Source organism: Phasianus colchicus, chromosome 6 (assembly GCF_987193195.1).
Source record: "Phasianus colchicus chromosome 6, bPhaCol1.hap1.1, whole genome shotgun sequence".
Lineage (NCBI taxonomy): Eukaryota > Metazoa > Chordata > Aves > Galliformes > Phasianidae > Phasianus > Phasianus colchicus.
The window spans coordinates 18,579,282-18,723,460 of record NC_143441.1 but is presented as its reverse complement, the minus strand read 5'-3'; the positions used below and the strand labels follow the sequence as shown (position 1 = coordinate 18,723,460).

At 39.1% G+C, this 144,179-nt stretch overlaps 1 protein-coding gene across 8 annotated transcripts; it reads right to left on the bottom strand.

The window, feature by feature from the left end:
- Positions 1-45,174: 45,174 nt before the first annotated feature.
- On the bottom strand, positions 45,175-136,926 carry SATB1 (SATB homeobox 1). Of its 8 annotated transcripts, XM_031590205.2 has the most exons (13): positions 118,002-119,395; positions 117,840-117,909; positions 114,948-115,183; positions 110,973-111,149; positions 110,005-110,131; positions 109,157-109,280; positions 90,833-90,944; positions 87,932-88,386; positions 79,367-79,579; positions 70,752-70,907; positions 50,287-50,490; positions 49,712-49,807; positions 45,177-46,988 (listed from the first exon to the last, which is right to left on the bottom strand). In XM_031590205.2, the coding sequence occupies exons 3-13, from the start codon at positions 115,156-115,158 to the stop codon at positions 46,503-46,505; spliced, it is 2,361 nt and encodes a 786-aa protein (XP_031446065.1). In that variant the 5' UTR covers positions 115,159-115,183; positions 117,840-117,909; positions 118,002-119,395; the 3' UTR covers positions 45,177-46,502. The 8 variants fall into 8 exon arrangements, with proteins under 8 accessions (XP_089998716.1, XP_031446065.1, XP_089998712.1 ...); XM_090142586.1 differs by lacking the exons at positions 117,840-117,909; positions 118,002-119,395 and adding an exon at positions 134,007-134,209; XM_031590204.2 differs by lacking the exon at positions 117,840-117,909.
- Between the last annotated feature and the right edge of the window lie 7,253 nt (positions 136,927-144,179).

The window sequence follows — 144,179 nt, the reverse complement described above, 5'->3', positions numbered from 1 at the left end:
AAGCTAAAATGGACTCAGAGATATGAACTGTGCATCCATGACAGATGGAGCCAGACTCTGGCTATAGACTGAAAGGAATATATTGACTCACAATCTCATCTTCTTTTCATAGTGGGAAGTACTCCATTGATGACATTTCATGATGTTTAAATGTGGGTAGCATTGCCTGGAAAGACTGAGCTGGAGGGAGGGGAGAGAAAAAGATAATATTAGAGATTCAACATGTCAATGTACAACAAAGGCCATTCTCAATCCTGAGCTGACACCGTAGGTGGATTTTTACAGCACTTGTGACTGTTACTAATTGGGATCGAATCATAACTCTCTGCAAGATAGCTCAAAAATAGCTTAGACCAGACACGAAGAGTTATTTTCCTATACTTCTTGGGCATTGGTTTCTAGACTGAACATGATAGGTGTGGAAAGTGAAAGAGAAAACTGTGCCCATGAAGGGTAAGAAGGGTCCAAAACATTATTTAGTGTGAATTTACTTAAAGTCAATAGGTTTGTATCAGTTGACAACTGAAGAGGATCAGACCCAGAGTAGACTCATAAGAGTATGAGGATACAGGCTAGGATACAACATATTTCTGTAAGAAGACATTCAGCATAAATTCAGGTGAGAAACACCTTTAATATATGAGAGACATGAACTCAATATTTAGAAGAGGTATATTTTTGATCATTCAATCTGTTTTTCATGTCATACATTAATATCTCCTAAATCCGCTTGTCTTTCCTGTATGCACTGATCACTGAATAAAAAAATGGAAGATTATACAGCAGAATATCATCTAATAATCTAAGCCCCATTTTTTAAAGGAAATTGTCAGATATCCTATTTACTACTTGGCTATTTATGTTAATATGTTACCTGGAATTTAAGTAGATTTGGGTGTCTATTGCACTGAAGACATGACAAAGATTTATAAAGCTTCATCACAATGAGTAGAACTCTCTGAGATTATTGACAGTGACTAATGCTGCCTACGTCTCAATGGCAGCACTCTATACCTTACCCATTTTCTACAGAGAACAATCATATTACTACCGATTAGTTCTTTCTATCCATAAATGAAATCCTCTCTTTCTTATTGATTCATTTCATTCAGTCATTTATGATACACTTGAGTAGTTATATTCCAGTTAAAAAAGGTTGGGGTATTCTCTTCTGGTTTGTGAGGGGGTTGGAGAATTGAGTTTGAAGTCCTGAGACATTTTACATCTCTAATAAAACCTGCATACGTTTTTGTGGTAGACAGAAACTATTTGTGGCTTTTGATCTCCATGTCACTCAGAATGCACAGCTTCAGTCAGAAGAAAACCAAATGAACACATCTTCTTTTAGCTAACTTCATGTTTCCTGCCAAAAAATGTGAAAATCATTGTGAAAGATCCTTGGCTGCGGATGAACAGATAAGTAGAAGTATATGAGAACATGAAGACAATGGAAGAAAGAGTGGTAGGAAAGCAAATGCATACAAAGGGGTAAAGGAATGCTATGTATAATGAAAAGGAAAGAGTAAAACTTTTAGCAGATAGTGGTATATGACATCTTTAAAGTATGTGTAATGCCATCTAAAAATACTGAACATAGTACGGTCTCCACAAGTCGTATGATTTGTTGTCTGTTTTTGTTTGGGTTTTTTTTGTTCCACATCTACCTACCCTCATGAGAGATCTGCAACTCTTCTAACCTCTTATAAAACTCTAGTGGACTGGATCTATTTTCTAAAGAAGATCTGGGAACTTCCATAACTGTAGTGGGACAGCAGAACAATTTAAGAGATGAACGTACTTTAAATTTACTGAAAGCAAAAAGTACTTTGTAGGATATAGTTGACAGGCAACAGTCAAAAGGTATCTTCTTTTTCATTCTGGCTTAGTGTAGAATTCCCCAGTCTTTGAATGCTCTGGAACCAAGGTGAGAACATGATAAGAGGTCAAAACAACAAATGTTACTTTTCAGTCAGTCAGAGGACTCCATAAACTTGAAGTTCCACAGCTAAAAGATAGTCTGATACTATGTTGTGACCTTTCAAATTATTTCCCTTGAGATGTCTGTTGGGCCTATCACAGATTCCAGGGGAATAAACCTCCCCAACAGCCTTTGTCTGGTTCCACTTAAGAGAGAAAGCTGGACTTGAAACAGTGTCAGAAGTAAAGGTCAGTGCTTTATTTATGTGAGCTTTATATGCTAGACTTTTTGCTCTGCTTTCTCTTTCATTCCCCAGAGATCTATACTTAAATCATTCTATCCGTTGAACTATATCTTATTGACAATTATTCTTCATCCACAAGCTGGAATTAAAGAAAATCTTGTATTTTAAGGCACATTTACTGGTAGTAATGTGCTAAATAATGGCAGGTTTTGTCCTATAGTTTGTGTACTTTTCCTCTACTATCTGAGACTTTCCTAGGTTTCAAAATATAGCTACAAAACAAAATATATATTTGCTGCTAGAAACCAGAACAAAGTCAGCATTTGGTAAAAAGTACAATTCAGTTCTATGTTTTACAGAGAGGAAATTGCTGTGTCTTTTCATGTATTATGAAATCCTCAGAAGAAAAGGTCGTTATTACAGGAGCACTTTTTAGACTTGAAAATCTCACTGTTCCTTCATTTAGCAGAATATCTTCTGCTCTTCTGCTTTCTACCATATATGCTCTTTTTTTTTTTTTTTTTTTTTTTTTTTCTTTATTTGATAGACATGGAAACTTAGTTAACAAAGTTGGGGTTTCATCCAGTGACTTTATATCATGAAGATCTTTCTACCAATTTCAATGAAAGCTATGTGCAGCTCTTGAATTGCCATCATTTTCCAACTAGTGAAGACACTTGAGCAGCTGGTGCTGTTCTAGCAAGCTTCTTACATAGCCTTGGTGAGAATTTTGTGGCTGACACAGAAAGAATTTTCCAGGGCTCACAAGCTCTTTGTATCTTCTTTTCTTTTTAGAAACGCTCCTGACACACTTGTGATACTGTTTGAATATGAAAAAAATTGAAGAGAAAGCTAAACTGAGCATTGTAAAACATTCTGGGCAAGTGTATGCTTAAGTTTAAAAATGGACTTGCTTCTCTGTGCTTGTACAATTTTTTAGCACTTTGGAATATCTGAGATGCGTGATTACTCTTAGAATGTGGATTTCAACTCTCTCCACCAGACTTGACAGGTGATGAGGTTCAGGGTTTTGAAGAAATATCCATACTGAAGGCAATACTGGGAGAGGCTTCGTGGTGCTTTTTCATGAACTTAGGAGGATAGTTTCTCCATCTCCCACTATAAGGGCTGATTTTCTTCACGAGGGTTGAGGGACATCAACGATGGTCTTACCATGTAGCCAAATGATGTGTTGTGTGACTATTATGCAGCAAAAACCTACTCAAATGCAATGAAATGAGAATCATTTTTACAAGAACGCAGTCTGCTCATGTATGTATCAGTAGTAGAAAGACTGACAAATATACTGTCTACCTAGAATTACGCATTAATACAAATGCCGTGATATGTGTATGTGTGAGGACTCATTTACACATCAAGTTATAAGTAGTCCTGTGAGCATAAGTGAATCTAACTCCCCCTTTCCTTCAAACACCAGTAAAGTGATTGTAAAAATAGCCATGTTATTTACCAGATTCAAAGAGTCCCATCTTCTGTACAGGCCTGGGTATCTTTGCTTTATTCCTCCTTTTAATCATTTCAGCATAGTCTCTCTCTCCTTGATCCCCCCTCTGAGCCTCCCACTCACTTCAGAACAAATCCAGCCTTGCTTCTACATGAGCGCATGTTGAACATGCCTTCATAAAATGCCTATCACATCATTATTTTGTTTAAACATTTTTATTTCTCTAGAGAATTTAAAATATACAAACATGTGATTCCATGAGGAAATGATCCAAAAGAGATTATAAATACAGCTATAAATGTCAAAGTTCTCAAAACATTCCACTGGCTCTATCTTCAGAAGAGACTGTTTACACAGAAAACCCACGTCAGTGTGTTTTATTATTGTTATTGTGTGTTAAATGTTACAAATGCAATCTGTTTGCCTTACACATAAGCATTAGCCTCCAAATATCTTTAAGAATCACTTCTAATAGTTGTACTCAGCGATAGAAGCGTAATTTAGGGGGATATTAAGTGATCTCTCAACAGCAGGACAGATTTTTGGGTTTCATACCACTCTCATCAGAGGCACCTATCCTTAATTTCCCCAGAAGTAGTATTTTACAGTTGATCATCATCCTGGGCTCCATGTTTTTGAGAGAGATTGGAACACAGAAAGCTCAAAGCTCAAAATGAAGGCCTTTCAAAACAGACTTCTTGCAGACTTGGGAAAGGCCATTTTTATTTATTAAAAAAAAATAGTCAAAGGTGTTTTTTTCCTATGCGATTTTAAAATTGAGTCAATCATCAAAGGGAGCCTGAGATACCCCTGCTCCAAAAAGCTCACGTCTCCTTCCTTCTCTGTGGGAAGAAGCTAAGTCCAGAAATGAATGAATCTGAATGAAGCAAACAAATACTAAATCTCTTGCAAAATACAATGTGGCTAAACTGATGGAGTAAGTTAAAAATGTGCAGCATGGAATGAATTCTAGTATTCAGGACAAGAGTAGAACATATCTGAAATTTGTCACGGCTATTTAACTTGTTAGGAAAAATGTTACAACTGGAAGATCTTTTTCTTTGATCTACTTGAATGTTGATCACAGCTGTTTGCTGCAATTATGGAAAGTAAAGTAATATTTAAATTTCAAAATTTCTTTTTAAAGGCTGCATAAGAACATTGGACGTAATTTCCCTGTAGTCACAGGAACTTATGGGAGACATTTTGTCTGGAGGATGGTCACAAAACATCCATTATATGTATCACAAGCTGCAAAGTCTTTGCCTATATCCTCTACACTTATTTAAAAGCAGCATAAACAAAATTGGGATGTGCCACAAGGGGAGAGCAGAAGAGGACAGGGACATCACTAGTGCACTAGGCAGTTCCAAGTGCATTTGTAAAAAGAAAATACCTCTGGAAGAAGCTATATCATACTGTCAGAGAAAGCAAAATTCCTCCCAAGTCTCTACCAAGCTCAAACAGAGAAAAAAATTCCTTCCTGACCGCAAATAGATCAAATTCAAATTCCAAATTATGTAAATAGTAAATTATGTAAATACAGGCCTGTATGTCCTTTGTCTTCTCAATGCTACCATCCTTCACCTTTCTCTGCAACAAGAAGCAGAAAGAGTTTGAAGAATACAGCAATTCAGGATGCTTCATTTCAGTACTGTCTGGAATGAGAGTTTTGCTCTGAGCCCTGTGAATTTCATCAGTAGCTACCGGTTAAGACCTGGCTCTTAAGCTTTCATCCTGACCATGTTGTGAATGGTCAGGAGCTAGGAAAAGAATAAATAGAATAACAGAACAATTCAACTGCAGCCCTGTCTGGATTTGAGGGCCTATGGGAACAGTGCACAAAAGGCGTCCGAAAATCTGGCGGCTCAGTAGGGCCAGAAAATTTTCACTTGATTTTTAGTGGTGAATTTTATTTATTGGCCATGGCTTACTGGCCCAATAGTCCCAGATTAGAGATTTATCTCCTGAAAGTGGAATGTTTAATTCTAGTTTTGATTTTACCCCAAAACAAAGTCTCTGTAATTCTGGTTTTATGATTTATTGGCTGCAGTTTTCCCAAGATGAAAGTAGGAGTTCAGCAATCTGTTCTTGGAAATCCAGCATTTTGCAAGGATTCTCTGTCAGCAAACATGTGATAAGCAAAGACATTTTTCTTGATTTTCAGGCCAGTGCCTTATTCACAAGATATTTTCCTCTTTGAAAACAGGGCTTCGCTCTCACTGTGTTGCTCTATTGATCAATCTGTTTTAAGAGAGTGTGAGCTCAGAAAAAGGAAGTTTCTTTTTTAACACATTAAATCCATTGCATTTGCCTGAGCCAGGCATGATTATGCTCCAAATGGGAAAGGTCTTACCCTAAGCATCTTGTAAGCTATTCTGGATGCTCCTGCAATACAGAGGGACAAGAATCAGCTAAGCTATCAGAGACTTTGCTGAACAGCTCCCCATGGCAGAGGGAATGAACACATTGCCTCCTGACATGAGTCTTCACTCACATCAATGAATATTTTGTGACTGTACTTGGGGGGGAGGGGGGAAGTAAGGAAACTGACTGGTGTTTGCTGTCAAGCCTGAAGCAAGGAAAGGGTGTGGAATAAGCAGCCTTTAGAGCAATCCCACTACTGTTGTAGCCTATGTTGTCTGCATACAGAAGCACAAATTCCCACAGAATTCAGATGAAGTGCTTACTCTTAACTGGAGCAGGAGAAAGCCTTGAGAGATTTTCTTCAATGTTTTTCCCAAGGAAATGACTTTGCAAATAATGTTCAACTCTTGATGGCTCTCCATTGAAGACTGATCCATGTACAGAAATTTCTGATGTGAGGGTATACATGGAATGGTGAAAGAACTTTGGAGTTCTTGTCTGTCCTTAGATTCTTCTGGACCTATGTAACAATTCATCTTTTGAAATTAAAGACATATTCATTTTTCATCCTTCTTGCACCCATTGGCCTCTCTGAGGAACTAAGAACTTTGAGTAAATGCTATCTTTGTTTGTTTGCTTTGGTTTAAAGAATTACTAAATAACTTGACTGTGACTGAAAATACAAAACCTTCAGTCTAACAGAGGTGCATAACATTGAAATTTTGGGGCAAAAAAGAAAAAACAACCAAACAAACAAACAAAAAAACCCACACAAAAGCCCCCAGATCCCACAGACCAACATTCACAGAGATATTGCTACCTAATAATTTAGTTTCTCACCTTACTCTTCCGTGAATTGGAATCATGGGCAAAAATCTTTTTAGTAACAGAGAAAAATCAAAAGATTTTTATGCTTATGAAAGCCAGAGGCACATTACTAAAACCTATTTGGTCTTCCAAATAGTGATAGAAATTTATCAAGAGCAGGATGCTTTTATGAGACTGCCAGGAGTTCTCTTTGCCCTCTGGGATAGAAACACTAAACCAGTCATGCCACCTTTCATACTGGCCAGAAACAGAAAGTCTAGAGACTCTGGGATAAAGAATGCAAGGAGATAAAATGTGCTTGTAATCTTTCCTCTCCTCTTCCATTCACAACCCATGGAAAAAATAAAACTAAATATTCTACATTTAACATTTTGTGTCCCATTTTCCCATATGACATTTTATCAACTGAAGCTTTTCAGAATTTTTATATTCTTTTTCAAATTCCCAAGACGGAAGAAGTAGGAGAGAATTAAATGCACCTGAGTATGTTTTTTTGCTTCAGCTTGCAATCCTGAGCAGATTATTCCATTTGCTGTTCTTCAACTTTCACTCTTGTGAAAATCGGAAAGAAGAGCTATTTACTGCAATTATTTCCCTACCCGCCATTCATGTCTAAAACAGTGACAAAAACATAATGGATCACTTTGTTCATTGAATAAACAACCCACAAATGCAACTTTATAAGGTACATTCCCAGGAAACAGATCTATAAACCTGGTAAATGCACCAAGACCCCATCAGGGATGTTTGAACTAAATCTTAATTTGTCATTCATGAACACTTCACATGCCCCTCTAAATGAGTTATGTACTGCATCATCAACAGGAAATATAAAAGACTGCACGTTGGAGACACCAAACAGGGCTTGTGGGAGTGTTTTATTGAGTATTGCACAGGTGTTAACAATAGAGTGGGTAACACAGATCAAAGGATTGTGCAGAAGCCACTTGATAAGTTATAAAGTGTTCTTCATCTACTTTGTCTGATAATAAACTGCACGTCCAGTCCTGGCTCCTCCATTCACCTTGTGAGTGCTACCTCAGCAGAACAGATGTGAACAGAAATGATACCACTGCTAACTTAATTCCACAGCTTCAATCTCTGATGGCTTTTACGACAACTTAGAACAAGTGTGAGGCTGCCCTAACTTGTGATGATGTATGGCAAAAAATACAACCTGGCTCTAAGCCAAACTTTATTTCCCACTCTGACCAGGCCTTCTGTGTGGTGGAGGTGGCACAGTGCAGGCTAGCAGATAGCCCAAATACGAAACATCTCAGCATCATGGTGAGAATATGCCCTCAGTTATCTGCAGGACCAATACAAATCAGCTCAGAAAGAGGAGAAAGGAAAGAGTCACCCATTTAAAGAACACTGTTTGAGGTTGAAGAACATCCCATAAGAAAAACAGGCAGTAGTAAGTTCATTTTCAAACATGGACTTTTCTTCATAACAGGCACTGATTTACAGAAAGCAGAAAACTTGAGGTTACCTGTTCATGTGATTGACATAACAATGCTATCCCAAATAGCTGTACAAACACTTTCTCTACCCTCCCTCCTTCCTTTCCCATGCAGACTAGAGCTATATTACTTGTCTAGGCTATCAAAAGAGGCCATGAAAGACCAAATGATCGGGGCTGTACTGTATAGCTCGGCAGGTTTTGTTCAAACTCTGATTTAATCTGCTCAGTGTTTGTTTCAGTTTGCAAGCTCTCTCTCCAGATTTCTGTATGCTTGAGAGCTTTGCTTCAGATCAGTAGTCATGGTGGCAAGTGCTGGGCAGTGGGCTGAAACAATTTTATCTTTATGTGATAAAATAAAAGTACATTACAAATGGCAGTTACAAGGTTTCAATGCTGGCAGTCTGGTTGAAGAAAGGATGTGAAAAATGTCTGCCCACTGGTCCCAGAAGTTGTTACTGTACTGACTGTGCTATAGAGGCACTTGTGGGTTTTTTTTGAGACCAAAGAAACAGATGGAGACAAAAACACTGATTTCCATGCATACATTCTGTTAACATCTTCTCAGCTTAAAGTTCGCTTCACGTCCTTGAGCCTTCCAAATAACATAGTAATGAATATGGAAGAAAAGTGCATGTTTTTGACTCAGCATCAACAGAGTACCACTCAATACACTATGAAATGAAAAATACAGTGAAAGAGCCCTCCTCCTGAAATTTATGATTTTTGTCTGCAGAATGAAGTCACATAGCAGTCAGCACACACTGTCTAGTGTGGGAGGCAATGTGCTGACATCCATTAGGGGCAATTTGTCCTCTGCAGACCCTACAGACATCTTGAGATTGTTTCATTTATTTTATTGATCAGTATCAGAGGCAAAGAATGATGGAGGGACTGCATCCCATGACAGTGTCTGAACCACAGAAGTCATCATCCTTTCATGGATACCCATGTATAACATATCAGCTGATTGCTATATCTGATCTCGGAAAAAGAGATGCTTCATTGGAAATGCCCAACCAACAAGCAGACAAGTAAAGAATACGGAAATATTGCATCTACGCTCTTGCATTTTGAAGTTTTGAAAATAGATTTTATGTCATTTTATTTTTAGTCCATTAATTTGTTCTTCCAATCTGTCAGTCCCACAAAGACACAGCTCTCCAGGCAAACACCCAGCTAGAAAACCTGCATCTGCAGAAGGTCCCTCCATACGCTGTATGCAAATCCTTCTGGAAGCTGGGAATCATTTGAGTTATGAGGTTCCTGTCTTCTATACCCAAGTCATTCATCTAATTTATATGCCTTCAGCTTCTTGTTTGTTGGCTTAGCATGCTAAGTAACATTATTTTAGAGAGAGTCACCATGTATATATACTCTTTACAGGATGTGTTCATGTGTTACACAGAGGCTGCTTCTCTGTTTACCTATTGCTAACTCCCAGGAGAACACTGTGGCAAAGTCTTATTTCCATGCAGCAAGACTTATTTCCACACAGTAGAATGTACAATACAGTTTGCTTTTCCTTCCACCCTGCATATTGGTCTGGCCCCTTTTCTCTATGGTCTTCTCTCCTTTTCTTGGCAAATGAAATACTGATGTTATTTTGCATATTTTAAATTCACAAAAATAAACAAATTCTGAGCAGAACACACCAAAGCAAGGTGAGCAGGCCAGAGAAGTGTCTTGCACAATGTTTGGAATCACTGAAAGAATGGCTTCATGGATCCTTCCAGGGAAAACTCATCTCCAGCCAAAGCCGATGTGTAACCTTTGTTGATTTATAATTTTAATATTCAAGTTCAGTCAAAAAAAAAGAAACAAATTCACCATCTAGAGAAAAATGAATGAAGGAACAGAGATCTTCATTTTTTTTTTTCTCATAAAGAATATTTTTTAAATGTTCATGCTTGCTCTTTGATGAATATCTGTACTTTGGCACCTTGAAAAATGCAGCTAGGTTTTTCCGAGATGCTGACTCAACTTTGCAATGAAGATAATAGGGTTTGGATTGGGCCCTCTGTTTGTACATGCCTTGTAGGTAAACAGAAACTTTAACATCTCTTGCTTGTAATCCTCTCATACATGCAGAGAACAAAATTCACCATGTGAAGTAAGGAAGGAATAAAATAAACATATAGGTCATGCTTGCCAACAAAAGCAAACAGCAGGCCCTCCAAAGCAGCCTAAAATGCCTGTGAACATTTCTGGAGTCTCTATGCCATTTTATCATAACAAACCCCTTCTGGGACTAGCATGGTAATTGCTGCAAGAAAAATTATTTTCATCCAGTAGCTAACTATGCTGTATTTCAAGCCACTGCCTAGATTATCCTTAAATACCTTTGACCCCCAGGGAAATTTAAATTTAACCTTTTGTAACATTGCACTTGCCAGTTTCAAATTACTATTACCATTATTTTAAGTTACATGTTCCATAGACTATGTGACCAACTACAGATAAGATATAATTCAGACTGGTCAAAAGTAAACAATTGTTTCACAAACTGTTCTGGGAACTGATCAATGTGTAAATGTCATATCTTGCAGAGCTGATTGACCAAGTGACAAAGAGAAGAACAAGGAAGGCTTTCATTTCTCTGCTTTCACAGGTCACTATTCCAGCCTGTATCCCCAGTTCTCCCTGTTTATACCTGCAGATAACTCCTGGCTGACAAGAGAGGGGCAAAAGGCTTTTCCTGAGGAAAACTGACTCCATACATCTTACTGTAGCACACTGAGAAGGAAAAAGACATTATTCACTCACATCCCCTTGAGATCCAGAATGCAGAAATGGGTGGTTCATACTGTTCTCTCTGACTACTGAGTAGTATCTCCATCAGAATGTAGTCCACAGGGTAAATGTTATTTTTCACAATGTATTTTCAAAAGCGATTTGTAAACACTACAGTGAGTTCAATAACACTCATATTGAGGACAGTGAGAGAAAGAGATCTACAACTTGCAAAAGCCTAGAGGAAAAGCTAAGAGTTGTGTAAAAGAAAAAAGCAAGAATGAGTAAGGATCTCTATTTGACCTTCAGCTATCTTCTCTCTCTTTTTTTTCTTTTTTTTCTTTTTTTTAGTTTTTGTTTTCTAATAAAGCTTTGAGAAAAAGAATGACAACAGCTCATCTATTTTATTAACATCTTTTCTTCCCTGGAGAATTAGATGGGTGCAGACAGCAAGGAAGGAGAGAAATATTTTAGGCTAATACCTTGGGTATTAATTATACACCTAGGGTATAATTAGTGTATAGCTAAGAATCCTGGGATAATTATAGGAAATGGAAAACTGAGGCTGAATATTGAAAAAAAACCACAACTTTCTCTCCGTACTGAGCTGTAGAATAGTTGCCCAAGATAAATGTTTGTTGTTTGGCATATGTAAAAAGTGATGGGCTACAAATTAGAAATATATCTTATAAATGACCTTGCTTTCAAGTCACGCTTCTCATGTTAAGTTCTAGATGATCCATATCTGTTCGTGTCCTCTGGTTTTCACTTGTGACTAGTTTATATCAGAAATAAGAGATAATGTAACTGATGTTAAAGAGCTGTTCATGGGCTTGAAATACTGCATCATTTGCTTTTCCATGCATCCCTTCTGCTCTCATTACCATCTCAATGATAATTGCTCAACTCTTTCCCACAAGTAGTATCCAGCATTTTGCTTAGGGAAAATACAAGCTCCACTGTGAACTCCATCACAAGCAGCAACTTTCCATAGAAGGAAAATGGACAAGATGCAGAAACAAGTCTCTTCTAGCTCTACCTTGGGAATTATCTGAAAATTATAAATTTAAGGAGGAACAGGAGGAAAAAAGGTATGAGTCCCCTTACTGCTAGCATAACAAGGCCAGGCAGAATGAAGTTGCCACTCATTTGGCTGTGAAAGCTGTGTTACTGCATGTCATCTATTGTCTTTCTCACCAAGCAGCATGGACATAAGCACATACTCTACCAGCTACACAAGCTACAGAATGGACTTTAAGATGCACTACTCTGGCAGCTTGTGTAAGTGCTTTGATACCTCTTTTTCTGAATAAGTGGAAAGATCAATCTACCAGTAAACTTTGCAATCCACTGATCTGTCTGAGCATCTCTGAGGGCCCCACAATAGCATTTACACGCATCTTTTAAAGGCTTTAAGGAGCTTGCAGGCCCAGAGTGAGAACACAGGTATCCAGGTGAAGCACAGGTAAAAGCATTACGGGAAATGGCCTTATTCAAAGAACCATGGGGCTTTGGACTGATCCACCAGTGTTGCTCAAGACTGGATTATTCATGAACCTTCTCTTCTTGTTGTAACTGCTAGCACATGCTGGTAGCTTAATCATAGCTTCTTGAGGGCAGAGAAAAGGGAAGACGGGAAAATTAGTACTAGTATTTTGAACTGCAGGAGAATATCCTTGCTTTTCCCTTGTTCTTTGCTGGAAGCTAATTGCTGTCATCTTTCTGGGAGAGATTGCCCTTACAATTGAATGTCAGGAGTTTTATAGCATGCCTTAAAAACACTCTGTTTATTATTTTGGTTTGCTTTTTTTTGCTGCTCCTTCTCTCTGCTGATTTGCTTCAGAGAAGCTAAGTACATAAATAGTTACAGCAAAAACTACTTCCTGTTTTTTACATATGTTTTTAATGACATTCAATCTGAGACAATCTGTAGTTGTAATAAAGCAATAGATGTTTATTATTATTGCTATTAAATTATTATTATTGTACTGTACACTATTATTATTAAATTGTAAACTTGAACCCTGGTGCATTTTAACAATTTTTTGCAATTTGCAAATAGTTTGGGGGGGCATTTCTATAAAATACAGAACTGATGGAGTTTTTGTGCATCCGACAGTGAATTTCCCTTTGTAGATTTGTTTTAAAAGAGTAATGTCACTCATTTTTTATTACCTTAGTAATTTTCTCTGCCTCTAGTTGGTCACAATTTTAATTTAAGGAAAGGATTTGATGTCTCAGAGACACTGGCAGATCCTGCCAGTGAATCCCACTGCCTGTGGGAAGTGCTGATTGATATTCAGAGCTTTAACACTTCCCATTTTGCTGAAGGAGGAGCTTCATCACAGACATTCTAGCTCTTCAGGCCCTATTTTTCACTTTTTTACATCCCAACCATGTGTCTCGTGCCTTGCCATAGCTACAGTACTGAATTCCTCATCAGAGAGCTCTCTGAAAGCAAGACAATACTCCCATAGTCTCAGCAGTTACAAAGTCCTCTGGGAGGTAAAATACCAATTGTGGGGATTGATGGGACCTGCTTTCTCCTTGTTTTGCTGTTTTCCTTGATGCAAGAAAAACACTTATCTTGAAGAGAGGGCATTCATGTAAGGTTGTACATCTTACCACACTGAACACTAGTCAGCGAACAGACAGATTTCAAAGCCATCTGGACATTTGTGGAGAACTGCATAAAGGGCAGCAATCATCTTTGCTGCCATCCCGGATCAATAGCATTTGCTAGGGGTTTCAGGCACACTCACACACCTGTAGGTTACATCAAATCTCAAAGCAGGTAGATATGGTCTAGGACTGAGTAAAGGCAAAGGTTATGGCTCTCGTTGTGAAGCTGGTGGTCCTGCTCTGTCAGTTCTGTGTGATGGCTAATCCATTTTATAGGTGTTTGCTCAACTGGATCAATTAAGGGGATGTTTGAATGCCTGAGATGGTTTGAGCTGTGTCTGTGTCACTTCTGTGAGTAAGGTTGTCATTCTCAACTGTTCTTTTGCTTCTTTATCCAACAGCTCTTTCTCTTTGTTTGTTTGTTTGTTTGTTTTTTAGCTAGGTGAATTTTTGTTTTAACCATATGGTAACCAGCCTTTACTTAATTGAATATCTTGCTGCTGAGCAGGAAGCTAGTTTTAAGCCCAGAAAGCAATGCATGGACTATTCTTTTCCACCAGAAGTGCACAGTGACACTAGAAACATCTGCTTCGTGCTCACATTTTCAGCTGTTTCCCCCAGCCATCTTAAGACCTAACGTTATGCTTCCTTCTGAATATGGCTGACAGATCAGTGATACACAGTATGGCCCTGGAGTGGCAGCAGTTTCTGACAATCATAATTTTTGATTGTTTTTTTTTTTTCCTCCAGAAAGAAACATATTTGTATTTTATCTGTTTCTGGCAAAAGAAAGCAAATGCACAGAAAAAACAGTGACTACGGAAAGGTGGGGCCTGAGGCAGGAAGGCAGCAGCTCCCGGCACAAATCTTCAGAGAAAGCCCTGAGGCTCTGGGGATGGGAGCACTCTTTCAGCATTTCTTGGAGACTTGAAAAGGAAGGACAATGGATTTAGTCTCCAGGCACATTAATTCTATGAAAGCTCACATGATAGAAAAGGTAGTTGTTGCTCTGTGAAAAGCTTGGGCAACTTCACTTCGCTAAGCATCCCCTAGAGGAGCTGCTACCACAGCCTGATGCCCCACGTGTGCAGCATTGAGGTGTCAGGTGGTAAGGGGAGTCCTGAAACTGAGCTCCTGTTAGTTAAAGCAGTGGGTAGATAATCACATTTTACAGAATGAATGTCTGGTTGGGGATGCGCTAGCAGCTCTGGGTCCTACGGATATCAGCTGGTAGGACTTTATAGTGAGAACGAATTTAGTAAACAAGGTGAGCAGCCATAGTAGGGGAAGCAATGGGTTCAAGACCAGTAGTTTCTTAGTTGAGGCAATGAAGCCTGACACCCAAAGCCGTGACAGCTGTGGAAATGTTGCACCTCCACGAGGCCAGAGGAGGGGAGCAGTGACTTGTCACCCATGCTGTCACTTGTTCTGGCTGAGGAAGTGTTGGACAACTGCCAGCGTGCTCTGGAGGCTGGTAGTTAGCTATAGGGGATTATTAATATCCAGTTCCTTTCTTTCTATTTTTAGTTCTCCTCTCCCATTTGCAATACATGTTCAGCTGCATAAGTCCCTGTGCTTATCACTTTGTGTGAGAGGGGGAAAAAGAATTCTCCTGGTGCACCCAAGCCATGGGTTTCCCTAGATTTCTGAGGCTGGAGTTTGTGCCAGTGTTTAAATGCTTCAGGAAGAATTCCCCAAAGGCCCCTTATGGCTGCCAAAAAGCATTCTAGCAGATGGGTTGCAGCTCCATGACTTGATGCAAGCAAGTGGGAGGACATGCTTGCTCAGCATGTCACAGCCCTGAAGTTTCCCAGCACTAACACCGTCCTTCAGCAGTGACTACTACTTAGTCTATTCTGTCCAGCAAGGAGAACAATTCCAGGGAAACTTTGCTTGTGTGCAGCTATTGATCTCACCAAGTGTTGCTGTAAGTGATCACTTGCAGTGTGGTCTATTATCAGGATGAACCTGAGATTTATTGAAGTTCACCTCCTCAGAGGCAAGGGGTATTTATCTGAATTCAGAGGGTCCTCATTTGTCTGGCAACAGGCCTATGCAGATCCTCAATCATGGCCTTTTTATTTTAGCAGCAGCAGACATTTTTTTATCTTGAAGTCTGGGAAGGCAAAGCCCTCTTAAAAAGAGAAAGAAACACCCTCATCAGAAGTTAAGGAAGCCCCAAACATTAATTAAAATAAATAACTAAGGACATGGTGGGAATGTTTGCCCACAAGGCAGGTTCTTGCAGGATATATTTTTCAACGTTCCAGAAAATAACCACTAAAAATTTCAATTTTTCTTTTTTTTCTTTTTGCAAGCATCTACTTGCAAAATCCTTTCAGTAATGTAGTAGTTTCTTTTAAACATTTAGCATGTCGTTGTTTGCAAAAAGGCAATGAATATTTTCTCAGTACGTTCTAAATTATTTGAAGCTTTTACTAAAATAACAAATTAGTACTCACCTTAGCCAAACCCACAAATATTTGTACAATTAAACAACAAGCTTTGTAGTCAGAATAGGAAAAGCATTCTCTTGTATTTTGTGGCGCCAAGCAGATTTTTTTGTCCCACTAGATTAAGTTAGATTAGCCAATCAGATAAAAAGAGCAACACTGAATGTATTAAACAATAAATTGAAGCCTTTTTTAGGAATGTTTAATTCATTAGCTTTGATATTTGGAAAGACTGAAATGCTGTGGAGGTGGGATAGAGATAAGGTCTTATCTGGCAATTAGACCTAGGGGTTTTAGAGGATTAGAGAGGCTAACTGCAGCATGCAGGTGGGTCAAAACCAAGTGAATAGGAAGAAAGCAAGGAGACATTCTACCTTCAGCTGTGCCTCCTAGAAATTTCTCTTTTTTTATGCCTTATGTAAGTTATTGTTACGTAAGGGACCTGCACTCAGTCTTCCCTGCTTGCAACTCCTGCCTGTTGTAGGCAGCTGGCAATAAGACAGAAGTGAGAATAAAACAGGTTTAAAAGGAAGAGAGATGAACTATTTCCTCGACCTAGTGCACACCCAAGAAAAGCTATGAAAGTGAGGGCACCATGCCAGCAGAGAGATTTTGAGAGAGGACTGACATGCCGAGAACTGCCTGACAGGCAGAGGGTTTCCTCAATGGAAAGCATGGAAGAAGGGATCTTTCTCTGTAGGCACAGGCTGATGGGCATATGGCTCCCATCCCCTTGTCCTGTGGGACATGTCTTTGGCAAAGACATTTCTTACTATAGCAAGACAGTGGTGGGATTTATGTCATGTGCCTGTGTCCATTTAATCTTCTGATTTTTGTGATCACTGAGGGGCTGGAAAGAGGGTCACTGTCCATCAGAATTGAATGTGCTGTTTTACGTAAGATACATCACTCTTTTATGGATAGACACAGCTCTTTCACTCTCTTTTTAATTCACTAAGGACGAATGGAGGCCAAACATTTCAAAAGTAATTTTAAAGTCATACACATAGCTTGTAAAAAGTGTGCAACCCTTCATCTCAAAAAAAAAAAAAAAAAAAAAAAAAAAGGAAGAAACTGCTATTTTGTGGAAAGCGTTGACACACTAGAAAATATTCCATTGCTTCAATATATAATTCCAGCCTTTCTGTTTCCAGGGATATTTTCATAAAGACATGGTCTTTATTGCTTGAGAGATCATCTGCTCCTGCTGCTTATTCATCACTTGCAGCCATATAACACACAGTCCTCTGTGACATCATAATCATCTCCAGAGCAACTAATTATGATGCCACAATCACAGGAGTGACTTCAAGTGAGGAATAAGCAGCAGGAGCAAATGAACTTGCTAAGTAACAAATAGTCTATTTTCAGGCAAATGTCCCTAGTAATAAAATAGGAGGAAGGGGGAAACCTACAGAAAATATGACACATGGCCAGAAATGTTCGTAAATAGAACATTTAACAAAGTTTTTCACAAACGCCTCTTTGATGTCACATGCTGTAGCTAGCTTCTCTGGGCCAAATTCTGAAAAACTGGAATAACTCCAAGGATTTGAGTCACTTCTATTGGCAAGGAAACAAAATGCACCAGATTATTCCAGATTTGCCCCAGCATAACAGGACCTACTATGGAAATATAATTAAAGCGACATCACATGGGGCTTTTGCATTCAGATTAAGCAAAATACAAGAAAATTGATTGTAAGTGATAATCATGAAACAACAATGGCTTTAAGCTGCTTTAGAATTTGGCTTTGTAGAGTCAAATTTAGATTTACATAAGCATGAAAGAGAAACCATACATTCATCTGTGTTATAAGACTACCATAATCTTGAAAGGATGGCCCTGAACAAGAAAACTAAACTGCTAATGATGAGTTTGGCAATAAATACCATGGGAAACCTCTGATTTCTTGTGGATCAGCTTGTTTTTAAATAAAGGGCAAAAAAAGGAAGAAAAAAAAAGATTTTTTTTGAAAACTGAAGACTTGGTGAAGAAATGGGACTCCTGTTTTTTTTGTTGTTGCTTTTTGTGGGTTTTGTTTGTTTGTTTGTTTTTTAATTTACAGAAAGTATACTCCGTATTGAACAACAACAGATGTCCTAGGAGTGAATACAGGGCCATAATTCACTCTCAAGGCTCTGCTGCTGTTCATAAACTGCTCAGGCACTGTCTGACATCGGTAGAGTCCCGCAAGTGAATTACGGTCTTCCTATCCACACTGGGGCCATACGTTATTGGATGCAATGGGCAGCCAAAGCACAGTTGGCTTATGTCACCAACGGGTTTACAGGCAGGCTGGTAGAGAAGGAAAAAATTTTATTTATCAGAGTTATTTTTTTTCTAAACACCTTTGTTACTTATGGGATATGTTCCTAAGAGGGTGTTAGCATTGCAGAGTTGGTTGTATTAACTATGGGATTTGTTGCTGGAGTACAAGCGAGGAGGTTTGAGGAGCATGTTGAGATTTCAGGAGAACACAATGCCTGCATTTCATTCACTTCTGCCTGTGTGACACTGTGAGAGTAGGAAAGGACATTAGTGGCTACAAAATGGTCTGGGGAACAGGTGTTATATCTGATGGCAGGTTAAAATAGACCAGGAGGCTCCAAGAAATAGCCATTTCCCAACTACTAGAGAATAGCCCAGATGGTAGATATTCTGATATCAGTGAATCTTTAATACTATCTCATAAAGATTTAAAATGCAGTTCAATTTCATCACAGTTATAAAGTCCCATCTTCCAGTCATACCAAAAGCTCTCATAATACAATATGGCTGCTTGCACTAAAAGCAACTTAAGCTAAGGATCGCTAGTAAATCATTTGTTTTATGTTCAATTCCTCTGAAAAATGTTTCCCATATGCAGTAACTTTGTTCTTGGCATTTCTCTCCTGGGATTTAAGTAACCTACAATTCCTTCTCATCTTGCTAGATGTCTGAAATACTACACATTGGAATAAAATTTGGCCAGAATATTTCACTTGAAAGGAATATTCAATTTATTTTAGAATCTTTAATAGAAAATGCCTCCCCTCTCCCCTCAAAAAACCTTTTCTACTACTCCTATCCCCAAGTCCTTTTACCACATCTCCCATAATTACCAGCCCCCAGATGCTGATTTTGAAGCCATCTTTCTGGAACAGGCACAGCTGAAAGGAGTAGGAGGAGAGAAGTGACTCAGCACTACAGACTGCAGTGCAATTGGCTTTGTTCTTATTTCTACTCCACTATAAAAATTTAGCCATAAAGGTTGAAATGAGGAATATAGCAAGAGTCTGACCGAAGGTTAGGAAGGGAAAAAAAAAAAAAAAAAAAGAAAAAGAAAAAAGAAAAAAATCATTATTTTCTTTCACTTCTTTCACTTAATTACTTTGTTAGGACTTTTTTTTTTTTTTTTTTTTTTTTTTTTTTTTTTTTTTTTTCCAGCAAAGCATTGTGGATGGATTAAACCTATGTTTGAGGTGAACCTTTTAATATCAGCTAGGTAGCTGCTAGTTGTGAATTAGGGAAATCCTGATGGCTTTTATCAATGTGTTGAAGAGTTACATTTTAACTACTTCTTTGTTATCTACACAAAGGAGCTGGTGTTAGGAATGAAATTTGGGAGAGGAAAAAATAGTATGCTAATGTAATTCATGGTCAGATGATACAAAGTCAAAAGAAGTTGCAAATCTGACAGAAGATACAAAAATTACAATAGGCTATAGAGAGGCTGGAATCATAGGCAAAAAAAGCATAAAGGATTCAGTGTGGGGAAAAACAGTAGCTCAGTTAGAACAATAAAGGCAAGTGATCCAGAACATTGAAATTCAATGGAAAGCAAAAATATGGAAAGCAATTGCACTGTTAAAAAGGAAATATTGTTACAGGGCAGTAATTAGATATGGGTTTGAATTGCAAATAAACTAACCTTGACCCCCCATCCCCAAGTCCCTTCCCCCCCAAGAAAAAAAAAAAAAAAAAAAAAAAGTGCAATATAAGGCTGTGTATGTAAAAGTGTCAAAGTGCAACATGAACAGAGATGTTCTAAAGAAACTGTTTGGATTGTCTTTTCCATTCTGAACTGCACAGTAGCAAAGGAACAAATAAAAATCCTAGCAAGTCATTAGCTTCTTTGACTCTTTTGTGAGGAGATTCAGATTTATTTTATTCTATATTTTTATCCTATAATGCCTTACAATCAACAAGAGAGTTTTCCACTCTGGTCTGAAAAGTGCTCTTGCCAAAGCAGAGTGATAGAGGAAAATTTGCTAGACTGCCCCAAGGCTCAGCTCTCCCTACTCATGTGCAAGCACTGAGTTCTCTTTCAGATACCTCTATTAGGAAGTAGCCTCTCTGCTGACATCCCTATACAAATCATTGCTACTGTGTTCTTTTTGTTTTGTTTGTTGTTGTTGTTGTTGTTGTTGTTGTTTTGTTGTTTTTGTTTTTTTTTTGTTTTTTGTCTTGAAGAAATGTTCTAGTTTCAAACCAGTCATCTGCATGTTAAGCTGTATTTAGAACAAATCATTTTAAAGCAAAACAACAACAAAAATAACAAAAGAGCTATGCTGATTTTTTTCTCAATTTTTAACAAAATGTTTGATGTAGAGATTTCCAAACAATTAATGTGAAATTGGGGATTGTTGTTCCCGTGATTTACCATCTATAAAGAACTCAGCTGTGATGGTGCTGCTATTGCTACTTTCCTTTCTTCATTTAGAGTTGGTAATCTCTTTGTTGGGGCACATTTCCATTAAACCAAAGTGTGCTGGAACTAAAAGGTCCAAGCTGTACCATGTGAGACACAGTTGCACAGAATTGTGCAAAAGAGCCAAGTTGAAGGCTGTTCTGCTCTTTCTCTCTCTGATATTCTGTGTAACAGTGGGATGGACCCATGAGTTATTTTTTAAAATGAATGGAGAGCTCACAGGTGTGCAGAGGGTGTTGTCTAGAACCTGCCGAGTGCTTACCGCTTGCAGTTGAGCAACTCATGCTCAAAGGCCATCCTCTGGCAGGCTTCATGCTCTCCCTCTGAAAATTGCAGTAGTGAACTTCTAACATGCTCAATTTGTGTCCAAAAAGAGCAAAACAAGACAAGTTGAGGCAAACACCTAATTTTCTTTGGAACACTGTGGACTTGCTTTTCAGAAAGCTGTTTTTCGTCAGAAGAAAATCTGGTTGCAGGGCCATTGCACCAGGCTGACACTCCACCTTCGTCTCTGGCAGGATTCCTCGGTCCACTTCAGGCAGGAGATCTTTACCCAGGCTTAAGAGACATTTTTGACTCCTTGCTTCCTAGCACTATGATTCATTTGGAGCTGCAAATGTTGAGCTGGTTTCACTGAGCTTTCCTCCTGAAAAGGCAAATCTCAGAGGCCTGGGGTAGCCACTGGGCAATAGCTGCTTTCTGCTTGCTCCATCCAGAGTCGGGTCTTCCTTGTCCATGTGCTTGATAAACATCTAAATTACCAGATTTGGTTCTTCTTATGCTTTGCTTGTCCCTCAAGGGCAATCAGTTGACTGACTATACTGACTGTATATAGAATGGAGAGAAGCAAGGCAGGGATTTGTGGCAGAACTCAAGGGGAAGAAGGATATTTTGTTTGTCTGTGATTTCCCTAGCTAGAAGAATATTTTATTTTATTTTTTAACCACTTCTCTAAAAATCCTATTTCCCCTGTCTCTTGTTTTAATGTTGTATGGCTTCTTTCAATGGTGGTACTGTAGCCAGAATTAGATGTAATAACAGCCATCGTATAGAGAACACTAGATGCAGCACCACATAAATAAACCAGGCTGGGTATTCTACAAAATTGTAAAAATGAAATAAGGAAGGTGTGAAGTTAGGGGGTTGATTTATGTGTGGAAAACTAGTGCCAAGAATATCGTTATGGGCCTGGCTCCTTGAGGCAAGATTTGTTAGCAGAAACTGTCTCTAAATATTTATGCTCAGCTAAATAATTGCTAAATAATTCCAGATCTCAGCTGGAAATTCAGGATCAGGCCTAGCCCAAATGGGTGGCTGAGTAGGATAGTATATTGGTATTTTATTCAGCAGTCCTCTTACTCAATGACACTTGTAACTTTCAGGATATAATTAATCTCCTTTTATAAAGTGCTCTTCCTGGTCTGTCATTGGAACACTTCTTTTAGAAGTGTTTCTTTAAAATAAATGGAGTACTTAAAAGCAATATATTTGGTGTTATTTATTTGGGAATTAGTGAAGAAAGTTGTGCTTTTCTGCTCTGATTGTGTACTCTGTTTTGCATGAACTCTATTTTTGTCAGTTAACAACTTTGTGTGTGAGAGTGAGATTATGCTATTACTGTCATTATTTAGGCTTCTGCAGCTTAGGGACAAGATTTTTTTTAATGTTCTTTTTACCATGTTGGCTAATACTTACTGTGCTCAAGATTAATGGTGGGCTCCCTGTAAGGAGTTTTTTATGGAGAGACTCTAGAAGAAATTACCTCTTATGAACATACAGGGAAGAGAGAGCCTCATCACTCAATGCAGCTGGGAGACAGACATCTACAGTACAATATTCTTGTATTTTCCTCATCTCAGAGCAGTGTTACAGTGATGTGGCAAAGGGGACTATTTTGAGTTTATGATCACGAAACAAAGAAACATTTTAAAGGGACCTTGTAAAAATTGGGAATTCTGATACTAGTATGGGCCTTCAAATGGTCTGGCTTTTGGTTACCTCTGTCCTCTCTCCCAAGCCAGCTCCTTATCCCCACAAGACCTCTTCTGTAAATCTGTTGAAATAATTCACTGTCAGGATTTATAAAAAGTCTGATGGCAGCAAAGTAGCGAGTGTCAAGATGAGAGCAAAAAAAAGAGAAGATCTGCTTCTGAGCAGCTAGTGCAGGACCAATGGCAGCTGCAAATGAGCACTGGGCATAGTGCACTATTCTACACGGGTATTTGGGGACCTAAGGGCCAGGAATACCAAATGGTGTGCTCTTGACATTTCTGACTCAAGTCACATTTTCAAACACTGGGCCCTTATCCTGAGAGCTGAAAAGATGTTGACCTCTTGTGAAAATCATACTTTGGAAAGATGAATTTATCGCAAACAGAGGTTGAAGATTTGACCAGTCTTTCATGTGTCTTTATCTATAACTCACTGTCACCACAATATTGTACAACTATAACATGGGTTAACTCAGTAGACATGGAATTTTTCATCCTTTAATTAAGATCCATTTTCTGAAGTGGACTGTCTGAAGCACAAACGAGTTCTGTAGCATTCACAAATGGCTTGTTGAAAAAGGCACCCTACAACCTTAAGACCATTCATCTGCATTTCAAGACTTTATTGGATTTACAGAAGATAAGGCATCTTGTATCACTTACATGTACAAAGCAGCACCTATCTTCTGAGCTGGATATATTTTGAATATTTATGCAGAAACAGCTCCTTTATGCATTTTCAAATGTTCCTGATCTAGTTTAATCAATTAAAACAACATTAAATGCATTTGAATATCTTAGCTCTTTCTCTTATCAATATAATTCTCAAATGTTTTCTTTTCAGAGCCCAAGGTGATGAAAAATAGATTCATTTACTCTATTACTTCTTCTAATTGTGGCTCCAAGAATTTTTTTCCCTAATTTTGAAGCCACAAGAAGACTTTATGTGGCTCTAAAACTGCTGTTGGTTTTCATACCACAATACTCAAGGGCATATCTCTCCTTCAGGCTGCTATTGTTTGCAATCTGGAGATAAAGACACACTTGATAAAACTCTTTTAATGATGTTAATATTAATACTTTGGAGGAATACTTTATCCTCCAGTAATAGCTTTAAAGAGTTTGTTGAGATTTTGTCACCTCATACATTTTAATAGAAAATTAGTTTTGTGATTAACAAGAAAAATATATCTACCTGTTACTTTATTTTACTTACAGTGTCGTGTAATGGCTGCCAGTGGAATAATGTATACCTTGCACCATATGTAGCTCAGCACTCATGGTGAATACTTGATGCTTCAGACAGAGTGAAAGTGCAGTGAAACTATTCAGGAGCAGTAGCACAGGCCACATTGTTTAGTGTCAGTCCCGTGGGAAGATCTGTATGGAGGTAACCTGCTTGGAGGGGAGGAGGTAAAGCGCTTTTGTCTGAAGCTGGAAATGCTCCCAATCTTACAGGTAGCCCTGCTGCTCTGACACTCCCTTTGCAGAGAGATGTTTATTTTCTTATCTGAAACCCAGCAACTATATGTAGTCTTTAGAGCTAAGCCAGGAACTCATAGTTTGTCCCACTCTTCTCCTTTGTAAGGTTTTTGCTCTCAAGCAGTTTTATAGCACTTAATGGCAGGGAAATGGTGAGGAGAGCAGAGAAGTCCTCTGAAAACTTTGTCACATGGAAAGGATCCCAGTAAGAGTGTGTGATCACATGCAGAAGGACACTTGAACTAGTCCTGGGGCAGGGAGCAGTGCAGTGGTGGTTGCTCTCAAAAAAATCCAGGGGAATGGCAAGTGTTTAGGGACATATTTTTACTGCTACCTGTCTGACAGCCATGCTGCACACTCTACTGACCCTTCTGGCTCCCATTTGTAACTCATTTTTACCGTATTTGCAATAGATCTCCTGAATATCAGCCAAACTCGCCATTCCCTAGGTTTTCAGTTCAGGTAGTCACATATCTCTACACTGTCTGCTTTAGAAATGGGAATACCGATGACATGAATCAGAAGTTGTTGTGTTTTTATCCTTTTCTACAGGACATATACAAGAAGACCAAAGCTAATGCTTCACTAGAAGAAGTGGAGCCCCTACATGAGAAGTCCTTCTATGTGCTATAGTACTGCTCACTAACAGGATTTCATAAGAAATGTGGAAGCAGACTTGTTTAAAGGAAATCATATCTGCATATAGTGAGTGGCATCCACTGCTACAGATACCTAGCAGATTTACTTGCACGTGAGAGAGCAGGGAACCAACCTCCAGTCCCCTTGTTGGAGGACAGCACTGCTCTGTCCAATGGGGGCATTGCAGCAATGTAAGTAATACAACTATCCTTGCATGGGTCAATTACTTCAGATGCTTTTGCATTCCCAGCTGTGTAATTTACTATGGCCTCCACGTGAGAGCTAGTGAAGACAGCCAGAATGAAGTGCTGTGCCAGTAACAGCCTTGGTAAATTAAGTATTGATGGGTTTGAGCAGGAAGATTTTGATGTGGATCTGAATTTTGAACAGCTCAAGTTCAAGGGAGCTGGGATCCTGTTTTTGGGCTCTGTCCCATTTAGAATTACAGCAAATGAACCCATCACCATTTTGAACCCAACGTTTCACGCTGTGATAGTGGCTGTGGGAACACTTGATCAGCTGCTGTCAGTCAGAGCAATAAATTGGCCAGCTTTGTGTCAGCTGATGAAAATGCTGAGGGGAAAAGTGCAGGCTTTAAATGCCCTTTGGTCTTTTTACTCTCAGGCCAAAAACAAAAAGAACTTCATAACAGTATAAATAAGAATGAATTCCCTAGATTCTCCTCTCTTTCAAGCTGATAGAAAAATCATCTTATTTTCTTGCAATGCTCATCAGAGCTCAATTCCTTGTGTCACAGCCAATTATAGGAAAGCCACTGCAAATTAGGGAAAATAAGTGTTCTTTTCTTCCTTGTCATTTGAAGTTATCTTAACCAGATTCTAGCTGAATGCTACTTTGCAGGGACTCTTACACAATCCAACTTTATCTTTACCTGAAGAAGCTTGCTTTCTTTTGAAAAACTTCTCAGAAAGTGGAAGAAGATTTTATCCTTTACATATGGAGAGGATTGTAATCTTCTTGAGATTATACCAAGTGCACAACAAAATGTGCTTCCATAATGAATCAGGGCTGGACTTTAAACCTGTTAGGACTGTTGTAATGTGTCAATGAAAGATAATCCTGTTTGAAGTACTCTAAAAATGCCTACCAACTGTTAGGCAAATCAGTTGGACTGAGTAAGTGGCAGGCTTAACCTGAGAATAATGCTTATTCTAAAATTCAATGTATGGTTATGTTTCAGAGAAACTGTGCTGGGGAATGTAGTGTGGCAGGAAATCTTCAAGTTACCTTAAGAAAGTAAAATATAGACTATGGTTCCCTTCTCTAACTTAGTGAGGAGGTGGACTATTATTTTAACTAACGTTGACAATCACAAGTATTAACAGTCTCCTTAGCCATTGTTAGGTGTCCTCTATTTATGTGCATGAGTGATAGAAGTATAGACATAGCAAAAATGAATGATTTCTTGTTGAATGCCAGTATTCACAACAATAATTTTTTCTTGTCTTTTCTTGCTGCCCTGGGATTAATTAATACTATTTTCTAGACCTCTATGGCCAGGGAAATTATTTCTCAGTTTTTTTATTTTTTTGATTTTGTGGTTCTAGATGTAGCTGTTACATCTGGGCTCTCTTCTTTCTTTCCAATTTTTCTTCCAGCATCATTCTTCTTCCAGAGAGTTCACATAGCCCAGTGTAACCTTGCTATCAAAGATAATGGACTTTCTGAAAGACTCTTTAAGTCCCTTCTTCAATGAATAATCCTAATTGTCTAAACAGCACATATGGCTTCCGTGAGATTACTTGTATAACTAATGGTTTTTCTCTCTTGTCTTGCTGTCTCTTTCAATCCATCTGGTAATCCAAGGTTATAATTGGTCACAAATATTTTGTTAATTAGTTTTTGCAATTCAAAAGGAAAAAAAATCACTGAATAAATGGTTATTCTTCCATGATGTTTTAAGACTTTCACTCTTTGTCAGTTCAAAAATGGAATGAAGATTTCTAGCAAAATGTTGACATTGCTTCATTCTCCTGACTCTTCTGTTTGTATTTTTAAATTCAATTTTCCCTATTATAAGTCCACTGGACTTATGTTTATGCATGACAGTAAGTGTGATTGTATCAAGCTACACATATGATTTAGGAAAAATTGCCTTTCTGAGGAGGTTGTTTCTGTCTCGACAGTACCACCATGTACTGTGGTTCTTCACAGTCCTACAGTGTCTTTTAAGTAGTCTGCTTTTTCCAATCTCAGGAGAACTTTTCAAGTGTGACGAGGTGATAATCTATAATGGGATTTCTTTCTACAGTATGCTCAGGGGGTTTTGAAGCTAATAACTTAAGCTAAAGATATTCGACATTCTTGAAGGAAGCATGCCCGGAGAAGGAGTAATCTCAATTCCAATGCAGAACAATAGATCACCAACCTAAAGGCTAACTGATGAGTGCAGATGTTCAGAGATCATGGCTAATTACATCAAAAGCTGGCAACCACTGGAATCTAAGTACCATATGTTGCTTCTCAAAAATAAGTGATGCTGCTCCCATCCAAGAGGCTGCCACCACTGTCAAGAAGCTAATAAAAGAGTTTGGGTCTCAGTGGATCCGTGTTGGAGCCAAGGATGTAACTTTGAAGCTGCCACTTCACAGATATAGCCTAATGTTTGTGTGCACAAGACCTAGACAGTAGTGCTCCAGCTGCAGGCATGAGTTCCTCCTGAGAACACTCTTACTGGTTAGTATTTGATGGGAAATTTGGTATAAAATAGGGTGCCTAAGGTGGCAGTAAATTGTTACAATGCTATTATAAGTATTCTGAAAATACTTTAACGCATGGGTGTCTAACCTTTTGGCTTGCCTTGGTCGCATTGAGTGAAGAGGAATTTTTTTGAGATGCATATAAAACATATAATATGTGAATGTACATAACTGACAAAGCTTATCTTTTTACTATGTATATATTTTTTAATACATGATTTCAGGTCAGTTTCCTGCCCTCTTGAAGGGTCGCTGGGATGGAGGTGGCTTGTCTTAGCCACACCACTCAGCAGGCAAGGCAGCTGGAAGCATGCTCCCACCTTTACTTTCAGTGAGTCTGAAAAGGGGTCCCTGGGATACTGAGCAAACAGAGGCCCCTGGTTGTTACTTGTGAGGGAAAGAAAATATCATGTAGTAGTTTTTCATTCAATTCTTCAAGTAGCTCAATCACAAGTGTCTCTATTGAGACAACACCTGTGTAACAGAAGTTGCATATTTGATATATGAATCATCCCGAAGGTGACCGTAAGGTCATCCTGAAAGTAATATCACCTATTTATTTAAATGGAAAACTACAGAAGATACAGCAGTTAACACTCACAGAGAAAATTATCAGCTACAAACAATTGTTCAACACAGTCTCCACTATTTGCTATGCATTTTCACCAGCAATGAACAAGAGCTTTTGTGCTTTGCCCATAAAAATCTGAACAAACAAAGGTGACTCACTGTTGCCACTGCTGAAACTCACCACCCACCACTTCACTGTGCTCACATCCACTGTTTGGTCTCCATAAATGTTCAGTAAGCATCAGTAATGTCAATGAGTGACATTTTTTTTCTGCAGAAAGGCATTCAATGCCACACCTTTGATTCATCTGCAGTTCCATGTCAGACTGCCCCTCTTCTGCCATCTGTCTCATGGAAACAAAATATAATGGAAAATTGATGGGAAGGTTCAACATCTACAGCCATACCACCACCACCATCCACCTCTGATATTGTGGGCCAACATAATAAAATAGGAGGCATTACTCTCAGAGTAGACCTTGTAAAATAGTGGCCTTTTTATTTTTGTTTAGAGGGTTTGTTTATCCATAGACATAGTTTTTTTTCCTCTTATATTATAAGAGGAACACCTAGCGATTGTGGTGAAACACCTAGTGATTGTGGTGAAAAAATACCAGGGAAAAAAAAAAAAAAGATGGATAAATGAGACCTCCAAAATTTCAATTCCTAAACACAAATCTCATCTTCTATTTCATAACAGTAAATGGCAACTTGACCTGCAGTTTGGGAAACATAGTCATTAAGAATTATGTCAAACTTCAATTTTTGCAATGTCCATTCTGTGTAGTTTTTATGATTTACTATTTTCTTTGAATTTCAGATGTGTTGGCTGTCTTAAGAAAGTAGTGTTTTCTTAGAAAAAATCTAAATAGCGAATAAAAAAGCGATTTTAGAGATTTTGTAAAAGTAATTACTCCAGATAGGAGGAGCTCTAAAAGGGCAACATATGAAGTTTCTATCATAAGTTCAGTCACAAATTTTCAGCCCAACAAGATGGAATTTACTGCATAAAAAGTCAAAATCTTTAGCTGTCATTAATTATGGCGGAAATTTCTAGCTCAAAAAACCTCACGTAACAACTGCTGTCAAGAAAATCTTCATTTGGAGTGAGAGGTGCCTCATCTGCTGAGCTGCAGCACTTGCTACACTTGCACCTTCCTGAAATTGCTTATAACCATGACGCTTACTATCCTGCTGTTTATTCACATTTAAGATTAAGAAATTATTCATTGTTTAATACAGCATGTAATGCCTCTCCTCGAAAACACCTCCTTTGTGCAAACATACCATGTATTTATTATGAATGAAACTCATTAATAAGTAGTGCAATCAATATTTGAGCTCTCACAAATATCAAAGTCGCTGTTTGGCTGCTATTCGTCTTAATGTCAGGATTTGGAGAACAGGTTGTACTTCAACGAAGGTATCAATTTCCATAAGTCAGAATCAGAAGTCGTGTCACCTGTTTTGCCATCTATCTACTAAATCTTTCATCTGTCTCTTACACACATACGTACACATTGCAGGCACTAGTTAGGGCTGTGATACTGGTTTTTGTTTTACAGCGGCTCTTCCTTCTGTATTTGTGCCTCAATCAGGAGGATATTTTCTCAAATGACTTGTTGTTTAATTACTTTCTAATCCATTAGTTTAGTCCACCTCCTCAATACTTAGAAAATATTAAAAATGTAAGCAAAATGGATCAAATTTTTCAGTGTAAACCTCTGTAAACTTCTATGCATTCTTCTCTTATTACATTGTTTTACTCTAAACTGCATATGTAGATACCCTGTTGCATGTCCAAATTCAGAGCTGTTAAACAAGCAGGGATGTAATGTGAGAGGTGAGTGAAATGAGTCTGAATAAATGACTAAATCTGTAGGAATGGAGAAGGCTGAGCTATCTGGGAGGTGAGGGATTTAGCATAATTCCAGAATGACTGCCTTTAACCAGCTCAAGTCCTCTCTGAAGGTGGCTGGAGGGCCCAGAGAGAAGCAACCCTGAGACCATACTTGGTCTTTGCTGGCTGATGCCCGGGTTTTGGTCCTGGACACATGCCCCCTATTGTATGACAAACAGCCTCAGCAGAGAGTAGATCCCCACCTTTCCTGTCCTCTGTCCCTGCTCATCCCAGCAGGGTGCTGGCTGCTTTGCTCTGCCACTGACATCTGCAAGAGGGAGGATGGCCTCTCCATGAGGACTGAGAACTTCCAGAGGATTCTTTCACCCTGCTTTATCTGGTGTAACCTTTCAGATACAAGTCTGAACAAATAAGCTGTATACTTTTCAGTGTGTTTTCCAAATACATCTCTCTCTCTCTCCTGTGGGCAGGATGAGAAATACTAAATTCAATGTAAAATTAATTTGTGTGATTTTGTTTTATATTATTATTATTATTGTTGTTGTTGTTGTTTGTTTTGTTTTTATTTACCTTTCTCCTGACAGGCCTTTGGATTTTCAGTAAGTGCCTTTCAGGGAACCTATACTATTCCTTTCTGAAATTTCTTTTTAACACTTATAATCTCAGTTTTCCATTTTTAAGCAAGAAATCACACATACTCTGTTTCATTTTTTCTCCTGTATTCCTACAGTTTTTTAAAATGTCTGCTTTACATCTCTTTTCTTTGTCTTCTTTCCTGAAAGAAGAAAATCCATAGCATCAAACCCTACTCTACATAATACTGGGCTGAAGTCACCTGACTATTTGTTAGGGCTGGTTTATATGGATAATTTATTTTACTCATTTTATGAATAACGTAATACCTGACCCAACCACAGACAGACATCCAGGCATCAGGCTTCATAGCACCACTGCAAGTAGGTATATAATAGAGTAAAAAAACTAAGAATGTAGCAAGGTCAAGAGTATAAACAGATTTTGAGGTATCCAAGTGAAGTTGTGTGATGCACAGGAATATATGTGCTTGCAATTTAATTTCTTTACACAAATATTTTAAAATGTCATCATGGCACTTTCTAAATTTGAGCTTCTGCCTTTTACTTCGGAGCTGCTAAGCAGTAAAATAACTTTTTGTTCCTGAAGGAAATATAGGTGCAGATTTCACTGTCTTATTTTCTACAGTAGATCTAGAAACCTTCCTCCTTCACCTTATATTTTCATATTATTTTTCTTTAGATATGTAAGAAGCATATTTATACAGCAGTCCAATGCAGACTGTGTAAATCAAAGTCCATTCAAATCAGCAGAGCTATACTGTGCTGATTTAAACCAGCTGAGACACCAGCTGAAGACAGTGACAAATTCTGTGGTGGTTTTTGACTTCAGAGTTCCTCTGTTTTCAAGGATATGTGTGATGACATCTCTCATGTAGCCCACAGATTAGTGCACTGTGTCTTTCATTTTGAAAAGCTATGTGGGTTTCTGCTGCATATAAGTCCTAAAGGTGTTTTTAACTGTCCTTGATTATTCTTCCACTAAGTCTGCAGCTAAGCATAGCTCTGAAGAAATACAACTTTAGTACTCTGACTCCAGGATTTTGTGCTGTTTTTTTTTTTTAAGTACTGACATCCTTTTGCGAGATGTAATAATCAAATAAATACAACTTTAAGAAGCACGTAACTGAACTTAATATTTAAGAAGGAATATCCTCCTCTCTAAAGCATCACTGAAAGCTTATACACAGAAGAAAAAAAAAGAACAGTTATCTCCTGAACTGTATCAGCATCCTCTGATATAGCCATCTTTAAAGCGCTCCTTTGGGTAATAGTACTAATTAAATCCTGCAATGCTTATTCAGTCTTCTGTCCATAAAAACTCCCACTGATGGGATCTGAGAGTCCTCTGAAAAGCAGGACTAACTTTATTTACATGTATAGATATGGATTCAGATGCTTAACACTACACAATCTGTTGGAAAATGTTTGCCTCCATGCTCAAGCTCTGCAGAACAGGAGGTTTCAGGGTGGGCGGACAATCAAACAGGGTCTCTCTTAGCTTCATAGCAGTATAAAGATGCAAAGGAATCTACAGTGTATACTGCTGGATAGAATTTCTTTCTTTCAATGGAAAAAATAAGCATTGAAATGATAGAAAAGGAAATCAATAGTGACTGATTCTATGATATAGAAATAACTTAAGGGACATGAATTCAAAGCAGTGTACAATAAATAACTCTTCATATCTAATGCTCTGTTCCTAAACAGATAAAAGCTCTGCATAAAATCCCCGATATGAAAACAAAACAAAACAAAACAAAACAAACAAACAAACAAAAAAAAACACAGAAAATTAACTAAACTGCAAAATGAGTTAATCTTATTGTCATAGCTGGGTGATTGCTACATGGCACAGTGTTGGTTCTGCTCGTAGTTGTGGTTTGGTGTCTACAGTTTTATGCTGTACCGACTGTTTGAGCAAAACTTTTTTTCCTTACTGAAATAGATCTTGTTAAGAAAATTTTTGTGATATTCTTCCTGAATCTTACCAGGTTTTGGGAGTGAGTTCTATATTCCCTATGGGTGTTTATGTGCCAGATCATTGTGACTGCGATCTTCAAAACATTCTGGCTATTCTGGTTTACCTTATCAGGTCCTGGCAACTCTATTTTCAGAAGTCTGATGGAAAATCAGCTGGACTGTGACTCGTAAAACACAAATTTTCAAAGCTGCCTGTTTACATTTTGATGGTTTGAACTCCAATGTCCTGAATGTTAAGCATCTAAATGCCTTTGGCCTTGCAACGCTAAGAGGACTGAAGAGAAATGGGGATGGTTTCTGTATAGCACTTGGAAGAATATCAGGTAGTTTATTTTTGCCTGTTCATCCAGCTGCTCAGCCATTTACCATCCTAATAAGTCTAAGTAGGCAACCTTCTGTTTCCCTAAGGAGTCTAGATTGCCTGCGGCTACGTGGATTGGTCTCTAATAGGCAAAATACCCTATACACAAAGGATGTCATGCTGGTACATTGACATTTGCTTGTGGAGGGGGTTTTACCCTCAGTGTCCATCTCCTCAGCTGTTTTGCAAACGATTCCTGTCCCTTTCGTAAAGGCCATAGATTCCACACACTGGTCCTCAGTCTCTCACAGAGAAGTAACCCCTCTGTGAGGATATACGGACTCCATACCCTGCTGTGGGACCAGGATGGAAGCAGCTCAGGCATTGCCCTGAAAAGCTGCTTGGCATGCAGCATGCCTGCTGCGTTTGGCAGCCTGGTGTTCCATGGCTAATCAGCATGTGCTGGAGCACAGACTGCACAGTTTAGGGTGGAACTGACCCCCAAATGTCCCTTTTCAGGAAAAAAAGAAAGGGTCTGATTAAGAGGGTCTCAAGCTGAAGTGGCTAGGCTGGAAGGTTTCTTTGCTCCTATTTCCAAGAGGCCCCTGTCTTGGCAGCGATCATCCAGATGGCTGTGCAAAAAGATGAGAAAGGTTGGCTTTGGACTCCAGACCCTTGCAGCCAAGCCATCCCCTCTGGGCTGCCCAGTGAGGTGCTCACACTCATCTCTCATCCCAGCCACAGCTCTGACTCTGGGGACAGAAGATGCCATCTAGCTAGATGTCTGCTGCTGTCAGTTTGACATTAATATCTCTAGAAATCAGTGCCTTTACAAGTCAGTCAGGTACTGCAGTTTTAAGGTGATTTTAACAACTGGATAACACCACTGATGGTAAATGAAAACAAATTTTTTAATTCAATATTTTTAAAGAATAGAGAAAAAGAGCTTATATCTGATGCAGAGTACTTTGTGCTGTGTTTTAAAGGAAAAAAGAATTTTGTTGCATTTTTCCTTTTTCCTTTTATTTGTCTTAGTAGTAGAAGATCAGTTTTTCTGACTGGACACAATGCAGCAGAGAAACTCTGAGGCTTGTAATACCATTGAACAGGCAGGGAGCTTGCAAAGTAATTAAGGGCTTCTGTAGATTAGGATAAATAGCCCCTCTGAACTACAGTGCAGCTCCATACAAAACCAAAGTATGTCTTACAGCAATTTCTGCTGTGCTTTGATCCAGCTTGAACCTGCCAAAGACTAACTTGATATATGGCTTTTTATTAGCAATAATTAGTAATATGTGTGAAGTTCCCAAACAACTAAACCATCTCCTGCTCTCCCTCAACCTTAAAGACCTCAGTGATACTGTCTCTTACCACAGGGATCTTCAAGGAGACTCAATGTTTACAGTGCAATATTATGTTCTCACGAGCCCTCAGAATGAGTCAGGATATGGCAGGAGACTGGACAGAACAAATCAGGAAGATGTGAAGAATATCTTTTCCCACTGAAATTTTGAAAGAAATTTTAGAAAACAAAAACACATTCTCAATACTTGCAGGAAGATGTTCAGGTACTTAACTGATCAAAGGTGCACTTAGATCTTAGTGATCATTGGTTTTCTAGATGTCATATGCTTCATTTTTCTTTACATGTGTGTATGACATTGCTGGCACAGAAAAAGGTACACCAGTATATTCCTTATGACCTTTAGGGGATCAAATCTTTATGGGTGGGAAGAAGGAACATGTCCACAGTTTCAGCAGTTTTGAGGGGCTCTTGGCCTCCAGACAGTGAGGTAAGGAGGCAGAAGAGAGAAAGGCAGTGGACAGGGAGCAGCAGAACTCTATAATGCACAGCTTTTCTCCCTGGATTGGGTTCCAAGCTGAGCTATGGCTGCTGGGGTTGTGTTGGAATCCCACTGCTGGACAAGGTGGTTCAGTTGAGCCCTCATCCATTTACCATCATTAAAGGAGCCACAATCTTATAAATGAGACATGACTTAGCCATTACTTTCTGGTTATGTTCCAAATGAGTAATCGTATTTTACACAGGTTGCGCGCTCTTGAGGGAGAGTTTTGATCTATACTTAGGCTACTCACTATTAATAACGAAGACCTTTACAGAGGTAGGTGATAGCTCATTAACATTCTTCCCAGGACCTTCTATGTTTAGATGCTGTGTAGATAATACTGTCTTCTGGTACAAGTGCTCAGAAAAAAAAACCCTAATATAATCGGCAAATTAGCTGCAGAATAATAAGCTTCATTACAGCTAGCCAGCTACTCCAGCCTTCTGCTTTTATCAATGAATTAAAAGCTCTTCATCTGCAGTTATTACTGTAACGTGACACGGCAGCAACACTGAACAGTTGAGAAGGCGATTTTGCTGCGATAAACATGGTCCCCCACAGACTCTGAGGTTCTGTAGCACGCATCCCTAGCTGTGGGATTGTTCTCCATAGTCAAAGATTTCATTTAAAAATAAAACTGCATTGCATCCAATGTGCCTGTAAAGGTAGCTTCTAAAATAGTCCTTCAGTGTAGGACAGCGTCAGGATGTCAGTCTGAGACTGCAGGCAGACAGGAAATTATTAAGCCTAATTCAGCCACTGCATTCAGCCCTGCATTTTATTCGGAGGACATAGGGAAAATATTCAGGTCCCTGCTCAAAGAGTAGCAGCTGAAAACGTGAAGAAACCCTACCTTCCCTGGGGATTTCTGGGTTTCCCAATGTTTTTTTGTTAAGCACAAGGTCTCCACTGCTGTCAGTGTTGTTTTCTCAGGTATTTATTTTTGTCCAAGGTAGAAATTACAATTTTAATACTTCTCCTGCTCCTTCCTACCGAAGGAAAAGGTGAATTGAGTCAGTCTGTAGAAGAGAAGAACATTCCGCTGGTTTTAGATATTGCTGAATGAGAGAAGTGGCCAGTGCACTACCTCTACACTAACTCCTGGATGGTGACAGTTACAGCAGTGGAAGCAGAACAATTAGCAGCACAGAGACAAACCCATCTGGGCTGCTGCATTACAGAAAGATATTGCTGTCTGAGTAGAGAACATGGTTGTCAAGGTCTGTCATGAAGATGCCCACATACCCAAGGGTTGTGCCATTGAAGAGTATCAAAACAACCAGCAGTTGGATGGGGCGGCTAGGATTGAAGTGGGCCAGGTAGATCTGAACTGGCAAAATAATTATATCTAGCTGAATTATTTCTAGCTCAGTGGGCTCATGAGGATTTAGGGCCTTTTATGTTGACATGTTCTTTCGATGATGGGTTTCCAATGATGTTCCATGACAGATACCAGACATTGTCTAAAGGTATGGAGATAAATGTATGACAAAAAACAGCTTGGAAAATATTTTGAAAAGTCTTTTTGAAGCAGATGTCATCTACATATTCGATTGGAAATCCCTATTGACTTCAGCATAGGGTACCCAAGGGGTATGTCTCCCAGGTTCGGAAGTAAAAATCTTTTATTTGAAAGGGATCTTGTCAGTCATTCCCTGGCTTTTTCAATAGCCGAAAGCTGTCTTTTCCAGGTGGAAAGTCGTTTGAGACCGGTCACAGACACAAGGACTCAAGGGCTTTGTGGAGGTTGTGGCAGGAGCATTTTTGGTGCTTGGGTAGACAGGCTTGAGAAACTAATTGGAGTAAGAGAAATGTTACATTTCTCTTGTAGGAAGCCTTCTGTGCTCCTCCTTTCAGTGTACCTGATAGCTTGGTGGCTTTGAATTCTTTAGACATGACTATGCAGTTCAGTATGTGGAAAAGAATAGCTTTTTTTCTCACTGAAAATCATACCTCTGAAATAAATGCTTTTACTGAATTTTATTTTTTGCCTGTGAAAAAAGCATCATTTTCCAAGGAAAAACTTCATCTTTGGTTTAAGAAGGCTCAAAGAGAAAGATGGTGTTTTTTTTCTGAGTTTGAATTACTTTTTTTGTGCATGTATTTCAAAATGCCTGTTTAAAAAGGAAACAAAATTTTGAATCTCTCCCAGACTTGTTGTGAGAAAATGGCATTTTTCTAAGAAAATAATTTTTCCACTGCTTTTCCTTCTTTTTCTCTTTCTCTCTCTTTTTTTTTTTTTTTTTCTGATTAGCGTTAATAATGATTAATACCAGACATAACATTTCTGCACCAAGACTTCTTTGGCATATGCCTCAGATGGGATGTATATTATACATTGGCTCCAGGAATAACTACTTCAATCCAGATAACATTAGCCATTGCAGGTGCTCATAGAGGCAGGAAGGGGAATGCTCTCCCCCACAGTCAACTAGATTGCATCCTGCCAAGGAGCTGATGCAGCAGAGACCTGGTGTCTCCAATTAGCCAAACTTCTCCTCAGCTGAATCAAGAATACTGTTGATGTGCCAAGCGTCTATGGGCTTGCAGTGTTTTGGTGGACTTCTTGATCACAGATCTCCTGTGCTGAATGGAGGTCAGCTATTTTGGTCATGGCTATGGCAATAGCTTTTCAGGGGATGGTCCATCCAAGAGCCATTTAGCATCTATCGTATTAACTCCTTCAAGAGATTTTTATCCAGCTTTATTTGGGCTAAATGCTGGTTTGATTTCTGCTGCACATTCGTCTCTGTGTAAAGCTGAGGCAGGACTGTTTCTGCGCCAAGGAGAGGCCCATCATTGCAGGAGAAAAGAGAACAAACATTCTCACAGTATAATCAATCTTATAGAGCAGATGGATACAGTAATTAGAGCAAAAACAATTTTGCCAAGAATATTAACATTTCAACAGTTTATCAGAATGGGGGTGTTGACACCGGTCAATAATTTTCTGATTATTGCAAAAACATCTTAAGTTGTTGACTGTTTTGCGTGAAATAGGACAGACTAATTTTGGCCTCCTGACCTTGTTTACAGCAACGGGAGGTAGAATTCCCACCAAAATATTTTTTTAAAAGACAAAACAAACAAACATGTGTTTTTCTATGATTTGAAGGTATCGTAGGCCATAAAGATGTACAGGGTTTCCAAAGAGCATATTTATTTATATTTTACTCAGTGTCTTGTTACTTGGGTGCATGTTGAAAAAATTAAACAACTGTTGCCAACAGTTAGCACAAGTCAAGCCTACCCATTCCTCCCCCTCTTCCCATGCGTGGATGAGATAAACATCATGACTATGAGCCCAAAAGAAAAAAAAATAATGAAAAAGAACTTAGAATAATCCAAGACCATCAAAGTTTGGAACCTCTGTTCACTGGGTAGAAAACACTTTCTGCTTGGTTTCTACCAGCTCAGTAAAAGTCTGGTAACTCTTTATGAGACACGGGATGAAATACTGAAGCTATATATATGTACATGTTAAGTGAGGGATAAAACATTTTACCAGTGTTAGTATGCATTTCAGTCATTTGTTTTTTGTTTCCTGTTTGCCCTTCTCACTTGGTTCTTTCTTCCATTTTTTGAGTACCGAGGCAGCCCTTTCTGTTCACATTTTCTCTCCTCACTGCCCCTCATGTGTCTCTGTGCAAGATTCTCCTTGTGCTTATTCAGTGCTAGGCCCACTGGTGCTGCTACACAGACCCCGTGCACCAGAGCTTTACCCCATGCTTGAAAAGCACTCCCAGCTACTGCTGAAAGGGACAGCAAGGTACCCTGAGATAACTGCAGGTTATGCAGCCGGATGTGAACTCAAAGAAGTCAGGACATATCCTCTGAAAGCATTTCTTGCCACTGTAGCTGACGATTGCTCATATTCAGGTATTGTGAAAGGGTGGATGTTAAGATGTAAATTCACTTTGTTTCATGCTTCACACAAATGAATCATGCAAGTCATGCTCTGGCTGAGACCAGAAAGGAGAAATCAGCAAAAAAGGAACTCTGTTAGTGTTGGGAATTTCCTCAGATGTTCATAGCCTCAAAATATGGCAGTACAGATGATTTGATATTGAGGAGCATTGTTTGCAACAAAAGTCAGAAAGCTGAGGGGTAGTATGGCCTTAATTCAAATTTGTTAATCTCCAGTCTCAGTGCCAGGTGACAATGAGGCCAGTTCCTACCGTAAGTCACGGTAACACAGGTACTACCTGAAGTTATACTTGGTGGTCCAGAACATCTGTGGGGCCACAGCAGAACTGAGGGCTCAGGAAACAGAGCTAATGTGTTGGCCACCAACTTTTTTGTGCTCTACCTCAATCTTATCCTTAGGAAGTGTTGAAGAAGTGCAGTCCAAAGGACATTAATATGTCTCAGAAATGATGATATCAAATTGCTTGATCCTCCTAGAATAACTACAGGGAGATGGCTATGAGGTCTCATATTCTTTCTTGAGGCAGAAGTCAGTTAAGCCTTTTATACTACAACATCTTGAAAAAAACACATTTTTTCATCTTGCCATAGCAAGTAGCCAGAGACCAAAAGGAGAGCAAGGAAGCAGTTGCAGTAGAAAAGGGGCATCTGCTGCTCAGAGCTCTTGCAGCTGCTCTTGCTGGATGTGATAGGTTAAAGGCTGGACATAAAAGTCCTTGTGAGAATAATTGTCCCATCTACTAACTGTCTGGCAGTGGTTGTTATCAACAGCTGATGTATTGATTAACCAGGGGAGGGAGTGGGTAAGTGGGAAGAATCATATCTGCACAAAAAAGAGCACACAAAATTAAGGCTAAATCACTGTAAATCTGCCCCTGTGAATGCTTGAAGGTCAAGGAGGTGAATCAGAGATCAAGTAGCACTGGCCAGAGTGAGAGTTAGTGCATTAAAGGGCCTGAATCAGCCCAGTTTTCAACCATCAAAGTTTGAGCAAATCACCTTCCAGAGGGAGGAGGGAGGAGCAGGGCAGCTGGATGCCAAGCCCTAGGGCAAGCAGCGGCAGATGCTGCATGCTGGAGCAATGCTCCATGGGACATGATGCCAGCCTGAGGGTCTGCCTGCACAGGAATGATACATTGGATTAGGCTCTTCACCTTGGCTTCAGGAATGAGCTGCATCAGATGTGAAATGCAATCACATTGCTTTGATCTGCTTGCCCATGTTGCACTTTTTTTTGTGAAAAAGGATGTTTACAAATGGTGCTGAGCTCTTATGTCACACAGTGACCCAGGGAAGTACCTGGGGCTGCAGTTTCCATTCATCATCTGTTCCCTGTTCTTGGGTGTGCATTGCAGAAGGCATTGCCACAGCTAGAGGAGACCTGGGATCAAACCAGCACATTCCCATGATTATTCTCCTGGTCTTCCTGTAATGCACCTTAAATAGCTTTGGATTGATTTCACATGAGGGAATGATGCAAATATCTATCTATTCTTTCCAATTGTCCTGGAAGCCCTCACTTATCCACATTTACCAGCATGAACCTTTTCATTTTTCCAGTGGGCTTTTGAAGAGGAAAGAATAGATCAGCTAAACATGAATGAAAGTGGGATGGCTACAAGGGAGACTGAAAGAAAGGTGGCACCCCCCAAAAATGCCCTGGTTTCATAGTACCATCTGGGTCAAAGGTGCCTCAGTTAACTTTCACTGCAGTTAGAGCACAGTTATGAATAGTGACTGCACACACACCATGGTGATTACTAAAGTGCTTTGGGTAAAAAATTTTTGTGCTGGGAGGTGTGGGAGGGAACGCTTTGTAAATAATGAGGTGACCTACTCCTCAATGAAATTATTCAGTCCAGTGGTTTTAAAATCTGAACATTTAAATTATGAACAAGAATAGGTAGTAAAATGTGCAAAATGCACTGAGCACACCTGAACAAAAGCACAGTGCTGGTTTCAGACCTCTTGAATTCATCTCACTCATGACTAGGCGTACTCAGAAGAGCCATTTCCCTTGGTATATTTCAAACATCAGCACTGTTTGTGTTACAAGAAATACTGAGTTTTCTTTCTGTGCTCACTACTCATGATGTTGCAGGTATTTATTAAAGAAGCAACCTGCCACTACCTTTTTGCAAGCTTTCTATATTTAACCTTTCCTCTGAAACTACTTCGTAGCTCTGATCCTTATTTCTGCCTTTTTGTAGGTTATTTCTGTATCTACATCCTGATCCGTGAGTGCTCCTCATTTCATTTTTCCTAATGTCTAACTCAGATCTCCTTCAGGTTAAAGAAGTGCAATTCTCCAGTCATCACTAGGCATGACTGGCCCCACTGGGTTTGCAGTCAGATATTTCTTCTCCTCTCTCCTCCTTTTCCATCTCCTTCAGTCTCTCATCTGATATTGAATCCGTATTAGGCAGGGGATAAAGCATTTTGCCCACTAAGGCAAGCCAACAGTAACACCTGTACTTATTTCCCAATCTAAGCTGTCATGACGATAATGATAAAGAATTACTTTTCCTGCACTTTTGAAAGGACATCCTTGCCTACTTTTCCCTGCTGGGGTTTGCTCTATGGTAAGGGGTTTTTTAAACTGCTTTCCCCATGTAAAAATGTTGCCTGGAGATGTGGCAGAGGAAAGGAGAGAGAAGAAATTTTGGGGTAAGATGGGGTAGGAAGGGATGTACAAGAAGGGCAGCGTCACCCATAAGGCTGGCCTTGTGAATGCTGTTTATTTTGTAACACAAGTAAAAAACAGAGTGCTCTTTGCCTTAAACTCTATTATAGGAGAAAGTTTGCTGCAAAATCGAGAGCATTCTGTGTGAATTTTTCTGGTCCCATCACGTTCAAGTCATTGCAAATGATCCCTTAAGATGCCTGTAGCATTTGAAGCCTCTTGAGGGAATAACCTATTCCCTCAAAAAAAACTAAAAAATTTACCTAAAAACTGTGCATGCATATATAGCTCTGCGTGCTAACAGAATTAACATTTTTCTTTTTTTTTCTGTTTTCTTTCTCTGTGATAAAAAACCAGGCCCTACAGCATGTCTGATTTTTTCAACTCTTATAGTATGCCTACTTCAAGGAGGAGTTGAAGCTGCTTGTGGTTGCATGGTGTCCTGCAGGAAAATGAGAATGTTTTACAGCCTGGGTATTGCTGTAGCATATTATGGGAGTAAGCAACTGAACAGTAGACAAGAGTCCTAACTACATCTCTAATGGCTGCTGTCAGCCTGCAGCTGAAGATAGAAACCTTCATGTCCTGCACAGAGGGATGGCACCAGAGCACATACTTTTAGGGGACCTCTTTTACAATGGACAAGTGAGGAGATTTTTGTGATATCCCAGCTCTCTGGTTAGAGACCATGATACATTTCTGGTCAAGAACTTTTTCTACTGAGTCTTGGTAATGCAATATAGCATTCCTGGGTGAACCTCTGTTATGGACTGTAACAAATCCCGTTGTTTCATGCAATGGGAAGCTATTATTACTTTGCCGATACTTCCATTCTCCTCTGTCACCTTCCTCTCCCTTTCCCTGCTTCTGTCTTGGACATCTATCCTTTTTACCCCCTTTACTTCAGTACCCTAGAAACTACTGGTCTGGCTTTGCTCAAGACAGAACCAGCTTTCTGAGAACAGTGGACTGTTCCAGCAAAGTCGTGTGGCTCATAGCATGGATGGTGGTCATGGAATCACAGAATCATAGAATGGCTTTTGTTGGAAAGCACATTAAAAATTGTCCCAATTCCTCTGTCTTGTGCAGAGTTGCCACCCACTGGATCAGGACACGCATGGCTATCCGAGGAGTGGGTGACATCAGACACATGCAGTCCTTCCTACTTGATGGTAAGCTGTGACACAAAGACTGAGTGCTTGTGTGTAAACACGAGAGGTGACACCTGGACGGGATGACCCAGGGCATGAAAAGTGCTGGGGCCAGGCTGGTGCAGAACAATGTGTGTGGGATGTAGGAGGGCTGCCAGCAGGGTAGGGTGGGAAGGCTCCCGTATGAACCTAGAGCAAACGAACTCGCTGCCAAGTAGCACTGCTCCTGCTCCAAGGAGGATCGCTTATTGCAGTTTGAATTATTAGCTCATTTGTTGCAGTAAAAGACTGCGTGGACGCAAGGCACTGTGTGGAGACCAAACTAAAATTACATCTGTGCACAAAAAGGGCCTGGGAGCGTATTTATATCCCTGCTTTGCCATGGGACTGTTATTCAAAGCACAATATAAATCATTATGTAAAAATCAAAAAACCTTTGGTCTCTGCAATGTATCTGACATAAAAACACACAGTTGACACTAAGCAGAATTGCTAATACTTGATGCTAAAGTAGACTGATGCAGTATGTAATTTACACCGCTGTCAACATATGGGGCATCTGCATTGCCAAATGTACTGAGCAGTAAGGTTTGGTGTTTTCCCAGCACCCAAGTCCTCAATCAGAAACGAACCATCCTCCTCCACTTGCTGAAACTTTTTATCCTTTTAAATAATTTTTAATCTTTTAAATAATTTGTTTTAAAACCTGGACATTACTTTCCACATCATCTGACCAGTTTAAAGTAGTGATGCAAAACTGAGCTCAAGAAATCCTGTACTGTAGGGCAGGGAGACTTCACAATGACAAAAAAATGTTGTGCCCATGGCTGGGGCATCTGAGCACCCTCAAGCCATGGCCCTCTTGGAATCTGGACCCTCTCTGTTTTATTTCTGGCTTGAAAAACACTCACTGGAGGCTCCAGCATATCTGCATGAATCTTGTCACTTAAATACGGATTAATAAGAATCAATGGGAAGGAAAAATACTCCACTTTTTGTGGAAAAACCATGAAACACTGTCAATACTTAACTTCAGTTTTACAGTAATGGCTAAGCCCTGTCAGCCCTGCTCAGTGCTCAGGTCCCTCTTTTTTAGGCATTTGGCTTTATTCACAGCTTAAATTTTATCCCTAGTAAGCACTGTTATTTCCTCATACTTCCCTGTGTCCATACAAAACACTCTTTTCATATACTCCTGGTGAAGTCCTACTCAGCAGTGAGTTTTGCTCACAACTTCCCTACAAATTGTCTTTTCATCTCTCAATTCATACCGCATTCATAAAGAAACTTCTTTGTTTCAGAAATCAAGGATGATTTCTTAATCTCTGCAGAAATTGAAAGTTTGTTGATAGGATTATGCCAGATGGTGAGAAAAAGGACATAAGGTATTTTCGAGGTAGTCTATCCAGTCCATGAGTCAGGGTGACATATGCTTGTAGTAGCTTAACTCCTAACAGCATAAACCTCCTGCATCCACCTAACGGCATCCTTAATATCTGCATCACCTTTGAAGATGCTGCTAAGGATTTAACAAAGATGCTTTTGGTCACTCAGGCCAAGATAAAAGCATGCTTTCCGCCCACCCACCAGGATCCAAACCCCTATGGAGGTAATATATGACTTCACAGGTCAGTTGACTTGGAAGGTAACCTCAGCTAGGCTAGGACAAGGAAAAGCAAAGATAATGGAAAAGAAACTGCTATAATAATCATGGCCTCTACTTCAGCACCCATAAAACTTAAAAAGGATAAAAAGAAATTGCTTTCAAAATAGGAAAGAAAATTTTGTAAATATTTCTTCTTACACTTTTATAGAATATTGGATTTGTTGCCTCATTTCTGCTAATAGGAATGCTGTGTGTATTAGCTTTTAGTGTGAAGAGGAGCATACTCCAGGAAAGTGTTTTCTTTCTCTTCTACCCTGGATATGCACATGCATCAGTTTAAAAGTGATTTCACTTTTATTTTCCCATGTCAAGCAGCCCTTTGGAGAGTGGTGCTTGGCTCTTCAGACACCCTTAGGATGCCGATGGCACTGTCCCACAGGTCAGCTCTGCTTGCACGGCCTGGGCCACAGCACACCTGGATCAAGTGACCGTGTCACCGAACATGGCGTTCCTCCCCTAGGAATGGAGAACAACAGCATGTGCATCACTCCAACTTTCAGCTGCAGACTTCTCTGACTTTGCATACATTCATAGCTCACCAGTTGCAATGGCTTCACCAAGAACATTATTAGCGATTGTTTAAAATAATCTTGCTTAGAAGGGCACTGCAATGTGCAAAGCCCATCTTTCCTACGTACTTTGTGACTATTAATGATTTTTTTTTTAAATGTTTATACATTAGTGCAAGGAATAGTGTTAGCATAATTCTAGTGTAAAAGAAAACCAGCTGTATCCATTATAAGTGCATTACTGCCAGGAACTGTAAATATGTTTATGCCTGATAGCCTTTTGACTCAATAATATCCTGCTATCTCTGTTGGGCAGGCAAGTTTTTAAACCTACAGAAGACAGGTTATGATTTTCATAACCAAACTGTATTTCTTTTTGAAGTATGTTATCTATATTCAAATATTAAGAAGGTTATTAAAAAAAATCTGCTCATGATTTTAAAGGAGAACAATTGAAATGTCATCTTCAAAGTGGTGACAAGAAGGTACAGTGTGTACTAAGAACAAGTTATATTCCTCACAGTCATACACATACGCAGACAAACCCTGCCGTATCATACCATACAAACAATTTTAATTGTGTAGTTACAGTCAATAACCACTCCTAGTCAGAACATTTCTGCATAAAGAAAATTGTGATACACTTATAAAAACAGCCAGCTGTAACAAAATAACTGGTGTTTTCATAGCAATAAACTCATAAAAAAGAAATACACCTTTATACAGAAAATTTATACAGCTGTAGCTTTAAAATTGATTGTAAACCAAAGGAAGACACATTGCAAACATCAATTATTTTCACATTAATTGCATAAGTTTCTAAGGTGATCTATTAGTTTTATTTACCTAAGCTTATTTGCATGATAGTAAAAATTGCATACAACAATAAGAGTGAAGCTTATAGTATGAATTGCTTGGATAACATAGAGCACTTTTTATAGGCAACTGTGTAAAGCACATTTTCTCTATTTAAAACTTTTAAGACACTTTGTTTTACTGCCCATCAAAATACATTTATAAATAGAAAAAAAAATCAGTATGATAACAAGAGAAGCAATATTACATTTAACGGAAACTTCCAAAAAAATTAATTACAACATGATGCTGCAGGATCTACAAATAAATAATGAGGACTAAATTGTGTTTCACATTTTCTTTTTCATTTTCTTTAAAACCATGTAACAATGAGAATGGAAAAAAAAAAAAATACAGTGACCTTTATTTCCAAAAGAAAACAAATCTGAATTACGGCAGTGCCATATAATACAAGGCATTTGTTGGCATATGTTATCTTTAAACTGCATTCCACAGTCTATAGTTCTTTTGTAACATACAATAGAACAAGAGTAGCAAACTCTTTTTATTTTATTTTTTCTTTTTAAATAAATGTGAGTTTCCAAAGATCAAGTGTGGAGTGCTACAGTAATAATTAAAAACAAGAACATAATGAAAACAAAAAACAGTAAATCACAAAAGTTGTAATGCTTGTCTGAAGGCTCCAGAATCAAAATCACTGGTATCATGCTTATTGGGTACACTCACAGTGTATCCAGTGAACACAAATTAATATCAAACAATCCTCAACGCTTCATCTGTTGCTGCGAAGCAGTTTGTAAAACAGAGTAAAACATCTAGTGCAGTCTGCATTATCCTTTTTTCAACTTTTGTGCAAGTTTTGGAAGATTCATTGGCCAAACAATGAATAATAAAGGTTTTTGACAGAACGCAAGATGGAATTTTCATTTCATTAGTAAATACCAGTGGCACTGTTGAAAGAAAATAATACTTTTAGATCAGTCTTTCAATTCAGCATTAATCTCTGTGTTCCCTTCTACTGATAACTCTTCTTCTAGTTTAACTGAAAAAAGCGTGTTTGCATTTTTGTCTTGGATGCTGTCTTCTAGATCCTTGAGCAACTCTTCCTCTTTGTATTCTGCAACATCTACCTCCAACCCAGAATTGTCCTTCAGCTTTCCATGGTGTTTGAGATAATACCGCTGGTTCTGAAAGAACTTGATGATGGTGTACTTGGGCAGGTCAAGCTGAGCGGAGAGAGTCTGGATTGCTTCTTCATCAGGATACAGGCCCACATCTTGTATGAAACTCTGTAGGATCCCTAGGGCTTCAACAGAAATCTTTGTTCGTGGCCGGGGTTTCTGACGATTTTCATCCTCAGATTCAGCTGGTGATGCTACTGTCGGTTGCCTTGGGGGAAGTCTGGGACCCGGTTGCTGTTGCTGCTGCTGCTGTTGTTGCTGTTGCTGCTGCTGCTGTTGCTGCTGCAAGACAAAGCACAAATTTTTTTTTTTTGTACACATATTCTTGATAGCATTTTGTGTTACCATGAAAATCCAGGGGAACAATTGCAAAACTATAGGCAACTGCTTGGTAAGTTGAAGGAAAACAAAACAAAGGGCTCGTTATTGATGATAGTACGGTGAACCCGAAATAAAGGAGAATTAGTAACCCTCTGCATATCTCGCATGTATCTGCATGTGTGTAAGCAGAGACTGGGATAAAGGACTGTCAGGATGCGGGCAGAGCTGTGGCACCCTAGCTTTGTCTGGCTGGAAATGCCGATGACGTGTCATCGGTATAGTTAAGCTGACACAGTTTAATGAACGTGCTTCACGAGTCAAGTGCAGACAAGACAAAATGCTAAGTAGGTGACATAGCGTAGGATTAACTTGACCAGCTTAGCCAGAACTGTAGCAAGGGCAAAGTGAGAAAAGTGCCAGATGAGGGCAAACACACAGGAGCTCTGCCAGCAGCAGCAGCTGCTGCCCAAAAGCAAGGGCTGCAAATCTCTAGCAATGGCTAGGGTGAGGGACAGGGGAGATCAAGGGAGGACCTTTATAGCTAAGTGTGGAAATATCCCACCACCAAACTGAGCTGAGCAGCTGCTGAAGCCTCCCCAAACTTGCAAGCACTACTACAGACTGTGAGAGCTGGAAGTGCTTAACACCACTCTGCCAAACCCAGTCTTCACAAGGACAAAGAGATCAGGAGACAGCAACTCGTTATTTCCCAGGCTGGCACTGGCCCATCTTGCCTGTGGCCACGGAGAGGGTCTGTCTTGCCTGCATTCAAGGATCCCGACATATAAACAGGGAACAAATATGTTTACCTACTGCGGTGTTTGTGCTGGGGATTATTCAGTTAATATTTATAAAGCACTAAGATGCAAAGCTTTAAATAAGTTGCACTATTATTATTAGAAGGGAACATGCTGCATTCCAAAAACTGAAGCAATAAAAATGAGCCAGTATGCACATCAGAAGAATAAGATAAAGCAAATCATGATGTAAATAATTAACAAGAGCTTAAAATGAAGTTTTGCAAGCATGGATTCAGAAACATTCTTAAAAGGTGAGGCACTGAGCCCTAGAGACAGAAATGTTTTTCTCATCCACTGCTGGAGTACAGTACATTATAAGATCATGTTTAAAATCAAAAGTAAATTTATCAGCTACTGTTTTTGTTGACGATTCTTTTGCTCTGCAGCACAGGAAGCACTGGTTAGTAGATATTTTGGGTCAGCAAATTTCTTGTCATATGGTACAAACCACCGGTTATTATTAATAAACAACAGCAGCAAAACAAGCAGTTGCTATCACCACTTTTCATTTCCCTTTGCGAGTCTTCCCTCAACAATTTTTTGTGTCTCAGAAGTGGTTCCAGAGCTTTTGGTAGCAGCTCACTTGCAGACCTCAAGTAGCACAAGATATTGTAGGGGTAGTATAAATATTGGATTGGAAATTTCATTTTACAGCGCTGCTTGTTCTTGTGGAGACTTCGTGTAGATCTCAACACCCGTATCAGCAGTCTCTGCTTGAAAAGATCCTGTTATTGTGTAACACAAACGCTGATGGAATCTGGGCTCTTGTCTCATCCTTATTCACATTCTTTCATGTTTTATGGTCTGCGAGCAGTCCCATTCAAAGCTTCAAACCCAGAGAGATTCAAGACTACTCCCAGCACATTAAATTCTTACAAGACTGGAGGCTTTGTATACACAGTTTGAAAACTTGTGTCTTAGCTACATATTTATGCATCTTCAACAATTAGAGTGCAGTAGAAAACAGACAAGACTCAGGCCCAGGCCCCCAACCCTTTCACTTACAAGTCACATTAAGAGATTACAGTGCAACTGCTTATGTGAATAATATTTGTGAGATCAAACACAAAACTTTTATCAATAAGGCAGGAAAATCTAAGTAAGTAGCATAGTGATACAGTGTTTATACTGTGCATAAGCTTCTCCTTTTATCCCTTTAATAAGCCATTTTATTAAAAACAATGTACATTTCCAAACAAGTGCTGTTTTATTACTTAATATAGATCTTTCTCTCTTTTTGCTAAATCAAACAGCAAGTTTCCAGGCTTTCACGATTATTTTAGTACTTGATATCCTAAGGGATTGTCTTATTCAGTTTGCTTTATCTTTAATATACACTCACATTGTTTCTGCCTGTGAGATAACTTTATCCTCCCTAGTTCTGTAAATATATTTCTGCACAGGTGATACAAATGGTACATCAAGGTCTCAGCTGAGGTTGAGAACTCTGAAAAACAGGGGCAATATCTGCCCTGTAACAGGGAGCAGCTAAAAAGCTGATCTCGGGTCTTCATGAGAAGGGATTAAAAAGCCTTCAGCTCAGAGAGCTGCAGATCGTAGAATTACAGCATAGCTTGGGTTTGGAAAGGACCTTAAAGGCCATCCAGTTCCAAGACCTCTGTTGTATACAGGGCTGCCACATACTAGATCAGGCTGCCCATGGCCCTATCTAACCTGGCCTTGAATACCTTCAGGGACGGGGCATCCCCAGTTTCTCTGGGCAACCTGTTCCAGCTTTGACCTACAATATTTAGCAGATGGCCATCTGTGCTCCCCGTCCCGCGGTGCCTGGGTGAGCCAAGGGCCTAGCTTCTCCAAGCCAAGTGTATGGGTCCTGCAAGCCCTCAGTTCTCTCCCTGGCACATTGCCCTCGTGCCAGCTCACCTGCGGAGCAGCACCCAGCCAAGGTCCAGTGGTCAGCAGGCCTGGTAAGAAAGCGCCTCTATGCTCTCCTTTCCCAAAGGTGGTGGGAGAGGGGCTCTGAAGGAAAAACAAACAAACATTGACTCATCCCAGGCTCAGCTGGGGTTAAAACGGGCTGGGGAACCAAGTCTCCTTCCCTCACTCCAACCTGGGGTGATCAGCTGCTGAATGCTGAGCTAAGCTTTCATCAGCAGCTCAATAACCTCCTCCCTCTGAGCTGAGCTCCAAGCATCCCTCTCTTGTGCTCATGAGGTCCATCTAACAGAGGCAGCTAACACAGGAGGCTTGCTCTGCCCACACATGGCTATGCCCAAGCTGCTTTGTCACACATGCTTGGAAAAACCCAAACTGAAAGAAAAAGTCTGTGTGGTCACTAACTCATCTTTTAATTCAAGTGGCAGACGGCAGTATGCTGTTATCACTTACCAGGAGACCTGTAGTTGGCCTGGCCAGGAGGAAAGAAACACTAATTTCCTTTGCTATGTTTAAAGCATTATTTACTTAGTGCTCTGCTGGATTGGCCAAGGTAAACTAACCTGAATCTGTTCTGCTGGCACATGGATAATGTGGGAAGGCCTGTCACCATGGTGATGAACTGCATTGCTTTCTTGTTCATAAATGGCATCGCGTTCAGGCTGAGGAAGACTGAGGAACCTTCGGATCATGGAGAGATTCTCCCAGAGGGTCCTGTTCTCTGGTGAGGGATCTTCTTTCCAACGCAACAGCTCACAGAGCCATCCCTTGAAGATAACACCAGCAAAACATTAGTTTTTCCTTGCCTTGCAAGGGGCAAGTGAAGGTGAAATGCAGACTTGAGCAGCATTGCATTCTCTCACCTTCTCCTCCAGGAAGTCACAGCTTTCCCTGTAAATCCTGGATGTGAAATAAACATCAATGCACTGAGACTGCCACCCTACTGCACAGACCCCTGCAAGTCGCGAGCATTTTGGAAAGCACATTTTACTTGGTCCCACACCACGGTGCTGTTGTTTGTTCAACAAACCCATCGATCAAGGCAGAATCCCCCATCCCCTCCTCCCCTACACATTGATGCCATATACTCTGTCTACTGCCAGTTTTCTTCTGTTTATCCATTGGAGAGCACCAACACTGTTTCAGTAGCTGGTTAATCAGCTGCTGAGCAGTTTTTAAATATTGGTGCTACTTCTCTAGACAAGAAAGTACTCTTGGTACCTGCTTTGACCACAGAGCTGTCTGATGTAAATCATAACAATAGTGGAATTCCCTAAAGTCCTTTTAAAAGAGAAAAATTATTTGATGAGATGCAGGAAAGTAATATTGTGTTCCTATCTACCTTGAGTAGAAATGCCTCTGCAGGTGAATTTATTTGAAAATGATTATCTGTTTCAGTATTTTTCTCATAGACCCAGAAAAAAACAGTCTCACATTTTTCCATAGAGCTTGAGGGGGACATGAGGGAACCCTTACCCTTCATACCTTTTCCAGGTCACCAAACAGCAAGATGCCTAAAAGCACACCAATCCTAAACCAGCAATTTTTTGGGGAAACAAGCTATGAAGCACAGTGTGCATCATCAGCATATTTTTGTATATTAAAATTTAGAAACAAACTATTACATGCATGCAACCTGCATATTTCTTCCTTTTAGCTTCCAGGATCTGTTTTCAAAACTAGGTCTGTGCAATTTTACTTCTTAATGCCGTGGGAAAGATAATGTGACATTTTATTGAATCAACAAATAATATAAATGTACAGAAGCTTTTAGATCCTTCTTACATGTACTGGTAGTTGAAAAATGGTTTATCCAGACTAGTTTACTACTAGATACAATAGATACATAGATACAATATAGATACGTCATTTTCCTGAAGACATTCATATCTTTAGCTAGCAGTTAATAAATGCAGTGTAAAAATATTGCTGTGACAGGAAGAGATGAAAGTAAACAAATAATCTTAATGCGTTCATACTGTATGAGAACATATTTAGTGAGGTGTGTATAAAGATTTCAAGTATAAAATGGAAAAGTGAACAAATGACACAGGAGAATATGCCCCCAAGAAACAGAGATAGCATAAAGGACAAATATTGGCAATATCAGAAGGCAAAAATCTGAGTAGGGCCCAAACCGGGGATGGGGCAGACTCCAGTTTTTGGTCATGCATATACTGGTATTAACCCCAGGTTTAAAAAGTTGATTGAGAAACGTGGCCAAATGCTATCCTATAAAAATATAACATATAAGCTGTCCCAAATGGAACCATATGGTATGTTTCCAGAACAGGAGCTAGTGTCCATGAATTCTCCCTCCACATCATCAGCATCCATGGGATGTGTTAGTAAGTTAACTCACAAACCCTCCATGCCCTTAACAAAATCCACACATTGCACGTAGTTCTCTGCCTGCCATGCTTCCAAGGGAATAAACATACAACTACTAGCTTTCTGCAGCAAGTTAAAAGGTGCAATCAGGGAGCGTAGGTACTTTACTGGGGAAGGAGGAGAGAAGATGAAGATAACAAAATTGAAATCTTTTAATTGAAATGTGGTTATAAAAATTTTAATTAAAAAGGAGAAGGTCTGCCTTGAAGCAGAAAAAAATAGTTGTTTGGTTGCCTGGAGTCTGCACTGCTTCACATTAAATCTGTTTGTCCTTTTTCCAATTGTGGTGAAAAAAAAAGCAGAGCAGCCACAGCAATTAGGTGAAAAACTTGTCCCCTTCAATGACACCTCTTTAAGGTATCACAGACCTAAGAAGAAACTGCACCACACATTTAGAAACGGCATTTCTTTTGTCTGGTGACCACGGGAATCCCAGATGCTCTTTTTGAAAAGGACAATGGAAACTCTTTTTAAGTGATCAATAATAAAATAAATCTAAGCAATCACGGTTTATGCTGATTAAATATATTTCGCAACATTTTCATTAAGTAAGAAATTCCTTCTCCTCATATTGTCTTTTCTATGTTTCCATGCTCACTAGATCAGTCCTTAATTTTACTAGTTGCTGATGACTGACATTACATTTAGAATACTTTTCTATTAGCCTTTGCACTAAAAAAAATGCATCTAATTCTTTATCTAAGAAAGATTTGATGAACTGTAAGATAAAAGTATATCTCTGCCAACCTTCAACCTTTCACAAAAACACTGATTTTCAGATTCTAAAGACAGTTGCTTCTGATGGTGTGTAGAACAGACTCCTACTCTAATAAAATGCCTCTTTTCCACTCTGTTCTTCTATTCCTGAAGAAGTAAACAAATATTCTGATGAAATATGTGATGGGCAACAGGGAAATGATGGAGTGAATTCTTTTAAGAACAAGGAAGTAAGTAATTTTTTGGACTTCATTTATTTCTGATACTTTCTGTTAAAGTTGATCTCACAAATAATCTCAGAAGAGATAGTGAACGTGCAGTAACAGAAACTCTGGGGATTTATTTAGTTAAAAGGGTGAAAACTTTACTCCAGAATATTTTCTTGTGTTTCATTTAATTTGTGTTCAGACTTATCTATTCGACATAAAGCTTATTCATAAAAGTCAGCTAAATGAAAATGTATGAAATGTTTTTGTAACTTTGAGGAAAACTAATGATACAGACTCTTCTAATGGTGAATTTTAAGTTCTGCAAAATTTGTATGTTTTGCCTCTATTTGATCTAAAGAAGAATGAAGTGCTGTAGCTAATGTAGTTTAATTCACAAATGGACCTAACAAGGCTGATTTTTCTCCTCTTCCACACCCGTAAGTTTAGAGCAATTTCTGTCTAGTTAAGAAAATTTATTCTGAAGGAGAGCTTGGACAACTGTTTTTTTCATGTTTTTATAATCTTAAAGAAGTAGAAAGGACACTAAAATAATAACAAAATATTTATAACTCAAATAAGATGACAACCAGCTTCCATAGCACGTGCAGCACATCATTAAAAATGCTTTAAAATAATTAGGCAGATACATCTATGCAGCAAGGCAAACCCCAAAACTCTGCGACGACATTGGGAAAAACCTTGATTTTAAAACACAGTAAATTTGCCAGGCAACATTACACTGAATATAAAGAGAGTACAAAGCAAAATATAAACATTAGCCACATGTAAATATGTTTGCAGAACTTTCAGGATGTTACTACTTTTCAAACTGACAAAGTTTAATTTGACACCTTCTGTTCTAAAACCTTTGTTTCTATTCAAAATCACGCCTTTAGCTGCTATCAATCACTATGCTCTCTCTATTACTTAAAATACTGGCATGGGCCCTGGATAAACTGAAAATGCCATGCAGATGAATTCTGAGATAATATGTTCAAACCTGTTATATACAACACAAATCCTGTAAAGTTATGTATTGTAAACCTACATTTATTGGGAACTAAAAGTCTTAAATCCATCTGCTACAAAGAAAATACTGTTATGCACTTTCAAGTAACCAAGTACCATCTGCAAAGGTCTTGCTACAGTAAGCAAGAAAATGGTGAAAAAAAAAAAGATGCTAAACCTAAGATATTTAAAATAAATAAGAGTCTTCTGTCTGGTTTTCTGATAGGGATTTAGCAAAGAAACAGAAGACATTAAAGGAAAAAAAATGTGTGAAAGCTGAACTGCCAAACTAATGCAGGAAAAGCGCAAAGAGGATAACTGCCAAGCATTAGAGTCTGCACGACCCATGAGCACCCTTATTTTAAAGCATACATGCATTTTATCTATGTATCCAAATGTTATTTTATTCAGTCTGAGCTGAGTTTTGTTTAAATAAATTGTTCTGCTCTGTCACGTAGTGTCTAAAAAACTATTCTTGCATTCCAGTATCTTTCTTACTAAACAAGAAAAAAAAAAAAAAAAGATAATTGAAATCTGCACTTAAGGTGTAGATACCAATTCTAACTAGATCAAAGAGGGCAGCATTACCAGCATGAAAAATGCTTTCTGGGCAAAGCTTTCCAAGACAGCAATAAACAAGTCCGGAAAGAAAGGACTCCATGGTGGAGCAACTGAACTCTGTTGTTTGGTGACTTTGCTATAGCGATGATCATTTGCCAAATGTTTAATATTTCTTACAGAAAAACTAACAAAGAATCAAATGTTTTAAAAAAAGAGCTGTAGTTTGAATTCAAGAAGGCAAAACATTTTTCACTATCAATACTAAAATGTGAACAGCTTTTCTTTGGTATAGCATATCTGACATTATTTTGTATCAGTCTCTGGGGCACATAGTATAATAAAAATATATGGCGTTCGAAGAAATCAGTCTAAATAGGGAGGTGTTTGATACAAACATTTTAGCAGAAAGTTGAATTGCATTTCAGCATCTACTGTGAACAAAGACTAAGTACATAATCCATTAAACAGTACTTCGAACTCAAAAAATTGAGTATTGTAGACTAAACTAAAGTAGGCATTTTGAATGAGCACATTTTCAGCAACTAACTATAAAGCTAGCAATTTATCATTCAGCAAATAATTTTCTACTTTTAAAAGAATCTGTAAGTGTTACTTATGCTAATGAAGACTGTTTTTAATCTGCCCACAAACATGCTAAATAGAGGGCAATTTTTTTATTTACAATGCTGAAGGCACTCCAGTTTATAGAACACAGATATGAAATTACACTTGGTAAAATGGGCTCTTAATTGTCTGAGCAACCCAAATCCTTCACCTTTAACACAAAAGCTTGTAGACAAAACAAAGGAAAAGAACTCATGAACTAAACTTTAAATATTGACTTTTTCCCTTCAAAAGCCGTCCAACTTGCTTTACAAATCTCAGTTTTGTACCAAATAGCTGTGTTCATCATAGATATTTCCATTTCTTTTCAGAACAGAATCCACGCATAAAAGAGAAGAAAAAAAGGCTAACATCACCACTACAATGTATGCATATAGTCTTAGGCTTCAGTATTAACTCGTAAGCTGTTCATTGTAGAGAAAGGTTGCTTTTGGAAAAGTCATAATACTTCGAATGAGATACATAATGGTAGCATAGAAGTACTGAAAGCATTTTAAATTATTTACTAGGTTAAAAGGGTGAAATGGTACTTTAAATACATCAAATTTCATCATCTGGGCCATTTTTTGGTGGCAAAGTGGTATTGATCTTTCCAAATGCTTAAAATTAACTATTTCCAGAAGGTCATTATTTGATTAAAGGCATTAAAGTTGAGGGCAAGAAATGATGCACTTTGTCTTCCTTCCCATTCAAATAATCATGTAATTTAATCAGAACTATCCCTTCATGTCCTGTAATAAAAATGTTTGTCTTAAGATATTGTTCTTTACCTAACATATTAACCTTTAAATGTTATGAAGTTCTTAAGAATAATCTCTGCTTAGCAAAGATTCTTCCATAATGCAATGAAGGATCTCCAGCATTTAAATTGATAAGGCCAAATTTCCCCTACGCATTGATTGGAAAACGCATTAAACCCTTCAACCGAGATTTCTCACAGTGTTCAACAAGATCAAAAATTCAGAGTTCGGAATACAGAAGCTCCTGCCTATGGCACTGTGAAGCAAAACATGCACACATCGTTTCAGTACAAAGAAAAAAAAGAAATAAGTAGCAATGGACTCTATTTTAGTTTATAATGAAAACGTGGTTTGCTCTACATTAGCTTATCTAGAAAAATACAGCAGACAAACCATAATGTAGTCTATGAGTGGAGCATTTCATTTCAGGCTGATATTACTGAAATCTGACTTCTTTCTGGGTGAAATGCCTGTGGGTTCGGACATGGGCACAAGTCCAGATGATCAGAGTGGTCCTTTTTAACCTGAAAAATTCTTCTGGAATTTCCTGACTGTGGGAGAATTTATTCTGACGACAGATTTCTTTTTTGACTAAACTACTGAAGTTGCTCTGGTTATCCCCTATGCAAAGCTGAGTAGACATGTATGTCTCCCAGATGAGATGAAGTCTGTTAGAAGAAAGACCACTAGATAAGTTCATAAAATTTTAAGGAAAAATAATAATCTATCGGGCTTAGTAGGTTTTGATAGTGAACAACATAGCCATTATTGAAAAGCTTTTCATTTTAGCTTATCTTTTCAAGTACTTTTAAGAACTGATTTCAGTGAGGCACACGCTTTCAAGACATTTTGAAAGCTGCCATGAGCATTAAATAGTTTGGGATTTCTCTGTTTTACTCACAAAACTGTGTTTGTAATTCAAAAAGCAAAAGCTGCTGTTCAGCCTGATCCAGATGAGCAGAGCTGGTAGAATAAGAATGCCTCTTCTTGAAATGTGGCCTAAAGTGAAAATAAATGTCCCCAGAAATACGTTTGCTTTATTATTTTGTTCACACTAATCACTTCTGAGTTTCAAGCTTTGCCTTTGAGCATTCAGCTAAATCAGAGAAAGTTTGAAACCTGAAGCTGTCCTTTATCTCCAGCTATTTCTGGTTTATCTCTTCTACTGGCTTTCATTACTAGAACATTGAAAGGGGAAGCCAGATGTGAATTTTAAGTAAATCTGTATCTGCCATCGTAATAGGTGAGATTTAGTAAAACAAACAAACTGAAAACCCCACAACCGCATAGGGCTTTTCAGAAGAAAGGTAAACTTCACTAGCAGGAATAACTTCCTTTGAAGAAACAGATTATGCCGTTTCCTTAAATTTCTTATCCAACCTATTATTCAGCTGCACCATCTGTCTACATGTTACCTCCACCTCTTCCCTGGGTTGGGAAGAAAAAAACTGACCGAGCTGCCAGCAGTGATGCTGACAGCATTTCACTGCAATTTTTTTTTGGTGATATTTTAAGGGAAAAGCATTCCTAATGTCTCTTCTTCCCTCTGCCTTTTCTCCTCTCTAGCTGCAGCACTTACAAATTAAAGATGTCCTTCTATTGTAAACAACCAAACAAAATTAAAAAAATAAAAATAAAAAAATATTTTAAAAAGGCAACGTGCTAAAGCAACCTGTAAAATTCAGTGACAGGCAGCAAACAAGTACAGAAACAAAATGACCTAGAGAGCTGGTTGCCCTGCTCCTGCAGTCTTGTCTGTCGGATCAGACCTCTCCCTGTGTGGAGCCCTGGTGCGTGGCTGAGAGCCAGCACTATGGAAAAACTTGTCGGCTTAAGGGCTGAGGCTGTATCAAAGCTGGTATGTGTGGTCCCCGGGTACGAACACTTGAGATGTACCAGCAGCTCATGGGAAGAAAAAACAGAACACTCCTAACCCGCTAACTCTAAAACTGGTTGAAAACATAAATATCATTACTTTTTAGTTGTGTTCAGAAGGAATTAATAAACTAAATTAAGGGCTTCTCCCAAGTTCGGTTTCTCTGCTTTCAGCCTCCTCCACCTCTCTTTTCCCTTGTTCAAATGTATCTTTTCTACAGTATTGCCTTCAATTGCCTAGCAATGATAGGCACAAGCTCTAATCAAAAACATAATATGCATTCCTTTGAAAATCTTACATAAAATGCAACTACATTCATATGTAAAGAGAAGGGAAAAAGTAATAGATGCAAAAACAGTGGGTGAAGCTTTATTCTGCCTTTCTCTACTCCATATCCATCCTTTTGCACACACACAATCCAATTGGCATCGTAACCACGAAATATGCAGGACGAAAATGAACTTCACAATAATAAAAAAAAGAAATATATATTAAAAAAACCCACACACAAGAAAAAACTGCTAATTATTAAATAAGTCAGTCTTAGTCTGGTACATTACTTTTTATGGTATAGGCACATAAAATGGGTCAGTAGGTTTCACAGAGGGTGACTGGTAATATATGGCCCTTTATCTTTCATTTAAGTAGGAAGAAGTACTGATTTCACTGCAATACCAATGCTTCCCTTGAAAGTAAATACAACCCTAAATCCAACCATGACCCTTAATAGCCCATATTTATTTATTCTTAAACGTGCAATCAATTTTTGTATGGAAGTTTTATCTACAGTTTAGCTAGAGAAGAGTCTTTAACAGAAAGAGCCTGGCAGTTTTAAAAATCTTTTTTAGTACTATCAATTTACAACTGAACTGCAAATGTTTATTATTATGTTGCTTATGGAGATTTAACATTTGCTTTGGGGGAAAGACCTCTGGTTAAAAGGCTGTAGGGCCAAAGTGTCACTTCCGCAATTACTTCAAATGTGCACATCACGTTGTTAGATTTTTATTTTTTTTAAGCTTATAATTTCCCAGAGGGAGTAATTTAAATCTGTGGCTCCTCGTCATATGCCTTTTTCTTTCCAGAATTCATTTTGGATCATAGGAAGATCCGCAATGCACTGAGGAATCACACAGTTGATGAGATGTGTCAGTCCAAAAAACATGTCTCAAAAGTGCTCCTCACACATCTCTGCACACATTTAGGTCCTAAATCTTTTCCTCTATATTGTTAATTCAGCATTTAAATACATTGAGAAGATTTCTTCTAACATTTTTCGTGCAGCTCAACTGGATCCTGCGGGTCCAGACCTGTTGTGAACAACATGCAATGCTCTGATCGTGTCAAAAGTGAGGGAGTCCTAAAAAAACTGAAACCAGACCCGCCCCTAACTTTCCACATTTTGTTAACCACAAAAATGGTCAGAAAATGAAGGGTGCCCACTACCTCAATGCATTTTAAAAAATGTTTAAAATTTACGCCCGTGAAAGACAGAAACTTAGGCGAATGAGAAAGAAGCCAGCAGAAACAAATATGTCACACATGGAAAAATAAAGGCAGCAAAGCCCTTGGAAAGCTAAAATCCCCCAGATTGTAGAGTGGCTGCTTGGGGCATCAACTTAAAAGTACAGGAAAGCTGGAGCAAAGGGAAGCTGGAGTGAAGGGTTTGACCCTCCTGGCTGTGGCTGGGAGCTAACAGCAGGGTGCTATCAGGTGGCTTGTCCCCATGCTGGGGACAAGAGCAGCCACAAAGAATAAGCTCTCTGGGAAGTGCAGTGCTGTGAGTCAGGCTTTTTTTTCACTGGGCAAGAAGAGACAGTGGGGTTTGTCCCTCCCACCTGCCCTGAAGAAGTTTGAGCCTTTGGTTTCTCTCTCTGTAGTAAGTAACAAGAATAAATGGATGCTAAGAGATGAAGTGAGTCAGCTGCCTTAAATGAAAAATAAAAAGAAGCTAATTTAAGCCCTTTTAAAATAACTTTTTATTTAAATAGCACTATGTACCATTACGCGTATTACACTAGAGATGCTAAGTACCCTCATATATAACTAACACCAGTCACCTAAGTAAATCCACAGATACAAGTGATGCTTGTGCAAATCTTGCTCAGCTGAGGTCCAAAACATCAGGGAATTCTGCTTGGGCCTTTCAGACCAAGCACCCTTACTTCACACATATCCTGAAAACTATTTTCATTATCTTCTCAAATGCCATCCTGCAGTAAGGGAACTTGATGCTGTACAAGAATAAAAGTAAGAAAACCATGGAATAACCATGTGAATTCCAAATAAAATTTGGAAGATGTAAAATTATATAAATATTTGGAAATTTGATTTTTTTCCCCCAATTTCCTAGTCTATTCATACTACTGATACTCGTATATCAGTAGTTGGAGTAATTCATAACCAAAAACTATGAAGTTTGTCTTAGAGGTAAAATTTGAGGAAATTGAAAATGGACACAGTAAGAAATTGTCAGAAGTAGTTAAATTAGAAATTTTCTACATTAAATTGTTGTCTCCTTCCTCACCATTCACCTCACAATCTTGTCACATTCTTTGGGGTGTTGAATATTTTGAATTATGTGGTGTAATGATAAGGGAGAAAACACACTTATACTCTTCCTTTCTTCTCCCTTAGCCCAGCAGCTCTTCTTCTGAATTTTAACTGGTCACTTGTTTAGCAAATTGCTTCTCAGAGTGCTGCTGTTTGCAGAAGATGCCTTTATCTCTGCAGTGGCATGTTTTGTAGTGCTCTGTTTCTCAGGACGAAATTTCCCCCGCCATTTCCTGTTTAGCTTGTTTTTAAATGCTTTAGTTTCCTCATGTTAAAAACCCAGTATACTGAACCCTCAGAAGCCCACAGCTCAATGATCTGCCTACTGCACAGGCAGTCTGAGGAATGAAGAAGGAGTGGGGATACATGCGGGATGCCCTATATGCAGCTATATAACAGGCGACAGTAGTGAAACAGGGATGAAGGATGGGTAAAAAACCAAGAAAACGTTGAGAGCGTAGATGGGAGATGAATGGGATAGGAAGAAGTCAAAGAAAGGCTAAGAGGAGAGCTAGCAGGAGGAGTGAAGGTGGAGAGGAAAACAAAACAGAAGGTGAGGATATTAAAAGCAGGAAGAGAGATTAAGGAAATCCATCCTGCCAGAAACAGCGCCTCTTGTCAGGCAGACAGCAGGTGCTGCCTGAGGAGGAGCTGATTCATGCATCTGGAGAGCAGGAACCAAAACACCTCTACCTAGGAAAGGGAAATTAGAAATAAAAGATTTAAAGAAATGAAAGCTGGATTTCTGGATCCTTAAGAGAAACCTGACAGTTCACGTTCTGCATGATCTCATCTCCTGTAAGTCCTTTCTTCCCTCCTGACTTATTTTGCAAACATCTGCAGTCAGGACACCTCTGGGGCTCCTACTTTCTTTACAGAGGTTGCCTGCTCTGTGAGCAGGCTGTGGGGTGTCTGGGTAGCCAAACTGACTTCTGCAATTTGTGCCATCAAAGTACACTACCCCAGCATACCTTTTTTCAACCAACTTTGAGCACATCTCATGCAGTTTCAATACTGCCACCACATCACAAGTAACTGGCAACGGATAAAATGATCTCTGACTGTAGCCACTTATTTCAAACCTCCTCTGGAAGTCATATTACAAATTATGTTTGATGAATTTCTGTCAGCTGTGCTGCACCACTCATCCTGTCTGACAATACCTGCAGAATCTTTTGGGGAATCCATTCAGTTGCACTCCACACTTACATTTTTTCCCTCTGTAAGGATTTGTAGAACTTTCTATCAAAACTGTCTAATTGTTTTCTTTGTGTAGAAAAACTAGCCAATGGTGATCTACTAAAGGGGAAATGGTTTTAAAAATCCGTACTAAGTATTGAAGGCTGTTTAAGGTGGGGGAGTTGAAAAGCTGAACCAAAAAAAAAAAAAAAAAAAAAAGAATTTCTAACAAAAAGTTATCAATTCAAAGGCAACATCTTGATTCATAAAAACTAATCATAATCTGTTTCCACCAGAAATACCAGAATGTTTTCAATAAAACAAATCAATTTTCTCTTTGCCAAAATTCTCGCTACTTTGACAATTCTTTAAAAAGCAGCATCTTTTCCCCAGAGGAGGAGGTAAACAGAAGAGTTAGTGCAGAGTCAAAATTCATGGAAAAAAACTTGGGCAGAGGATTTTATTTTCACTAAATTCAGGTGGCAGCTAAGGCTCCATTTCTGGTTAGCGAGGTGTTTGCTGGCATGTTATTTTGAAAAATAGCACAGTAGGATGACTTCTTTAATAAGTGGGCATAAAAAACAGAGATTAGAAAGTCTCAGAGTGAGAGGCAAACCCCCTGTGTGATATCCGATGTCTTTGCCAAAGCAAGGAAGGTTTTTAATAAAGGTCGTGGAGAAATAATCTCCAAAGAAAGCAGCGTTTCTTCACCCCTATATGTTTACCCTTTTATTTCACTGCTTTGCAGCGCAAGGCAGACCTCAACACACACACAAAAGGAAACAACAACCAAAGGGGAAAAAAAAAAAAAAAGAAAAAAAAAAGAGCCTGAAATTTTAGTTACACCACATGTGGTTTTCATTTGTGAAAAATGAACAAGCTGTTTGTGGTTAAACTGTCTAATCTGCTGTTATCAATCTAGCGCTGCATTCAAGATTTACAGGATACATCAGCTTCTGTGCCACATTAGCTGTAAAAGGGAGAGGGGGTGGGAGGAAAAAGGAGGAGGAGAGAGTTTATCCTGAGGAATAATATTTCCAATGCAGCCACACTCACACTACATCTGGTTGTGCTGGTAGCGGCAGTTAAATTGAAATATTTCACAGCGTGTGTCAGAAACATGCAGAATGGTAATTATGACAGATCTGATTAAGCCTGAGTGCCACTCGCTCCCCGGCCAGCTCCGGTTGTGCAGGTGTGACCTTGTGCGTGCCTGCGTGTGTAAATAAAATTAATTACAAGCGAGAGGGCGAAGGCTCCGGTGACATCACAAAGCGGAGAAACTCCCAAGGGGGAGACCTAATGGAATATTTTCCCTCAGTCTAATAATACAGTTCATATTGACTTGAGGTAATTAGTGGGATCATTAAAGCAGTTTTCCCGGCGTATTTGGCTGCCTGATCAGATTAGTGAAAATGTTCTTCAGAACAAGCCCTGTGTGGTCTGCCAGGGAAGGAGGAAATAAAAAGCAACAAAGCATATTTTGGAATGATAAGCAGCGCTGGACTCCTCGCAGGGCACTTTGCAGGGCTGCTCATGGGAGCCTGGCTGCCCCGCTCTCTCAACCATCTCCATGCTTTCGTCCCACCCGCATGTGGCCCCGCTTCATGGGATCCGAGACTTTTTTTAAATTTGTGTTTCTCTATCCTTCTAAATTATCATTCTGCATCCCTCATTACTTAAAATCAGGTAAAAGCCTGGAAGAAGCACTAGCCTTGGACCAACTGCCTTAGGACAACCGGGGGAAGAAGGAGAATAAATACAAGATCGGCTCCCCCCAGCTCTCCTCAAAAAGCTGATAGGCCACGGTTAAAAGGATTGCAGGCGCCGGATTGAGAATTAGTAACATTTTCATTTCCTAATGAGCTTACCCCAGCAAAAAAAAAAAAAAAAGGGGGGGGGTGAGAAAAAAAAGAAAAAGTTTCACTCTAATATAAAGTCTTCCACGGTAGCAGAACACAGAGCTCTAATCAAGAAATGGACCATTTGTTTAAAAACAGTCTATTGAGCATGCTCTACCTTGCAAATGGAATATGCCAAGCTCTGTCACAGATGGCAAGCTTTGACAGTTCCCATCCGTAGCGTCGATACTCGACAGTTCAGCACAAGATCAGTGACATTCTGTCTCATTAGAGCCACGCTAATTATCACAGCTAGTTTCAGGGGAAACCATGTGTTGCAATGGTCAATTTGAAGGAGTCTGTGCATCAACAAACTGGTAATAAGGATCAGACACCTTATTATATGACAGCATGCTGCCTATGATCTGATTTACTGAATCAGAGGTACTGAGGCAACACTGAAGCCTGATGGGTTATGGAATCATGTGTACACAATGCATATCTGAAATGTGCTTTAAAAAGAAAAAGGAATTATATAGAAACAGCACAAATAAAATTTTTTTAAATTGGAAAGCTATAATAATGACATCTTTCATTTGTCATTAAGACATGAAGAGCTATTCAATATATCGTCTACCCGCCTTATCTTTAATCAAATCAAATAAGATAAATAATTCAAAATGAAAACTGTAAAATTATGGATTATGCTAAATTATAATTCATTCCATACTCTGACTTTTCAGTTGCAATAACATGTACCAAACATTCCTTATGTTGTGCCTTCTTGCTTCCTTAACAGAATTCTGTATTTTGTGAAGAGTTTTCTCTACTTGGCTCTCTTTTGTCATTTGTACATTTGATGACTTAAACTTGCAGCTCTCCTCGCTTCTTCCCCATACCCTGATCCTTCCATAGGGTCAAGCCACCAAACCCAGAATCTGGTTACCTGTGAACTGGGACCGCAACTTGTTGGTGCCCAGCAGCCCCAGCCCCATGCCTGGCAGAGACACACTGTAAAAAGGAGCTATGACAGTTAAGCATTAACTCCTAAACAGCACAGGGCAGGTATGTACTGCATTCATCTGGGAAATCCCTCCTTAGGGCTCAAATACTTCCTGAAATTGCCATCAGCTCCTCAACCTGCCCCAGGAGACTCTTGACAGAGCTGTCTGACCCCACATGTAGGGCATGTTCAGGAAGCCGCTTTTTCATACATGTGTCAACATACCCAATATTTACCCTATTTGCAAAGGGCTGGCAGCCCCTGAGGAATGGTTTGAAGCGGTCAGTGTCGTCCTTTCTTATGAGTGAAGTATTTTCCATGCCGAACCTTTTCTTCATTGGCTTCAACTCTATCAGATTTGTTTTTTTTTTTCCCCTGCATGCAGATCTGTGTGGGCACACTGATGTGAACTACCTCAGAGGTTTTAAGGCAGTTTCTCTTGGGTGCACCACTCCTGACTCAAGAAGCCACTGTCTACTTTTTATGAGTGGGAACCTCGCTGAAAACAACCTGCTTAACCAAGGTCATCTCCATAAAATGGAGGCGACCAGGACTGACGCTGGTCCTACTCCACTTCTACCTGGATTGAGCAATAAGCCCGCTAACTGAATTTCATTTTTCTATCATCTGAGAAAGAATTTTTTAAAAACATTCCTAAAAGAATTTCCTAAGGTTTTAGCTTTTATTTCTGAGAAGACATTATGTAAACAAAATTGAGACAAGGGCAGAGGAAGAGCCTAGAGTGCTTTTCTTTTGTTGCTTCAATAGAAATCCAAAAACCTCCTTCCTCCTGACCTGGGTGAGGTAGAACACGCTGACTCTGCCATATGATATTTTGTGAAAGAAGCAAATCAGCTTTATCTGCCAAGTTTCACAGTTTCACTGAATGACACGCCGCTTTAATGGGGCCATTCTTGATCAAGCACGGGAGCCCATCTTGCCTTCTCGGTTCACACTCTTTCTCTCCTGTCCCTGCTGACACCTGATCCCATCCCAGCTCCTGCTGCTCATGGCACGTCTTCAACTGCCAGAGCAATCACCAGGGGGTGAGTGAGAAACGTTAAAGAAAATGAAAGGACTCAACTATACGGGGGAGACAACGCAGAAGTGGGGGGAAGGACTGAACCCCAGGCCAGGCCACTCCAGGACTGCATGAGGTGCAGCCTCCTGAGGAAGTAGCTTTGAGAATAAATGGAGACCCCCTTCTAAAGCCACGCTGTCACCAGAGATTTACTCCTGGTGATAAAAAGGTTTCTTTTCCCCCCTCTGAAAAACGGTTGAATAGATCGTTACATATCTGTGGTAATGGCATGTTACATCTTTGTGCCAGATCCACAGTGCCGTATTTGTTCAATGTGGGAAGCTGTTTAAAAATGACTTTCCTATTAGAGTATATAGCTTAGTCTCTAGATGGAAAAAGCCAGATCAAAGATATAGCATTTATAAAACTGCTGGTTAAAAGATAAAAGTGAGATAACAGACATCAATTTTTCACTATAAATCTCTGGGTTTACTACAACATTAAAATTTCCAGCAAAAGCAGAGTTTTATATACCTGAACTCTAATGGCCTATTCTGAAAATATTTATGTCAGGAAAAGCACAGTATTTGCACACCAAAAGCAATTTTAGTGCCAATGTTTAGCATTCCCTTCCCATTTAACTCCTTCCAATCTACTCACAAGTGGGAGATGTTCTTCTCAGTCCCTACTCTGTGCTCCCTCCTAGGCACAGCTTCAGAGGAGGGAATTCCAGGTGAATACTAAGGCCAGAACGAAACACTACTCATAGAATTTCACCGCACAAAATAATTGTGTGATGGCTTAGGGTGGAATCTATAGCATGTTCTAAAACAATGTACTTCCATGCTTTGCATGCAGAACTGCTCATTGCAAAGGGTATAACTGCCTAACAGAACTGAAAGCCAGGGACAGAGGGACAGGAAATTAGGCAACATTGTGCAACAGCTTAAAAGTAACGGGTCAAAACTCTCTTTAATTATATAAGGATTCTGAAATTATGGCTAATAATCTATTGGTTTTATTTTGACATTAAAATCAGAACATGTTCGGAGGAGACCCAAGCGTCCCAGCTGCCAAAGGCTTCAACACACAGGCATTTTTATTCAGGGAGGACAGAGGGTGCGTGACACCCACTTGCACATGCACAGTAATCTTCAGCACTGCAGATGCAGAAGAGTACTCATTTTACCTATTTATTCTGCAGTAAACCTATTTAGGAATAATAATACAAACTAACAGCTATATACTACAGCCCACAGGACTCTCAGAGATGTGGAAGTTGTGGTATCACCTCAGTTTTTGCAAATTGCAATTTCCTAACTTTAAGAAAGATTTAGCAACATAAGCTGATTTTCAGAAAAGTTTTGCTTTTTTTCCCTACTTCACACTATCTTTTCAGGGTAAGGCATAGAAGTTACTTCTCAAAACATAGCAAACATACAGGAGCTCTACAAGTCTCTACTTCCCTTATCTCTCGAGGCTCCTAGGTTTGTGGGTTTTTGGTTTTTTTTGTTTGTTTGTTTGTTTGTTTTTATGGAATAGAATTAGATTTCAGCATCTGTCACCATCAAAAAACCCCCTCATCGCCGGCTCCCACATGAAAACATTGTAACCAATGCACAGCTACTGAACCATGATGCCTTAATGATCATTACACAAATCAACTTTTTTTATTTGAAGTAACGAAATTAAGAATGTGCTCTCAGAATTATTTGAATCAGACTGTTGGGTAATAAATTTAATAAAATGCCAATGTGATTAAATTCTAAAAGTAATGCATACTACACAAAATTCTGTGTGGATTCTTTTCGTTTTGACTTATTCAGGTGTGCTGATTAAATTTTAGCAAACAATATTGTTAGCATTTACCCTTCTTCCACTAAAAAAACCCTGTGAGTAGAAACAAAATGTGATAAACATTTCAGTCTTTCATTTCTAAAGCTCTCTTTTCAACATAACCTAACAAAAAATTTGTAGGCCTACTAGGCAGACCAAATGCAATAAAAACATAAGACTTCAAATACTGACAGTAGATGTTTTGCAGATCACAATTCTAAAACCCCCCAAAAGATAGTATGTATTTAAGTAATTTGAAATATTATCTTGCTCAGCTTCTTAGTATGGACATTGTAACTTTTAAGGGATGTATTTTGATTTTAACAGAATCTGAATAAGATAAGATATTGATCCTGAAATATATAGAAATTTTTGAAATACAGATTGTGTGCATTGCTATATCGGAGAAGAATCCAACCAGGAGGAACCTACTGGCTAAGTACCCAAACTGATTCAAATCTATTTTTTCAGGAGAGCCAAGTGCAGTTTTTGACTGAGTCGGCAGCAAAGTACACTGTGAAACTGCAAGTATGCAAATCCTCACTCTTCTAGGGCAGAGCATGATCTCACTGATAACACTGCAATCTCTTCCTGCTTCCGTCATCCCATCCTTGTGCTATGACCTCTGCTGCATCCAGGTCAAATATGAGGACCACGCGTGGCCCCCAGTGCACCAGGCAACTGTTGTCAAAGGCACTTACACAGCACAAGGGAGGATGCTTGATTTTTACCTCGGCACTACCTAAATAGAAACTTCTGTAGCACATCATTTAATAGCCCTTCTGTTCAAAGTGCTCTACTCAGCAGAACATTATCTGCAGTCTCCCGGCTCAGGCAAGCCCAGCCACCTTGCAGATGCTAGCTGCTTAGTTAGACACCCAATCTAATACTGACAAAAAACAGTTTCTGGAAAAATAAAAATAAAAATAAAGCCCTCCAGCAAACTTTTATCTTTGTCCACCTGGACACTGTTTTCAGTCACATACTCTTTTGTGCCATAACCCAGGACTTTAATCAAGTTAATCAAGTTTCTATATCCAAAGCAAGAGAAGAATAATATTCATTCTTCATTGGTGAGGTTAAAAATGAAAATTTTTAACCAACACATAATTTTCTACTATGTGTTTCTCCAGACTTTGTATTATAACTGGAAGTGATTATCCCAGGTTCTCCACTCTGGAGTGAGAAACCAGTATCCTCAAATTAAAGAGAACAATGAACCATAAGATCCTGTTAAAGAATATGTTTGAACAAGCCTCTAGTTCATGCAAGAGAGACTTCTTTGCCCCTAGAAATATTTTTCTTTACTATTGACAAGCTTCAATGCAGATTTTTTCGCATGACAGATTTCCTTTACTATACGTGGCTTTCCTACATTTTTTGTTTTTATTTATTTATTTATTATTTTTTATAAATATTGATTATCTGACTAGTACTCAACTGTTAAGAGAAGATCAAACACATTCAGTTTACCTACAAGGTTACTTCTGTGAAGCAAGCTTTTCATAAAATTGCACTTCGGCTAAATACAGTGTTGAGATCTTGCTAAATAAATAAATTAACATTATTTTGCTTAAATACAGGAGAAAAAACAATCTCTGAAAATAAAGACAATCCCCACAATGAATTGGAAGAGGACTGTTTTCTCTTGTTTGTTCAGTATATCCAGTAGCACAATCTGCACAGGATTCTAAGTTTTTGTACTAATGCTCTAAAAAAAAAAAAAACCTACTTCATCCTTTGGAAGCTTTTGTTCTTCCAATGCTGATTTTAAAAGGGATTAACTGTTTCTTTTCAAATCAGAATTGGAAGAGCTCTTCCAGCTAGAAATTTTAAGATTACACCCTAAAATAAATACAGTAAGACACAAACTCAGATCAAAAGAACATGGACCAACAGCTGAGATTCATACCTTAGTTTTGTGGAGAACAGCAAAGGGAAGGGAAAGGTGTAGAGAACGGACAGTTCTCCAGCCCCTGGTCTTGACATGTAAATAAAGACATCTGAGGAGCACACAGGTTGGGAGCTGCTGTAACATTCTATCATAATTAGAAACATTTCGAGAGCCCTGTAATTTCCAATCAAAATTACAGTAATTTCTGATATACAAGCCATGATTCATGACAGAAATTTTACATTCCATGGGAGATTATAGTGGCCTGATGTATGACACACTGAGTACAGCACTAACATAAACAATTCAGTTTAATGTTTAAACAGCACTTGGTGTTTAGAATCCCACAATAAAAGAAACATATTATTGTAGAAATTATCACTTTGACAGTGATTGAAGGGTAGGCAGGCATGTGGCCCATAAAGCTGTAATTTTTACAGTCCACAGCTTGAGTTTAATCATTTTGATATAACATTTCCAAACTATCCCTTTAAATGCTCCTTACAACATATAACTTAAGAGACAACAACCTTTTTGTACAGTGAAATGGAATAAATTCCAAAATGTGAACATCATAGAAGTCAAAGGTCAAATAAAATTAAAAAGAAAGCCAACATTGAAATGCTGAAAGCACAAGAATGAAGGCACAATTAACTGATACTGACAGTTTACCCTGGAAGATGCTGTGTTTTCTAGGAAGAAACTTTAGAAAAGTACAGGATAAGTGACTGCCTGGACTTAATAACTAATCTGACATGAAAATTTAAGATTGCAAGCACTGGTGTCTTAACCGTTTCTATCAAGTGTTGACATAGCAGTGGCTTTAGTTGCACCCATTTTTCTATACGTTTTCTTAACTTGCATCTTGAGTACATTCTCAGTTACATCGATCCTTCTGCATACTCCAGTGATGTTTCTCAGAGGACATGTCACTTATGATAATCACATCAACAAGTGCTCACTGATTTCCCTCTCCTGCCACTCAACTTGACAGAAATACTTCAGTTAAAGAAAGCAGGATAGAAAACCACACAACAAAGGCTTAAAACAGAATGTACAATAAGTGTGTATGCACACACAGGTATCCATACAGCCATCCTATTCCACAGAGACTATACAAGCTTTCTTAGATGTAACTGGTCTGACTGTAAGGTGTTTCTTTTCTATACACAGACAGTTCTGCCCCACCTCTGGTGCACATCCTCAGAACTGGGTCTGCTTCACTGATCCCCATTTCTGACTCATTTGAGCAAAAATCAGAACGTAGGCATTCCTCATTACAGCACAGAGAACTGCAAAATACCAAAGCTCTGTGTCTGCTTTAGCACCACTGTAGATGGACTGAACACAGCTTTTGTCTTGTCCATATCAACTACGGGTTTATGAAACAAACTCTTTCAGAATTGCCTAACTACAGAATAAAAGGTATCCAGTCCCTACCTGGGACTTACAGAAGCTCCAAACTGTGGCACTGTGCCATCAGCCTAACCCACAGCCAGTCACTAAAAATTACACAGAAACAGCTCAAAAATAAATGCGGAGAAAAGTAAGGCTGCTGCGCCCGATGAATTTTACCTGGCTTTTGGTTGCTGCCACCTTTGCAAACAGTGCTTGAGACACCTTAGCTCTCTTCATTTCCTGCTGAATCTCATCATAAATGGAAGCATTAATGTTCATGGAATTATTTTCTGTTTTTCCATTCCTCTCCGTAGCAATAGTAGCAGTTTTGACCTGTAAAATATATGTTATGAGACAATTTTCATTATGGAATAGTCATTTTCCTCTCATTCCCTCCCTAAACAGTTCCCCTCACCATTTTTTTCCTTTTATTCAATACTGATCATACATTCTTTCAGTTTGTTGAAGACTTAGCACTGTAAATTCTGACAACTGGGAAACGAGAAAATTCAGCATATTTTAACAGGTGAATGCATCTGAAATACTTACCATTAGTTGACCACTGTGAATTTCCATGTCATAAAACAAATTATGTGCAAACCTGTCAAACAGTCTTGTAGAGACTTGTGAATCTTTATGAGATTTCTTTGCCCCACACAAATTAAGCAGAAATTATAACTGTGGCACAAAATAATCTCTACTGAAATAACTAAAAGAACAAAAACCAAACAAACAAAAAAACACCTAAACAAATAAATAAATATTCACTGTTCACATCCAGTACACTCAATAGCATGGTAACATAGAAAATCTGTTGCTTCAGATTTAACTTTTTAAAATATTGTCTGATTGGTTTAATTCCTAAGCAGTTCCTTGGAAGAAAAAAAAAAAAAAAAAAAAAGGCAATAATTCAATAATTTAAGATTAATGCATATTTCAATCATACATGAAATCAAAATAAGGCTTTCTTAAAACTCTTAATTCTTGATGAATTTCCCTTACATACTTCAGATACATATTTTTTCAATTATTTATTCTTCTTGAAGCCTGGCTTAAAGAAAAACACACGCAAATAAGACAGAATAACCACATTACCACCACTTCCCTGTTTGTTGCATCTGTAGTTTATGTGCTACCAGTTGAGAGGTACAAAAATCAGCAGGTTCTCTAAGAACGTCCTCAGAATATCTCTACAATATTCTAAACAGCTAAGGAAAGCACCTTTCTTTAGTAGCTCCTCTTGCAGCACTTGCCTGAGATTAGTGGACCTTCAGAGGAGACGAAAGACTGGATTTCTGCCAAGAACCCTCAAGGTGATGATGCAAAATCAAACCTGCAGATTTCAGTTCAAACCTGCTGGTTCATACTGAAATTGTTGGGAGCTGAATTAATTTAGCCATCCGGAAGTTAGCTGTCTAGTCCAAGTTAGTCATCCAAGCTACCTCTAAGTTTAATGAACAGAGCCAGGCAATTCCAGAGGGTGATTCAGCCTGCTCTCAAGGATGCATCTAAAACCAGTTTCACTATCAGTTAAATCCGGTGTAAGTCAGCATCTTTCTGTGCTCTTAAGTCCCTTTGGGTTCAAAGGGAAATCATGACAACACAATAATTCATCTTCTAATCTCACTCTACATGAGCTTTCATGTCACAGGTCTCACAACAAGAGAGGCAAAGAGTTTTGGATGAGGGACATATTTAGGAAAATCAACACTCCTAGAAAAGTCACGCTCAATTTAGCTTAACTATCCTCCATGGTACTTTTAAGATAAAATAATCTAGCCTAGAAACTGGGAGTGCATGCCACTTTTGCTGAGCCTGATTTGTCTAGCAGGCATTTACAGAGCTCTGCTAATGCATGATCATTACCAGCAAATGTGAAACCTCAGCAAGGACAAGGTGCACGCATCCACCTGCCTCCTACTGGCAGGCACTGGCCTTTCTGGTGCCTGAAATCAGGAGTCCTTAATCAGAAGGAAAATGGAGAAAAAAATCCCTGATTTCAGCAGAGTTTATCAAATGTCATGCTTCCGTCTGCAAAAAACTGGCATCTTGCAGGAGCAACCTGGAGAGTTGCTTTTTCTGCATTGTGGCATTTTATGTGTGATGCTGCAGCAGAGGATGGCCAAGCTTGGGTCGGTGGCTGCTCAAAAATGTCTGAGGAACTAGGCAACAAGCAGCATGAGAAGCAGTGCCATGAATCTCCTCTTCTTCACACTTCAGGGTGGGGAAACACATGCTTCATGCTGAGCAAATTAGCATAGGATTGTAAGAGTAGGTTCATCTCCTGAAAACCACACAGTGATACAATTTGAAAATTACAAAATCAGTGGCAGTTTTATAATCTTTAAATGAAATGTACTCACTAAAAGATAACTGATGACCAATAGGAACATGAAGTTTACTACTGGAGACAGCAGTCACTGCAAACATGTAAAAATCATGCTAAATTAATTAGAAAATGAAAAGTGATGGCTTTGTTAACTCATCTTCTTGGACCAACGATTTAAATTTTGGTGAAGTTATCCTTCCAAAAGAAATACTTGTAACTAATCTTGTAAGGTCCACAGGGAAAGATAAAAGGATGAAAAGTACTGTCCTAGGATGTATAATGCCATGGCATATTTTGGGAAGAAAGCTATTTGCTCTTGTGATCCTAATCAAAATGTCTTTTCTGTAAGCATGTCGGCTTTTTGATTACCACTCAGCTTCAAAAGACAGCTTCATGTTGTAGTAGTACTTCATACAACGCTGAAATGAGCTGTAGAGTGAACAGCCAGATCATTAAAAACCAGAACTCATACACCTCATTGGAGACAATTTATATCGTGACTGTTGGTCTACACTTTTCCACGTGCAATTTAGTATGGATATGCTTTTAACCTAAGAGAACTATTGAAAATCCTCATTCTGGTTGACAAATCACATCTATTTTTACACAAGACAATAAACTCAATGGCATCTAATGTGTCACTGAAGTTAAAAAAAAAAAAAAAGGCTCATATTGCCCTATTGCCTTTTGCTGATATTGAATTGGAAAATGAACAACGGAAAACACTAATATCTGCATCAAAATGCCATATTAGCCCACATATCTTCAGGAGAATGAAAGTCTTAAATTTATAAAATGGTAGGCCTGGGGATTATCGAGAGTTGTAGTTGTAGTTCACAGCCATATTCCTTCCCTCTCCACTTTACATCACTGGCCAAGTATAAAAATTCTTCCCCTGCTTCTTAACAGTTTCTCTTTAAAGATCAGGTATAGACTGCGACTGGACTAGATGGACCATTGGTCTGCTCTGGTCTGATGAATTCCATGCAATAATGCTAATTAACCTCTTGGAGAATATCCATACATAAAACTGTTTCATAATTTATACATAGCAAGCATCTAGCCTGCTGTGTTGAATTTAGAATTGAGTTCAAGCTAGAGGCTGCTTGAAGCTGACTTGAAAAAACATCCTCCTCCTCCTCCTCAAAAAGAAAAAGAAAAAGAAAAAAAGAGGGGAAGGGAAGGGAAGGGAAGGGAAGGGAAGGGAAGGGAAGGGAAGGGAAGGGAAGGGAAGGGAAGGGAAGGGAAGGGAAGGGAAGGGAAGGGAAGGGAAGGGAAGGGAAGGGAAGGGAAGGGAAGGGAAGGGAAGGGAAGGGAAGGGAAGGGAAGGGAAGGGAAGGGAAGGGAAGGGAAGGGAAGGGAAGGGAAGGGAAGGGAAGGGAAGGGAAGGGAAGGGAAGGGAAGGGAAGGGAAGGGAAGGGAAGGGAAGGGAAGGGAAGGGAAGGGAAGGGAAGGGAAAGAAACACGGAGAAACAAAAAGCCCTCAATATGCAAACCTTAGGACTTGTGAGGGAAGGTAGAAAAAGTATTCATTTTGGATAGAAAAACAAAACAAAGCATAATCTCCCATCTTATCTATGCTTAAACACAACCTCTCACTCCACCCACACATATAGCCACATTTTCTGTTTAGGAAACAAATCGTAGATTAGCTATTTTTTTTTTTTTTAATAGTAATCAAATTTTGCAAATACTAACTGAACAAGGGAGCATTATTTTATAAGCGTAACATTCTGAGAATCAGAAACTCAGTTGGCCATCTCCCTATCACCAATCAATTTAATCATTTAAAAATAGCTGGAAAAAAAATAACACATCCGTCCCCTCCTGGTCTGCCTAGATAGATATCTTCTCATCAAATAAAGCCAAGTACAGTGGCAAAAAAATTCAGTATTCATTTCATTTTCCTTAACAAAGTAGAGGCTATTGGAGAAGGAATAACCAATCTGAAGTGGTTTTCACAAACATGGAAGTTCATTTCTTCCTCATCAAAACTAAAACAAAAAAAAAATCTTTTACAACACATTCTCATAAGTACTGTTTTAGCTTGGGAACAAAAATCTTCTTTAATCCTGGTTTAGCTTTTAATATTACATCGTACATTAAAATTCATAAAGTAGTTCATTCCAGGCAAAACAAACTACTTTTCAGTTCTACTCTGCAAATAGCACAGGAGGTACAATAAATGCTGTTGCTTTCAGAACAGCTTTTATCAGGACAAGGTTTACTACTCCATTATTACTGCGGCGCCTGGAAGTGCAGTTATAGTTAAGTGTCAGTGTTTCCATTAACTCTCCTCCATGGTGGTTTTCACGGGGGAAGGAGAGGGTTGCATTTATTATTTTGTTCATTTTGAGTTTCATTAAAGTGCAACTTGGCACAAGGACTACCAAACTAAGTCTCAAATTTAAAAATTAAAATTTTGCTGGTGGTGATGGATGATGTGTGAAGTCCAGGGCTCTAACGTGAAATTGTGTGACGCAGGCATTATCTGCAGTTCCTGGAAATACAAGTGTGCAAGTTCACTGGTCTTCAAGCCCCAAAAAAGCAGTGTCCTCCTCAGTACCAGTCTTTAAGAATGACATCCTTTCTCTGGGATGCAATCTGAAACTGCTTTATCATGAAAAAACTCTAATATGTATTTGTGGTCAGAAGCCAGGAGAATATGAAAATCAAAATTTTTATAAACTGAGCAGCCAAAACTGTAACTCATGCAAGATTTGTGGATGTTTCTTAAGAAGTTGGCTTGCTAAAATTGTATTCTGCTCTTGACTTTATACATATTCTGTTTTTACAGAGGGTCATGATGGACCTCAAAAGTCAGCACAGTTTTTCTTTGGGCAATATGGGTGGGGAAAAATAGTTTCTTCCTCAGCACTTCTGAAACTGAGGTCACTTGTTCTGAGAAAGAAGTGTGCATAACTGTAGGACAGCTATCAGCATATAAAAGAAAACAAATCTGTCACTTGGTCACCTGTCTCCATCCTTTCTCCAAGTTGAGGAGAAGGAAGAATCTGCTGGTATGCTAGGAGCCATCCCAAGCATCAACCCCGGGAAACTCTATTCACCCTCAAGGCAGGTGTTGAAGAGGGGAAAAAGTGTATGAATAAAGAAATTTAAAAAAAAGAAAGGATTTTTTTTTTTTTTTTTGGTGTGTGGCGGGGAAGGGGGTGTGGGGGGTTGGAGAGGTTGAATTAGATCGCCCTGCATTACCTACCTGATGGAGATGCGAATGTTTATACTTTTCACTGCCCCGGGAAAGAGCCTGACAGACAAGATTCTGCCCCAGGAGGTGGTAAGGTGAATAACATCCAAGAGAAAATTCTTGCGCACTTCGTCTCTTTGTACTTAGCCCACCATCAAGTAAGATAGTAACAGCTGTAACAACTTGACCAGCACAGAGGGCTAAACACAGTTCTGAAAGCTCACGCATTAGAGGCTAATGATTTCAATTAAAAAAAAATTAGTAAGATTTTGCTTTTTTGTTTAAGTCAGGGAGAAAGGGAAAAGTAAAGGGGACAAAGAGCTTCTTAAAGGATTTCCAAAAAGAATTGGAAACAATCCAGATACATTAGCTCAAGTAGCAACTAGTAAGAATGCTGTAAAAATGAGATAAATTCAGTGCAGTTCCTTCTAACTCAGCCACCAGGGTTTCTGCTTGGTGAGTTCCTACTATCCTATCAGACCTCCAAGGTCACGCTTTCTGTTTTTGCATGTAACAGTATGTAAAATTCACACAGAACAAGCCCAGCTGCTAAATGGTTAAATCTGCTCTACTGTCTGGCCACCAGTTGGCAACACAAAAATGCAAAATAGATTCTTTTCAGGATGTTTATTTTCACATCCTTCTGAAACTGATAACTTGCAATTGCAAAATAAACCTTCATGTGTGGCATATTAGCTTCCATTTTTCATGGTTTCATAGTTTAATTGTTTCAAATGTTACACTGGTCTAAAGACTTAATATTAAATATGCTGGCTGTTGCCTAAATTCTGTTGTCAGGATAAATGGTCTGTTTTGTCTTTCAACAGCTATCCAAGTAGTTCACAGCTAAGCTAGAAAAATATTATGCTGCATTTCTATGCAGTGAATGTTAAATAATTGCTCATAATAATTTTAGTAATAATCATGTTGGTAGTTTTATTTCTTTAATATCAAATGCTCAATAAACTGTGGTCAGTTTTCTTGGGGTGGGGTAGAGGTAAGCAGCAATCAGAGAACTAGCTTGCATTAATAATTTTGCAGAATCCTGACTCCTATTTCTGCTACAATTTGTAAAATTTTATTTTCTAGGGCAATTATTAGAATAATTTCATTATTACTTCTAGCATTAAGTCTTGTACTTACTCTACTAAAATGGATATTTAAATATTCAAACCCAGGGTTCAAAACTCTTCCTAGCAGCTGGCAAGTGCTACATGTGTTTATAAGTGGATAATTCTGGCAACATGTTAAAAGTTGTGCAGCACCCAGACTTTGATGTTTCCACATCCCTCATCCGCCTAGGAGATAAAGTGCTCACATTTTGCTGAATGACAAAAAAACAATACAGTAGTTAGAAAAATGCTTGTTTTGTTCTATACTTCTCAAGTATTAGTCTATAAGGATTCCTTGTTAACCTGTTTTCCTTTTAAAAAGGATCCAAACAAAACTGTATGCAGTTTCTACTTTTAACTGTCGTGATTAGACTAACAATACTCCTGAATGCCACTAAAAAAAAAATGGCATGCAAATGTAAACAAGTACACAGTAAAAAAGAAGAAGAAAAAAAAAAGGACTTTATGTCTTGTCAGTAAAAGTACAAACAACCCTAAGTCTCTCTTTCAGGCTGCAAATCTGCAAATTTATACAATTTAAAGTGTAAATTAAAACCAATACAAGGACTACCTCTGACTCGACATCCTTCTGGAAGGTCCTGCAATTAACTCTGTTGTTTAGCTGTGAAATTGCCCAAGACCACTTGAGACAAAGTGAGACATTACCTTGGTAGAAAGAGATAAGTTAAGAAGGAGGGTTAGCCTTTGCTCTGAATTACCTGGGCTGTGGGAGTATGTACAGATATTAATCCAAACTCAAAAGTTGTTTTGAACACAGTTATCTATATTTAACTATTTCCTGCTAAAGCATTGCTATGTAAATAGACTCTCCTACTTTATCTTGAAGGGTATCTTTAGTGGATTTTACAGACTAAACTCAGTCAATGATAACAAAACTAGACCATTAGCACAGTCTGTTCTTTCTGTTAATATTTTTTCTTTTCTTGTGAAAAGCACTATAGCAGGTCAAAGTGATCTTCTGTCCTCCCTTTTCCTATGTCCTCATCATTCATTACTTTTGCATGATCCTTGGCATCCATTAGAAATCAGGTGAATAATCTGTAGGAATTTGTAGCATTCAGAATAAATATAGAATATAGTTGTAGGCATATGCTTGAGCCTGTTTAGTTAAAAAAAAACTGATCTGTGTTTATACACTCAAACATCACAAAACCTCCAAAATTCTCAAGCCTTGCTTTGTATGGCAAACCTAGCAAAGCATCATTCCCACATATCTCCAGATCAGATCTGTTTTGTTCTTGTAAAGGTACAACCTTTAGCTAAAGCAATGCCAGGTATTTCAGAAAAGGTACTCTTTTTTTTTTTTTTTTTTTTTTTTTTTGAGTGTTTCACAATTGCATTTCTCAATTTCTCATGCCCCCTAAAACCAGCATCAAGAGTTTGCTTGACAGACACAAGGACTGCACCACTGAATTTATGTAATTAATTCTGACAGACTTTCTCATTTTGGGAGAATTAAAGAAGTCGCACCAGATTTTACAGAAATCAATAGGAGTTTCATCTGAACACAAACTAAATGAAGCTATAGTGCACATATGCCAAACTTTCAGAGCAATGGATCATGCAAGACTGTTTTGTTACCCAGTTGTCAACAGCTTGATCTGATGAAGGTGCCCCCAGCATTTTGGGAGGGAGTCTTATCTCCTAGACATTTGGTTCAACCTATTTGTTTTCTGGAATGTAATTCTAAAGGCAATACAATGTGCTCATATTTCTGCTTTCATTCCCACTCAGTTTAGTGGTCTAAATCCTTCAAAATTCCTGTTTAAAACTCTAACATTAAAACAACACCTGAGAATTACAGGGAAAAAAAAATAAAGAGAATAAAAGACAGTGTGATCCTAGACCAAATAAAGCTTGTGTCTCAATAGAAAGAGCAAAAAACTCTGTGGGGGCCATAATGGATAGAGTTTATCTTAAAACTAGAAAATAGCTAGTAATGAACTGCTACTATCATCCATTACATTTCTTAAATTTAATTTGTGACATGCACTGCAAATAACGATTCTGTGAGCGTTTAAAGAACACGACTGCAAAATCTTTCCTCTTTTGAAGAAAGGCATCACCCTGCAGGACATGAAGAAAGCACAACAAGCAAATGCAAAAGACAGAGAGAGCAGTTTACTTGTGGAGGCCGGCTGGGCGGTGTGCTTATGAGAGGTGCGGGGCCCATGGCAGAGGCTGCGTTCAAACTCCTTTCCCTTTCATCCTGGTAAATTCGATCTCGTTCAGCTTCTGGCAGCTGCAAGAAGTTCTGCATAGCCCGAAGGTTTACGAGCAAGGACTGCGAGGCAGTCTTGGGATCCTCTTCCTTTCGGAGGATTTCTGAGAGCAAGCCCTGTAGGGAGGGGGAAGAGAAAAAATGCTGGACAGTTAGCCTGGTACAATTGTCCCCTGCACAGCCGCTGCTCATCAGTCCTCCTTCCACTGGGCTTGGAATGAGAACAGCCAAACAGACTATTAGCTCCACACAGGAATATATTAATGGCAATTTAGGTAACAGAGAAGAGAGCCTCAATTGTGCTCTTAATTTTATTAAGCATCTGTTTTACATACAACACAAACTGAATCTGCCTAATGGGTCTCCTTCCTTTTACTGGCTTAACTTGCCATGAAATCTTTCACAGCTGCCAGACAATCACAAGAAGTTAAGAGTAAATGAAACACACATAGTCCAGAGGCATGATAAGGTTCTCAGGCTTCCCAAACAAAGCACACAGCAAACCTCAAGAAATGGCTTTCCTTGTTACTAGCAGCTTAAACAGCTCTTTGAAAGAAGTGATATCTTACAGCTAATTTGAAATAATAATATACTCATAATGTTCTTTAAGTACTTCTTAATGGATCCAGATCCATATTTTTAATAAGGCAGTACTTAGATGTGAAAGTTTTATATCAGAGTTTAATAACAGGTGACAAAACTGACCACTGGCCTCTGAAGGAATGCTTCCTCTGCTTTGTCAAAGAAAGAGAGAGGTTTGTCCCTCTCCTCCCACCATCTCCATTCCCACATCAGGACTACACTAATTCTTACCCAGTCCATTGCCTGTGCTTCACGTGGGCATGTGCTGTGTAGGTCCCTCATCCAGTCCTTTTATTAGCATTGTCCTTGTGAAAGCCCAACAAGGATACACCAAAGAGAACATTAGGAATGAAAGAAAGCCAGCACCCAGGGCACATGCAGCAGGCTGCAGATGACAGCAGGCTGCCATCTCATACAAATCACGCCAGGTTCCCTACATAATCACTACATCTCACGTCTCAGCAATGGAGCAGGTCTGAGAGACCTAATTACTCTAATAGATGAAATATTTATGAACCTGTGAATGCAACTAGAAGTTTAACATCAACAGGTTCTTAAAGTCTCCCCCCTGCCAAGTTCTCCTTTTAAATACGTCAGGCGTACAAAATGCTCTGCTGTCTTGAAGTAACAAGGTTTGCAGTAAGAAAACTGTTAATTTTTGCAAAAGCAAACATGAGTTTCTTTTGAAAATAAATGCTATTACCATGCTGGGACAAGGAGAGGCTTCTACTGTGAGTGTAACAAGGGAACATGAATGTGGTATTAAAGAACACAACCCAGTGGTCCTTTTCCTAAAGAGATGTTGCATTTAAGGAGGTGGAGAGGGTTCTGCTTTAACTCAGAAGAAGCAGTAAGACTAAGAGAAACAATTCTGACTGAAGATATCCATTCCTACAGAAAGCTATGGCCCAAACATCAGCTCCTGCCTTCTCTAGGGAGTTCTTATGCTCACAGCACCTAGGGAAGCTGTTGTCTATCCCAAAAAGTCCTTTCTTATCAGGCAAAAGCCCCATATGGAGGTGCTGCTGCAAAGTCAATGCTCCCAGGCAGCCATGCTCAGGCAGCTCAGCACGCACCCAGCACAATTCTGAGCTCTGCATTTCCACATCACTCTTCTGCCTCCCAAGGCAATGAGGATGAAGGTGTTAAACACAATGTTGGGGCCAGCCTGGTCCTCAAGACTCCATATGGGTCTGCACAAACAGAAGGAAGGTGGGATGGAAAACACAAACTGCCTTCCCAGCACTGAGCCTGGAAAATAATTTGGAGGAGGATTTTTTTAAAAAATAAAAAGCTGGTGAATGCTTTCTTACCACTATTCTTCATCCCTCCTCTTTTCTGGTGTCCAGGCAGAAACTATTTAGGAGGTAAATAAGTGAGTTACAGACAAAAGCATCATTTGGGTTAAAACTTATACTAAGTTTGAAAATTTTCTTAGTGATTAGTCTCAACAATAAACTTATTACAAAATGTGGAAGTTAAATTCTCATCTACATGGTTTATGTACTTCTAAATACTCAAAACACACTGTTGTCATGTTTGTCAGTGGTAGGGTTACACTACCCATCCTCCAAAGAGCATCAAAAATGATTCTGTGCCACTGGAGAGAAGACAAAGCTGTCTGCAGAGCACAAGATGTATGACTGATGTGTAAAAATGTGTGATTTCTGACTGCTACTGTGCTGAGAACAACTGGATTAAAATGAAGAAAGGAAAGCTAAACTCAAGTGGACTGATCCTGCACTGGCAGGATCTCCTGCACTGGTAGGAGAGAAGAATCCTTACCAACAGTCAACCACAGAAGATGTCCTTGAAAAATGCTTTAGCACATACTAGAAAAGAATTACTGGAATAGGTCTTTGCCACATAGTAGGCAGTTAAAGAAAAAAAGGCAGAAAAAGGCTTTTTTTTTTTTTCTTCAATAATTTTTTGCTCTGTAGTGAAATAAACAAAGCAAGTTTTCCTGTTGTTTTTGTTTTGCTTTCAGTTTTTCCTGCATTTGTCATTACAACAATACCTGCAAGACATCTCCTGGTGATTAGAAATGGCATTAAGTCCTCATTCCCCTCGCTTTTCCCTACCACTGGTGTGAGTCTTTGCATGAGTTGGGAGCACAGCAGAGGACACAGATGTGGAGAGAAGAGGGTAGATGATAGCATGGGAAGAAGGAGTAAGGAGGTGTTTACTTTGAGGGCATTTGAACCTAAAAGTCAGAATATTCGTGCAAATAACAGAAGATAATGGTGTAGTACAAGGCATGGGGAATGTCTTACAATACAGTATGCCTTCTCCAAATATTACTTTGTTCCTACTGCTTCAACTTTTTGAGCATCAAAATTCACCCAGAGAAAGTTAGACAAGAATCAAAATGGGAAGATCCTAGAAAGAATACCCTCATATCTTGCCATTCATTCTACAAGGCTTGAAACAGTTTGCTAAGCTGCAAGTCTTGGTGTCGTCTCCTGATACTGAATCTCAGGTTGCATAATAAGCCAATGCTACGTGGCCCAGAGGTTATAGGAAAAGTCAGAGGCAGAGTCCTCTTCACTCTTCCTCCCTGTTATTCTCTCACACTGGAAATGTATTTTCTTAAGATGCTACCAGGAGCCATTGAAAAAAGAAAGTTTACACGTTATCACAAGTATAATTCATTACTAATTGCACAAAAATGTTCAATAAATATTATCAGTGCTTTCAAAAGCTAATTATGAATTCTTTAAAAGTGGAGATAAACGAAAGTGTCTGCCAATATGAACAAAAACACTGCCTGTCTGGCCCCCAGTTTGTCTCCACTTTGAACATAATCACTGATTCAAATAGATTTTATCAGCCTCATAGAACTTCAAAGCTCCAGAAGAAAAATGCAATTTGCCAAAAATCCTCCCCAAAATATGTAGAACATCCTCGAACGCTATCTGCCTTCATTGCAGGGTGCTTAAGACCCATGTCCAGGTGGAGGATTATTTGCAGGCTCCACCCACAAGCCTGGATCTCTGCCAAATAAGTTATAAGCAGACACATTTATCTATGTCGCTTAGTAGCAAGAGGAGAGCTGTCATGATAGTGTAATAGCACCTTTTTACCTTTTATTCAATAGTGATATGGATAGTGTGCTTTTTCTTAAATTACAGTACGAAGAATTATATGAATACAGTGGCAATTTCTGTTATACTTAAGCAGGCAAATTTCTCTCTACCACATAATTTACAGAACTCAAATTCAATAAAACATTACATGATGGTCCATTACTGTTATCAATTTTGAATAATCCATCTTCATTTTTCATTTTACTGGAAAATAAAGTGTGCCAAAGACAAAGTGGAAGAAAAAAAAGTGCCTGAGAAGGTGGTTGGTGTAAACTTGGATGTTGTTTTAAAATTACATGGAGCCATTTACTGCATCCAAGTGTTCTCCCTTGAAATAGCTGTTGCCCAGAATTAGTATGGGCACAGTTTTAAATACACAGAAGCTTTTACATAGGAGAAGAGGCATTATCTATTAACAAAATGCAATATATCCTGGCAGCTAATATTTTAAACAAGTATGGGGGTGAAGGAAAAAGGAGGAGGAGAGAAAGGTATCTGGCAGAAACACTGAGAAGGACTCAAAAAACCTTGATATGAAAAACTGTCACTTGTGGGAAGAGGAAAAATTACAATAGTCAGACATGGCAAAAGTGGCAGAAAGCACTCCTCCACTTTTCACCAAGCTGGAGATGGAGGTCACTCACCTCTGTACAGCAGAACCTGAACTCATGCAGCAAATGTTATGGTCGAAGGCGTACACAAACAAAGACAGGCAACTCAGAGTTACAGTTCCAACCACAACCATGACTAACAGCTCCTCACTGGCATAGCACAGAGATGTCACCCTGCTGTGCACCAGTTTAAGTTATGCCTCCAAGTCAAATGCCACACACACTGGTAGGAACCAAGGCTTTTCACTCCCTGGCTCATATTTGAATTTACAAATGCTCTGCAGATATGGGAGAGGAGTTTGTTTACTTGTATGGGATTCTGGAGGTGGTTTGGAGAAACAAATGCTGATGTTCCTCTCCAGCTCTTGTAAGAAGACTCAAGCATAGTGAAGAGCCCCCACTTTAATGGAAACCATGGCAGCCTGAGCCAGTGTTCTGCAGGGAGGCTGGCACACAACACTACCAGTTGATGCCTTCTGCCAAGTGCCACCCGGACCAGCAGGCTGACCACAAATGCCAGTTCTGCCAGCAAAGAGCCTGGGAAAAAGCTGAGCCATGCAGTGCATTGCCATCGCATGGGAAATATGCTATACCTATTAATTCTGCTGAATGTTAACTGAAATATAACTTACTGAAACTGACTGAATTTGCAGCTCAGTTTATCAAAATCACCCTAGCAAATAGAGAGACTGGTGAACACATTTGGTAGTCAAGGTTGAAGCAAAACTTGGGTCTGCCTGCACAGATCTTGACTCAACAAACTTTTCCATAGGGTACTACAAAGGGGCACTAACAGGATTCAGTCTGTTTCTTTGCAATCAGTGAGCCGGAATAGCAACTGCTGAAGGACAAATAAAACTTCAGAGCCCACTGTGCACTGAAGCCTTCCTAGCAGGACTGCTGTGGGATTTCTTGCAGGGAGAGGTGCTCCAGCCTCCAAAGCTACTTCTGCTCCCTACAATTGTGCCATTGTGCATGTACGGTGCTTGCAAGTCACAGATTTCTGCACTTCCCTTTGATTAAACTTGCAAGGAACATTCCTGAGAACTGCACAGTTTTGAAACTTCCATGTTGAAAGTAAGGGCAGGGGGAAAATTATCCAAGAAGAGATTAAGAATGCCCTTTCAATTTCCTTAGGTGTGGCTGAGCTTTTTTCGCCATATAAATAGATGATCATTAAAAAACAATCAGAGGTAATTTAATCTAATTCTTTCCTTTAGGCTGGGCACAAGCAGAAATATTTCTAGGTAACATTTTCCCCCATAAATAAAAAAATCTGGAAAACGTTGGCCAAATGTTGAATTATGATGCTAAGTTGGTAAAACTCCCTCCCCCCCATGACTCCAAAAATCAGAATTTCTGTAGTTGTACTGTCAAGCACAAGTGTGTAAAACAAGTGGTACACCAGCATCTTCAGCCAATTCAAATGAAGTCCATTTTTAATGCCAAAACACTAAGCTAATTTACTCTGAATTTATAATTGACTTCCTTCAGTAGCTTTTACACTGAAAGCAAATCTTTCTACTCATTTGAGAACATATCTAGACATCACTTTTTTTTACTACTTTTGTTTGTGCAGAACTCCTAAGGTCTTCTGCCTTCAACAACCAACGATACAGTTCCTGGACATGGCTCAAATATGCTTATGGCAATATAAAAAACGTCAGTGGTATTTTGAGTTAGCTTTTTCTCTTCGAATACAGATTAATTTAAACATGAATTTTCACTTGCTCTAGCAAAAAAAAAAAAAAAGATATTATATAAATATTAGAAAAATAATTTCTAAATAGCAGGAGTTAATAAATGTTGCCTAAATTTTAGTTAGATGTGATGAATCCTTGAATAAAGTGTGACAAATTCTGAAGCACAGCAACCAGAACAAATTTAAATGTTTTTATGTAAAAAACACAGGTACATATACTTGTACTTACACAACTGTTACTAAGGGTACAATGACAACTTTCAGTTTTGCAAAGATGAAATGTGCCTATAGCAAACTCCTCTGTGTTTCAGTGAGGCTTCGCTCGCATGTGAAAAGTATAACTTATTTCTTCACAATACTGAGGCCAATATTGCCTTGGCTCCTAGTATTTTTCCTTTCTATTCCCTTTGTTGGCCACAATAAATAGTAAATACTACAGATAGTTACGTAGCTAGCTGCAAATACTAATTTGATTAGCTAACACAATTTGTAGGATATGGGGATACTACTCTGTGTTCTTTCAAGTTTATTTGGTTGAATATTGCCAAAATATATTACATATATATATATTTCATATCTTTTGTTCTTTTCACTGGATTTTTTTTCAATGTTCATGTTTGAATTTCCTCCTAGTTTTGGGTCATTTTGAGTATATTTTTACCAAGCTGGTTACAATGTCTGTGGAAGAATAAAACTTTAAGAAAATGTTGTTACTAAGAATAACATTGTTAGTAAGAAAAATGTCTAATAATTGGAAATCAGTATTTTCACTAGAAATCTGGCTCTTCTGATGCATTCCTCCCATCTCTAGAGCATCTTTGTAAGGCATCTTTGTAATGCCATATAAATTCAAGGTCCAGTCAGAACCAATTGTTCTTGTACTTTACATAACAATACTGTTTATGAACGATAAACCAAAAACAATATGAAAAATGATCTGACAAAAACTGAGCAAATGGCTTTGGAAGGGGGAGTTGGGACAAAATAAACTGCTTTTAGGCAAGTCTGAGAAAGAAGTAAACAATAAATTATTTATTTTCCCAATTATTCGCTTGGCTTTTTGCTCAGGTGAGATGGCAGCTGTAAGCCACAATAACTTGAAACAACTATTAGTATTTCAATACCTTGCAGTATCAATAGATAAAATATTACATGCTGCATTAAAGAAATCTCTGTTACTTATTTTTAGATACAGTAACTGACGCTGTCTGAACCCAACCTAGATAAGTTGCACGAGTTCATGTGTTCCATGAAATCTGGTCCTGAAAACCTCCTCTGTAGTTAAGAGGAAAGACACATGGACACACACACACAGCTCTACAGATAATTCACCCTATGACTTTGTTTCTTTCAGCTGAAGGAGGATGTAAAAAAAATTGAGGCAATAATCTTTCTCAAAATGATTACAAATGACATGCTGATTCAAATCTGGTACTAGTGCATATGAAACAGTTTTTATTCTCCAAGTGAGAAACATCAACATTTCAAAAGAATCGCAAATTATATATTTTTAATATACTCAATAATGAGCAAATACTCAAGCCCTAAGTTTAAAAATGTGGAATCCAAAGCAAACTTATGTACATTTAGAAAAATATATATTTCTTATAAAGAAATTCTATTTTATTTTCTGTTAAAAAACAGACTTAAAAAAATTTAAGATCTTATTAGTTGCTCTGAGTATACTGACATTTCTTCCATAACTTCTGCTTGATTAAATTCCACGCAACATGGCATTAAGTTAAATTCATAGAGTAGAATAAATTATAACAGGGTTAGCTTCTAAAACAGGTGTAAAAAATAACACATTTTAGTGTTGCTTATCAGCTTTGCTAGGGCTAATTTTTTCTGCACTGATGAGCTGAAGTATATGCTCTGACGTGGACATTGGCAATCTCAGAAACTACAAACTGCAAAAACGCATGAAAGAACAGAGGACCTAAAAATAAAGCTTTTATTTTTTTTTAATTAAGTCTTTTCAGAAAGTTCCTAGGAGTCACATTATGAAGGCTTTCACCAAAAAATGACAGAGATAAATGCAAACAAGAATAAGAAACTATCTCGGGGAGATACCTGGGAGAGAAGATGGTTTTTCAGTGCATGAATGTGGTCAGTACTGGCATAACTTCACAACATAAAAGCAATCTGTTGGATGACTTTGTATGATTCTGCAAAGAGTTGTTCATTTCCTTTCCAGGGAAGATGGAGAGGAACCAAGACATCTCTAAAAACAGTGTGTATTCCCACAGCTTGTATTTCCACAAGCCTATCACTCTGGATTTCTGTACTAAATCAACATGGACACTGGTCCTGCAAGGATGTGCAGTTCCTTGACAGGAGCTAAGTGGCAAAACAGAAGTGAGGACAGATACTTAAAAGGTGATAGTTACTAAATATATGCATTAATAAGGAGAGAAAGAGAGAAAGAGAGAGAGAGGGAAAGAAGGGTTCTCCTAGATTTAAAAGAATAAGAAAAAAAGATACTGACCTGAGTTCGGTTAAAAGCCACACGTGCAAATACTGCCTGTGAAATTCCTGCTCGTTTCAGTTCATCACGGACCCACTGGTAGATTTCGGAAGACACCTCTGTGTTTGTTGAGACCTGCTGCTCCAACGGCTTGTTCATGGATCTACTGACAGGAGGAGGGTGGTTCAAGTACTGTTGGTTTAAGGACTGCTGGGCTAGAAGTCTGTTCACTGCATACTGCTGGTTCAGCAACTGGGCCATTACCAGCTGCTGATTTACCAGCTGAGGGCTAATGGGAGTAGATACAAGTCCAGGGTGCAGGTTTGGAAGTGGGGTCCGAACTGATGGTTGACTACCATGAGAAAGCTGAACAGGGGATGGAGGCTGTTCGGCTGTGTTCCCTGGGACCGGCTGCTGACCGAAGTTGACATGGTTGGCACCTTGCTGGGATAGCTCAGAAAGGCTATCCATCTCAACTATGATGGAAAAGAAACATTGAGAAAGCCAACATAAGACTGAATATCACAAATTTCATGCTCCTTGCAAGATGTGCTAACAAAAGTAAATAAGGATAAAATAGCATATTCAGGGTTGAGCTTACAGTATTCTCCAGCCTAGACTGGCAGGTCCATTACAACACTGTTCCTGCTATTTGCCTTCAAAATTAATCTAAAAAATAATGGTGTAGTGGATCTTAAAAAGAAAAATAAATGCACAGTACAACTAACTGTCCATCATTGACACTGAGTCTTTGAAGGTACAAGCAGAACATCAGACCAAAACAACATGTTTGAAAACACGCATGTGGCAAAGAAATCACTGCCAGAGAGCTCTGCAAATATGCAATGCACCAATTGCTAACCAAACCATGAGTTGGTGGCTGCAGAGGGCATTCCCATAGTGATTGATGTAGAGTGCTTCAGACATGGCAGCAAACAACCCGGAGGAGGGCAAATACAGGAAACTTCTCTGTATGCTGCAGAAGATGCAAACAAAATAGTGACTGTGCCAGGAGTAAGGAGGGCTGTTACTGGAAAACTCATCCAGCCCAGGGAGAAGCCCTATTGACTGTGTTACTCCTGTAGGGTCCCTGCCCCCACATCTGCAGCTCCCAGACACAGGAAATCTGTAACAAGCAGGGTGGGGTGTGGACCTCCCTATGCTCTGCTAATTTCTAGATGCTGCATCAACTGTATGGGACTGCTAGGAACTAGTATAATTTATGTAAATTACACAGATGGGCTGCTTTATCTTGCAACCATGTATGCATGTTTTTTTTCAGTGACTTGCAACATGGTTGATTTTTTTTTCCTTATATTAACTCATCTGCCTTGACACGCCCTCCTTTTTAATTAACAACACAGTTTTTTAAACTTCAAGAGTTCTCCCAGTTTGCCTCTTGTGCATGATAAGAAGATATAGAATAACTCTAGGTTAATGTAAATGAGTCACATTTTTACCAGTATATGTCAATTCCAAAGATTTAGCAATGCTGGTCTGAAAATAGCTTTAAGAAAACACACTTTATTTTAAAAAATCTAGTATCTTCATGGAAGTGTTGTAGCTATTTTTTCTTATACTAGTAAAATCTATTTAACAAGAATAGGCAATATGTGTGCTTTTTATAGTGATTACAATCTCTACCAATAGGTATTCAGAAAAGATAACCCCTTTCTCCATGAGAATAATAACTGGAAGAAGAGATCAGCACTTGAACTCGCATTCACAGCCCTTCATCCTCTGCTGTCCTATGTAGGAATGTACAAACACATCTTTTCCTATGTGCTGATTTCAATGTCCTCAAATGAAGGGACTATGAAACTGTTTTGACAGGCCAGGTAAGGAGCATTTTGCTGGGTATGCCCCACGTTCGTGGGCTCCACAGCAGAACTACTCCTACAATGGAGATGGAAGGACATGCTGTGGAAAGGTCTCCTTCCATGCAGGAGCTCTACAAGCATGGACCATCTGAAATCACATGCAGTTGCACCACCATAAACCCTTAGTACTGCCAAGTGTTGCACAGAATATACAAACTAGGTGAAGGAAAGAAGCCACCTGTTCTCACCAGCAGAAAGTAGAGATAAACCCATGTGGGCCATTCTCTTGGAACAGTAATTCAAGCAATTATCACAAAAGTGATTCATGGTCTTCATTACAGCCTTAAGCTATAAAAGGCGAGGAACCCATTTTGGTAGATGAATGATTTTGCTTCAAATACTAAAAGCTGAGTCAATCTCAAAATCTGGTCCAAATTGAGGTCCCATTTCTTCATTTACTGAAAGTTATGCAGAAATTTTCTAACATAAAGTGTTCAAAATTATGTTAACAGGTTTAAGAAATAGTTTTAAAAATGGACAATACAGGAAGATAAAAGGTACTATGGAGTTAATATGCCTCAGCGGTGGATTTTCTTCTCCAGTAATTCACTCAAGTTTAGTAAACCAAGCAAACAATTGTCACAACTATTTGCTAAAATGAATTGAAATCGGTCCTAAATTCATAAAATTACAGCATTCTTCTTGGAATGCCTTGGTAGTTACAGAAACCTTCTTCTTTACACATACATTAACCAGAGCAAGAAAAAAAATACATACATTAGAAAAATTCAGCACATTACAGTTCCAGGAACAGGTTTTTAAACAATTATTTTGGGCTGTAGAAGATCTCTAGATTTACAGAATGACAGCTTTACATCTCTGGCAACCCAATTCAGTGCGGCTGTTTCAATAGCAAATATTTATTTAAATGAATTCTTTCACTATATATGTACTTTCTACATCTACTCATCAAAAGCATCCTAAACTTATCATAAAGGGACCTCGCTTCTTGTATGACTGTGACAGACCTCAATGTGACGCATAACTGCATGTATCCACCATCACAGCAATTTTTAATTTTTTTTTTTTTTTTTTTGCTTACCCATCATATCTTTTGCCTTCTTGAAATGTTTATACCACCTTCCAAATTCCTGACATTTTGCTGCTGAGACATTTGCATAGTAAGTGCTGTTCACAATGGAAGAAATCATACTCTGTGTGAAAAGGGGAGAAGAAAAAAATAAATCTGTAATACAGAGCAGTACAAGTCAAAGCACAAGTAATTTCAATTGTTGAAACTATTACATTTTTATAGTTTGAGAATCATATTGCATTCTGATCCTGTTGTCCAAAGCTTTTAAAAAATTCATTAATTGAATATAAAAACAAACCAAGGTATATTGTAAATGAGAACAAGAAAAAAAAAGCAGACGTACTAAAGGAAGAACAAAGTTATCGACCAAAAAACATCAGGCCATAGGATGGGCTCAGGATGGAAGATGCTAATCATGAAAATGCCTTTTGTTTGTTCTAGTTCTGCTTTTAAATTTGATTGATGTTTCACATACCAACACAAGTTTACAAGCATACAGATGCTATACTAACTCCAGAAATGCAAGCAGTAACCCCAATAAATCCATTCCCTTTGTCACAGTTACACAGAATAGAATCTGGAAAATCACAGGACCAAAATTTATCTGAATGAGTTATTAGCAGGGTGGTAAAACAAAATGCTTTCTAGAAGAATAAAATATGTATGCCACAACCCAAAACAATTCTGGACTTGCTTTTGCAAAACAATATTTCAAATGATTCACAGAAAAATGAAAAATTCTTGTTGTTGTGTCTGATTCCATAAGTGGATATTAGCCATAAAATATATGAAAGGATGACAGAGATCTTTTTTTCCTCAAAGGTTCTCAAGATATCAGATAATTACAGTGAGAAATTTGCCTTCTGCACAGCTTTAACCAATTTTTAAACAGTGGAATTTACAATGTCTAAAACTTTCAGTTCTCATACATTCCTTTACAAAATCAATTAAGAAAAGGCCTTAACAAATGAGGTACTGCTTCAACATGAAAATTACATTCAGTATATGATGTATGAACAGCAAAATTAACAAATGTAATTTCAATAGAGTGAACTTTGTCAACCTTCATATTTCTATAAGGAAAGTAGTTACTTTTAGCTTAAGTACAAGAATTGTCCAGCATATTGAGAAAACAATGACATTCAAGAAGACAAAGCTCTGATTATTATGTTTCTTTGCTATTCAGCATGTAACATTTAGCTGTATTTCTGCTGTCATAAAATCAATGTACAGTATGAACTCTTTGTTATGCAAACTGCAACAACCACTGGAAGAAGTAGTTCGGAGAGAAAATGCCATAAACATTACTGTAACTCTTCTCTTACAAGGCTAGTTCAGCTTCTAAGTAAAAGTATCTCAATTATTGATCATAGTGAAGTTGATTATAACCATTTGTTTTCTAACACAATACTCAGTAACGTGCTATTTGTGGAGTCTCAGAACTGCTAGAGTGAGGCAGTATAACTGATGCCAAATGTGGATACCCTCTACTCATCAGGCAGCTATTTTAGTGTTTCTCTGAATCACTAAAATTCTTACCATTCCTTGATATTAATCTGCCATTTCTGAAATTAACTATAAGCCTTTTGACAGCAGCAAAAAGGAGATTGAAATCTTAATACACTTTAGCCTGAATGACCTGAACTGAGCTCAGTTAAACCCAATTTCAATTTTAAACATAATAGCAATATCATTAATGTCTAATACTTACAAAATTATTATTTAAACTATTTTACAGATTATACCACTTTAAACATGGGCCCATAATACATAAGGTGTGACTGAAAACATCCTGTGAATCTGAATTCTATGTCAAATTCTATGAATGCACCATTACTGTACATGCAAAACCTGTAGATTTGCTTGTATAAAACGGGGAACTGCAAGCGTAATAGGCCACTTTCCCATATTAGATTAAGCACATTTTGTGGATGTCGCTTAGATTTCAAGGTAGTTTTATTTTACTTTGACCACTTCAGATGTCTTCTCCTGCTCAAGTAACTTTGATAAGCGTGAAAAAGTGTAGATTGATAATAATTTTAGTAAATTACCTATTATCAATGGATATAGATTTCCTATTTCTCACTTCCATGTCATTTTCCAAAAAAGATATGACAATGAAATGGTTGTCTCTAACATCCTCTGCTTCTTCAGAAATAAATTTAATGCAGTTAATTTATTTTATAATCAAACAGGGGACTAGTCTGTTTAAACAACACTATTAGGAATTTTGTTTTCTCTGACAGAGTGAGAATCTGAGACTATGATGGCTAATAATGGGATTTTACTCCATACTTTCTTTGAAGATTAAAAAAAAAAAAAAGAAAAAAAAAAGCCATAGACATTATCTTTGTGTTTTAAAATGAGAATTATTCTCCTTTTTCTTTGAGAACATTCATGCAAAACTTTCAAGTGATATTACCTACGCTAAGAATCCTCATCAGAAGGAATCAATGATTTATTTACTAATTCACTGAAGGCAAAATTTTACAACCCAGATAAAATATTACTACCTTGTTAACTCAGAAAATAACTTGACAACATTGAATTTCATTGTTTCTATTCTTTATTTATTATCTTGTCATCAAAGCTGCTGTTAAGTCAGTGCGAAGAGATGCACTTTGCTGTAGAAATTCCTGTATAATTCCTACTGCTGTATAATATCTATATGTTTTAGCAGCAGTTTATATATATACAGATATATATATACTATGCTTAGGACTTAAAACTGAGTATCAAACCCTCTGAGTTAGTGGTATTCAGATATACACATCTAGACTATAAGCATACTGACATTTTCCTTATTTCCCTGGTCTTTACATATGAGGAGCTCCCAGTGTCTAGTCTTACGCTTATTAATGATCAAAGTAAGAATGGCTGTAATTGCATCACATATTAAGGTACTATTGCACATAGTTATTCCTTATCTGTGAGACACAGAGACAGACACTTTCCATGTACAAGGATGACGAATATAAACGCATCATACAAATATCAGGCGCATTCAAACGCTCCACATTCATCAGTCAATCTCATTTCTTTTTCACACGTCGCCAAGAAAATTGATAGAAGGCAAAACCTGGTCACAGCTCCTCAGTCTTAACACATCTCCCAGAAGTTTACCCTTGAAAGCAAGTTGCAAGACTTCAGGATCGCAAATTTCCCTCTCTCGCCTCATTCTGTCCCTCCCCCCAGACACTGAGCTTTCAGTCCTGCTCTGAGAATCAGAAGATCTAGTCTGAAATGGTGCCACCTTCACAGAAATCCCACTATTCTGGAATGATACCATCTGTTGCAGCGCAAGTGCTCTTTTTTTAGCCAAATAAGTTAATTATAATTAGGCATCCAACAACTGTGTGGAGGTAAGGGTAGAATTTGTCGCAAAGTTCAAGCTGAGGTTTGTTTCATGTAGCTTGAACCAAATCCCATTCTCTCAGGGTTATTAAATATCAGAGATTTGAAAAACAGGCACCATAATTCCTTAGATAAATTGGGGAAAGACATTACCTCTCAAGCGGGATTCTTCTCCTACGCTCATCAAATAAAAACTGATAAGACAGCGGTATCAAACGCCTTTGGTTCTGTGTCAAAAGCTAAGGGAAGGAGCATCCCACATGGCAGGGGAAGGACCCGAGTGTTTCTTGCTGGCTGGTCACCTCAGCCAGTGGTGCGGGTACTAAAGGGAGGCATTTCATAGACATTTCCTCCAGCAATGTTCTCCGACCAGGTGAAGCATTGTTCGATCACCACTAACAGTATACTGTTGTCCTTTTTGCAAACCAACAAAAACAATGTTAATCAGGTTAATTCAATCATCTAAACCAAAACTGTTCATGCTTTTCTGCCAAATCAACCAACCACAGCAAAATCTGTTATCAGTGATTGCTCAGCTTCCAGTCAAAAAAGCTTTTAACCCCCACAGTCCCAAAACTTCCCCTAAATAACCTTAAAATTGTTTTTATATGGTCAGAATGAGGTTGTTTTCATGCCTCATGAAGGGGCAGTTGGGCTGCAGTATTTACACATAACAAATACGTACTGATGGGCTTAGCAGTGAGAAAGAGCAGTTTCCTAAAACAACTCGGCTGAATTAGATATTGGGGATTCCTTTGCAAATGAAGCACTCCCCTCAGAAGAAGTGTCATAACCCAAACTTATTTAGGCCTTTCAGGTTGTTTAACTAGGAAAAAAATCCAAGCTTTTTTGCTACACATTCATTGGTGTTTAAAGCTTCAAGCCTGCTCAGTGGAAGGGGCAAGGGCTGCAACAACTTATTTACACAATTATCTAAATACGATTAAACAGCTGATGGACAAATATTAAACTGGAAAATGTATAGTCATTTCAGCTTAATGTAATCCTCTTTCTGTAAACACCCAAGATGATTTTTTTTCAACCAGAACAGTCCTGACATCTCATAAGCCTAAGGGTGAATAGCAAGAGATTGTTTTTGATAGTTATAAATATTCAAAAGACATGCAGACCATCTGCTTTCATAATACAGGTAAAGCAAGACTGAAATGGTGACTGCTGTATAAAAATGGTTCTTTTAACAAAGTCTTCCTCTCCTCGAAAACTATAAAGACAGATGTCAAAAACTGTTTACACAGGGTAATCAGGAGCGTGCAAAATGTAATATTCCTTTTACACACAGTGCTTGCTAAAGAGATTTTTTTTCTTTTTCTTCCCATCTGTGTGTTGCAACACATTTCTACAAGTTAAAAACATTTTTTCAAACAGAGATCTCATGAATACCCAAAAACATGCTATCTGGTTTCTGAATGCTAATTAATTTCAACTAAGGAATCTGATTTTTTTTTCTGTAGGAAGGAATGCATGCTTTTGAAATGGAGCACTTCAACAATAACAGCCACTGAAAACAGAACACCCCGCAAGTTTAATTTTGCACTAGTTTGACATTGGCTATTTTCACAACTGTTTTGCATTCAAACCCGCATCTGCTAAATCTGGCTATAAGACACAAGGAGCTATTCTCCTGCTTTTCAAAGGGGATTTTATTTATGTTTTACTATTTATCAAGATTTCAGTATAAAGCTTTGGAACATCATAATGGTTTTGTCAAGTGATAAGTAGAAGGTACCTTGTCTTCCTAGCAGAATATGAACAGTGCTGCCCATAAACCGTACAGTCAATTTTCAGAGCTGAAACACTAATCTTGACAGTAACCTTTTAATATATTATATTAATGGCAGAGAGCCGTTAAGCACCTTTTTTTATAATTCTCAATAAAATGAACATTTACTGAACAATCTGTCAAACTACTGGCTCGATTTTTGAAAGCCAAACTTTTAAGGCTCTAACCTATTTTCTCTCCCATAAATCCTTCCCTTTACATCAGCAGGATAGCATGTTCCAGTCCTGCAACCCTAACATGCCTTAAAAAAGGAAAGGAAAGGAAAGGAAAGGAAAGGAAAGGAAAGGAAAGGAAAGGAAAGGAAAGGAAAGGAAAGGAAAGGAAAGGAAAGGAAAGGAAAGGAAAGGAAAGGAAAGGAAAGGAAAGGAAAGGAAAGGAAAGGAAAGGAAAGGAAAGGAAAGGAAAGGAAAGGAAAGGAAAGGAAAGGAAAGGAAAGGAAAGGAAAGGAAAGGAAAGGAAAGGAAAGGAAAGGAAAGGAAAGGAAAGGAAAGGAAAGGAAAAGGAAAAGGAAAAGAAAGGAAAGGAAAAGGAAAGGAAAAGGAAAGGAAAAGGAAAGGAAAGGAAAAGGAAAGGAAAAGGAAAAGGAAAAGGAAAAGGAAAAGGAAAAGGAAAAGGAAAAGGAAAAGGAAAAGGAAAAGGAAAAGGAAAAGGAAAAGGAAAAGGAAAAGGAAAAGGAAAGACGTTATGAGTCTTTGTCCCTAGACCTAGTTTGAATACTGATAAAGAGCAGAACTTCAAGATCTGGGTGGGAAAAGAGATATCTTCTAAAAGGACAGGGGAACTTTGTTTCCCAATCTTAGCTCCCATCAGTGTTTTTGTTTGTTTGTTGGTTGGTTGGTTGATTTTTATTTTATTTTATTTTTTTTTTACATAGAAATTGAAACATCAGTTTTAATGCAAGCTGAACTCTGAGGAGTCTTTCTTTCTCAGGAGACTTTACATTAGCATTTTTCAGATGAGAATGAACACTTAAGCACCAATTGCTTAACATAAGATTACCCCCAAATCAAAGATTTTAGCCTGTCTGAGCCTCTGCCAGTCCACATACTGCAAAAACCCAATCAAGGCAAAACACTTTTCCTATGCTCTACTATGGCACAGAACCATCATCTACCATCTCAAGTAAAATCAGACCTGTAGCTCAGAAACATGCAGCCACTAGCTGTGGTTTAGGCAAGGAATCAAAAATAGACAGCTTAACTGCAGATGAAGAACAATCTTAAATTTGCTGGTCCTTTACCTTGAACTCCCTTACTTGTTAAAGTAATGCAAAGGAATTTGTTGGTGTGTGCCCTATAAACATGTAGAATAAGGAAAAAAAAATAACACAGATGGACAGAGCAGAAAAAAACTTTTGTTTGTGCCTTTGGCACTGCACTTGGATGGCTATCTGACCTCTATACTGCTGCCAGGGTCAGGAGAATTAAGGAACTGCATGGCAAATGCTGGTCATATAAGCTAAAAACTGCCTAAAGGTGTTTTTCAAATGACGACAAAAGCTTTCCTTCCAATACACAAGCACTTCTTTCCTCCTTTCTCCTATCTTTATATAGTATAAATGATTTTCTTCTCCTTTTCTGTCTTCTTATGTGGCCTTTAAGAATTCTAAAAGTAAACTTAAATATAAACATACAGCTGCATTAAATATGATGAAGGAAGATCACAAAACACAGATTATCAATAAACTATATGTATATAAAAATACCCCCACAACCAGAAGATTTTGAAATACAAAGATGAGGATTCAGCATCTGAAGGAACTGATCCTTGCATTAACGTTTGCCAATTGGTAAAATAAATTCCTAGTTGTTGCAACATGACCGAGCAGCTTTCTCCCAACAATTTCTGAGCATCTCCCATGATGGATATAAATAAAACTCAAACAAGAAACCGCTTTCCAAGATACTACTCTTACACTTACAAAGGATAAAAGCTTAAGAAAGAGAAAGATAGGTAGGTGGGAAATGTTAATTCAGATCAGAATTGACTTTTTAACTGCTTTACAAGCTGTATGTCATAGTGCCCTACACTTAAAAAAAAAAAAAAAAAAAAAAAAACCGAAAAAGTCATAACCTTCACCTATAAAAGATACGGAGATGTAAGGTGTTTTAGTCTTCACTGTCAGATGTCCAACATGAATCTTTATAAGCATCCTGATTTTTACTGCACACCTTGTAAATGCTAAGTACTTAGTAGTAAAAATATGGATAAAACTTAAAATGTAAAATAATCAAAATTTAATAAGTTAATTCTTGGTTTAATTCACTGAATGAAAACATCCCTGTGCTTTGTGGGGTGTATTATTATACCCTAAGATTTTGATTCAGTGGTGTCTGCAGGAAAAGCTCTGAAGCCAGAGAGCTCCACGGGTAAAGCAAGCACTATCTGTTTTAGTCAGGAACCTGACTGAAATACTTGTAGGAAGTAACAAGATTCCTTTGTACCTGGCTGTTTTTGCTTAAACTGGGAATGCACATTTTCAAATGCCTGTCCCTGTTACTCCCACTTTGATGCCCATCATCTTGGGGTACAGAGGCAGATTTTTTGACAGATGAAGCTAACCCCATGAAGCTCCAACCATGGAGAGTGCTTTGAGTCCATGGGACCAGAATTGAGCTACTCCAGGGTAAGCTTCATCCCTCCTCCCCAGCCCTGGAATATGATGACAGAGACCTTTCCCTCAAGCATTTCCCTCTCCCAGCTGCTGCTCCTGCACCAGACAGTGGCACAGTGCAACACGGACAAGGCAAATCAGCATTTCTCATACAAGAACGAAGGCTGGGGTGGGATCTTGGAGATCAAGGATTAATCTGGTGGAAAACTGAAGTGAGGTACACCTTCCATCTCCCTCTCAAGTGGACTGCTTTTATTTCTAACAAATCTCTTTTAACCAGGTCAGAACCAGACTGCTTCTGACTTGTTTCCTATCTGAAAAAGACAATCCTAATGCACATGCTTCCAAATGCTATCCTAATGCAAATGCTTTGTGTGGCAGGTGACATTTTAGATCTATTAATGCATTAAATGCAGCTTTCGGCACACAAAATATTTCCACAAAAAAAAACCCAAAAAACAAATCATACATTTTCCTGATAGAGATGCAGATAATCTCTCTATCTTCAGTGAACCACAACGGTGATTTTCCACTACGGTTTTTGTAAAAGCTGTTCAAAATTGCCTAGCATTATCCACCATGTTATGGAAGATTTCCTTGCTGGGAAATAGGACACGATTTTCAGCAAGTCTCTTCTCGGATTCCACTGTTCTGCTAGGCAAAGCATCAGATGTCTGGCATGAAGTTGAGCCCTAAGGCATAATGTCCAGACAAGAAGTCATCAGACTCAGTAGCACTAACAGTTGTCTTGCTCAATTTCTTTTGGTGTTTAGGATAAGTCCTTTCTTTGATCTCTTTTCCTTTTCCTACAGAAGATTTTGCAGATTTTTAAAGCCAAAAGGGACAATTCTGAGCATCTATTTGGACTCCACATAAAAACAGACCCTATAAGTTTATTCAGCAATTACTGAATTCAGCTAAGTTACCTGTGGCTGAGTTAGAGTAAACATCAGGTAATTATCTGAAAACTTCTTGTGCTGGATCTTTCACCACATCCCATGATAATCTGTTTCACTAGATACTTTTTTTTTTTTTTTAAATGCATGACTAGCTTTTAGTTTGCACTTTATTGATTTCAGCTCCCAGCTTCTCTTATGCCTTTGACTGCTTAAATACCCCTCTAGTGCCAAATGCAACATCCCCTGCCTATCTTTTGTTTAAAGGAGTAAGTGTCAGATTTATTGTTTCAGGCTGCGTGTCACCTGTATTTCTGATTATTCTTAATCCTACAGACCCCAGTTCATGAGGATATTTACCTTCTTATAAATACATGAACAAACTTTGTTGTTCTGGAAAAAAAAGAAAAAAAAAGAAAAACAAAGAAAAAAATAAAAAATTACCAAGAAAAAAAAGGAGTTATAGCATGAAATTTGCTATGGATTCCTAACTTCTGCTTGGTAAAATCATATGCAGGTGATTTAAGCAGCTGTGCTAGACAAGGTACTAGTTTATCCTCTGCATTGTTGCTTTTCACTGACAAGAGTTTGTGAGAAGTCTAGATGCTCTGAAGAGTACATAAAAATATGCAAAGCTTGTTAATCTTGAAAGAGAAATGTTCCAGCTAGCTTCTGTGTGGAACAGGCACGTGCACTTTGAGGTTCCATTCATTCAAAAATTATCCTAGATAAGGTTTTGCACACAAATCTCCTTACAAAATGTGCAGAATTGGGCACACAGCTTTAAAAGCCTGGGGACATACTAGCTGGCAAGTATGTTATGGTGGGATTTTATTGGGATACACACAGAAATACAAAATCCTACAATTCTGAGAGAGTACAGATATACTGATTTAAATACACATACACATGAGGTAAATTAAAGAACTGAAATCTCTGCATCTAGAAAGGACAAAAAACACTGATGTCCTTCACTGTATCTCAGTTTTTCACCATCAAAAAAATCCATCTTTCTCTGCAGTAACTTGCTGAAAAGTAACAAATCCCTTGGAAAGATGGCAAAAGCAGGAATGGGTTTGACTTTATTGCAGTTCCTCTGCCTCCTAGCACATTGATAATCACAATGTGATTCACAATCTTACTTCACAAACTTACAAAGAACTGCAATTCTCAGTGTAGGAAATCTCTGTACTTAGAAAAATAAATAAATAATAACCTAGAAAAACGAAGAGATATGAATACGTGAGGAAAGTCTTTGAGAGCCTTTCATGTGCTCCCATTCCCGAGGAAGAGAATTCTTTCTTTCTTTTTGACTCGGTTATTCCAGTCCTGGAGTGAGGCAGGTCTGAGACTGCTGCTGTCCTGAAAAACCTGTCCTCTGATAACTGCTGCAAGGCACCAGGGGAACCTGATACTGTTTGTGCTGTTCTTGCAGTGTCCAAGGAAAGGGAGACAAAAGCCTCCCTCGCCTTAGGTTTTCCTAAGTTATTATTAATTAAAAAGAGAAGAAAGGGGGGATGGGGGAGGGGGTGAAGTGAGCTTTGAGAGTTTTGCTCAGGGTCTTTTTGAGAAACATGTCTCTTTGCTTTGCTTCTGTGTTGTGATTAGAGCCAAGAACTGCACTAGTCTGCTCTGACAAAGCGAGAGGTACTCATCCCTTGGTATTACCTCTCAATAAGTGGGTCCTGCTTTACTCTCATTCCTGTCTGCTACCAGAGCATTACAAATTCAAGTAGTTTTCTCCAGATGGATCTTTATGCCTACACCGTGTGCCCTGATGCAGGCATACCTCAGCTTTAAATCTGCTGACAGCAAAGCTCCAGCACCTACAGAATTTGCTCAGCTTCTGGGTAGGTTTTATAACCACACTGATATCCGTGCCTCCCACCACCGCTAGTAATAACTGAACCAGTTGGGGAAGATCTCTGCAAACCCATCGCAGCAGTGATTAAGATGTAGACATACGTGTCTACTTGCCCCTTAAATAGAAGGCTTAATTGGTGATGTGGATAGTCATTTCCTCATGGACAGAAATTAAACTCCATTTAATTCCTGAGCAGACACTTCCAATGCACAAGGTTTACCACACATTTGGAGCGGGGAGAGGGGGGAGGAAGGAATGAGCCGCATGCACGACTCTCCCTACCTCTGACAATCACCAAGGAAAAGCAACATGAGGACCAGAATGGCATAAGTGTGGCAGGTGTGAATTGACCTGCACTGGCAAAGCTGTGAGCTGGGAAACTTGCAAATCACATGGTTGTGCAATACTTGGCTCCAGTCAGCGCTATCATGTTCTTTATAAAAAAAATAAAAAATCTTAAAGACATGTACATCAAGTTAAGGGATTAACTGTCAAGTGACATTACTGAAACAGAGACAATATATTTCTTTATTGTTAATGAAATTCAGTTAAAAGTGAAGGAAGTGATAAAGAAAGTACTGTATTGTAATGTATTTTACATAAGAACGTAATATAGAAAGGGAAATGCAATTAAATCTTAATGTGGACTTTTTTATTTTTAGTTTATCATCTGGTTTACATTTTGAGCCCCTTTGCAGCAGTAAATTATGCTGGCATTTCTTAGGGAATAGCTGCCATGTTAATTTAGTTTAATAAAATAACTGACAGAGAAAAGGGGAAAAAGAAGCAAGAAGAGACAGCACCCCCCCACACACATACTTCTCCTTATCTTTAGCTACGTATTCAAATGCTTTCTATATGAATTGTCCGTGGTCCAACTCCAGCACCATGTAATAATACAATACATTACAACACAGTACAATACAATCTTGGATTTCTGTAGCGCCCTTCGTACAAGCATCCCAGGGTGCTTTACAATCATTATGAGTTAAAATTAAAACTGAAGCACATACAATTCCTAATAGAATCGTTTTAAAAATGCTAAACAGAACAAATAACTTTTAAGTCTAGATTTAAAAGTCCCAACAGCCAGAGCTTTCCTTACTTCAATTGGCAATGAGTTCCAAAGCTAGGAAGCAAAGCGACTAAAGGCTCTCTCATGTTATGTTAAAGGATCTCTCATGTTGTTTATACTTGTGCAGTACTCTGCAGCCAACAATTTGCCAATAGGAAGAAGAAAAAGACTTATTTGCAAGCTTGCTTTAAAGAACATTGGAGGAGTGGCTTGTTAACCCTCTAATAAAGATATGGAAAGAAAATCAGGGTTTGCACTTGGCCATGGCTGCATTAAGCAGCATGAATGAACAAATACAGAATTTTGTTTTATGTATATATACATATATATATAAATTATAAAATAAGAACACCACAGCAAATATTTATGATGAAAGTTATTCTATATAGCATTCTCAAGTTCACCAAAAGAGTGAAAGCAGAAGCTGAGTAGGGCTCAGATTGACAATACATGCCCATTACAGAAGAAAAAAAAAAAAAGATCTGAAGAAAACATGTTGTGTTCCTTTTTTGTTCTGTCACTTCCCTAAAACTTAATGACCATACGATACAGATAACCGCTTACGTGATGCAGTTTGCAAAATTGCTGAACTGTAACATCAAGTCTGCACATGAAGTGGGGAAGATTGTCACAAAATTTTTATTCCCTTAAAAAAAGCATGACTTTTGTACTTCGTCCACATGAAAGCTTAGTCCTCCATACAGCTGACTCAAGGGGAAAAAATAAAATGAGATGGGACTTCTCCTTTTCAGGAGCAGAAACACATGACCTCATGACAGCACAGTCAGATAGTAAGATTGACACATTACAGAGTTCTCTGAACTCAGGAACTGCACTTGCTTGAGAAACATTAAGTGCTGATCTCATAATTGTTTTGAAAAGGGACTTTAACATTTTCAGAGTTGCTAAACTGAATGAAGAGGCAGAAAGAATATCTGTTTTAGGTAGCTGCTACCTAAACAATCTGATTGATATAACTACAAAAGCAAGAGCATTTGGATGTATCTAAAGAACAACAACCAATGATCAAAAGATTAAGCAATTTGAATTTTGAACTCAACTCTGTCCTCAACAGAAATACAACACTAGTGAGGTCAACAAAGAGTACACGAAGTGTATCTATCAGATATAGAAAAGTTATTTTTAAGATTGCATGCAAAAAGAGTTGAGTGTCCTGAGAAAGTCCTTAAAATCAGTGTAGCTCTAAGGTTCACCTTGTGGCCTTCCAGCACCACAAAACCAAATCCTGCTACTTGGTCTCATGGAGAAGCTGCAATGGAGCAGCCCATGCAAGACCAGCATCATGATCGAAGCCCATCCTCCCCCATCCCATCAGTAATAGACTCTGTATCCCACTCCAAATGCCCATCCTACCAGGATGACTAAAAATTCTGGGCACAAATTTTAATAGTTAATTGAAAACGTTGTAAAAACCTCAATACCTCATCAACTAAAAGACACATCAGAGGGAATGCTCTTGAGCATCTGGGGGTGGGTTGGAAAGGACCTGCCTGCCAAGACCTGAGCCCAGGCCCTCAAGGATTTACTTCCCCGAAATAATTAATGACATCTTCAAAACCTAAAGTACAGTAACTTCTAAAGTAGAAAAAGGAGCTACATTCCTTACTGAGGTTATTAATTACAAGGTAGGGGGGAGGGGGGAGGAGTGCAGGCAGAAGGAGGAGATGAAGAGAGGAAAGAGAAGGGAAGTACAAGCAGCAAAAAACCCAAGTACTTGGTCTCAGGTCTAGGCAGGCAAAATTGAAAGGGGAGCGCAGAAACCACCTTTCAGTTTTGTGAAGAAAGAAATAAAAAATGCTCACAAAGCATACGGATTTTGGCAACTCTCAATAGCTCATTCCTTGGTTATTTATAGGTCTGGAAATTTTAATTTTAGTAACAGCAACTTTTTTGGTTTGTGATGGGGGTGGATGTTCAGATTGTTAGAGAAGCAGCCAGGAAAGGTGAGAGGATTTCCATATCTCTATCATGCTGCTTGTTTGCTTTGACCGCCAGGTACACTCAGATCAGGTAAACTGAGAAACACCGATATTGCGAGCAAGATTTCTCCCTGGCATGCCTGCCAGATCACATAAAGCCTGCATGATATCTGCATAAAACAGCATGCAAATTCAGGGCAGGATATCAGAACAAAGAGCAAGGTATGTGATATATATCGTGCCCATGTCATATGTCTGCAATCATTCACTACAGGATGGAATTTTGCTCAAAATGCAGTCAAGATGTCTATATTTATCACAAGTGCAGAACTATTCAGACTTCAGTATCATACCAGTACTTGTTCTGTGGAGTCACGCATTTTACGGAATATATCCCTCCCTGATCATATACTGCAGACTTATGTAAAAGACACTGAGGGGGGAGGGGAAGGTGATTACACACATAAACATTTTCAAAATAAATGTAAAGAATAACACTATATGTGCACAGTAATTTATATATAAGTACCACAGACTTTGGATATATTCCATGAAAATATTCATGTCTCCAACTATATTAAAAATATCTATGAGATTTTACTATCCATCAGTCCTGGAATTTCTCTTCCATAATGCATTGGCTGTTGGTTGCCTTGAGAGTAAGGCTAGGTATGGGGAGTTTCAAAGGACATGCAAGATAGAAGAAAAAAGAAAAAGCAAAAATGAACTTTGTGTTTTGGGATGTTATGAGGGAAGACTAGTATACCTTCCTTCACAAGTGCTTTTACAGCGTCTTGATAAAACAAAGAAGTGAAAATCTCAAAGCTATTTGTGAATACTGACAGCAATCATTCTGAAAATCTTTTTGTAGAAAAAAAAAATGGGTAAGATAATATCAGTTGGAAAGTCAATGTCATTTGATCACAGCCATATTCTAAAAGCGCTACCCAGATTCTAATTAATCTCTAATTAATCTACCAATCTCTTAGTTTGGTAGATGAATTGTTATCTCCCTCCCTTGGAAAGGTGACAGGAACTCAAGATAAGGGGTACATCTAAATCTTCAAAATCACACCAGTGTTCCAGAATTACCAAATTCCAATTTTTTTGTGTGCATATGAGTATATATGTGAACACGTATACACATAAAGAGAAAGAGAGAGAGAAAATAAGTCAGTAAAAAAAAAAAACGAACCCCAAAAAATCCTTATTAATAACAGCATACATAGGGTCTGTAGTATTTCAGTTATTTTAGCTGTAGTAGTAATAGGAGACTTCAGCTCCAAAACCCAAAATGGAGCAAAACTGTGAAAATGAAGTACAAAAATATTAGAACTAAAGCTGAACAGAGAGATGGTAGGAGTATCATTAAATAAGTGCAACATGCCTGATCACTTAAGAGCAGCTCCAAACAGACTGAGGTAGAGCACAGCTTCACTGTAAGGGACCAAAAATAAAAATTGACGGTAGAACAATTTCTGTATAACTCTTTAGAGGCTAGAGAACAAAAACAAGAAGGATACAAGACCCTAGCCACTCATGAGATGCACAGGTTTAATGGGATGCATAAGATGGCCCAAAACAGAGCCCTGGATTAAATTCCAAGTTCCCTTTCCCCTTCAAAAGAGATCTGGAAAGGAAGCAGAAACAAAGCTAGCCATGCATATCAAACACAGGAAGTCTTTCACTTGGCACTACCACGTGCTGGTAGTCTCTAGCAAAAAAATCTGTAAATTTGAGGAAAAGCAGCAAAATATACTGCAGCACATAATCCAGAAAAGATTCAGCTTTTCCACGCCAAATCTGTAGCACCTTTCTACTTTGTTTTCCCAATATATAAAAAAAATAAAATAAGTCTCCAGACTTATGCTCTCGGTTTTGCGGCAGTTGAGAGCTGTGCATTTGCTCCAGTCTTTCTCAAGGATTCCAATTCAAGTCAATGGGGATTTCCTGTCATGTGGACTCCCATAGCAAGTGGTAAACCTGGCTATCACAGGATAGTCATGGCAGACTCAGAATGAAACAGCTGAAGTAACTTCAATGGAGCCTGTCTATTCAGCGCTCCTAATGGAAGAGTCATAGTGGTTTTTACTGGGGAAAGCATGAAGTGTTAATATCTGTACATCCCAAGGTTTTAGTTTAACATGAAAACAAACAGGAAAAAAAAAAAAAAATCACTGAAGTAGAAGTTGCCATTAAGCTTTCTGGAGGTTTCCTTGTTGCTGTATATTCAAGACATGAAATATGCTTGTGCTAGAAAAATATTTTGCTCAGAATTTTTGCATTTCATAGATTGTCAATATTCTACATAAAAAGGACAATTTTCAAATATAAAAATGCAAGGTGAATTAAGAAAAAAAAGGTAAATTCTAAGCGAGGATGATGACTCTGTCTTTCATGCTTAAACTGGGCTCCGCAAATGCCATGCATTGAGCACAGCAGCTTACATACTCTCCAACAAACCCATTCGTACCTACACAAAACGAAGTACTGCTAATGACACTGACAGAAAATGATAACTAATCTCATTTCCACTTTGAGTCATTTTTCTGTGGTTAATAAATTATATCCATAACAGTGTTAATAACTTATGGTACAGTGCCATTGCACTAGTTTGCATTTGTGATGAAGCACTTCATATGGCATAATCTATGCCCATGAAAGTACACATGAGGAGAGACCACTAGTCTTCTCTTACAAGAATCTAATGCTGAAATTTTGACAAATCCTCTAAGAACACATTGCTCTCCACCTTGTGCTTCTCACCTCTGATACAGCAGCACAGCACTGCAGGCTTGAATTCAAACTTGAATATATTTAATAAAACAGGCACTTTTAAACCTGTCTGTGTAGGAAAAATATACAATTAGTTATTGATTAGGAAAATACAGGAAGCATTCACATCAATTTAATCATCTGAAAAGGACACTGTTGGACCACATCTTCCCGCAAGTTCCCAGAGAGAAACAGGAAGATTTAGATCAACTGATGGACTTTTGACCAAGTATTTATTCTTCCAAAAAAATTAAGACAAAATAAATGTATTTTTAACTTAATGTGATGTGATCCTTAAAGAAATGGACTACCAAAAAAAAAAAGAAAAAAGGAACAACTTAAATTCCTAAGAAATCCAACCACTGCAGCACCAGTAAACAGATGATAAAAATACTAAGCATGCTTCAAACAGCAGAAAAAAAAACAAACTTCACGTCTTTAAATATATTATTTTACACATATACACAAAACAAAACAAATAGTGCAAAATAATACAGAAACATCCCCAAATCAAAGTTCTGTAATTTGCGGTTCTGGTAATCTCAGATGCCGCCTTCAAGTATAGTTATTAGGCAAGGTGGTTTTTGTCCATTAAAATTATGATATTAAAAAATAATGTTTTTTAAAATTCTTTTTTCAAATAGTAATTATTGAAATCTCTCCAGAAGCGTGATACTGGCATGAACAAAGCATTTCTTTTAAAAACTGTTCTTCTGTTTTATAAGTGCATCATCTACATATATACACAAGTTTTCTACATGAAACATATGCCAACATATGCATGAAATGTTCCATCTCTAGACAATTTACTGGTTTTCCATCAGTCTAAAGCAAAAATTAACCCTGGAGTACCAAAATTGAGAAAAAATACCAAATTACATGCAGACACTGTGAGAGAGAAGTGCAAAAGCTCACATGCTTTTATAATAGGTATGAGCAAGATAACTTTGCAGACGTATCACTAGAATGGTTTGCAACCAGTGAAGATAATTTTGATTATTTCCACTTCAAAACTTCCTATATTGGAGCCACATCACTGAAAACAATCTAACCATAGGGGAAAAGAGAGTGATGGGAAAACAGCCTGCTAATATATCTGCTGGAAAAACAGAGTCAAGTCCTCTATAGATTAACTGAAGTCTTTCAGAAACGAAGACTCCAATATTTCGAGCAAAAGAAATAAAATCTCCATAAAAATAACAGCACTTCCTTTTTCCTCTCCCTACCACAATTTGTATCATGTATTCGAAATTCTCTACTGCACCACAACAAAATACAATCATCTAAACAGTAACAGTAAATACAAAGTTCCCACCACAGTACCACTGGCTTCCATACTGCGTAGAAAAAGGAGTTGCTCCTTCATGGCAATTTGACAAAACAACGACAGAAAACAAGAATATGAATAAAGCTTCAAGGAAGAATTGGTTCAACATTTAACAGCGCATAAATAGAGATTTCATTTTTTGTTTAGGTCTATTTTGATTAGAACTAATAAATGGCTGATTTTCCTTTGGTTGTTTGCAACAACAACATATCACCCAAAGAGCTTTATTTTTTATTCCCCTCTTATACAGCATGCCAACGACTGTCTCATTTTATGAATTAGCATTTAAAACTACTGCAGGTTATCTAACAAGCATTCAGATTCAGTAGTACTTTTGACAGCAGTAAGTAGAGAGTCTTTTAACATCTTGAACACATGTGCTTGAAAAAAGTAGTTACATCAAAGCAGTTCAAAGACTGAAGACAAAAACCAGTTAAAATCCAGTTTGCTGTGAGACAATTTTAGTGTGGTGTAAACAGCCTTTCACAACTCCCCATGGGAAACGTTGTAAGACTACGTTCAAAATGAATCAAGCATATTTATAAAGATCATGAAGTGGTCAAACGAATTTGCATTTTTGGCAGATTCGCTCCACAGATACTACTTGCTGCAGTCTGTAGAAATCTCAAATCTCACATCAGTGTTGCCGATAGTGCTTTATTATTTATTACATGTTATGCTAAGTACCTGTGAAAGGGGACATTCCTTGGCCAATGAACTCTGGTTCATATCCTTCAGTAAGTCCTTCAGAGCATTTCTTACTGTCGTGTGAGACCATTGTTCAGGAGGCAAGTCTTCTAGTTTAGGGCAACTATTTGAAACACAGATTAGAAAAGGGATTATTACAAGATTGCATCCTGCTGCAGAACATTCCTTTAAGACAGACAGATTTCATTTTGCGCATCAAGCAGATGCATCTGGAGATTGCTCTCGGTCTCCTGATTGTTCCGATTAGTTAATTACTTTATACAACACATCTGCTGTATTGATGCATGAATTATACATCAGCTGCATGTGGCGACTATTTTTTCATGTTACTTCTACCTTCCTGCTCTGATGCGCTTGGTAAAACAATTTAAGGTGTAATGCTTTCTCACGACTGATCATGAAAAGCATTAATATATTAACCATTTTTTCTTTTTTTGTTGCCACGAAATTTAAGAAGCTAGACAGCAACAATAAGTGTGAGCAAGTCATTCTTTTACAAAATGCACACAGATGGTACTGTTCATGATATGCAAAAATATTTTTCTCTTAAGTAAACTTTATGTAAAATGCCTTCTTGTAATGCATCATTTAATTGACTAAAATGCAATATAGTTTTAATGAGATATCCAAAGAAAATCTATGTATCAGAGCTATAAAAGTTTTCTGCAATAGTATGCTGTAAGTTAAAGAATTAGGGTAACTAAAAGGGAATTAAGATAAGCCTTTGTACTTAGAGCACACAGCACAGCGGGAATTAAATACAAGCAATATTAACCAGAAGAACAGACAAGTAACAGTTCACTTCCCAGAACTGGTATTCAACTTACCTGTGTAACTGGATTTTCAGTGTGACCACATGATACACATCTTGCAGCATGTCTGCTACTGTAGCATCAGGGGCATCTGTCACGTAGGAAAGTGGAACTGGATTCCACTTTCCAACCTGGATAAGCCCTGTGGGATACATGTAAATATACACATTTATTTATTTACTTATGGAAGAGGAGGGAGGGCAAGAAGAAAAGAAAAAAAAAGTTATTTACCCATTAATTCCTAGGAACAAAAGAAATATCTAATTTTAATAAGATCATCACTTTTATTTCTAGCCTTGGAAATGTGGCACAACAGACCATCAGAATAGCAGCTCCCCCAAATGCAACCCCACTTGAACATCACCATGGATGTTCTTTATCTATATTATGAAATTACAGAAATGCATTACAGTAGAGAACCTTTTAATATGTATAGAAGCATATTTTTCTCAAGTACCCATGAATTCAATAGGACATGATATAATAGCTCCCAATCTTAATAAATTATAAAGGATTTTGCAAGGACTGAGTTGAAAATTATAATCGTACTTTGCAGTCTATAAAATGACAATGAACAAAATAAAAGAAACAGAGCTGGATATTCAGTCATAAATGCAAGTTGACTCTCAACAGTCCATCTGCTCAAATATGCTTTACACTTCCTTGTGGATCCTCAGTGGAGCAGATTATTAAGGTCAATAAGCATACTAATGATTCAGTTGAAGTCTTTTTTTCTTAAAAAAAAAAAAAAAAAAAGGAAAGAAAGAAAGAAAGAAAGACGACTCTACCTCAATATTCCACACGAACAAACTATGCATTAACTAAACAAAAATGCATTAAGGAACGAAACAAAAAGATGAAGATAGAATCTGCTAGAAGTTGAACAAGTGAAACTTGCATCACATTCCTGAAAGAAATCCTGCTCCTCCCCGGAGTCCCTCAAATTAACACAATACATCATACAATTTCATCACCTTATTTACCTTTAGCTTGGGCAGCAGAGCTGTGAGAATATCCAAGGGATAGCAATGCCATTTCGATCAGTTGGTTGAAAAGCATGTCCTTCCTCACCAGCACAAATTCTGCATGCTCCTCCTTAGAATCGTACTCAATGGCATTTTCATAATGTTCCACTACACAGAAAACTGGAAGCATACTTCCTGTAAAAAAAAAAAAAAATTAAATTAAATTTCATGTATTAAACTGAAGTAATAGTAGAGTATGTGGGTCTACAAAGCGTTATGTAAATAAAACCTGTATGAACAGGCAGATGAGGCATCAGGAATCATCACAAATATTTGATAAACATATTCCCGGAGTCCTTTCCCCTCACCCTCCTTCAAAAAGATAAAGTTCTGCAAAACATCACTCTCTATGAAAAGCAGAAATGCAAATTTATCTTCCTCGACGGGATACAGATGAAAGAATTACCTGCTATAGGAACCACAAGGTTAACTGAAGAGAAGTTGATTCTCTCTGTCCTGCCTGATTTGTTGTGAGTAGCAGGCAGCACGAGAACCTAAATACACACTGCAGATGTCTTCAGTGTGAGCCATTTTAGTACCAGCCACATAATTTTGTTCGTTAACACTAAAACTTTCTCAGTTCTGCCAAAAATATTTCATTACCTTCAGCATCGACAACAAATCACCTCACATGTTATACATTCACTCTGAAAAGGGCACCCGAGGAAACAAGGCAAAAGTTAACGCTAATTCATGCCTCATTCATTGAGTACACTTGAGCACTACTTTCACTCGCATCTTTAAGAAACAAATCATGATTTCAATGCCATTTTAAGGAGCATACCTGCAGTTTAGGCTTTTTTTGTTGTTGTTGTTTCATATATGCGCATTCAACATTCCTGGTATTCACTGCTATTTCAGTATGCCTGAAACCAATTACTAATTTCCAGTTTCGTAGCATCTCATAACAGACCCTTCCCTCTGTCTCTGCACTGAATGTTAAGCAAACAGCCTCTTTCCCTTCTTTTTTTATTTATTGTTTTTTAAATTCCTTCTCGACAACAGGCAGAGTTACTAACCAACAACCCAGGCTGTTTTAGGGAAGACAACGTCCCTCCCAGCAGCCAGATTTCTAGACTTGGAAAAAACCACCCCCCACCCCCGACCTATAAAGGGCACCTTATCCCACAGCCTCAGGTTCAGCCCTGTCCCAGGATAGAATCTCCCAGAGACAGAAAACCAAAGGGTTAAAAGCAGATGTACCGAACCGCCTTATGGCAGCCTGCCAGAGGGGTATCATCTTTAGCATAAATGATGACAAGGGTTATTTTAACAGGGCACCCAGGAACTCCAATTAGTCCTACAATGTTAATGCCTCTATAACCACTGCCCTCTAGACTGACAGAGCTTCCTAACCTGCTCTGGTGCACAAGGCATCCTGCAGCTGAGAGAAGAGATTTACTGTTGACAACAGAAATGCTTTAAGATCACGTCTGTTGATTTGTGCTCTAACATACAGCAAGAAATCACAGTAAAAAAAGATACCTTTTAAGCTTGTATATTTAAACTACATCTGTTCACCAGAGAGTCAATCTCTGGCAAACAAACCCCTTCAGGCTTGCAGGAAAAGCTCACAAACTCACTCCAATTTGCCCAATAGGCTCAGCATGAAAGACAGGACTAAAAGCTTGCCAATATTTAGGCAGTGCAAGGAGGAGGGTTTTTTCGGGTTTTTGTGTGTTTTTTGTTGTTTGTTTGTCTTTTTGTCTTTTTTTTTTTTTAAATCTCATTGAGACTGGTCAGGAAAGGAAAAAAGACCAAAGCAAAAGCAGTACATGCAAACTGGTGATTTCTTCATTGCTTTTAATTAAGCTGTAGAGAGCTTTCCAAAACATACACACGTACTTCATCTGCAAAAAGGTTTTGGTTCTTTCCCCCTCCTCCCCCCTTCACACTCTCACAATTGATGTTTCACCTACTAACATCTGACTGAAAGAAAGGGCTCAAAATTCTTAAGTAGTTTCACTGCTAATACCTGAAGATAAAAAGTAAACAAAGCTTCATTTTAACAGGGCATACACACTAAAAAACAGCCGAGACAGATTCGCCCTTTTCCTTATCAGTTCCTTCAAATCAGGTTATCACTAGATAAAGCTAGCAATGCACAGGTACTGCATTGTGTGCAGCACACTTTTTGACATGTATGCACTCCCAGGACTTAGAGCATTCTAAAAAAATGTACTTTAAACAGCACAGGAGAAGCTCCTGGCCAAATTCCTATGTCCAGTGCAGCTTATCAGAGGTGGATCCTGGTAGCGCAACACAGGTCTCATCTGACTACAAATCAAGCTACTAAATCTTTTAGCAAACTGTCACTCGTGTCCTTCTGTTAATGTGAAAAATGTTGTACAGGAGAGCACAACCTTAGCTGGCTGATCTCTCCTGCTAGTACTTGGCAAGACCTCCAATTGCAGCAACTCCATAACCTTCTAGTATTAAAGGGGAGAGCACTGGTCAGTGCTCGCTGCTAAAAATACAGCATGATTTAAACCTGAAAGCAGTGTTAGAGCTTTTGCTGAAGGTTTATGAGTCTGTGTAAACAGCACGTCTACCATAAGGAGCAGTGAAGTCTGTAGAATCCTTGTCTAAAACTGTCCTGGCATTAAAGTTTGCTGTGCAAATATCACATAATACCAGAGACAGCTGAAATCTCCTATTTAGGAATTTATGGAACTTATATGTTTGCAGGCGTCAGAAAGTCCTTTTTATATAGCCCCACTGCTTCACTGTACAATATTAATGCACTCTGCTTGAAAAGCCGTAATAAATTATATTTTTAATGCTCTTACCCTGGCTTTCTTAAGATGCGTACATTCTTGGCAAACAATCAATAAATAGGGTAATCATGAGCAGAGGCCAAAGAATTTGCTGAAGTGCTGTTTTGCCATTTTTAATAGATAAAGATCTAACAATACGGACTGCTGTGTCTGTTCATCTCAGGATCAATATATTCTTTGTTTTCGCCAAACCGAGGAAAAAATAAATGATTGTACGATAAATGTTATGCATCAGACACAATGAAATTCCTCTGCCTTCTAACTTTGTGCGTTTAATAGTCTTGGTTGCATTTTGCACTTAGCTTAGCAAACGCAAGAAAAATCTGGATTATAAACATATACCAATTATACAAAAGTAAAGGCTGCTTTAATAGAAATGCAAAATTACATACAGCATGTTTTTATTTAAATTAGGAAGCCTGCAGAATGTGGTCAAAAAAAAGAGGTTATATATTTCAGTATGCAAAATTTATAGATTTTTGTCCACTGAAAGTATTTTTAAGGCAAACAAAAGCCATCCATATACAAACACCAGTGATTCTAAACGTGTCTTTTCCTTCTGTAAATGTCTAATTACAGCAAACCAGCCACTGAAAAATATGACACCCAAGTTGTTCATTGTTCAATAATGAATTGTACTTAAGAAAATAAACTGCGAAGATTGACATCATAAATGACTTTTCCAATGTGATACTTCAAGATTTCCACGCTCTCTATAAAAAAAAAAAAACAACTTCCAACTGTTACGGAAATACTGCTGTCCTCCAAGATTGTACCATCATTCAGAGGAAAGGCGAGAATTTGTTTTGGGAGTTCAGTCTTTATTCTTACAGATTTCTGCGTTTCTGAGTCCAACACGGACTCTAAGAATTAACGCATCGTATTACTTCTATTTCAATGTAGGAATTTGCTTTAATCAGGACAGCTAGCCTTTACCTTAGCAAAAATCAGACTCCACCCTGTAAAGCAAGATGCTCCACCCAAGCATGAAGCTTACATTTCCCAAATGTGATTTATATCAGAGTTGGGAATATATAGTATTTTAGAATGGAGATTTAATCCTGAAATATAAATGAAGTAGAATCTACAAAAGTATGCTTCCCCCCACAAATATTATAATTCATATTTCTCAAATGCAGAATTAAAAAAGTGTTACCTTTTCTAATATTAGTTTTCATCAGGTGTCCAGAGTGTTTTAAAGGCACTCCTTGCATTTTAGTTCCTGTACTTCCAAGTCTTCCTCTTCCTAATGGGCTCCCATTCTGTTCCAAGCGCGCAATTTTGGCTGGTGGACCCTTCGGATCGCTTACATTGTTAGACATTTCTGAATGTTCTTTCCCCTGAGTTGCCTCGTTCAAATGATCCATACTCAGTCCCGCCTCTAAAGATCACCTGCCATGATTCAAAAAAAATATATGTTGTACACGTGTGCGCATATGTATACGTATACAGCCTGCACATGTACAGAGATGTATATGCATCATAAGCCCATAAGGAAGAACAAATAACTATTTTAAACAAGGCAGAAGATGCCTTAAAAAAACAACAACAAAAAAAAAACAACAAACCAAACTTCTCCAAAAAAGTGACCCCAGTTTACAGAGAAATTACACCATAATCTGACGGAATTATTTTTTAAAAGCCAACTTCCCAGATATTCTTATAAATCTGGCAGAGACTAAGACTCATAGAAATGATGACATTTGTCAAGATACATGCTCCAACACAGCTATTGTTACAAATTGCACGGGAAGATTTCTTATTAATCCTGGGTGGTTTTATTGTGTTACAAAAAAACGAGGGGGAGAGACAGAGAAAGGAAAAGATTCCAGTGAAACTGTACTTAATCTACTTGATAAAAAATGGATGCACAACAATAGAGAGATTGTTCAAACTTTAGCTGAGGAAGCAACAGATTTATTAGTGAAGTAGAACATTGTCCATTTACAACTTCACTCCCACACCTTAAAAATAAAAATTAGAAGAGAATTTAACATTTAACTTAGAAAACAGCGGTGAGAGGCGGTTGCTTTGAGTTGCCCGATTGATTTTTTAGGAAAGTTCAACAACTTCTGCAAAGTTTAAGATAAGCATATGAAGAATTCTTAAGGCATTGGACTTTAACTGTTAAATAGAGCAGTCTCTTATTTTTAATTTATTTTTTTTTTTTTAAACTAAGAGGGAAGAAAGGCAGCATTTCACAAAACACAGTGCTGAAAAAAAAAAATAATTTCGACAGGACTTTTGAAAAAGCCTTAAAAATAAAGAATCTCTTGGTGATGTGAAGTTACCTACTCACACAGATATACGAAACCCAAATTCGGAAGTAATTTCAATAACAAATTATGAAAAGATGTATGTTAGCTTGCCTGTATTTCCCTTTTCACAAACTTTCGAAACCACAGTCCATGAGTAACAATTCCAGCTAAGACACTAAAAATCCCCAACGCCGAGAACATAATGGAGTAGGTTTTGAGGATTTTTGCCACTCATCAGAATCTATTTTACCAAGTATAGGGGCCATCAATTGCTGACAAGCGAGACATCTTTCAGGTTATGATTTCATTCATCAATACTGTTATGATTGTCAGGGATTTTACCCTGCCTTTCTCTGACAGAGAAAGGAGTGACTGCGCTGACAATTACGCCATGCGTATAAGATAATCACTAAGGACAGGTGACTAGACATTAATTTATGAACTAGTTTTTACATTACTGAGTGCAACTACTAATACTGGGGAAGTTCTGTTCAGAAAGACTGGTGTGAATCTGATAATTGCTACTTTCTTTCAGTTGCCTAGTAATTCAGCACGTTTTCTGCACATTTCATCGCAAAGCTATTAAAGCATAAACATCTCGGGAATTTTTCATATGTACTATTCTATGTCATTGGTTTATACGGCAACGACAATTCCATAAGTTGTTTTTTCTCATGTGAACACTGCATTGCTTTTCCCGATGGAGCGAAGAAGGAGGAAATATATTAATCTGAACATTTACAAGCAACTTAAAGAATGCCAGAGAACAGACAAAGTTTAGAAAATCATTATTTTTCCTCGCACTCTAAGGTGACACACTAAGGTTTCCCATTCATCTCGATCCCATCTGCTTTAGGTCGCATGTCTCATTAACAGGAAACATGCTTATTTTAGCCACTTTGGGAAGAGTATTCCTTTTTTACTGTGTTAACTGCAGTCCAAGGAGAGAATTACAGTCCCAAACCCTTAACATCTTCCGACATTTCTGACGATGCTGAAATGCTGTAGGGCTGCTTTTCTGGTCCTTCTCGAGAATAAGAGGATTAAAATTAAAAAATAAAAATAAAAGGGGAGGGAGGATAAACAAAAACAAAAAAAAAAAGCCTCACACAAGAAAATCCTCATCACTTTTGGCAACTTCGGAAGTACTCTAATGCACCGAGGCTCTTTGCTACAAAAAGTATCTAGTCATCATGAGTCAGAATCGCACTCCATCATGTACAGTGCATAAAAGTGATAGATCGCCGCTCAGTTACTGCCCTGACTGCAACCCAACCACCAAATGGGTCATTTCACTCGGCCTTGGAATACCCACCCATCGGCATCCTTTCCCCGCTTAGTCATCTTGTAAAAAGCTTTATGTTACAAAGCAAAATTACATGCACATAAAACACCTAATTTACTCATTTAAACTCCATGCCCAAGGCTAAAGTTCACTGAAACCTCAGCGTGGAATAGTGATGAGCACCAACCAGCGGGGCCTGCCCAGGGAGAGGGCTGCAGGGAGCAACTATTCTCCGCTCCGCTGCCAGGCCGACTGTCCCCGGCTCTCGTATTCAGGCATCTCTCCCAACTACAAGTTCTCAGCACGGGCGTTCGGGGCCGAGCACAATTTCGAGGCACGGTTTCCCAGCGCCCGGGCGCACCGCGCAATTTCTGAATGGGAGCCGGCCGGGGTCCTCTTTTGTCGCGACGCTATTCTCCCGGTTCTTTTTCTCCTCCCGAACCAGCCCCCTCCCCATTCGTTTCCCCTCCTCTTCCCTCCCTCCCCCATAAAACCCCATAATCACATTTGAGAGAGGCTCCGCACTTATCCGTTCCATATGGCTCTCGCGATCCAGGCCAAGCTTTCGCTGTGACCTTTTAAAGAGACAAAGAAGCAAAGTACTTATCTAGAAACAGAAACACTGCAGTTTTCGGAGTGAAATTAGCAAAACCGACCCGAAACTCACCACTTCAAAACTTGACAGCATATAAATAACAAAAACAAAGGAGGTTTCCTTTGCAGCCCGAGCTCTTGAGGAGGAAGAAGTTCGAGAGTGATGTTTTCCTAGGTCCCCCCCTTTCTGGGGGGCGCGGGGGGCAGCAGACCTGAGGGCTACTTCCCCTAATATTCTTTTTTGTTGTTGTTTTTTTTTCTCTTGTTTTCTTGTTGCTATTTTCCTTTAGGCGGGGAGGGGCAAAAATAGGTAGCGAGAAACAGAGTAGCCATGAGCAAAAATGGCAATGGACAAAAAAAAAATAAATCTATATTAAATATCTTTTGAGAGAGCGGCGGAGGAAGGAGCTGAAGAGCAATTGATCAGACAAGTGCTCAAAATTCAGAATAATAATAAAAATAAAAATAAAGTAGCAGGTTTAAATGGAGGTGGGAGGTGACTTAAGTCTGGCTGTCCTTTCAAAAATAAAACCAATGCAAGTGAGAGAGGGGGGTATTAGGGGAAAAAAAAAAAAAAAATCAAAGCCAAAAAAAAAAAAAAAAAAAAAAGGCAGCTTTTCTATCCAGTGTGAAGAGCAGAAAGTCTACTTCTAGGTTGTCACTTACACTATTATTCTCCAATAGGCACCCAGAGGAGCAGCACACACAGAAGGAGCCCGCTCCCCTCCCCCTCCGCAGAAATACACACCGTAACAGCCCCCAAACTTTCTGCGGAAACCTCAGCCTCGCAGATCGCTACTGGAGATTAAAAAAAGAAAAAAGAAAGAAAGAAAAGAGAAAAAAAAAAAAAAAAAGTGTCGAGAAAATCGCAGGAAAAAGGCACTAAAACGCCACTTTTAATCTCGCCTTTGCGGTCCCGGGAGGAAAGAAAAAAAAAAAATGCAGAGAGGAGGACCTGTCTCCTCTCATTTACCGGGGGCTGCTGTGGGTGCGGGGGGAGCGCAGAGAGAGGAGGGAGAGAAAGCGCGGAGGGAGGAAGGAAGCACCCAGCAGCACCACTACAAAAAGTGACGAGGTTGCACTCCCTGCGAGTCCAGAGCCGGGAGAAATGAGAATGGGAAATAATAATAATAATAATAAAATAATTTTTAAAAATCACAAAAAGATCAGCGCTTAAAAAAATAAATAAATAAATCTGGCTCCCTGTCCGCAAAGCAAAAGAAAAATAATTATAATAAAATAAAAATAAAAATCTGGGAACTCCGAGAAGAGTTAGTAGCGAGATGGGGGGTTGGGGGGCAGAAAATATCAAATAGAAAGATTGCAAAAAGCCAACAACAACAAAACCCAAACCAGCAAAAAAAAAAAAGAAAAAAAAAAAGAAACAACAACAACAACAAAAAAAAACAACCGCACACACACACAAAAAAATACCCAACCACAATAATAATGGAAAAAGAATAATAATGGCAGGCTTTGTTTTTTTGTCTCCCTCCCTTTCTGTTTTTTAGTGCTCCCTTCCCCTGGCTGCCTGGGCACGGTGGTGATTTAGGCCGGTTCGGTGTTGTTGCTGGATGTTACACGGATATCTGTGTGTGTGTGCGTGTGTGTATGTGTGTCCCCGGCCGGAGCTGCTCGCTCCGCTCCCCCCCCTCTCCCTCTCTGTTTCTGTCCCCATTAAATTATTAGTTGACTCATCACTACTCCTCCTCCTGCTGCTGCTGCCGCCGCCGTCCCCTGCTCACAGCCTCTCCTCCTCTCCGCTACCGCTCGCTGCCGCCGCTGCCGCTGCTTCTTCTTCCTCCTCCTCATTTTAATACAAAATAACACCGAGGCCACCACCGGCTTCTTCCCCCCCCCCCCTCCTTTTTTTTTTTTTCCTTTTTTTTTTTTTTTCCACAGCCCCCAAAAACGGGAGGAGGAGGAGGACGACGACTACGACGCAGCCTCCCTGCTGCTGCCCGGAGCCCTTCCCCGGCGGCCCCGGATCATCCGACGCGTCCTGGGAGGGAGAGAGAGAAAGTGGCAGAGGAGCAGGAGGAGGAGGAGGAGGCGGCGGCGGTGAAGGCGTGGGGGAAGGGAGCCGGGAAGCAGGGGGTGGGGGGGCAGAGCGGAGAGGCCGCAGCGGGGAGCGGAACGGGCCGGGCTGGGCCGGACCGGGGGGGCCGCCGGTAGGTGAGCGGCGGGGGGGCCGAGGGAAGAGGGCGTGCGGCTTCCGGGCGCGCACGAATTTGCAGGCAGCTGGGTGCGGGTGAGGCGGCCCTTACTGCGCCGCGCCGCCACAATGCCCAGCGCGCAGCGCCGCGCAACGCCCGCAGGCGGCAGATGGGGGCCTGCGGCGGCGGCGGGAGGTGGGGGGAGAAGAACGTCGGGGAGAGGGGGGAGAGGAGGAAGAGGAGGAGGGGCGGGGGTGAAGGCTGAACAATATCCTGCCGGCGTGCTCGGCGCGGCCCCCGCCCCGCCTTGTGGAACTGTGCGGTGGGCAGGTGCACGGCGGCAGTGCGGGGCTGCGGGCGGGGGAGCGAGCGGGGCAGGAAGTTTGCTCTTTCCCCTCCTAGCTTTATGCCGACAGAACTGAAGGAACAGCGGCCGGCGCGCTGCCAATGCACAGCGGAACCCTAATCCCCCTCCCCCCCACTCCCCAAACGCCCGTGGGGTCACCCCGCAGCGCCCCGCCGGGCCCTGAGGCTCCGCCGCCGCAGCGCGGAACGGGAGAGGACGGGCAGCGCCGGGACCGCGGAGAGGGGCGAAGCATGGAAGATGGTAACGCGGGGACGAAATCGATAGCTGCCAGCCAGACGTAGGGCTTCCCACAATGCACTCGGGAAAAAGTAACCCAACTAGACAAACTTGAACGCAACAAGTTTGTACAAGCCGCGAGATAAGGGGGAAATTAAACTTCTTTATTGATAAACTGCGCTCTGTTTGCCTAGGCTGTGTCTGAAAAGGAGAGTTGCATCATCAAGCAAAGAAGGGATGAACTGTGCTACACAAGCAGACACACAGCCAGAATAGTTAGGGTAGCAACTGAAGAGAATTCGTGAACTGCACACACAAATTTGAAGGAGCAAAGGTGGGGGAGTGGGGAGGCTGATGAGCAGAGCACGGCCTCTGCACAAAGAACAGGCAAATCGATACATATAGGAAGAGCTAAATTATCACTACGCACGTTACTATAAAACAAGGGGAATGTATCAGGGCTGGGTAAAGAAAGAAGCTGACGTTTACTGAAATAAGCACAGACAGCATGGAGAGAAAAGGAAATTGGTAATAGGGTGAAATACATGAAATATTTATCGTATCTAGCAAGGCACAAAATAGATTATAATCTCAGAAGCAAAGAAATGAAATGCTTGAAAATGAGTACAATGTTACATAATGCTGTTAGTCAAAGCAGAGAAGTGGAGGTGGAATGCATAGGAAACATGAAAAGTTGTACAGATGTTGCATGTTACTAAGACTGCTACTGAGAGTGCTGAAAGGGGAAAAAAAAAACAAAACACCAAGAAACACGTTTCACAAAGAAAAACAAGGGAAAATGTCGACGACACCTTCTATAATATACAATCAACCTTGCGGCTGTTTATTTAGAAACCTTTTTCCAAGATGGTAAATAGAATGTTAAAAAATAAATAATAATAATAATAATGCAAAAAGAAACAAAGAATAATTATTTCCCAAGATATCTGAGCCTTTGGAGGAAAGATAGTGTTAACCTGAAGAATTAAAACTTCACGAGCACAATGGAAAGTATCAGCATTGTATCAGTTTTGATCTGTTCCAGGAAAGCCTGGTACAGTCATCTTCAGCACCAACCACGGAAGAAGAAAAACATGAAAGCAGAGGGGGTTTGGGCTGGGCGACTGCTGCCTGTGGTGCGATGGACAGAAGGGGCAGTGAGGGTAATTGGAGAGATGCAGAGCTGGTTAGAATAGAGCAGATATTTAAAAATAATGATTTGGAACAAGATTAGGGACTCGAGCACCACCCTACAAAAGTGATTACCGGATATGACAATAACAACAACCAAGAAAACAAAAAGATTAGAATCTGCTCTAAAGTAACTTCTGCTTTGGTGTCAGAGACCATTCCTTTCACGGTCAAAAAGCCCTTAAAATGTTCAGAGTTAAACAAAGTGATTAATCTAAAAAGCAGAGACGGTGAATTAAAGGAGCAGGGAGATAACAATCTGATAATACAGGAGCACAGAAGGCCTAATAATGATATTATTATGCACACTAACCAAACACTGACAAACAAATATTCTGTTAATTATATAATCATGCATATGCTTCCTATGCTTGAGATAAATGATTACAGAAAATCGCTCTCTTCTTGAAACTGCATGTATGTGCTAAGCCCTGTAAACTCCCTGCAACATGGATTAATTTAATTTCTGCATATCACCTATGTCTGGGAAAGTTATTTGCCGCAGACTTGGCAGGCAGAGCGTGGAATGCAGGCTTTGACCAGCAGGCATGGGTAACTGAGGGCTGCTGCGTCCTGACGTACAGGCAGCAATCAGATCTCTCTTATCAATACCCAACTACTTGGAATAAACTCAAGATAAAGATATCTGATTTTCATTTGACCTACTCTAATTTACACTTCACTGTGTCAACTTTGATATTAAAATGTTCCATTAGAACAAAGATATTTATAATAAAAACATATATAAAGAAGAGAAGATGAATAGATATTGTCATGGATACGTATGCAGGCAATCATTTAAACATGCAGCAGGAGTAACATCATATTTTTCATAGCTTCCAGTCAACAAACGGTGGACAAATATATGCTTAATAAAGCTAATTAACCCTTAATAAAGTTGCTGCACTGTAGGTCTGATATGTAAATGTATCTCGCACTAGGTTATGCTGAAATAAGACAAATAGTTAAAAAGTTGGACTGCGTTTCTTCAACCCCACAATGAATTAACTGTCGAGCAGCAGTCTCAGTGGCTGCAAAACAAAACAAGTTCTCTGCTGTGGCATGTTGCCTTGGTGCCTTCTAAGGTCTCTATTCCAATCTTTTCTCGTTTAAAATAAATAAGGAAATATGGGCCCATGTCTTGAGGCTTGGCTCTTGGGCAAGGAGAACAGAAAGGACCTGGCAGCAGAGCAAAACCAGTATGGCTGTGTATTCTCTTTTATCAGATTTCTTTGGGGAGATCAGGCTGATTGGGTTTTGCATGTACGTATTTCTGATATTTCTGACAACTCTGCAGCCATTTGGGTAATTCATCAGCTCCAGCCCATGCTGGAGGTGATGCAGAGAATTGCTGTAGCAGTAGGACCATCAAGAAATTCACTTTGCTGATGATTGGAACAGTATTTTTCCCCACTGTGAGGTGATGTGTGAGTAGCAGTGACTGCTGGAAAACAAGGCGATGAAAATAACAGTCCCTGGCTTTCTGAAGGGCGTGGTAGTTTGCACCCTAGTGGTTTGCACCTTATTGCTAAGTGAGGTAGACAGAGGTATTAAGGGGGAAGGGTTCTGGTGCATCCTTGCTTTCCTTTCCCATGTCTATCTCTGTGAGCCTCAGAACAATGGTGCTGTGGTGCAGACTGAGTCCTGGAACCCTACAAAGTGTTGCACCTCTGATGGAAGTTGCTACTCAGTCTCCTCAGAGTAACTTCCCCTCTGTCTTGCCCCGACACCACTGAAACCCTCCAGCCAACCTGGCTGCAGCAGTCGCAGCTTTCACCCTACCCAAGGTCTCAGTGCACCCCGATGGGAATCACAGCATTCAGCCGCATCCCCCACGCTGATCTCCCAAGTTACACACCAACCTAGATTTTTTTTTTTCACTGCAACCTGCCCCAGCCTAGAGAGTATGCCTGTCAAAAAGCAAAAGTGCTATGAAATGAAATTCATAGCACTGAGAGGCATCGCACACAAGCTGTCGTCCCCTCTCACATTTTGCATGAGCAATTTCTTCTAGTTTGTGCTCTCTTACATACAATGTCCTAGAACAGTTCTGTAAAACGGATACTTAACTTACAGTAGTCAGCTGTATTGAACTGCACTTAATTGCTTATTAAGTGAAGTAAATTATCCTTACCATATTCGCCAGAGGTGAAAAATCTACATATATGGCTACATGTAGAGCATTCATTAGTTTACGGACCCCAAATCCCTTGGAAAGTATCAGATATCTACACAGTGTCCCATGGTGCAGTATTTTGTAGTTGGATGTCTCCGCCAGCTTACAGATATGTAAAATCATATACAAACAGACATCTCCCTATTGATTGCCTATGTGACGAGGCTCGTTTACTCCTGCAAACATTTTCTGCAGTGTATTTCAATAATGGAATTTTCTTTTAAAAGTAGGATTGAACAGGAATATGCAAAATGCAGTTTAGGGTAAAACAAATTGCTTTTAGTCAAACTACTGCACCATTTTGCATAAGCACCTTTCATAGCTCTGTATCTATGTTGACTAAGATACAGCTGAAGTAAATGCATACATTTATACCAATGTGGCCCCAACAGTCATTTTGATTTGCCCATTTCTGCTATACAAGCCAAATTATTGGAAGAAAATTTTGGAGGAAAAGCCAACAAAACTGTTGGCATAGGGAGGAAATGAAGGGTGAACATGACTGCTAATGAGAATAGAAATTCTTCTAACCCTGGCTGCCACAAGGAGTCTAGATGGTTGAAACTGCAGTAGGCAGGTGTCCACGTTCCCATAAAAGATTACAGTGATGAATATTAATGGCTTAATCACATAACTCTTACTCTGTAGTTGCCCAATCTCTATCTGCTCTGTGGATAAGCTGAGTTCACTCCCCAAGCATATCAGCATGGCAACTTCCACAAACACAAACAGCATGGTATTTAATATAAACCAATATTTTTATGACTGTGGATTTCCGAACTACCTCAAATAACAAGCTTCAATTGTTATTTTTTAAAAGCATATTCTAGACCATATCCTCTTCCATCCATAACAGTAGAGTAGATCCTGATGCTTGTAATTTCCATGTGGCAACTGCAGCAAACTACTTCACACAGGAATAACAACCAAAAAAAATGCAATAGTTTTCTATAATTTTTTAAACACAATTAAACAGCTGGAAGGAAGGAGGAAAGCCAGCATCTTAGGACTAAGTTACCTATGTCATAAGTGTGTGTTCTGCAGGTCACTAATTTCCCAAATTTCTCCCCTAGAGGTACAATTTTCATGCCTATCAGGAGAAGATATTAAATATGAGACACGGAGAGATGAAAAGAGAATGGTTCCTGTTAAAGCCCTGATCATCAGAGCGCTAGATAATTCCTAGGTAAGACTAGCATGTAATTGTTGCTTGATAGAAGAGTTGGTTGATAAGCTGTTAGGGATATATCTGAACAGAAGTTCTCTTAATTTAAAGATATGTAAACTATGCCCCCCCCCCCCCCCCCCAGATATATAAATGAGTGGTGTTTCCACTGGTTTTGCTTGTTAAGAGCAAAGCTACACCAAGTTATCTCCAAAGTGGTTTGTAGTTTGTTGATTGATACAGCTTCCCTTCCCTTTCCTGACTCCTTTTCCATCACCACCAACAATTGCATTTCTTTCCCATACAGAAAAAAAAAAAAAAAGGCTTTTAAGAAGACAGAAGTTTACTGTGACACTTTTGAGTGAGGAAGAATTTCACACAGCCGAGCTCAAGCAAAACTGCACAGTATGGCAGAAAATAATCTGAACTATTGCGGTTAGCACTGCAGGAGGATTCACATTGTCAGCTAGGGTTCTGGTGCTTGCACTGTGTGCTCCAACAGCATTGATCTGTTACATTAGAACATCTCATCAACAGGACAAACAACCATCTTTTTCTTTGACCTGATAGCATGAATAAAAACTGAAAAAAAATATGGAAGAGTCTAAGTCTAAGGAAATGGTTAGAACTGATTGATGATTTGAACTATGTCAAACTTTCATTATGAAACCCAAAACCACATGAAATGTCCTGTTTCCAGTTTCATTGTTAACTCAGAACTCTGCCCAGGTTCTTCTAGACTTTTTTTAAGGTTCAAAACCTTTTAAGTAAAACTGCATCTAATTATGGCCAAACTTGACAGGAGTCAATATTCACTGTTCATAAAATACATGCAAAATGTGTGGTTTTGGTGTAAAACAAATTGAAAGTTGGTGGTTTTGGCCGAATTCACTTTTTCTTCTAGGACTTGCTCCAATTTCAAACTCAGAAGATTCCGCAATAAGGAAGACAAAATGAATGAGTTTTTCACAGTTCTTTTCAGGAACAATTAGCTGTTATGTTCACAGTTCTTTTAAGGAACAAGGTATCTGTTAATATCCAGGCGCTAAAATAAAAAATGTTTAGCATATGCAGTGTCACTAAGATAAAGGTCACCTATACATGTGTCAGAGTATGCTTAGTTTAAATGCAAACAACATAAGGCAAAAACAAGTCACTTTAAAATGTTACTCCAAGTACCTTATTCAAAATACTCGCACTGATTTTAAATGATTTAAAAAAAAAAAAAAAAAAAAAAGAGAGAGAGAGAGAAACTATAATAAAAACATGCTCCAATATTTAATGCATTTGTTTTCTAAACCAACTATATTTCTAAATTTCCTGCCTGGAGTCTACAATGGAAATGGGCCACAGTGGGCAAGAGCATTTCAGGACCCAAAGGAATGTGGCATTTTTAGGGGAAAATGAGGATAGTTTCATGATGGTTTATTTATGCTCATGCAAGTATTTGAAAGAAATGTCTCAGTGTAAAAAAAAAAAAATCTTTAAATGACAATGTTTGAATTTTATATTGATGTAAGAATACCCACGTAAGAAATGAGTGGGAAAACTGAGGCATGGACATGAGGGTTCTTAGCAGAGCTCCAGCTTCAATGAAGTCAATTATTTTCACAGTGTCCATGTTCGTTTTCTAAGGATATTTTCTATGTCATTTGTTTCTGGCGAGTTATATTACAATCTCATTCTCATGGTATCATTTTTCCTTCATAAATGTAGGTAACATGCTCCTGGGAAGCTTTCCTATATTCTGTTCATGAAAAATATGGGGTACATTCTCTCAACTCAGTTTTCTTTCATTGTTACACAGGTAGAAAACATCTCTGCACGATATCTAAAAATGTGCGCCTTCAAATGTGGTTGGACACACATGAAAAAATGTTCCAAATTTTTAGTCACAGAAAAGTAATGTTCAAATCAACTTACTCAAATATTTCTGAAACACGGAACACCTTCAAATAAAAGAATTCCACAGAATGCCAACAAGAATCAACTACATTAAAAAATCCTGTCATCTCACATCTATGTGTGTGCATTGAGCTCTTTTAGAATTATCTATGTTAAAAGAAAAAAAAAAAAAAGAGAGAGAAAAAAATAAATATTTAACTTAATATCAGTTGGTTGTTGCTGTGGGCAAGTAGCACAGGGTTACTGTCTTTTGCTTGATTTCGTTCTGTGAAAATCTTTCCATGACCAAAACAAATAGCATGCCCAGTCTGTATTGAAGTTTTTAATAAAAAGCAGTAAAGCAATCTGTTTCATTGTCAAAGGATTGAAAGAAATTTAATTAATGCCTTCGGAGGGAACGCCTATATAAGTATCACAATCACAAGAATGTGTGCATATGCATATATGAATACATATGCACAGCCATAGTCTACCCTGTTGCTTTCATGTCGTAACACTGTAGGCCATGGGCAGCTGAAGGCAAAAGTGAACTCATGCAATTTAACATATCTTGCTGGCACAATTTTAAGGTTAAATGACAGTGTGTAGATTACGAGAAGTTTAAACGCCAACTTCATCACAGGATAATTTACCCCTACAAAAGAAAGGTGGTATAGAAATGCTAGCAGACAAACAAATTAAAAATATTAAGTTAGAAACAAGGGAAAATGAGTTTATGCCACGTCGGCAGGAACAAAAAGAAGCAACAACAATAAAAAAGAAACGCAAAACCCAGAAACAAAAAACACAAAGATGCAAGAAAAGCAGTATGCTATGTTAGATGTTTATCTATACATAAGAGACAGGTGTCACAAAAACAAAACAAAAAAATCATGAAGCTAAAGAGAAACTTTAACTCACCACTTTCCATCTGTTATATCTGAATTCATGCATAATTGATTATCCATGACTGGTAAGTTCTTTTTTTTCACTAGCCTAACACAGTTTTCTAAACATTATGTGTTAAATCACCACCAAAGTAAAGGGTGTTTGAGAAACCGTAAGGGCAGAATAAAAATTTTTTTAATGAAAAATAACATGTCAGTTAATAATAGAGCTGACCTATGTTTAAGAGAGAAATTTTAATCATGTGCATATTAAATATTAATAACCTATTCTGTTATTGTTATAATAAGGTTAAGTAAGCTTCTCCATGCTTAAGGAAAGAGAAAAAGTAGGAATATGTAACAGTGAAAAAAAAAACGCTGAGAAGCAGAGACATAAGGAAAATGTGTCAACAATAAACAAGAGGAAATGAGAAAGAAGGAAAAGATGAAGGTGGAAACTAATCTCTATGTGTCATTATGACTGCCAGAGTACTGGCAAAGAAGCAGCATCCTTTTATTTCAATTTTAATCATTTCTGAATTTTAATACCCTGCTTCTTTTGTAATTCTCCTGGCATTCCCTATATGCATCCATCCCAGCCAAAACACCAGTGTAAATTAAATGGCACACAACCACACCACTGATGTAGCGCTCCCAGTAGAACCAACGGAGTGACCAAAAAGCAGAGGAGGTAAGACTACTTTTTGTCCCAGTAGACCACTGGCCAATTGAGTGACTTAATGTTCTTCAATTCCTTTAATTTTGCAAAGAAGGGCAGTGGTTAGGTAACCCAGCAATACAGAGCCATTAAAAAAAAATAAAGCAAGCCAGTAGTAATACAATAATCAGTGACCATCAGGGCCTGGAAAAATGAGTTTGCTCTCACTGGCACTAAGGAGCATCACATGATTATTTAATTACAGCTCTAATTTTTGTCTTGTGGATGGCAACATATCAACAATTAATAGGGCAAATAGAGGAGACTGCATTTTTAAAGAGACAGAAGCTATATGAAATACTGCTTGGAAATACAATTTATCAGACAGTATAATGCATCTTAAGGCATATTTTTCTTCATGCCACACAAATAGAAAAGTTCCAGTAGTTCAATTTTCCTGCATAGTATCTAGGAAATTCTTCTGGTATCCTTAGAAAATAATAACTGCACCTATGGGTATCTTAATAGTCATTTTAATTGGTAATGTAGAAGTCAGTTTCTCATAGGATATGCAATCCAAATAAAGTAGTGAAATCACAAGTTTCAAATACAAAAACATTATAAAATGATTCCATCCTTAAAAAGATAATGAAATGGCAAAAAGGATTACGGCATTCAGCAAGTCAAGTGAAGAAGAAAAAGAAAGTCAATATAGTGCAGTCAATGGGACAAAGATTGATTTTGGTTTATTGATTTTATGATGAGATTTTCTTATGAGTACTGAAATTAGGGGAAGCTCTGCCCTGAAATGGTTAGATGCAGCTCCCATTCTGCCCAGTCCTGTAAGCAACTTCATTGCAGAACAGGGGAACTATGGGCAGCTCAGTGTGTGGAGGAACATCATCCACATGCTGTACAATTACCAGAATCTGCAAATATATTACATGGCAAACTCTCATGTATCTGATCTTCCTTGCAAACACATTCACTATTCCACAGCTGTGTGCGGAAAAGTAAGAAACCTCTTAAATTTACCTTACCCACAATGTATTTCAGATAATATTCAACAACTGACATGGGAAAAGCAAGCTCAAAACTTCCTCCAAACACTGAACTGTATATATGAAAAACCTACCAATCTACTCTTACATTTTTTTAATCTTACATCTCAATAAGCAAGGTAAACATGCTTTTTCATTTGTTGTTCTATAGTCTATCCTTTGAACAAGCAAAGAAGTGCTGACTTTGGGCTCCTGCACAGAAGAAAAAACCTTGCTAAACAACAGTTTGTGTATTACTATAAAAATAAAGCTAACTAGAGAAGAAATACTACTACAATCGATGTCCCATTCCTCTTGAAAGTTGTCTAAAATTGTTCTGATTGAAGACATGAACATTCTGGATTGGAGATCTTAATCTATAATCTTAAAAAGAAAGCTGGCAAGCAAGAGCTTGTATGTAGAAGTATATATCATTCTTTTTATGCACTGGTTACTATACAGATAACATGTCTCACAAAGACTGTAATTAAATGTCTAGTGCAGAAATAACACTAAAAAGCATACAGTATTATTACATTACATTGACTCCTTCGGAGCTAAGACTGTCATTTTAAAAGTTTTAAGGTGCCTCTAATTATTCTCGAAACTTTACATTTATCAAGGAAGCCCACCTATGATGAAAAGCATTAATGATTTAAAGTCTTTCTAATACAGATCTCTACAAAAATGTTAATTTAATCTTTGATTATAAACATTTTAATACTCAGTCTAAAATTTCTCCTCACTTCTTTTATCTGCCCTTGGTTTCTCTGTGAGTCTGTGTGCACGCACACTCTCACTCTCTCTTCTCTCCTTTTCTGTCTTTTATTTGCTGCATTAAAATTGAGAATATGGGGTGTGTATGATACTTAGAATTTTTATCCTGCAAATGTTTTTAGTTACTTGGCTGTTACAAACAGATGTATTCTAAGTGCAGTTACTGAAAAGGAAATATCTCTGTTGTACCTCTGCGTGTGGGTTGGAGTTCAGAGCAGCAATTCTTTGCGCATTTACCATGTTTTCCATTCTGGGACTGATTTACAAATATAAAGAATTAATTAATCCTTTAGTGCTCAATGAAACGTGTATTGTTAATCCTACAGATAGGTAAATAAACGAAAGGCATATTAAGACCTCTGAGAGAGATCGTACTGCAGCTTTCCCTTATTCTGCATGAAGTTGAGTGCTTTGGCACTCCATGGGCTCGTGACATTGACGATTTTAAACAAGCTGCAGTTTGTGCTTTACCTAAAACCATACATCTTGCCAGTGTCAGAGCTGAAACCAGGACCCCAGGCACCAGAAAAGGTCAGGAGACAGTCCTCTGGGTATACACCATCCCAGTGCACCACCACTTCTTACACAGAGCAGCAAGTGGAACGACACACAAATGATTGCTGCTGGCCAAATAAATCCTGTCAGAGCAGGATCCTGGGAAGATGAGGTGCACTCTAGGTTTAAAGCACCTCCCTCATCTCCTCAGGTCATATCATGTCATAATGTGCCAAGGGAAAGAGATAGAGCAGATAGTGGCTGGGAGTTATGCAAGGCCAACACAGCTGATAGATGGGGCCCATCCTGAAGCTTCGCTCCCAGGTGCAGTTCAGGTGACTGAGGTCTACCTGCAGATGGGCAGATTCATCTGTTTATCAGACTGCAGTTCATAACAGAAAAGTAGGAGAGAGCAGGGGCTAAACACTTGCAAACCTACAGCTGGGGAGAAGCATTTCCAATGCTGCTTTACTACAGCTCAAGGCCAGCTGCATGCCCACACTCCTGTGAGAGGCCTTCATACAGCCCATGCCAACCTTGTCATACACTCATGTCTTGCTGAAAAACTTATCTCAGAAGAAACTGTGGTATTTTGGCATTTTTAATAAAGAGCAAAAAGGGGACCTTGGCATGAATGCCACATAGTATGTTAGTAAGTCCCTCAGCCCATCTGAACACCTAATGCTTTATCCCATATCAGAACTGTCAAAACAGAGGTCTACAGACCTCTGCAAAGATCCTCTAGTATGCTTGGGAGGACAGTCAGGCCCAGCAAGTTTAAGAGAGCGTATTTACAACTCAGACAGTGCCTGAGGTATGTAACTCTGCCCTATACCCATACTCCACTACTGCTATGCTACTCCAACTATATTACACAGATTACAGCTGGTATAAAGCTCAAAAACCAGATCAGAGCACATGAGCAATGTCAAGACTGGCAATTCCCTGTGAATGAATCTCTACATTTATACTTATTGAGAGCATGCAGTACAGGAGCCATTAAAAAGTCAACATTTGCAAAGCAGCAAATAGATATCAATTAAGTAACAAAGTGTTGGTGATAACTGTGGTAAGCTGAGATGCCACAGGATGGCAAGCGTTAGAAAACACCTACATTTCAGCAGGGATCATAACAGCACATCCTTTTTGAAGTATGAACTACAAATTGTGGTCAGGTGCTATTGAGTTTGTGATAGCAGTACCGCTCATAAGAGAAGTGACATACAAGATAACTTAGTGTTTAATATAATAATTTTCAGACTCTGAAAAAAAAAAAATGGACATCATGGGTAGAGACTATTAATGGAACACTCTGATGGAAAATTTAGGGATGCTTTCTGTAAACTGAGATTTACTTCCCTGCAGTTGACTTCAGCTAAAGATACTTAGGTCTCTAGATCAAGATGAGAAGCAATACCAATGGGGTTTACTGACATGGACTTTATAAAATTGCAATATTTCAATATAATAAGTAATAAGAACTGTAAGCTACTTTTTATCCATCAAACTGATTTACTTTTTTTCTTTCTTTCTTTTTTTTTTTTAGAATCAGTAGCAACTTTGTGACAACCAAAGTTTAAAAAATGCACTTGATTGCATAGTGACAGATTTGCAGAACATTTTTCATCACACACACATATGTGCTTTCAGTTATTAATAAAATGCTTCTGCCCTTAATCTGCCGTTGCCTGAATATACAATTTCAGTGACTTGGATAGACAAATACTGTTAAGGAATTCTGTTTTCACTGTTTGAGATGCAATTCAAATACACCCAGCAAAACCGAATACTGTGTCTTTAAAACTGGCTTCCAAATGCCACAGAAAGGAATACTGAATCAGTTTTCTACACAGTCCCCAAGGAATGATTAGAAAACTTTCTTTTCTTCCCCTGCCCTCCTTTTCTTTTTCCTCCGTTTCAGACAAGGAAGAGCCAGCTGCCATGGATAGCACCACAGGTAGATATTAAAACGGAGACAGCCATTATTTAGTGGCGACAGGAATATAAATACATGCACTAACCTATAAACCGGTGTTTACTTCAGGAAAGTAAGTCATATTTTTCCTCTGATTGCTGTGCTGTCAGTTTAATGCAGCGTAAATAAACAGTAGGTGCATGATAGCTTTAAGTAGAAAGTGTTCATTCCATAAGAGGAGCAGATTACTGAAGCCTGATGCCTATAATGGCAAAAGCAGAACTCCCATTTTACCTGAAAATATAGCATTTCATGCTAAGAGGCTTGTGGCTTTTCTATTAAATTAATTTGTCAAAATTCTATGAAAAATATTACATACCCAACAAACTTAACCAAAAACATTCATTTTTGCAGCCTTCAACTTGAACCATTTGAAAAAACAAAAGCCAATCACTCCTCTGTAATTTCATCATCCCATTGCTCTAAATGAAAGCTTTATATAATCAAGCTAATATAACAGAAAATAAAATGATATATAGAATTGCCCATACTTTGAGTTATTTTGTTCTTATAAATATATTCCCCGACTGAAAGTAAAAAAATTCCCCTTTGGAAAAAGCAATGATTTCTGAGAAGATTGTATATACACTCTACATCTATTAACATAAATTATAAGAAAGTAAAATGTTCCAGATGTGTTTAAACTGTTGTGGAAGGAAAGTTTGTGGCTTCACTGGATATATATTAAATATATCTAGAGAGAGCAATGGCAGTTATGTACGAGAAGGCAATAAAATGCTTCGGTAGTGTCTATGCTAAAATAGCTTAGTTCCTAGAAATGCGGCTAACATTTCAGAAGTCACATTCCTTCCATTTCTAATTCAGAAATCTACTTTTAATATATATCTCTAATATATTCTTTCTATATAACATAATCTATTTTATTAATAAAATAATCTCCTTGATTTTTTTTCCTCCAAAGTACAACTTGAAACCTTACAAAGGACTTCGAATTTTTCTGACAATGATTTCAAAATGACTAAAAAATAGACGACAATAAAAAGGTGGCATCACTTCCAAAGAACACCAGACTTCAACCGGCATCTCCTAAACTGCAACCGCACGCATCTGTACCCCTTTATCCCCCAAACCTGAAACGTAAGATGAGTCAGTGCTCGCTCAGGACTTTCCCACTGTTACGAGGTTTTCGGGTTGAAGGCTGGGCAGACGTGCCAGTGGTCCCACAGGACGGAGGCTGTGGTGTTACTGGGCAGTGGCAGGGCCGCTCTTGGCTGTGAAGTGCAGCCACAGAGGGCAAATGCTTATCAGCTGCCCCGCGGGGCCTACGCTGCGCAATGAGAGATGCTCTGCTCACACACAGCTCTGAGCTCATGTGGCACAGCCTCTATCTGGCAGAGCAGCGCGTCCCATTCGTGAGTTACAGGTTGGCTTGGCTTTACAGCGCTTTCTGGGAGCGTGCAGCAGGTTAAGGTTGGTGCGTGCTGCTGAAATAACAGGAGAGGAGAAACCGAGAGAGCCACTTTCCTATTTAAAGTGTTAGCAACAAAGAATATAAAAAGGAAACAGCTCGTTTTACAAAGTGTACACACAAAAAGCATTCCATTTAAATATTTTTTGTTCCAGAAAACTCTTTTGCATACAAAGGACTTATTTATTACATATTTGAACTTGTGGGAAAAAGGGAAGGAATGCACTGATTCCTGAAATAACTCTACACTCTGCTTGGAGACTTCGCTATTCTGTGCTCTTGTTCTACTCTGAACAATGTTATTCCAGGGATGAAGGAATTCCTGGGAGTAGGTTGTAGCTTTTCCACTAGCTGTTTGTATTCAAGAGTGGGCACACACAACACACCAGCCCATGATCTTAATTTTTCTTCCACTGCCTCATGATGTGTGCGTGCTGTTTGTTTAGATGCATGCCTGCGCGTTAACACGTTACATTTCTGCTTGCTCATTTTGCTACCTGCTCTGTGTTATTGCTGCCCAAACCATTGCTTTGACTTGGAAAGTGAGGCAATGCCAATAACAATCTCAAATAGAGAACGAATTAGAAAATGAGTGGATGTACAAATGTATTACAGAGCATATAGGAATACGAGAGCACTCTACAATTCTACAGACAGTGCTGCAGACTAAGTGGAAGGTACAAACAACAAAGAACATCCTATATTCACATCCTTACACTCTACGGTTACTGGTTTAAGTTGGCTTTGAATAGCGTGCCTGATTTGCCACATTTCTATCTGGTGATTGTGTTGAATGCTTGAGGAGATAGTGAAAGATCCAAGCACTCCTTGTGCTAACTACCGCTGAAATTTTACACTTATTGTAACCTTTCCTAACAATGTGAGAAAAACAGAGTAAATATATTAAACTTGTTTTACAACAGATGCTTAGGTTGTTAATATTTAAGATGCCTATTCATGCTATTCCTGTCTGCACATTTGTCAAAAATGTAAGCTTGAATGCTAATGTTTGCCAGCAGACTACAGCAGACAAATATACGAATGCACTGCACTGAAATAATAGGAAGTAGAAGTAAAGGGCTGCTGCTGCCCAGGTGGCAGGGAGCAGAAGGACAGGGCAGGGTGCTGCCCGACCACACGCCTTCAGCATCCGCGTCTGAATTTGGGAATTCTGCGCACGGAAGCACCGTGCTCAGTTGGGCTGACTAAAGCCAGCAGAGAGCTTTCGTCATTTGCAACTCGTTTCGGCTTAGGAGCTGGTGCAAAGTATTTCAGCAAACTTGCATTTTAGCGAAGTTTCTCCAGCAGTGAGAAGCCCGGAGCCAGGCACAGGGAAACTCCGAGCCGGGCAGGTGCCTGTCGGGAGCGCTCCCCGGGCAGCGAGGGCAGACGGCGACCAAAACGCGCCGATGTGAGCCAAACCTCGTCTGCCGGGTTCGGAAACGGAAAAAAAATAAAATAAATAAAAATGAAAATAAAATCCCGGAGCGTAGCGACGAACTGTTGGCACCGTTCCCCGCGGCAGCAGCAGCGCCGGGTCGTGCCACGGGTGGGCGAGGAGGGACGCTTTCCGGAGGGTCCCTCCGCCGCGCTACTCGGGGCTCGGCTCCCCGCAGCCGCCCGCGCACTCTCCGCGCCCCGCGGAAGTCCCCAACCCATCCCCGGACCGCGAGCCGTCGGGGCTGCCGCCGCCCCACTTCCAGCGGCAGAGAGGCGCGCGGGGCCGCGGAAGAACTTTCCCAAACTTTTCGGGTTTTTCTTTTTCTTCCCGCTGCCCCATCCCCGCTCCCCGCTCCCCCCTCCCGTGACGGAGGCGGCGGGCCGGAGCGCGGAGCGGGGCCGGTGACGGGGAGCGGCGCGGCGGCAGGTGTGCGTCTCGCTGCCGGGAGGCTGCACCGCCGCACGAAGCCCCCCCCAGCCCGCGCCCCCCGCCCGGCCCCCGCCCCGTCAGGACCCGCGGCGGCTGCCCCCGTCCCCCCGTCCCCGAGGAGCGACGCCGAAGGAGCGGGAGCGACTCACTCATGGGAGCGCGGCGGGCGAGGCCGGCGACACCTCCGGCTTCCGAGGCGCCGGCGAAGTTAATTGCACTGAAGTTCAAGTTGTCTTTTCACCCATCAGGAGTGGGCGTTTAAAGGAAGGAGAGCGAGGAGGAGGAGGGGGAGGGGGGAGAGCCTCTCTCGCTCTCGCTCGCTCTCGCACACACACACACACACACACACAAACACACAGACGCGCACACAGACACACGCACACAGACGCACACGCACGCCCGCTCCCGTGCTGCCTCGGCAGGAGGAGCCCGGCCGGAACGCACCAGGGCAGCACCAGGTACCGGCGCGGGGCAGCCCTGCCCGTGCGTGTGCGTGGATGGCTGCGCGTGTGCCCGCGGCCCCCCCCCGCCGCCGCCTCGCACGGCCCCTCCGGGCGGGGACGGGCGCGCTGCCCCGGGGGGGCGGAGGGGCGGCGGGGACAGCGCGACCGCGGGGCTCCGCGCTTTACGCCTCCCTACTGCGCGCCGCGGCGGGGGGCAGCAATGAGAAGGGGTGCGGGGACCGAGCGGCGGCAGCTGGAGCGCGGCGGCTGCGCGCGCGTGTGTGTGTATGTGTGTGTGTATGTGTGTGTGTATGTGTGTGTGTATGTGTGTGTGCCCCCCCGCCGAACGGGGAGTCAGGTGGGACACACACACACGCGCTCACGCAGCCCGCCCCCCCCTCCGTCTCTGTACTCCCTGCCCCTTCCCCGCATTCCTCCTTTGCCTTCATCCTTCCCTCGCTCCTTTATTTATTTTCACGCCCGCCCCCCGTCGCTGCCCCCCGCAACCCTTCCCGGGAAGCGACCTCCGAACCGCAGTGGCGACCTCCCGGGACGGGGCCGTGCGGCATAAGGGCACGCAGCCCCTGGGGTCGCCGCCCCGTCGGGTCCCGCCGCGCCGCGCGTTTTTGGGAGCTGCGCATCACCCCCACCCCCCCGCCCCGGTCTCGGCTGCTGTGTCACCTGGCACCATGTGCTCCTCTACAGCGCTGTTTGAGAATTGTCTTTATTCGTGGAACTTCTCCGTGGAGAGGGACTTTTTCTTTTGTTTTTTAAGCCCTTCTTTCCCATCTCTGCCACTGCACAATTTGGATGTGGAGTTCCTGGAAAGTGAACGCTGGCAATGAGTGCAGCTTTCCCTGAAAGCTGAGGCTGCTGTTTATTCCCTACTGAGAAGAGAGGGGACCGTGGATGTCAGCTCCATCTTTTTTTCTTTCTTTCTTTTTTTTTCTTTTTTCTTTTATTTTGACTTTGAGGCGCATTTCCTCTTCCTGCTCTGGGAATTGGCAGATACAGTTCCTGTAGGCAACTTTGCATCAAGACAGAGACTGTGGAGTCGATACCTCAATGCTTTTCTTAGCTGTGCTCTTCTATTAATTGGTGTTAGAAAGTGCAACCTTGTAGCACAGTTATTGAATAATCATTAATCTGTGGAGGATACACAAGCCCAAAGGTTAATAATAACAATTAATAGTAGTGACTTTGCTAGCAGGGAGACTATTTTCTCATAGTTATTAAAAGGCACTCCCATTTATGCTATGTATGGCGAGGTGAATTTGGCCCTGGCATGCTGTGTACCACATTACTGCAGCAAGCCCACAGATGAATTCTCCCCATTATCTCCATGCTGTCAGGCCTCTCACTTTCTCTCCCTTTAAAATGTATCAAGCACTGCTCTCATTTTAAATAGAAATGCTCAGGCTTTAATCAATTCTGACATTTCCACTGGAAAATAACATTTAGCTCTCTTACATAGATAAAAATTTATTTGCCTACAGCTGGTCTGCTGCAGTCCTTCGGACCTATTTGCTTCTCAGAGAAGAGTTGGCTTTTCATGGTCTCTAGGTACCACAGGGCAATAAATAGAAAGTCAGTGCAAGGGAGATGTTCACACTTTTACAGGCACAACTCTCCACTGCCTCCTCGCTGAGCTCTTCTGTCTGCCTAACCAGCATGCTCCTGTTGTCCAAGACCCATCTCCTTTATTTGTATCACACCCCTGTCTGGCTGGTCAGTGAATCCTAATAATAATCATGTTTCATGTCTCAGAAATCTAATAATCAAGTTACTCATTCGTATAAATTGCAACTGAGCTGTTTGGGTTCGTTGTGCTATCCCCACTTTAAAGGCATGGAAACCGAAACAGGAAAATTAACGCATTTGCCTGAGGCCACACATGGATTTAAGAGTAGGTCCAGCACAGGAACTGAATTCTGTATTTAGACCATCCTTCCTCTTAAAGATTCTGAAGCACACTGGAAAATGTTTTTAAAGAAAGGAATGTAGTATAAACCATATTTTTCATTGACTTTGTATACTAGTCAAATTACATGCCCTTTTTTTTTTTTTTTTTTTTTTTTTTTTTTAATATATGTTATGTTTCCTTTTCTAAATACAAGATTTATTTGACTTTTGACAAAGCATGGTGGTACCTTTCAGTTGCAGTCAGTTTACTGTGGAAACAAGAAACATTTACTATGAGATTGTGAGCGATAATGGGAACAGAATTGCTTGTTATTAGGTTATTGTAAACAATATCCATTGGATGTTACAGTGTAGTTGTAGGCCAGCACAACATAATGAGAAGTTCAGCATTAGTATAGATAAGGTGCTATTGCTTACCTAGTGTGCATCAGTTTCCACCATAATTCTCCTTCAGTGCTTTCAGCAGCAAAATACTTAGTGTGGGTTTAAGCACTGAAAAACATGTGGGACAACCATATACCGTGAGAGTTATGATTGATATCATTAAGCAGTGAGTTTTGCAGAGTTGTGTCACTCATGTCAATGAAGCAAGAAGTATTCTGCCAGCCCTTTAGCTGTAGCATGTCATCAAAGCTATATTATGGTATGACTGGGCGCAGATGGCATGTCTAAAAAGCAGGTGTACAATATAACTTTCATATTACTGACACATAGATATTTCCTCTTCCTTAGTGTCCATTCCCAGACATTTGCTTGCCCAGCCTTCTACAGGAGCTATAGAAAGTCCTGCTCATCCTGCTCATCCCTCATGTCTGGAATTGTATCGTCAAAACCCGCACAGAATATGTGTTTATATATATTTGTATGTATTTATGCTGACAGCTCCTTTCTGAGGTTTTTTTCAGAGTCCTGATTTGAGGAAAGTGGATGTAGATCTCACTCAAATAATCTTTCTCCGATACCATCAACATTGCCTGCCAAAAATAAAAGTGGCATATGAATCACAATAATTCACTCATGAATTGGTGGATTTAAAGCCTGCGAAGGAGCATTAGAAATCCACATGATGTTCCTGAGTTTTATGGACTTCGAATGGTGGTAAAAGTATATTTAGCCAAAGACCTATCTTATATGGACTGCAGATCTATCACCTATTGAAGCGAAGGACAATATTAATGAAACTATCTCTGTCCAAATGTTTATCTTTCAGGTGAGGTGACGAAACTGTTGAATCTGCAGACTGAAACCATCGGAAGCCTTTCCTGAGGTGCTCCTTACCAAAATGTTACTGTGGCATAATGATTTGGAAATAAGTTTTGTGTGAGAAGAGCTATCAGATCCTCTGGGAAACATTACAGATACTTTCCAGTTCCTTTCAGACATGTAAATATGTTTAGACATGAGCAGAGAGTAGAGCTGGGGAGTGGAGTAGGGCAGGGAGTAGGGTGGGGTTAAAAGCTTCCTCATAGATCCTAGAACCAAATAAATACATGTTTTTTTTCTTCTTATCTGATGTTAGCTGGAGCTTGAAATGGTCAATATTAAGAAGAAACACCCATAAGTGTGTGTATATGTAAGAGTTATGTTGACCCATGATTAAAAGAAAGGGTCATCTTCTGCCATTCATCACAGGTGATCAATAGAACTCTCCATAATGCTTGCACTGATCCCACGAAATACAAACCTTACAAAGTATGACTTGTTTCCAGCTCATAGTGTGCAGCTATAGCTATAGCACTGAAAACTGTTGCATGCTACCTAGCATTTGTCATGATTTTTTACTTTCTTCATTTGTTTTAAGCTAAGCACATCAGAAACTGAAGAAAACATTTGAGGTTTTTTTCCCCTCTTAACCTACAAAAATATCAGCCTGACTTCTGTAATGTGCTCATGTGCTATTACCTGTGAAAAAGAGCAAGATGATACTCACTAGCAAGGTCTGTCCATCACTGTCCAGCTGCCTAATGACATGTTAAGACTTGGTTTCAGCAACTGTGCTCCAACCAGTATTACTATAATTGGTTGCAGTTGAAGATGTCAGTAAAAAAATACAACCAGGCTAGAGCATCCTATGTATATTTTAAATGCAAATGGCCATTATCAGCTGTATCATAACTTTATCTGATGTCTGATCTCAGTGGTGGCTCTGTGGAAAAGATTCAGATGACTTTTTCTGAACACAGCCACTCCTTTCAGTGCCATTTCTGCAGTCTTTCGATTATCTTGCTATCTGTTTGCTAGACACCAACCTTCTGAACTTAGGCCCGTGTCACCTCACTACCTGTGTCTCTCCTAAAAAATCTCTTCTTTCAAAGGGTATCATGCCAGTAATGTAACAAATTCATTTGTCCTTCTGCAGACTGGCTTGAGTTTTTTCTAGCCATTCACTAGAGGTGCTTGTTTCTAGGCCTGATGCTGCACAGTACCTCAATCCACTCAGCTTCTCTTCAAGATGGTAACTACTTTCCTCTCCACATATCTGCTGCAGAAGATCTTGTGATTACCTGAAAAAGTGAATTGCATCCTGTAGATTTCCCCTTAAAACTTCTGCTTCACAGAAAAGTTCAGCTTGTGACAGATGCGTCAACGATGTGAGACTCACTTCTCTGTTGCCTAATTGCCCTCTCCACCTTCTGTCAATCTGAAACTTTCATTTTGGAAAGGATTGAAGGAGTTGTATTAATATTTGTGCTAGCCACTTTTTTTCCTGCACATTTTCTCCTTTCCTTTGGTGTCTGGTTTGTCTTGGCTGCTTCTAAAAATTCTGTTGCCTCTAGTGAGGGACTGCCAGATTAAACCAGTACAGAGAAGCCAGGTGACTGTCTACTTTTACAAATATAGGTTGTGTATAATAAATTCAGGTTTTACATCTATGCAAATTAAGTCATCAGATGATTCTGACTACATGCATTTTTTTTATCAAATATGGCATATATTTCACAGATTATATTTAACTTATACACATGTTGCTATTCTGAATACCTGACTAGGAATTACGAAGTGTGCCACCAGATCTTAGTAAATGGGCTTATGGAACAAGAAGAAATAATAGAAATTCACCTCTTTTCCTTGCATTACAGACAAGTCCAGTGTAAGGGCTTTTCTTACTCTAGATGGCAATATAAACACCACAGAGCTGTTCAGAGATACATCTTTTTGTTGGGAATTAAAGAATTTACAAAGAAACAAAATACCCTAAAAAAAAGGAAGTTATAAAGTAATGTGTCTTTGGTCTAGTGTTTGTCACATTTGGTATGGCCTTCCTCTAACGTTTCAGTCATGCAGAATGAGACATTAGTCACAATGTCAAAATAAGCATGTTACTTCTGCAAAAATGTATTTTCACCTCAGGAATATTGTGAAGTGAAAATAGGATTTAGCACAATTCTTCCTTTTGAGTTTTTCTGTGGACAAGACAGTTTTAGTGTAAAGCTCTAAATCTTGCAAGATGTTCCCCAATTGTAGGTACGACACCCCTGGAAGAATCTGCCAACTGAGTGCTGGCAAGGACTATGCTGAGAAGGTAACAATTCAGTGCTTTCAGTGTTAACTGACCTCAACAACTGCTGGTTTTTGTTGTTATTGTTTTTTGTGTTTGTTTCTTTGTTTTCCCAATAAATAAACAAGTATTTTGTTGAGCTCAAGATGTCTCTGTCAGTATTTATATTTCAGACTGTAGGAGAGAATCTGAATGAAGTGAAATGTGCAATTCAGGTGGAATTTAGGTGCAATCCAGAAACCTCTGCTAAACAGAGGCAGTTGCTAAACCTCAGAGCAGTTTAGCATTAGTCCTCATAATTCATCCTTTTCCATTTGGGAATCCCACGCTACCTTTTGGGCCTGCTCATGCCCAAGTCCTCTGGACCCCAGCTCTTCAATGTTTTGTTTCTCCATTCAGATCACCTCACTGGCACAACCTTTCCCCTACTCCTTGGGTTTCCCTTTTTTAATATGTATTTTTTAATTTTATCTGTATTTTTTGATTGAGGGTGGTGGTGTCTATGTTCCACAGCAATTTCAGATAGAGTAGACAGAAATAATCCCAGGAAAATTCAGCTTATGTTCCAACCCTGAGAATAACCTAAACATTAGATTATGATCTAAAGAATCCTGAATTTGTTGTGGGGCCTCAAGGGCACTGTTTCAGTAGAAAGGTCAAGAATGCTTTTTCTAAAATAACCATCAGACTGATGGTCAGAGTCTTTCCCTGGGGGAGAGGAGTGTGCCTTTCAGGGCAAGAGCAATGAATCCCATGATTTTCTGACTGCTCTAATCACAGAGTTATACAGAGGGAGATGAGAAGCCAGCTTCTCCTCTAGCTATGTTTTAATGAAACATCAGTTTTGAAGGAAAGATCACAGGAACCTATTTTCATACAAAGAATCAGGGTGTAGATACTGAGTGGATGGAGGCATCTCTCAGACAGCCCTGGGTTTGTAAAGCTCTGTAAAGAGCCCTGTCTTTACAGGTAACCCTCAGGTAAAGGCCTGGCTTTAGAGGAAGGCAGTATTTTGTATTTGGGACAAAACTCTGAGTTTTTTCTCTGTTAGTGCCAGTCAGCTTATGTTGGGCTCAAAGCACAACGTGCTGGCTGTTTTCCAGGATGCCTAAGCCTCTCTCTATGCACAACACTTTAGAAACATGGTTCTGGATATCAGATAGGGGACCATGGGTTTGAAAACAGGATGCTGGAATACCAAGGTTTTGTAGCACCAGAATTCTTTGCTAGATTACACCATAAACCATATAAATTAGTATCTGTCTGTTCATAGCAGTTGGTTCCTTATCAACACCAATACTTAATGCCTGCTAGTAACTGTTCTCTCAGTAGATTTTATGGTCCATTTTAATTTTGTATCACAAAGGACAGCACAGAAAAAAATGCTGGACTGAGTATAATTTATAATGAAAACTCTCACTGTGGTTCCCATTAGAAACGGTAACAGTTAGGACACTCGTATTGGCTTGAATTCTCTAGGTTACAAGGTTCAGTTTATGTGTTTGTGGAAGCTAACTAAATTAAAATAATAACTTGTACACTTTTAACACTTTTTTACTCTTTTTTTTTTTTTTTTTTTTTTTAGGAAAAGTACAGTGAGATTCAAAGTTGCTTATTTCTCATTTTAAAAATCATTTCATTTGGTCTACTTGCAAACTCCTCAAATCAGGGAGCAACATACTTTTGAGAAAATGATGACAAAATGACAACAGCACAGAGCACATATTAACCCTGCCACATCATAGCTGGCTGCTTTTGCCACGTACAGGATATATGGGCACAGTTCAGACAATTTGTCACGTGTGTTTCCTTCCCCAAACCTACATGATATAGCTGAAGAGGAGGTTACAAAAGCTGTCCTGAAAGCCTCTCACTTATGATCTGCATCCTACAACATGGAATATTCTAAATATCATGGGCTTTCCCTAGCTAACAAGCTGGTTATACTGGCTATGCATAGAGATACAGATTTGGGTCTTAATTAGCATCTGCAGTTTAATCAGACCATTTATGATCCTGAGAAATCTGAACTGTGGTCTTTCTGGTTTTTCTGATGACAGACAAATACCAAACAAAAAGAAATTAAAATAATGGTTTAAT

Excerpts from the sequence above, each read along its gene's own strand:
- SATB1 (XM_031590207.2), bottom strand. The coding sequence starts at position 115,158 with ATGGATCATTTGAACGAGGCAACTCAGGGGAAAGAACATTCAGAAATG. Across the intron at positions 111,150-114,947 it reads GAAAACTAATATTAGAAAAG|GAAGTATGCTTCCAGTTTTC; the intron begins GTAACACTTTTT and ends TTTTTTTTACAG. Across the intron at positions 49,808-50,286 it reads TGCCAGCAGAACAGATTCAG|AGCCCCTCTCCCACCACCTT; the intron begins GTTAGTTTACCT and ends TTTTTCCTTCAG.